At 36.4% G+C, this 144,179-nt stretch overlaps 11 protein-coding genes, 2 long non-coding RNA genes, 2 other non-coding genes and 2 pseudogenes across 19 annotated transcripts; 6 read left to right on the top strand and 11 right to left on the bottom strand.

The window, feature by feature from the left end:
* Nucleotides 1–11,616: 11,616 nt before the first annotated feature.
* Nucleotides 11,617–14,255, bottom strand: LOC145639900 (mannose-6-phosphate isomerase 2-like; annotated as a pseudogene).
* Nucleotides 14,256–17,623: 3,368 nt separating this feature from the next.
* On the bottom strand, nucleotides 17,624–17,730 carry LOC145641352 (small nucleolar RNA R71). The gene has a single exon (XR_014115388.1). It is a non-coding gene; the product is annotated as a small nucleolar RNA R71 (small nucleolar RNA).
* Nucleotides 17,731–24,177: 6,447 nt separating this feature from the next.
* Nucleotides 24,178–24,284, bottom strand: LOC145641196 (small nucleolar RNA R71). Its single transcript, XR_014115258.1, has one exon. It is a non-coding gene; the product is annotated as a small nucleolar RNA R71 (small nucleolar RNA).
* An 11,788-nt stretch (nucleotides 24,285–36,072) lies between these two features.
* LOC145639899 (uncharacterized) lies at nucleotides 36,073–37,214 on the top strand. The gene is made up of 2 exons (XM_081691223.1): nucleotides 36,073–36,530; nucleotides 36,620–37,214. Exons 1-2 carry the CDS (start codon nucleotides 36,073–36,075, stop codon nucleotides 37,212–37,214), a joined length of 1,053 nt encoding a protein of 350 aa, XP_081547349.1.
* Nucleotides 37,215–42,990: 5,776 nt separating this feature from the next.
* Nucleotides 42,991–67,444, top strand: LOC145640810 (uncharacterized). The gene is made up of 3 exons (XR_014114974.1): nucleotides 42,991–43,273; nucleotides 56,777–56,928; nucleotides 67,338–67,444. It is a non-coding gene; the product is annotated as an uncharacterized LOC145640810 (long non-coding RNA).
* On the bottom strand, nucleotides 57,709–60,140 carry LOC145640809 (high mobility group B protein 9-like). The gene is made up of 5 exons (XM_081692046.1): nucleotides 59,808–60,140; nucleotides 59,378–59,456; nucleotides 59,120–59,285; nucleotides 58,130–58,530; nucleotides 57,709–58,022 (listed from the first exon to the last, which is right to left on the bottom strand). Exons 1-5 carry the CDS (start codon nucleotides 59,939–59,941, stop codon nucleotides 57,918–57,920), a joined length of 885 nt encoding a protein of 294 aa, XP_081548172.1. The 5' UTR covers nucleotides 59,942–60,140; the 3' UTR covers nucleotides 57,709–57,917.
* Nucleotides 67,445–71,394: 3,950 nt separating the features above from the next.
* On the bottom strand, nucleotides 71,395–77,522 carry LOC145638834 (uncharacterized). 3 transcript variants are annotated; one of them, XR_014114711.1, is made up of 6 exons: nucleotides 77,261–77,522; nucleotides 76,372–76,417; nucleotides 75,779–75,831; nucleotides 73,808–73,961; nucleotides 73,460–73,521; nucleotides 71,395–71,694 (listed from the first exon to the last, which is right to left on the bottom strand). It is a non-coding gene; the product is annotated as an uncharacterized LOC145638834 (long non-coding RNA). The 3 variants fall into 3 exon arrangements; XR_014114712.1 differs by lacking the exons at nucleotides 73,460–73,521; nucleotides 75,779–75,831 and having other exon boundaries at nucleotides 77,261–77,516; XR_014114710.1 differs by lacking the exons at nucleotides 71,395–71,694; nucleotides 73,460–73,521 and having other exon boundaries at nucleotides 77,261–77,520.
* A 431-nt stretch (nucleotides 77,523–77,953) lies between these two features.
* Nucleotides 77,954–80,259, top strand: LOC145638833 (large ribosomal subunit protein mL54-like). The gene is made up of 2 exons (XM_081689876.1): nucleotides 77,954–78,110; nucleotides 79,522–80,259. The coding sequence occupies exon 2, from the start codon at nucleotides 79,531–79,533 to the stop codon at nucleotides 79,924–79,926; it is 396 nt and encodes a 131-aa protein (XP_081546002.1). The 5' UTR covers nucleotides 77,954–78,110; nucleotides 79,522–79,530; the 3' UTR covers nucleotides 79,927–80,259.
* A 51-nt stretch (nucleotides 80,260–80,310) lies between these two features.
* LOC145638832 (F-box protein At2g26160-like) lies at nucleotides 80,311–82,001 on the bottom strand. The gene has a single exon (XM_081689874.1). It carries the CDS (start codon nucleotides 81,999–82,001, stop codon nucleotides 80,760–80,762), a length of 1,242 nt encoding a protein of 413 aa, XP_081546000.1. The 3' UTR covers nucleotides 80,311–80,759.
* A 1,705-nt stretch (nucleotides 82,002–83,706) lies between these two features.
* Nucleotides 83,707–86,026, top strand: LOC145640808 (uncharacterized). 2 transcript variants are annotated; one of them, XM_081692045.1, is made up of 2 exons: nucleotides 83,707–84,107; nucleotides 84,742–86,026. In XM_081692045.1, exon 2 carries the CDS (start codon nucleotides 84,772–84,774, stop codon nucleotides 85,798–85,800), a length of 1,029 nt encoding a protein of 342 aa, XP_081548171.1. In that variant the 5' UTR covers nucleotides 83,707–84,107; nucleotides 84,742–84,771; the 3' UTR covers nucleotides 85,801–86,026. The 2 variants fall into 2 exon arrangements, with proteins under 2 accessions (XP_081548171.1, XP_081548170.1); XM_081692044.1 differs by having other exon boundaries at nucleotides 84,657–86,026.
* Nucleotides 86,027–86,197: 171 nt separating this feature from the next.
* On the bottom strand, nucleotides 86,198–88,857 carry LOC145640807 (uncharacterized). Its single transcript, XM_081692042.1, has 3 exons — nucleotides 88,710–88,857; nucleotides 86,997–87,484; nucleotides 86,198–86,792 (listed from the first exon to the last, which is right to left on the bottom strand). The coding sequence occupies exons 2-3, from the start codon at nucleotides 87,464–87,466 to the stop codon at nucleotides 86,339–86,341; spliced, it is 924 nt and encodes a 307-aa protein (XP_081548168.1). The 5' UTR covers nucleotides 87,467–87,484; nucleotides 88,710–88,857; the 3' UTR covers nucleotides 86,198–86,338.
* Nucleotides 88,276–90,138, bottom strand: LOC145639898 (putative F-box protein At5g55150). The gene is made up of 2 exons (XM_081691222.1): nucleotides 88,985–90,138; nucleotides 88,276–88,357 (listed from the first exon to the last, which is right to left on the bottom strand). The coding sequence occupies exons 1-2, from the start codon at nucleotides 90,136–90,138 to the stop codon at nucleotides 88,276–88,278; spliced, it is 1,236 nt and encodes a 411-aa protein (XP_081547348.1).
* Nucleotides 90,139–90,861: 723 nt separating this feature from the next.
* On the bottom strand, nucleotides 90,862–92,445 carry LOC145639897 (cytochrome P450 81Q32 pseudogene; annotated as a pseudogene). Its single transcript, XR_014114937.1, has 2 exons — nucleotides 91,993–92,445; nucleotides 90,862–91,482 (listed from the first exon to the last, which is right to left on the bottom strand). The product of XR_014114937.1 is annotated as a cytochrome P450 81Q32 pseudogene (transcript).
* A 17,006-nt stretch (nucleotides 92,446–109,451) lies between these two features.
* LOC145638831 (putative alpha-amylase 2) lies at nucleotides 109,452–119,020 on the top strand. The gene is made up of 13 exons (XM_081689873.1): nucleotides 109,452–109,833; nucleotides 110,163–110,249; nucleotides 110,367–110,445; nucleotides 111,554–111,591; nucleotides 112,075–112,201; nucleotides 112,312–112,538; nucleotides 113,290–113,435; nucleotides 113,549–113,661; nucleotides 115,309–115,397; nucleotides 115,650–115,772; nucleotides 117,933–117,968; nucleotides 118,375–118,473; nucleotides 118,560–119,020. Exons 2-13 carry the CDS (start codon nucleotides 110,235–110,237, stop codon nucleotides 118,755–118,757), a joined length of 1,290 nt encoding a protein of 429 aa, XP_081545999.1. The 5' UTR covers nucleotides 109,452–109,833; nucleotides 110,163–110,234; the 3' UTR covers nucleotides 118,758–119,020.
* A 3,000-nt stretch (nucleotides 119,021–122,020) lies between these two features.
* LOC145639896 (uncharacterized) lies at nucleotides 122,021–123,610 on the top strand. The gene has a single exon (XM_081691219.1). It carries the CDS (start codon nucleotides 122,021–122,023, stop codon nucleotides 123,608–123,610), a length of 1,590 nt encoding a protein of 529 aa, XP_081547345.1.
* Nucleotides 123,611–127,692: 4,082 nt separating this feature from the next.
* Nucleotides 127,693–128,466, bottom strand: LOC145639894 (uncharacterized). The gene is made up of 2 exons (XM_081691218.1): nucleotides 128,406–128,466; nucleotides 127,693–128,309 (listed from the first exon to the last, which is right to left on the bottom strand). Exons 1-2 carry the CDS (start codon nucleotides 128,464–128,466, stop codon nucleotides 127,693–127,695), a joined length of 678 nt encoding a protein of 225 aa, XP_081547344.1.
* A 2-nt stretch (nucleotides 128,467–128,468) lies between these two features.
* Nucleotides 128,469–129,074, bottom strand: LOC145639893 (uncharacterized). The gene has a single exon (XM_081691217.1). It carries the CDS (start codon nucleotides 129,072–129,074, stop codon nucleotides 128,469–128,471), a length of 606 nt encoding a protein of 201 aa, XP_081547343.1.
* Nucleotides 129,075–144,179: the final 15,105 nt, after the last annotated feature.

Below are 144,179 nucleotides of genomic sequence, written 5' to 3'. Positions count from 1 at the left end.
ACTCCGTACATATTTAACATGAACATCAAATTGGCATTTTATCATAGCAAAGAAAGAGAGAAAAGATGAATAAACCTCAGTTTTATCATTTAGCAAATAAACACAAACACCTCGGGAAAAATCATCAACAATAGTCAAGAAATAATGAGCACCACAAGTAGACGGTGTCTTATACGATCCCCACAAATCACAATGAATCAATTCAAAAATACGACTAGCTCTACTATCACTATTGGGAAAAATATCCCGAGATTGTTTAGCCTGTGGACAAATTTCACATGCTTTATTCAAGAACTTGCTACTAGAACTAGAACTAACAGCAGGCACTAACTTGACAATAGGATCCGACGGATGTCCCAAACGACGATGCCAGAGCTCAAATGTAGAAACCTCCGAAGATGTCACCGCACATACTTTAGGAAGTCGCCGGAAATAGTAGAGTCCATCTATCCGTTCACCGCCTCCAATCAGGCTCCCCGAGTGTTGGTCCTGTATAGCACATAAAGAATCAGTGAATCGTACATAACAATGAGAATCATCAATCATTTTAGACACCAAAATTAAATTGCAATGTAATTGTGCAACAAATAAGACATGCTCAAGAATAATTCCGTCGGCCAAATACACACGCCCTTCTTTTGTAGCAAGAGCTTGTGTGCCATCCGGGAGGGCAACGGGGCATGAAAGAATTTCTCGCATATCCACCAAGCAAGATGCATCACCGGTGACATGATGAGAGGCGCCGGTGTCGATAATCCAAGAAGAGGAAAAATACTCACCACTCATTTTTTCTTGCTGATTATTAGTAACCATGTTCAACAGAAGGCGAACATGTTCCGGTTTAAGTTCAGATAAAGCAGAGAGAGTGTCAGTAGAGGGTACAACAGGAGGTCCAATAGAACCACCCATGGCATTAGCACGGGCCACGGGTTTGCTAGAACTTGCGGCAGCAGCAGCCGTAGAAGCAGAGGCAGAGTGCTTGCTGCCTTATTGTGAAACAGAGGATCCCGAATGAGATGCGCCCCCCTTCTTCCCATAATTTTCAAGCCACCAATCGGGGAAGCCGTGAAGGAGGAAGCAGCCCGTGGTGTCATGGCCTGAGCGCTTACAGTGAGAGCAAAAAAGTTTAGCTTTATCAACGTGAGCCGACTGAAATTGACGACGATCAGACGAAGGAAGTGCGAAGACATGGGCATCTTCCTTAGCCGCTGGGATTTTGGCTTGAGCAATACTCCGAGAGTGCTCTTCTTGCAGCAGAGCATGATAAGCACGCTCGAGGGTAGCAGGGGGCTGTTGAGACAGAAGGTTCACAATACATAATATATGGTCCAACAAACTCTAAAATGGTACCATAAATACTAAAATAGTTGTTGAGAATGTATAATAATATAAATCTGGATGCAAAACATAGATGTCCATCCTACATTCCTACTAACACCACATTTCAAGAATACATATTTGTAATACTTCGTATTTTTATGTGTTTTTATAAAGTATTTAAGTATTTATAAAATATATTTTTAAGAGCTCAAGTACTTTAATTACAAGGTTTTATAAAAGTAAAATATATTTTGGGTCAACGTTTATTAATTATTTGGGCTTATTTAAAATATCTTATGTAAACTAGTTCTACATACTACTATTGGAATAACCCATTTCATTTTAATAAGCCCAACCCTTTATTTGAACCCTTGTGGGTCAAATATTCCATAACTCAAGCCCATTTATTTACCAATTCCAAACCTACCCTATATTCTTTACTCTATAAATAACCCTCATCACCCCAAAATTCCCCCACAAAAAAGAGGCTCAAAGAAATCAGATTACACAATGTAAGTACTTCCTTTTATTTTTCTTTTCTCTTTTTTCTTTATTTTTCTTATTCTTTCTTTTGTGTTTCCTTGATGTTGTGCGTGGGAATTAGACATGAGGTCCAACACCGCTGCCACCTCACGCCTGCTGCTGCCACGTTACCAACCACGTCGCCGGACAACCACCTCCCGCCGGACGACCTGTGACCAACCCAACCACCATCCATGGTGGTACTACCCTCTCTCCTCTTATTTTAATTATTATTCCTATAATTATATACCTTGGGTTTTGATTGATAAAATTATATTACTATATTGTATAATTATGTTTTGATGATTAAAGGTTGTAAATTTTAGAGTATAAAGTGTTTTATTTTTTGATTTTATAAAGTATTAAAAGTTAGAGTTTTAATTATAAAAGAATTGATTTTTAGGGTTATAAAAGATGTTCTCCCTCTAAAAACTTTTGCTCTCTTCTCTCTCTTGTCCCAACAACCAGCAAACCCTAGGAACTTGTCGGAGTTCTAGCGCCGCAACCAAACTCCGGCGAGTTCCTATTCCTTTTTTCCCCTCTGTTTTCTCACAAATTCATCCTCCTTCTCTCACAAACAAATTTTTCTTTTTTCCCTAGCCTTCCATTTCTAAGAATTCAATCTCTTCTTAGATTTGTTTTTTAAAGGTGTGTTTGTAGGTTTTTATCCCAGTTAATAAGACGAGGGGAGAGTGCTTTTGATCCACAAGTTCGTGTCAAAGAAAGATTTCCGTCGGCGAAACAAGGGCAAAAGGCTAGGCCTAATGCCGCCGGCAGTGGTCATGGTGGTTTCGATCGTGACGGAAACGGTGAAGTTAGGGTTAGGGTTCCGGGTTCCTTGCGTTGGATAGTAACGCCGCCGTCACGAGTGTTTGTGACGGAATCGGTGAAGTTAGGGTTAGGGTTTTGGGGTCTTTGCTTTGGGTAAAGGTCGTTGGGATGCCGCCGTCACGAGCAGATGTGATTTGATTGTAAAGTATAGCAATATTGTATTGATGAATCGAGCAGATGTTAATTTGATATTAAAAGCTACTTTTAATAGGAACTTAGATCTAATAAATTACGAGAGCCTGTTAATCATGTTATATGTGCAATGTTAATTATTGATTGTTATGTTTTATCCTGGTATATTATCATTGGTGAACCTTTGACTTTAGGCTTTTTATTATTGATTTCTCCCTATTTTTAATCTCCGTAGTATAATTCCCTTTTAATAACAATATTTTGGTTACTTAATAGTTTAGATTATATTAATTAATTAGGTTTAGAAAGACTTGTTTCCCTGTGGATTCAAACCTACTTCCCTATCTACATTAGTTAGAGGACTTAGGTATACTTTTGATTAGGTGATACGACTTTAGCCTATTAAAACCCGTTTGATGCGTAATCAAGCTAAATAAATAAATTAGTTATTTATTGGATGGTCATGTGGTATGTTGTGTGCTTGTAAACAGGTGCAACACGGTAAGTTGTGTGATGATAGACTGAAAGCATGTTAGTGTGTTTTATTTACGCTTATGTACTCAGCATTGCTAATTGTGTGTTTTTTTGGCCTTGTCTATACTTTGGCCCTACAACGACCCATTTCTAATGGCGAGTAGTTGGGACAAATAGAGATGAGCTTTTCAGGTGATGAAGCATATTCATGTTGGGCATGAGTAAAGAGCGAATCATGCTTAATTTCCATAAGATTATGATGTAATTTATTGCTTTATTGATTATATCATTATTATGCTTGTGAGACTAACACAAAGGTTTTCAAGTCTTTTTTGGTTTTAGTGAGGGCAATGGTTCCAATTTATAGGTTGTTTTCGTTTAACTTTACTTTCGTTTGGTTGACTTTTAAGTTGACTTATTTTGAATGGTTTTAAATAGTCTTCCGCTGTGTGTCTTTGATAATTGCCTTAGCCGTTTTCGTGGTGGCGGTAATATCTTAGATTTTCCTATTTTGAGTTTTAAAGAGAGCAAAACATGTATTTTAAAGGAAAGAAATTTCTAGGGTGTTACAAAGTGGTTTACGAGTCATCTCTACTCTAGCCGGTCTAAGAAGTCATCCTCTTTCCCACTGCAACCAAATATCTTTTATACACTAATTAGTTAGATATCATCAACTTAGGAAGACAATGTTTAGCATATGTTAGAATCGATAACACTACCTACAATTTTCTATAATAATTCCAACACACACAATAAAAAAAATAAAAAATAAAAAACATACATCTTAGATAGGGAAAGGAGGAAATCATTCTAGAAAACAATGTGTAGCATATGTTAGAGCAAATAAACCTCCTAGAATTTTCTTTTATAATTCAAACACACAAAAATAATAATTACGATTAGGAAAATCACCAAAACCGACTATGAGATTAGCCATCATAATAATCCCATTATTGAAACCATTGCATGCAAAATCAAAGATATACACTTGTATATCCGCAACCATTGATTGACGAGAAAAATTCCAATCTATTAGTTGAAACTCCTCACCTCGGGTGAAAAAACATAAGGCAACACTGCCCTCCCATAAAAGATGCATCTGGTTGAGATTTTTCCCAATTAAATTCAACCTATTAGCACTAGGAAAAACTTTTCTAATTTCTCCATAAGGTACCAAAGAATCTTAAATTCTCAAACGACAACTAGATTGATACAACTGTCGACTAAAAAAATAGAGGGAGAATAACTAGTATTAGATGTTCCCTCCTTAAATACAAACCCAAAAACTGATATTGTCTCCGAATAAATGAGTTCATGGAAATTTGCATATCACGGAGTTGTCGAACCAATTTTTCTTCATTAGCAGCAATATCATGTCTGATCACTTAAGGTATAGTGGTGAGCATGGACATATCTAAATTCAAAGCAACATAGTCAATTGACCCAACTTGTCTTTAACTAAAAATTAAATGAGATAACTATGTAAGATATAATATTTATGTAGTTATACATAATTTGTTATTTTATAATAATTTCACGTAATTTGTTAATGCATAAATTATTTTAATACTAGTATTTGATATTTCAACAACTAATTTTATTTTAATTATATAAACACAGAAAACATTTGTCTACACCGAATTAATTATTAATAAAACAAAATTGTGCTCATAATTATTTTCATAACAAAATTGTTTTTCATTGATTATATTTGTTTTGTAAGTCATTAGAAAAATGCATTTAAATGTTTTTAAATGATTCATATAATTAAATTTATTTTTTTTTTAATCATGAATCCACTTATAAAATATGCTAGATTCGACCCTGGTGGTGAGTGATAAATTGTAGAATGTGCAAATCTTTAATCATGTTGGGACATCCAATGGCAATAGTGGGCTCTAAAATCGCATTATCAATCGTAGCCATGACAACTCCCATCACATCCTCAATGTTAACCTCAAGTTCCCGACTAACGATCGCTACCAAATTGAAAAAAATTCTCCCATAACACCAACACAACAACTTGAAGCCAATTTACTAAATTGTGCCGCTTTAAAGTTTGAACCCAATAATATTCCTTGCCCTATTTGAAGATAAAACACTCGAACAAAATCAAAAAATTGAATCATATGCCACATTTCATAGCCAAAACAACTAGGACATGATGAATTAGTTACTGAATTGTTGTTCCTAAAGAAAAAAAATTGAGGGTTTGATATTAGAATATCCCTAGGTTCACGAAGCAAGTTAGATAACTTGTTGGTATCCATGGAAGGGAATGGAGAAAAGTCAATGATCAGCTTTCTGTAGTCGACATGGTTATCATGTAGACAAATTAGACTTACAACTTTCTCCTAATGAGATAGGTCAACATTATTAGGCTCCAATTCTTTGGCTAGGCTTCAACAACTCTAAATCTGGACAAATAATCACAACATGGGCATACATAATTACATTGACGTTGTTTATTTGAAATTGAAAAGTAACTTTTGGGTTATGACACGTATATATATCAACGAACATTTGATTGAAACCTGGCTCTTGAAAAGGCATATTTACTGGTAGAAAAACTCCAACCATTAACCTAACAACCATTAATTGACACCTTTCTAAAATAGCATCATCGACATCAATCATAGGGCTGGCAAAAACTGACCCGACCCGAAAACCCGACCCGAACCCGACACGAAAAAAGCGGGTTAGGGTTGAGATTTTCGACCCAAAAACTTAAATGGGTTGACACGAACCCGAACCCGAAATTAAATGGGTTAGGTTAAGGTTGAAAATCTCAACCTGAAAACGACCCACTTAACCCGAAATAAATTTCAGGTCAAAATCAGGTCGGGTCAACCCGAACCTGACCTGAAAACCCGAAATATTTTAAGTAAAAAAAAAATCGTAAAAAGCTTTAAAATATAAATAAGCCCAGCCCAAATTACTAAGAGGCTTCTACATATAAAATGAAAACCCTAAATTTTCATTTTCTATCCTCATTTTTTATCAGCCGTTATACCCACTTCTCTATTCTCTCTCTGTAATTTTCTCACTCCTCAAAAACGGCACACTCAAAAACCCTAAAAGGCTAAAATCACTTCACCATTGTTGAATTCGACTACAATTGTTATCTTCTCACTCTCATACGGTATTTTTCTTGCTTATTGTTCTTAATTTATGAGTTTATACGAATGATTTTGTTATTTTACAAGTATATAAAAATTGATTTATGCGAATTTATGCTGGTTTATGTAATTATACGAGTTAATTTTTGGATTTATGTGAATTTATGCTAGTTTATGTAATTATACGAATCGATTTATGCACATTTATGCTGGTTTATGTAATTATACGAGTTGATTTATGGATTTATGCGAATTTCTGCTAGTTTAATTTATTTAATTATACGAACTGATTTATTGATTTTGTTATGGATTATACGAATTGTTTTTTTTTTTTTTGTTTATTTACAAGTATCCAATTTTTTGGATGATAAAAGAAGTAATTCTAGTTAATGTAATTTGGCAGGAAGTAAATGTCCAACAATATTCAAGAACTTTCTTCCGGAGACGAGGAAGAAATTGATTCAACAATGGATAATAAGGGAAAGAGCAAAAGCCACAAAGCTTCCCCTAAAAAACCTCATGTGATTCCGGAGACGAGGAAGAAATTGATTCAACAATTGAATCCTCTAATGTTATTTGAGAACTTGTATATTTGAACTTTGGTTTGTAATTTGTTAGTACACTTGGTTTGTAATTGATAATTAGGTAATGACTTAGACTATGCTGTTTTATGTTGGACTATTTCCTATTTGTTAGGTTTGATTGTTTGAACATTTATTTTTTGTGGTTTGAAACTTGGTTGTTCACATGTTTAGGTCAGTTTAAGGTCAAATTCAGGTTAATTTCAGGTTCAAATAACCTTATTTAAACTCAAAAAAAAAAAAATCAGGTCAAATAAGGTCATTTTCAGGTTGACCCGAACCCGAAAAAATCAGGTTCAGGTTGAGGTTTTCAACCCGAAACCTTAAATGAATCAGGTTCAGGTCAGGGGGTAGCTGGCCCGAAATCAGCTGACCCGAACACGAACCCGACCCGACCTGATCCGATTGACAGCCCTACTTAATTACAATAAATGGTTTGAGAGAAAACTTTAAGCCAATACATATGTGATTAACATCGCTAGTGGACCAGACCCTATGCAGCATATATTTGTTAAATCATCAATATGTGTTACCTGAAATTAAAAAATTTGGAAAACATTAAAATAGATAAGAATATGTGGAACCATTTTGTTATATTGTTGTATAATAATAATCACAATTTCACATGCCATGATATTTATAAGTCGCATAACATTAAAGAAAAATAAATAAATTGGAAACATTAACGAAATAATTATACCGCATTGAAAATAGCAATTGGTTTATTTTTGTCATCCTGCCCATCAATTGTCTTATTGTTACCATCCATCCCATCCATTGTATGGAACCACTGCAGTGAAAAGTGAAAATTAAAAGAATTATTAAAATTTATTAATTTAAGAAAATTGTGAATTACTTTTTGTTTAAAATAAACTGATTTTAGATAATTAAGTGTCTCATTGCCTATTTAAAGTGTAACTCATTCCTAAGTAACCATGGGTGAATCTAAGTTCAAAGCAACGAGTCAATGTATGTAAGATATAATATTTACGCATTTAGACATAATTTGTTATTTTATAATAATTTCACCTAATTTGTTAATGCATGAATAATTTTAATATTATTTTGGTATTTCATATTTTAACAACTAATTTTATTTCAACAATAATACAATAGATTACACAAGCTTGAAACTATATATATATATATATATATATATATATATATATATATATATATATATATATATATATATATATATATATATAATATTATATAAATATAATAGAGTTACCGTATTAATTATATAAACATATAATACATTCATCTACACCGAAATAATTACTAATAAAGCAAAATTGTGCTCATAATTATTTTTATAACAAAATACATAGTTATTTCTCACTGACTATCGGTAGGAGACGGTCTAGGAAGACTTGATAGAGACCGAAACTAAGAAGTTGGAAGGTAGGAGGCTCGCTGAAAAAAAAAAAAAAGGTTGTTTTAAGTTTCTGTTTTTTAGACTAAAACTAATTTACTATTGGAGGTTGTATTTAAAGTAGATTGGAGGTTGTATTTAAACTAAATTGGAGATTGTGTTTAAACTGCGACTATTTCACCAAATGCCACTAAACACTTTAGCAATTCACCAAATGCCATCAAGGTTTTCAAAATTTTCTAAATGCCACCGAGTTTTTAAAAAATTCACCGAGTGCCATTAATGACTAACGGCCGTTAACTCCGTTAGTCATTAGGGTTTTATAATGACACATGTCATGATATGATTGGTTCTTTTTTTATTTTTAAAAAGCATTGGTTCTCGATTTTCTTGACAAAAAATTATTCGGGTAAAGTTTTGGGGGTTATTTTGACCCTTTATGGGTTTAAATTGAACTCAAAATTGACAAAAAAAAAGAACAAAAATGTCCCGTTTTGTATGTCAAAAATTATCTCGATTAGGGTATCATTGTTTTTTAACCATGAAAAATAACCGGGGAAGATTTATGAGGTCATTGTTGACTCTTTATGAATCCAAATTAAGCTCGGAATTGGCAAAAAAAGATATAAATGCTTTGTTTTGGTCCTTTACGTTTTTTTTTTTGCTAGTTTCGAGCTTAATTTGGATCTATAAAGGGTCAAAATAACCTCTTTAATCTTACCCGATCATTTTTCATGGTGAAAAAATAAAGATACGCTAATTGGAATATTTTTCGACATACAAAACGGGGCATTTTTATTATTTTTTTGCCAATTTCGAGCTTAATTTGATTCCATAAAGGCTCAAAATAAACCCCAAAACTTTACCCGAACAATTTTCATCACGAAAATCGAGAAACAATTATTTTTTAAAAAAAGAATCAATCATATCATGACATATGTCATGATTAAACCCTAATGACTAACGGAGTTAACGACCATTAGTCATTAACGATACTCGGTGAATTTTTAAAAAAATCGATGGCGTTTGGTGAATTTTTTAAAAATTAGGTGGCATTTGGTGAATTTTGAAAACCTTGATGGCATTTGGTGAATTATTAAACTGCCTAGTGGCATTTTGTGAAATAGTCGTTGAAACTAAATTAGAGGATCAAACTAGATTGGAGGTTGTATTTAAACTAAATTGGAGGTAGAAATACTAGATTAAACTTATGTTTAGTAATTTAGTAATCTAATGTAACTCTTTCTGAAAGAGTTAAGGCTTGTAGTTCATTAATCATAATTATTATAGCATTGAAATGTTTTTCGCCTATCACATAAATTAAAGGCAAATGTTGAAGCTTTGTATAAAAGCATTATTATATCGTTGTATTTAAGTAGTACTAGTTGTGGCTTATCGTAATTTCTTTATTTCAACTAATTAATGATAAAGTTTTGTATAAAGTATCTTGATTAGTTGGTTTCAAAAAAATAAAAAAAGTATCTTGATTAGTTAAATAAGTTTAAGTCTAATTTGTAGTAACAAGGATAACATAGCCTAAAACTATTTGACCATATGCTTAAACCAAACCTATTATTCTAAAACAATTGAGTACATATAACAATTATCTCAAAAATCATTTTGCTTATGAGAAAAACAGAGTGGGGTATTAACTGTCAAAAACAGTAGAATTGAACCAAAAACAGCACAGTTTTCTTGGAGCTTTGGTCCAGTACATACCTATAAGTTGTATGTATCAGTTAGTTAATACTAGGTGAAAAAAGTAGATTGGCACCGCCCTAAGGCTACCGGTTTTATAAAAACCGGTAGGGAAAATATGGGGAAAAATAGGCGGGATTTTAAGGGGAGGTTTTTGCCACCGGTTCAGTTTGAACCGGTGGGAAAAAATCAATATTCCCACCGGTTTGCCAAACTGATGGCATTACCTTTAAAAAAAAAACGCCCCCTATATATACCCTAACCCTATCCCATTTTCACTCACCAGCCTCTCTCCTCTCCTCCTTCTCTCTCCTCTCGATCTGCATGTTCTCCGATTTCTTTTTTCTTTTTCTTTTTGCATACTTCGATTTCATCTGTTCTCTCTTCTTTCTCTTTCATTTTTCTCCTATTTTTTTTGCCAATCCTCTTCTCCTTCTCTTTCGTTTCCACCACCACGAAGACCATCCAAATTATTCGAGGTTAGGTTTAATTTCTAGGTTTAATTCAACTTTGGATTTTAATTGATTTTTCTGGGTTTAATTAATGGATTTTAATCAATTTTTGGATGTTAATTCAATTTTTTTGGGTTTAATTGTGCGATTCTAATTGATTTTGGATTTTAATTGAATTTTTCTCGAGTTTTCTGGGTTTAATGTTGGGTTTTATTACACGATTTTTCTGGTTTTTTTTTTTAGTTTTCTGGGTTCAATCAAAACATGTTTGCGTTTTTTGGGGTTTTTTCGGGTTTTCTGGGTTTTTTTCGATTTTTTTGGGTTTCTGGGTTTTTTGGGTTTTCGGGTTTTTATTTTGTTAATTAAACAAATTTTCTAGGTTTAATCAAAACATGCATGCGTTTTTTGGGTTTTTTTGGGTTTTCTAGGTTTTTTTGGGGTTTTTTCGAGTTTCTGGGTTTTTTGGTTTTTATTTGGGTTTTCTGGGATTTTTGGGTTTCCTTGTTTTTATTTTGGGTTTTCTAGGTTTTCGGGAATTTCTCGTTCGTGACTTTTATTAATTTTTTTGTTTTAATTGATGCAGGTTAATTGATTTAGATCTTAATAAATCGAATAATCAAGATGATCAAATATAAGTCGAAGAGTCAAGATGTTGTTTTTTTTTATTATTATTTATATTGTAATTTTTTTTATTATACATTGTAATTTTTCATTTTGGTGTTGTAATTTTTTTTTTGATTATATGTTGTAATTTTTTCGATTATAATGAATGAAATTGGTCGATTATATTTAAATTTGATGTTTAAATTATTTTTTTTGAGTTAATTGGTTGATTATATTTAAAGTGAAAAGGACAAAAAATATATATTTCATGTACATTGCCACCGGTTAACCGATGACATTTATATTTAACACAAAAAAAAAAGCGGCAATGTGTTTTGCCACTGGTTAACCGGTGGCAATATTGGTTTTTGCCACTGGTTAACCGGTGGAAATATTGATTTTTGCCACCGGTTTTTAACCGGTGGCTTTTTGATGGAGAATTGCCACCCCTCAAATGCCCAGCGGTTCAAAACCAGTGGCATAAGGGGGTTTTGAACCGGTGGCATTTACCTTTTTCAACTAGTGTTACCATTTCAAGATACAAATTAGTCAATATCTCAAAGTATTCAATAAAAGGCTGTTTTGATTCTTCCAGTCCCCTTCAGTGACCAAAAATAAGGATGGAGCCATTGATGTAACCTTTGTCGATGTTCCTTAAGAAAGATTGCAAGGATCAACCTCAAACTCTTGAAATGGAGGATGGTAAATTTTTGTGCGTCCATTAGTACCCTTTACGTTGAAGCCCCTAAGTATATCAGGTCAGCCCTGAAAATAAGATGAATTTAGTTAGATATACAATACTGATATGACTAATCACATCCCATACTTGCTTAAGTGTACAACTCCTGTCAAAACCGAGTTTTATCAATACCTTCAAAGTAAAAATAAAATGAGGAAAACACAAATGAGCAAAGAGCAAACGAAGAAAATTGTATCAACATCAATTTTTCACTCACTTACTAACCAACATAAAATGCTAGAAAAATTAAGTACTACTGACATTCATGGACAAAAAATGCTACTGACGTGTTGAGAGTAACCATTATCTAAAGGAAGTGCTCAGAAGAATACAAAGAAACATCAGAATAATTTCAAACATTGGTAACAAATTATTCAAGGATTGTACCAAGAACAATACAATCTAAGACTAAAGAATTTTGCAAGAATCGAATATCAAGCATGTACACCAAGAGCTTACCAGTTTGTATGTGAGCATATCACATGAAGTTTAACATCCCTCTTCTTGGGAGTTAAACCAACCTAAACAATCTGAAGTTTCCATACACTCGATATAATCACCAGATACATATCCATGTAGTTCCTTTTCCCCCAGGCACAACGCTTCACCATAATTTAATGTTACATAGTTTATCAGGAAAGCTGCTAGCACATCCACATTCCACATCACCCGGATACTCCTTTCCAAGCCATAGGACCAGTTGATCCTGTGATGTTCACTAATATAAAAAAATTTCATTAGATAAAAAAGGACCCCACATAAGAGAGGAAAATAATTTTATCTTGGTAAATAGAACAAACATAAAGCACATGTGCTAAAACACATCTAAAAGATCCCGTCACAAACAGATAGATTTGTTAAACATTCAGGGTTTTCTAAAAAGATGTCAAATCTACATCAGATAAGCTATAAGAGGCGTAGGTCCAATGGGCAATAGAACACTTTTAACACCAGACAGTCCTTCATTATGAATCCAGTTATTACATTAACACTTTTAACACCAGAAATGTAACTAACACTGCACTCGTATACTCTATTTTTGCACCATGATATTATGAATTCAGCTATTACATTAAAACAAAACCAATGTGGCGTCAGATATCAAGCTCACAAATTGCATATTAGCCCATTTTTACATTAAAAATTGAATTAGAATCCAGTTTATTTCTTACTACAACATATATTAAAGTAATATGATTTGCCAAAAGTGTTTCAACATCAACATAACAAATTGGAAAACTAAGGACTCCATGAAATGAAGTACAACACAAAACCAATAAGAAAAATAACATACCTCATCCTTATTCCTTAGACAATAAATCAAATGGGATAGCACCTCAGCAATCACATGCTCACTTGCTGACATAATTTGAGTAAACAGTTGTTTCAAGGCATTTTTATCTACATCTTCCACATCTTTTGGGGTGATGTTCAGCGGTTGATCCACAATTGCAGCACCAACCAACTGGATATTTCTAGAACACCTTTAAGAATCCTTTGGAGTTCCTGAAATACAAGAGGAAACTAATGAATGAATCAACCTAAAATAGGTTTCATGTTACAAGTTACTCATTGATTTCGTAAAATCAAGGGTGGTGGAGATTGCACTTCTAAGAGATTACTTCCTATAAGAAAATTTAACAACAACGGCCTAAAGATAAAGACACAAAAATAGTGGTCCACAGAAATACATGTATAAGAAAAGAAGACAAAAGTTTCTCGATTATGTATGAGTTAATGTATCTAATACACTACTATATCAAACAAACAGCAACATATGAGCTCCTCATAAAAACTTTTAACATGTTAAAACAGCAAAGACTTCTAGTTTACTACAGCATTAGTTTCAAGCACTTGTTCAATAGAAACTTAACTCTGAAAATTCAGATAATCAGCAATAGAGATTAATGAAAAGGAAACTCGAGCAAGCTTCATACCTCGATACTGACAAAATCGCAAAGGATATCAAACTTTGTTACTACAAGAGCCCTTTTTGCTTATGATTGACAATCTTGTAAACAAGTTAGTCCCTAATGTGCAATTTCTTTGCCAACTCCTTGCATGGGTGAGCTTGTATCAAAAATGTCTTTGCGATCGACAATGCCTATAGAACTTCAAGCTTCTGGATTTTTTGCACTGAGAGAGAATGATCATTGTAAGTAACTGATTCCCTAAGAATTGACTACCTTACAACTACATATATTTTCCTGGTTTAACTTCTTTATTGCAATTAATAATCAAGTTATGTAAGAAAATGTCGTAATTTCTTTATTGCAAATCTTGATGGATGATAAAATGCTAATATTATGATTACTTGGGGAATTGCAAATCTTGATGGATGATAAAGGCTAATATTATGATAAGAGCGTGTACTCTACCCCTAAAAATAATAACCATAAACAACATCTTTTTTCCTTCACTTAGATACAACAGCACCCTAAACAACTATGCACCTAATAGTAATTTATACCTATTTATATCCTACTTATAGTCTACTTATAATCACATTCAATTTAATAAACAACATTATTTATATAAAGTTATATGTATAGTGATTTTTTATATAGTGACCATACCACCCAAATTTATCATAGCATTATTATTTATATAGTGATTTATAGAGGAAAATTATCTTGATTACTGTAGGGAATATTTCAAGCATTACCCCAAACTTGAACCCCACTGTGATCATACACTTAAGCATGGTGGTGTCCAAAGGGAAAGAAGATAGAGCAAAAGAGTCGCCAACAAGTTTTAGGAACTTGTAAACCGTTCACAAGGTGAAGGTTACACCCCTTAACGATCCAGGAGATCGTCAACTCCAATAGGTCTGGAACCATGACTAGTAGTTCGGGGATGAAGGTACAAATCCAACCTAAAAGAGATTGAACCTGCCCTAATTATAGTCCTCTACTTTATTCTGGTCGTATTCATGTGCGCTTTCTGATTAACATGCAATCAATAGGATTAACCCTAAACCTGTTTAATCTATGTTGGTTGAATATTAATGCACAATGATGTGTCTATTTTATATAGTATTTTACCCCCGTCCCTTGGTCATAATTAGTAGTGTTTTTGGCTCTTTAGAGCCACTTTTATTACTAATTGGTGTTTTCTAGTGTTTTCGTAGATTTGGTTGACTTTTACAGGGATTTATGCTTTTGGAGTATTTTCCTAAGATATTTTGGAGCAATCACGAACATTGGAGAAACACGACCAGATTCTATAGCCCAGGGCCGGTTAGAGCCATCGAACCGGTGATTAAGGGCTCGGTATAGGTGATACCGGGGCACTTGGACCGAGTATTCAAGACCGGAAGAGGAAACCCAGATTGGCCCGAAAAATTGGAGCCCAATCGTAGTCCAAATAGTGGCCTAAGTGAGCCGCCCGGCCAAAGAGGCTGGCGCCCGAAGGCGCGCCCGGCCGGGCGGGAGAAGCTAAGGTGGTCGCCCGGTGACGCGCCCGGCCGGGCGCGAGATTAGTATTAGGAACCAAAAAGGCGCGCCCGATCGGGCGCGGGTATTTAGTAGGAGAAGATTAGCGTCGTTTTAATTTGTTTTAGTTTAGGATTTGTACGGAGTATAAATACTCCTCCTTAATACGATTTTAGCTCTCTTCTTCTTCTTTTGACTCTTTCTTTACTCTCTTAATTGTTTTTCTTAGATTTTCTCTCTCTCAAAACCTTTGTTCTTAATCTACTCTTAATTCCAGATTTGTTTGGTAACGATTTCTCTTCTCTTAATCTTAGTTGTTTATTTTATTCCTTTCATCATGACTTGTTTTATTGCTTTGTGATGTACACATTCTATACCACATTTTACCCTCGGTTTATAGCTATTTCTGTGTGATTTCTAAGCTCTACGGAGCTATTTCTTGCTAATATCCTCTTCTCTAGTGTGGCTTGGTCTATTTGATTGATTTTACAGGCATATGAAGATTTTCGGATGCATTTTGGATTGCCACGAGAGCTTAGTAGGATGGAAGAGATTTTTCCCGTGTCCGCCCTGGAGGGCAACATTGCCCTGGCAGCCAGGGCGAAGAAGAAAAGAAGTGGAAAGTTTAGCCTCCGTCCGCCCGGACCGGGCGGCATTGCCCTGGCAGACCGGGCGAACAAGACTTCATGTGAAGAGCCAAGTTGGTTGTCGCGCCCAACCGGGCGGAGTTTCGCGGAACCTATTTTCAGCATTTTTCGGGTTTCTTATTTTAAGGGATATAAATACCCCTTTGTAAAGCCGATTAAAAATACTTAGTTATTATCTTAGCGATTTTTAAACACTATTAGAACCCTAATATTCTCTCTAGATCTAGATTACATTCTACTTTCAAGTTTTAATCTTTACTCATCAACAATTGGTACTTTTCTTCATTCAAGCAATTGGTATTCATCTTTATTTCTTCTTTTACTTTTAATTGCTTATTAATCATGTTTTCTTCATTGAATATTGTTTTTGCTTTCGTTAATATGTGTGAGTAGTTTCTTTATTCCAAGATCTAGCGGATCCTGAATATGATTAATGCATGATTTAATTCTTTAAATTCTCTAATAATAATTGTAATTGATATGCTTAATTGATTATGCTTATGCCAATACTAGATTAGGGATAATTGGTATTGTTATTAATCCTTTGTTCTGATCGCAACGGGAGTTGGGTTTTGACGGATTTGAATAAATCAATTAAGGGTTTGAAGTTCATCACGGGAGTAGTTGAATGGATGATTAGGAAGTTAGAGTAATGTGCTCAAGGTCTTTAATTTACATGATTCCACAGAAGTAGGCTTGATTGTGATTAGAGAAGCCATTGATAACTCGGGAGAGACCATTGGTATTATTCATGGATTACTTTTCCTCTTTAATCAATTAAATTATGTGTTAGGGGTAGAATGACTATTGCATTAATTGTATTCGTGGTGAAGCTTGATCTTGGATGTTTTTAGCATTGATTTGTCATATTGTTTTGATTTAATCGTTTTAGTTAGTCCTTTAGTTATTGATTCTCATTCATTTGATTTGTTTACTTGCTTAGTAATTGCTCGAGTCTATTTAATTAGTTGAACCATAGTCTCTTGGGATCCGACCCTTGCTTGCCCGTCTACATAGTAGCGGTCTAGTTAGGTTTATTTTTGTTAGGTACGCGACACGCCTATCAAGTTTTGGCGCCGTTGCCGGGGAGTAACGGTTTCATTCTAGTTATTTGTGATTCGTTTTACTAAGCATATATTTTGTTGCTTCGGCTATTGTTCCTTATGTCTTTGACCTCCCGTTTTAGTTTCTTTGTTGCATGCAAACTCGAAGTTCAGGTTCAGATGATTTAACACCTTTTGATTTTGAGATCGAAGCTACTGCAAGAAGACGAAGAGGTAGAAGAAGGAGAAATCGAAATTTAAGAAACATGGTCGACCCAGGAACAAAATCTCTTTTGGAGTATGGTATTCCGGATACAACAACCGGATTTCTCTCCAGTATCGTTAGACCACCTGTCACCGCTCAGAGTTTTGAGTTGAAGCCCCAATTCATACAGTTCATCTCCAATGATTCTTTTGCGGGCTCATCAAATGATTGCCCTGTGACTCACATTGATAGTTTCTTGGAGAAGTGTGACACTATGAAGCTCAACGGTGTCACTGATGATGCTATTAGACTACGCCTTTTCCCTTTTTCACTAAGGGATAGGGCAAGGGAATGGCTACGAGATGAAGGTATTGGTTCCTTTGATACGTGGGACAAGCTTGCTAAGGCCTTCCTAGTAAAATTCTTGGGGTAAGAGAAAACCGCAAAATTAAGGAACGAGCTATCTACCTTCCATCAATCTAATGATGAATCCTTATATGAGGCATGGAGAAGGTTTAAGCGATTGCAGAGACAATGCCCTCACCATGGTATTCCAGAATGGATGTTGATCCAAACATTATATAATGGTTTAACCCATGAGTTCCGCATATACATTGATGCTGCGTCTGGAGGTTCTATCATGACGAAGAATCCAATCGATGCGAAGGATTTGATTGAGAAGATGGCGGCTAATGATAATTACCATCCAAGGGGACGAAATGCTATCAACACAGGTAATAAACATGATGTTTATTCTCTAACCATGTTGACTAGTTCTGTGCAGGCACTAACTCACAAAGTCAATCAACTCCAAGCTGAGTCCCCTCGACCCTCGATGGAAACTTGTCAGATGTGTGGATTGCAAGGCCATACTGCACGGGAGTGTCAACCTAATTATGATGGAATGAAAATTGAGCAAGCTAATGCTTTCTATACCACGACCTCCACAAGGCCATTTGATGAAGGGTGGAGAAATCATCAAGGGTTCTCATACAAGAACACTCAAGCTATAGCAAATCCTCCACCACCACCAGCTTTTCAAGCAAGGGCACCTTTCAATCATCATCCCATGCACCAACCACCACCTCAATCTTCAAATCTTGAATCCATTATGGAGACTTTTGCTACCTCCCAACGTCAACAACAAGAGCTTATATCAAAGCAATTTGATTTACAAGCAAAGCAAAATGAATATTTTGAAAACTCGATTCAATTGCTTGTTGCTCAAAATAAGAGGATAGAAACTCATCTTTCTCAACTATCACAACAAGTGAGTCATCTATCAACTCTTCAAGATCAAGCAAAAGTCCAGACGAAACAATGCAATGCAATTTTCGTGAAGAGTGATGAATTGTTTACGGGTGGATTAGAAGAGAAAGTGTGCAATGTGGAGTCAAGAACTGAGAAGCATGAGAGAGAAGGTCCCAAATATGTTGCTCCACAAGCATATGAGGAGCCGATGTCTTTCCCGCAAAGGTTATCAAAATCTGTGCTCGATAAGCATTTTGGGAAGTATTCCGAGACTCTTAAGAAGGTATATGCTACCATTCCTTTTTCCGATCTTGTAGTTCAAATGCCTCAATTTGCAAATTTTGTGAAAGGAATTCTAGATCATGATCATAATGATAAGAAATTAGAAAGTGTGGTAGTAAAGAAGAAATGTTCTGATCTTTTACATGATAGCTTACCACCTAAATTGCATGATCCTGGTAGTTTTACTATCCCTTGTATGATAAATGAAACATATTTTGATAGGGTCTTGTGTGATTTAGGTGCTAGTGTTAATTTAATGCCTTCTTCAGTGTATGACAAATTAGGTTTGAAAAACCTTAAACCCTCTCCTATATCTCTTCATATGGCTGATAGAACTGTTAGACTCCTTAAGGGTGTAGTTGAAGATGTATTAGTTGGGATTAGTGAACTTGTTTTTCCTGTTGACTTTGTTGTAGTGGATATGAAAGAAGACCATAAGATCCCACTCATCTTTGGTCGCCCTTTTCTTGCTACAAGTCAAGTGTTAATAGATGTTCCTAAAGGGCAAGTGACCATTAGAGCTCAGGATAAACAAGTTGTGTTTAAGCTTTTCAATGACCATAATTTTACTTTTGATGGTGGTACTTGTTTGAGAATTGATGCTACTAACCCTTTGGTTAATAAGTGTGTTTCCAATAGAAATCATGTGCGCAAAAAGGACAATATTCCACCACATGATGGGTTTAGCTACATCAAAATAAGCTCGGATACAAAGCACATCAACTCTAATTTGAAGGAGTCGTTTAGAGGTGGATATATTGATGAGAAATACCACAGAGTATCTTCTCCGTGTGGTGACCCAGGTTGAGCTACTAAAGAGGGGTCGAGCTAAAGACCTTAAACCAGCGCTAAATGGGAGGCAACCCATTCCGTTTTTTATTTATTTTATTTTCCCTTTATTTATTTATTTATTTTTCTTTTTTTTAGTGCCTTGGGGTTATGATGCGATGTTATTTTGAGGGCGGTCCCAGCTTCGCCCTTAGGTATGATCCCTCCTCTATCAGTAGGGTCTAGTTTTCTTTTTCCCTTGCTTGTTCTTATTCGATATATGTTCACATTGAGGACAATGTGAAGTTTAGCTTGGGGGAGGGATTACTTTTGGCTTTGGGAAGTTACTTTATAAATCATGACGATGAATAGCTAGTAAACTACTTCTCTGTGCCCCTATCCTTGATGATTTAAAGGTTTTGGCTTGATTTTGATTGAAAGACTTGCAATGCGGATTAAATGATCATGATCTGATTTGAGATTGTCTTGGCCTAATGGAAATCAACTTTGCGCAACTGTGTATGAATCTGGAGCTTGACTGTGCTAACTATGAGGCTTGAGCCTTTATTATTTATTCATGTGTGTTAGTTCCTGGTGTGACATTGATCTTAGTTTTGTCTTGAGACTTTTAGTAGTGTGTCATGGTACATTGCACATGCACGATGAGGAGGACGAAGGCCATGTTCATTAGGTAGCCTCCAGATGAATTTAGAAACGTCTGTCCCCTTCTTGCTTACCCATGTTGTAGCCTTGTCCATGTTTTTCATCTAAGTCACAAAATTAACTTATCGGCCCCAATTAGTAACTTATCCCAAGTCTAGCTTGGGGGAGCCATCTATCTTGGTGTTCTATATGATTTGTGATGTTGTTTTGGAGAAGATTAATTTGAAGCTTGAAGGTTATTTTTGCTATATGATCTATTTTTTAAGCTCTTATAGTTTGTTATAAAAATAAAAAAAATAAAAGGAAAAAAAAGAAAAAAGAAAAGAAAAAAATTTCAGCTTCTTGAAGGATAAATAAAAGAGCTTCAAAAATAAGAATAGTGTGATGAATTGATTATGTAGGGTGAATAAGGTGGTAGTTACTCTTAATTCAAGTTATGTTTGGAGTGTGTATTCTTGTGAATTAGTTCGATGGGATTTTGATTTGTATTGTTCATTTTTGATGGCTTCCCTGAGGGACTATATTTGCCTACATTTTCCAAATTTTTCCTACCCATTTTCACCCGGCCTACATTATAAGCTTGAAAAAAAAGACCTTCTAACCTTCGTGCATAGTATTGTGTTCATGTGAAATGAGTCTTTTGTCAAAATGCTGGAGTATGTGTCACATTTCGAGTCGACTTTTGACTAGGTTGAGCGGCATTATTACCCTTTAAACACGCGAGTGTTGTGAGAATGGGGGGTTATCATTATTAGTGGGGATGGAGAGAGATCGAGCTCATTTTTAGCTCACCACATAAAATTGTGCGGAGTGACCACTAAGTGAGATATTCTAGTCATAGATTCCTTATGTGTACATGGTTGACTCTGTTTGATGGCCATTCAGGTTGATTGATAGTCTGAATGAGGTGATTGGTTGGCTAAGATGCTTGTGTGTCCGATTTCGATTTTGAGTATGATATTTTCAAATTTATTATGGGGTGAAGTATGTTTATCTGGTTGTTATTAATCATTGATTGTCTTGCTTGAGGGCAAGCAAGAAGATAGCTTGGGGGAATTTGATGTACACATTCTATACCACATTTTACCCTCGGTTTATAGCTATTTCTGTGTGATTTCTAAGCTCTACGGAGCTATTTCTCGCTAATATCCTCTTCTCTAGTGTGGCTTGGTCTATTTGATTGATTTTACAGGCATATGAAGATTTTCGGATGATTTGGATGCATTTTGGATTGCCACGAGAGCTTAGTAGGATGGAAGAGATTTTTCCCGTGTCCGCCCTAGAAGGCAACATTGCCCTGGCAGCCAGGGCGAAGAAGAAAAGAAGTGGAAAGTTCAGCCTTCGTCCGCCCGGACCGGGCGGCATTGCCCTGGCAGACCGGGCGGCATTGCCCTGGAAGACCGGGCGAATAAGACTTCATGTGAAGAGCCAAGTTGGTTGTCGCGCCCGACCGGGCGGCTTTGCCCGGTCTGACTGGGCGGAGTTTCGCGGAACCTATTTTCAGCATTTTTCGGGTTTCTTATTTTAAGGGATATAAATACCCCTTTGTAAAGCCGATTAAAAATACTTAGTTATTATCTTAGCAGTTTTTAAACACTATTAGAACCCTAATATTCTCTCTAGATCTAGATTACATTCTACTTTCAAGTTTTAATCTTTACTCATCAACAATTGATACTTTTTTTCATTCAAGCAATTGGTATTCATCTTTATTTCTTCTTTTACTTTTAATTGCTTATTAATCATGTTTTCTTCATTGAATATTGTTTTTGCTTTCGTTAATATGTGTGAGTAGTTTCTTTATTCCAAGATCTGGCGAATCCCGAATATGATTAATGCATGATTTAATTCTTTAAATTCTCTAATAATAATTGTAATTGATATGCTTAATTGATTATGCTTATGCCAATACTAGATTAGGGATAATTGGTATTGTTATTAATCCTTTGTTCTAATCGCAACGGGAGTTGGGTTTTGACGGATTTGAATAAATCAATTAAGGGTTTGAAGTTCATCACGGGAGTAGTTGAATGGATGATTAGGAAGTTAGAGTAATGTGCTCAAGGTCTTTAATTTACATGATTCCACGAAAGTAGGCTTGATTGTGATTAGAGAAGCCATTGATAACTCGGGAGAGACCATTGGTATTATTCATGGATTACTTTTCCTCTTTAATCAATTAAATTATGTGTTAGGGGTAGAATGACTATTGCATTAATTGTATTCGTGGTGAAGCTTGATCTTGGATGTTTTTAGCATTGATTTGTCATATTGTTTTGATTTAATCGTTTTAGTTAGTCCTTTAGTTATTGATTCTCATTCATTTGATTTGTTTACTTGCTTAGTAATTGCTCGAGTCTATTTAATTAGTTGAACCATAGTCTCTTGGGATCCGACCCTTGCTTGCCCGTCTACATAGTAGTGGTCTAGTTAGGTTTATTTTTGTTAGGTACGCGACACGCCTATCACTTTGATTAGTTTAGTTTTTACTATGTGTGAGTAGTTCTATTTCTAGGGTTTATGGGGATCCAAAAACAATATGAAGGGGTAATTTATTGTTGTTAATTATCAATGCTAGATTAAGTCTCTATTGATTAATTTAATGCTCTGTGACTAGATTTGCGCAGATCTTTTATGCATGAGTTTGACAATATTGATTCGAGATTCGACAGATAAGAATTGATGTTTAGGTCTAGTTTCAATAGGCAAATTAATTTATAAATGGTTAAGTCGAGATTCGAGAGATGAGATTTAATACCGGTAGATTAATTATGTGATTGTAATACGTAGCGAAAGCCCTTTACAATCTGGTTAATTGATGCATTGATGATTGACTATTATTGGTTTTTGATATTGCATGATAATTTCTTATTGAATTGTTTTAACGCTTTACAATTATGGCTTGTAAAAGTATAGCAATATTGAATTGATAAATCGAGCAGATGTTAATTTGATATTAAAGGCTATTTTCAATAGGAACATAGATCTAGTAAATTGCGAGAGCCTGTTAGATCTATGTTGATTAATAAATTGCGAGAGCCTGTTAATCATGTTATTTATGCAATGTCAATGATTGATTATTATGTTTTACCCTAGAGTATTATTTATTGGTGAACCTATGCACTAGATCCTTTTATATATTGTTTTCTCCCTATTCTCAATCTTCGTAGTTTAGTTCATTATTCAAATATAAATATTGGGTACTTCATAATTTAGATTAAATTAGTTAATTAGGAATAAAAAGACTTGTTTCCCTGAGGAGTTCGACCCTAAATCCCTATCTGATTTAGTTAGAGGACTTAGGTATTATTTTTGATTAGGGGATATGACTTTACCCTGTCAAAATTTGGCGTCGTTTCCGGGGAAACGGTTTTATTTTTATTTCTGATTGTTTTTGTAGTCTAGATTATTTTCCTTTTGTCTTAGAGAGCGTTATTTCTCTGAGGCAAATATCATATTTGCTTCTAGTTTTTGTTTATGCCCAGGTGTTCCAGATCAGGGTACATCCCATTAGATCCTGAGATCGAACGTTCCTTTCATAGACAGAAAAATCTCTACAAGCAAATTCAGGCGGATTCTGGTGACAATAATAATCACCGCGATCCTCCAACTGGTTCTAGCGATTCAGAGGTATCATCAGACGCAGAATCAGAGATGGCGGTTCCAAAGAAGCTCAGTGATTACTCACAACCTAAGCTTACCGATTTTCCACATCTCACCCCTACTCCGGCTCTTGATGGGGTTCAATTCAAAATTAAACCTCAGTTTATAACGATGATAGAGAGGAAGCAATTCAGTGGAGCTAAGGGTGAAGACCCGAATCTTCACATTGCCGACTATTGTCAATATTGCAATACCATCGGGCAAGCCGGGGTCACTCAAGACCAAATCAGGGTGATTCTCTTTCCCTTCTCTTTAACTGGAAAAGCTAAATTGTGGTTTAATGGCTTAAATATAACTGCACTTGGTATAACTGACTGGGAAACTCTTGTTTTGAATTTTTATAACAAGTATTATCCTGCAGAGAGAACAGCCGTACTACGGAGTGCGATTCAGAACTTTGCCCAAGAAGCCGATGAATCTTTATATGAGGCTTGGGAGAGGTTCAAGGATCTTCAAAGAGACTGCCCCCACCATAATTTAGCACAATGGCAGTTAATCCAAGCCTTTTATAATGGCCTTGGAAATTCTTCTCGAATAATTTTAGATTCTACAGCTAGTGGGAGATTTATGAATCTTGATGTTGAAGATTCAGGTCAGGTTATTGAAGACATGGCGATACACAATTCCCAATATGGGAATCCTAGAGGATTTGCTAACAAGGGGAAACATAGTGTTGACTCTGTATCCTTTTTGCAAGCTCAACTGACCTCTATTTGCCAAAAATTAGATAACCTGAGCACTGCTAATGTAGCTAATGTTTCTGCGATTAATAATAATTCTAATGAGGCTTTCTGTGAAAATTGTGGTATTATAGGTCATTGGGAACAAGATTGCAGGAGTTCCGTGGAGCAAGTTAATGCCTTTCAAGCCTATAGGCAGAATAACCCATACTCCACCACCTACAATCCTGGGTATCGGAACCATCCGTACCTTTCCTACCGGAGTACTAATGTTCAGAATCCACCACCACAAGAACCACAGGCGCCACAAAAACAGCAGCAGAAATATTACCATCCCAATGCTAGTCAGAAGAACCAACCACAACAACCTTCCTCATCTTCTGACCCTTCTCTAGTGGAAATTAGAGCAATGTTGGCTAATATGCAAAAGCACATGGAGAGTAGAGATGCGACAATTGATCAAATTCTAGCACATAATAAAATTGTAGATAATCAAATTGCGCAACTTTCCGCTACTCTACAAGCCCGCCAACAGGGGGCTCTACCGGCACTGCCGACCCGGCCTACGGATCAAGCATTTGCAATTACTCTAAGGAGTGGTTCAAACTATGAAGGGCCCCCTATGCCCAAAGTTGATGAACCTGTTTTATTAAATAATGCTAATCTTGATTCCGTTAAACCAAACAATGTAGTTGATAACCCTGCAGGGCTAAAGGACAATACTAACATATCTAATTCTACATTGCAGGGTACGACTCCAGAGAAGGTGGCTACTCCAGACAAGAGCAATAATGCTCCAAAGCCAATTATCAAACTTCCATTCCCCAATCGTCAATTGAAGACAAACTTGGATAAGCAGTTTGGTAAGTTCCTGGAGGTGGTAAAAGATTTGAAGGTAACAGTTCCCTTCACTGAATTAATCACACAAATCCCCTCGTATGCAAAATTTATGAAAGAAATATTGACAAGGAAAAGGTCTATTAGTGAAGTAGAGACAGTATCTTTCACTGCAGAGTGTAGTGTCGTACTTCAAAATAAGTCTCCACCTAAATTAAAAGATCCGGGTAGTTTTTCTATCCTTTGTCATATTGGCAATCTCTTGATTGATAATGCATTATGTGATTTGGGTGCTAGTGTTAGCGTCATGCCATTATCTGTGTGTTCTAAGTTGAATATGGGTAAATTAAAAGCTACCAATATAACTCTACAAATGGCCGACCGTTCTTTCAAATACCCCTTAGGTGTTTTAGAGGATGTCCCCGTTAGAGTAGGTAAATTTTATATACCTGTTGATTTTGTTGTTCTTGATATGGCTGAGGATGTGCAAACCCCAATTATTTTGGGTAGACCATTCCTTAACACTACAGGAGCAATCATATATGTGAGAAGTGGTAAGTTAACACTATCGGTAGGGGATGATAAAGTTATTTTTAATCTTAATAATACCCCTAAAAACGGAGGATGACTTCAAGTAAAGTTATTTTCAACAGCGTTCGCTAAGATTATGGAAGTTGTCACCAAAGATTTGAGAAGATAGCACGAGATGGGCGGTCTTCGACGGCATTCGCTAAGAATGTGGAGGTTGTCACCAAAAATTTGAGAAGATAGCACGAGATGGGCGGTCTTTGACGGCGTTCGCTAAGATTGTGGAGGTTGTCACCAAGATATGAGAAGAGTGGATGATGAGGCGGTCTTCGACGACTTTTGCTATGATTAGAAAGGTTGTCACTATGATTCAAGAAAAGGCTCGAGATGTAGCAACATTGATCGATGGCGTTCCCTAGATTGCGGAAGATCGTCAAAACAAGCAGCGAGATGGCGTTCCACAGATTGTGGAAAGTTGTCAAAAAGCAACTGAAGGTGATTTCAGGCGAAGTTATCTTCGATAGTATTCCCTTGGACGTGGAATATTATCAATGCAGATGAGGATTGTTTCAAGCAAAACAATCTTCGATAGTATTCCCTTGGACGTGGAATATTATCAATGCGGATGAGGATTGTTTCAAGCGAAGCAATCTTCGATAGTATTCCCTTAAACGTGGAATATTATCAAAGCGGGAGAGGATCGTTTCAGGTGAAGCAATCTTCTAAATTGGGATCAGTTACAAGCGTAGCAGTTTTCAAGCGAGATGGCATTCTCTAGCTTGCAGGAGGTTATCAAAACAGTAAAGCAGCAGCAAATCGGTTACTTTCAGAGACGTGTGCTCGACGGTGCAAGATACGCATTTCATAACTCTTTTATCTGTTTAACTAACGCTAGTTTGCAAGTATCGGCGTTACAGGAATGGTTTAGGATCGCAGAACGTTCCGGATCATTCTCTGTCCCTATCGATACTTTGACTTTTGTTATCGAAACTCGCGTTTCTCCAAACTCAGTCAAAGTGGGGGCTTCTGAAGACATCCATTTGTGTCTCCCCAAAACCAAACCCAGTGATGAGTACCTTTCACGTCGAATCATAATCGAATGAAGTGAAAGTGTGGAAAGTTTAGTGTTGCGGATAATTTTAATTTCTTTTCTCTTCTCTCTGTTTTTGAAAACTTATTTTAAGAAAACAGCCAATCTAGTTTGGTTGGTCCATGATATGGGTCCAATAGTAGTGTAGTTGGATGGGGCTTGACAAGAGATTTCCAACGATATATTATAAGCCCAATTCCGATGAATACCAAGGAAGTTATGGCCAATTTACTAAACTGGACCCAGTTTGAGCCTTATATGCGGCCCAATGATCTAGGGGAGGGCCTAATATGATTTATCATTCCTAATTCAATTAGCATTGATAAATTGACTTTTGTTGACTTTTCAGAGTGTTAATTAAAATCAAAGAGCATTTTTTGAGGGAAATACGATTTTATCCTCCTGTACGGCAATTTTTATATGATTTTAAGAAAACGCGTGATTTTTCTGAATCAGCGCCAAACGCCAGCTGTAGCGCCTGGCGCTACGCTTGGCGCCTTGCGCCAACAGCCAGCGTTGGCGCTGGTTCGTTTTTTCGCCAGACTCTATTTTGATATTTTAATCTTTTTGGCTGATTTTCTCTATAAATAACGTCGTAAAAACTCCGTTTTCATTCACATACAACCAGTTTTCATCAACATTCACCTACAACCAGTTTTCTTTCTTTTCAATAATCATTCACCAACTCTCATCAAGATTCTTTTGATCTCTCTCTCTCTTTTTCTAAACTAGGTTTTTACACATACAAAATTCCGCTTTCATTAGATCTAGAAATACCTAGCCATATTCGAAGTTGCCTTCGCCCTAGACGTGAAAGGTTTAATTTCTGAGGGTTTGGTCCCAAATCTCTTTTTCCATTATTTAATTTAATTGTTTTGTTTATTATTTTCCTTGAAGTTACTAACGTGTGTATTTTGTTATTAGAAAGAGGTACGAGGCATCAAAGTAAGTACCTTAATTGGTTTTTATTGATGTTATGATGTAGAAATCATGTTTAGATTGTTATTATGATTCCTAGTATCAAGTCTAGGGTAACTTTAATATCAAATATGATTAAAAGTACGGAAATTTCACCAAATGCCACTGAGCAATTTAAAAATTCACCAAATGCCATCGGACTTTTCAGAATTCACCAAATGCCACCCAGTTTTTAAAAAATTCACCCAGTGCCATTAATGACCAACGGCCGTTAACTCCGTTAGTAATTAGGGGTTAATCATGACACGTGTCACGACATAATTGGACCATTTATCTTAATTTATAAAAATTAAAAAAAAACAAAAAAAGTTAAAAATAATTAAAAATAAAAATAAAAAATAAAAAAAATCCCCAAAATTTTCCCAGCCACCCTGACCACCGCCAAACACTAACCCCTCCCCTCATCTCGCCGGAAAACGGACGGTCACCACCGGGACCACCAACAATCGGCCGGCCGACCATGTAGCTCCCCACCTGACCCACCGCCGACCCCCAAAACCACCCACGCTACACGTCCCGACCCCAAAAACCACCTACACATCCGCCCCGACCCCAAAAACCACCCGTAAAAAGCCCCTCCTCCCTTTCCCCACCCTCAAAATCGGTTGTTTTGACGGTGGGAGAAGGGAGGAGGGGCTTTTTACTGGGGGTTATTAGGGTCGGGGCGGTTGTGTGGGTGGTTTTTGGGGTGGGTGATGCTCGCTCGTGTTTGCGGTTTTATGAGGTCGGGGCAGTTTGTGAGGGAGGTTTTGGGGGTCGACGGTGGGTCAGGTGGGGGACTACATGGTCGGCCGGCCGATTGTTGGTGGTTTTGGTGGTGACCGGCCGTTTTCCGGCGAGATGAGGGGAGGGGTTAGGGTTTGGCGGTGGTTGGGGTGGCTGGGAAAATTTTGAGGTTTTTTTATTATTATTATTATTATTATTATTTGTAATTTTTTTTTTTTTTTTTTTTAATTTTTATGAATTAAGATAAATGGTCCAATTATGTCATGACACGTGTCATGATTAACCCCTAATTACTAACGGAGTTAACGGCCGTTGGTCATTAATGGCACTGGGTGAATTTTTTAAAAACTGGGTGGCATTTGGTGAATTCTGAAAAGTCCGATGGCATTTGGTGAATTTTTAAATTGCTCAGTGGCATTTGGTGAATAGCCGTTAAAAGTATGATGCTTCCTATGTTCTTCCTAATGTTTATGATTGTTAGTATCATGTTAGGGTTAAAGCTTTGATTTTTATTGTTTAGTGACATGCTAGGGTTTGTTATTAATCTTGTTAGTATCATGCCTAGGATCTTGCTATGCTTTAACATGATTATTATTATTATTAATATGATTGTTATTATTATGATTGTTATGATTATAATTTCATTGTTATTATTATTATGTTGCTTGATATTTATTGTTATTGCTTGATCACACCTTTTATGCATGCTTAAAGGGAATTTGGTATTTGTAATCACGCTTAATAAGATATTTAATAATCTTGTTTAGGATTAATTTGATTATAATTCAAGTGATCGTCAATAATAGATTTATTTGTGCATTAATATTCAACCAACATAGATAAACAGGTTTAGGATTAAACCTATTGATTGTATGTTAGTCAGAAAGCGCACATGAATACGATCAGAATAAAGTAGAGGCCTATTATTAGGGCAGGTTCAATCTCTTTTAGGTTGGATTTGTACCTTCATCCCCGAACCCTTATTTGGTTCAAGACCTTATGGAGTTGACAATCTCTTGGATCGTTAAGGGGTGTAACCTTCACCCTGTGAACGGTTTACAAGTTCCTAAAACTTGTTGGCGACTCTATTGCTCTATCTTCTTCCCTTTTGGACGCCACCGTACTTTAGTGTATGATTACAGTGGGGTTCAAGCTAGGGGTTAATGCTTGAAAATATTCCCTACAAAGATTCATGGTAAAGATTATAAAACCTACTTCCTCCGTTTTTAATTATTGTCACACACATTTTTTCACGGCATTTAAGAAATGTGGGGTTCACATGATATAATACACTTTAAAATGAGGTAAGTGGTCGTTAGGAGTGTAATTTAGTGGACCATGTGCTTTAAATAAGGGAAATAGTACATCTTTTCCCAAAAATAACTTTTCATGTATAGTGTGTTGTAAGTATTATGATATTTCTATTTTAGGAAAGTGTTGCAAGTATTAAAAAACGGAGGAAGTACAACTTAACAAGTCTTAAAAAATAAACCATGAATTATCTACAACAACATAGACATGTAAACATTAGGTACTCAACATATAGCTAATAGAAATTAATCTATAGCAATATCCTAATATATATACTCCCTCCATTTTTAAATACTTGCTCCATTTCTCTTGAACACGCATGTCGTCGATGCTAGTCTTTGATCACTAATATCTTTAATTACCAATAAGTATAAATTCTAACAATTGAAAATTAATAATCTATTCATTGATATGATTCCAACAAGTACCCACATGACTATATTTTTTCTTATGTATAAATTACAAACATTATTCAAAGTAGAACAAATGAATAGTGCAAAAAAAAAAAAAAGAAGAAATGGAGCAACTATTTAAAAACGAAGGGAGTACTTTCTTAACGAACAAAACAATACATATGTTCAAAAAAATTAAAATTGGTAAATAAAACCAATTAACATATTTTTAAGTACTAAGTTCAAAACAAAAGCATAGAACAAAGACATAGAAATCATCATACCATGTAATATCACATATGTATAACATGGATTATGCTTAAGCCTATAAACTAATAATCATGTAACAAATAATACATTGTGGATAAAATAATCATCCAACATTATAATGCCAAAAATCACAACTCATTCATATAGGTCAAAAAAAAAAAAAAAAAAACATGACTATTAGAATTAAAATCACATTCTAAGCCTAACCAAAATTAAAATCAGTTTAGAAAGGACCTCCCTTGAATTAAATCAAGTGACAAAGATGAGCATTCTCCGTAGTACGCTCAAATATCCTCTCCAAAATAGCAGCTCAAAGATATTGTTATAAATCCAAAACGTGAGCAGATATCAACAATCCAACCGTTGAAAATGAAGCCTCGTAAGTCTCGAACAAGCTCCCAAAATTTCAACCAAATCCAACAACAAATGACCTTTTCAGTGGCGGATCTTGAAAAATTTTCTTTAGGGGGCCGATCAAAACTGAATGTGTTACACCATACACATAAATACAAATTAAAGTATAGAACTTGAGTAATAAAAACAATAATCTTCATTGGTTGGGGTTGTATCATTCTGCGGCGCTTTCCTCTTAAAAAAAGAGGTAATTAATTTTTGTTTGTTCATAGTTAATCTGAAATTTATTTTATATTAAATTTATTTGTTATTTTGTATTAAATTTATTTGTCACAAATCATATAAACTCATAAACAAATACGAATATCATGTTAATATTTCATTAAAATACATAAAACTAAAAAAATCAAAATTTATAAAATTAGAAATTGAAAACATTAATAAATAATAATAATAATAATAATAATAATAATAATAATAATAATAATAATAATAATAATAATAATAATAATAATAATAATAATAATAATAATAATAATAATAATAATAATAAGCACAGTAAAGGATTTAAATTTACCTATGAATTCTTGATTTGGTGCAAAAGTAATACTCATATTGTAATAGTGCTAGTCTTCCTAAGAAAATTGATGATAATAAGTATTAGTAACTTGCTTTAACCGTGTAGTACCTAGGGTTTATTAAAAAATTAGGGAAAAGAAAAAGAAAATAGGCCACTAGGGGTAATCTAGAAGGGAGGTAGATAGGAAGTCAGTTACACGGTCAAAGCAATTACAACAAATTTGGGCCTCTACATGTATTTCTTGAACTATTTAATACACCAATACTCATCCTATTGAGCTAAATTTTTTTTTGGGCTGGTACCAGGGGCCAGGCCCATGATGGCCCCCCATGAAGGTCCGCCTCTGGACCTTTGATCGAGGACCATCTTTGGGACTGCTCCTAGAAAAACGTGAACAGAATTTGCTTTCAAAAATTATTTTTTCTTCACACCATACAATCTTTCAATCAGTAGCCATTGAAAATTAGGAATTCGTTTTCAAAATTGTTGTAAAATAAGTGTTTCAAAAGCTACAAAAATATAAGAATAATGTTATGTGTTTGTTTACTCAAAAGGAAGATGGTGTGGCGTGACTTCGTCATCACTGACTTTGAAAACGAATTCCGACGCAACCAGGGTACACATTGTATCGCCAATACGTTCCCTAAGGTTACACATCACTCTCTCAAAGACTTTTTTGGGTGAGAGGTGGAGCCACATAAACTTATGCCCAAAAGAAGAAGAAATGTGTTTACCACTTTGTGGATAAGTATATTGTAGTACATATGTTCTCTAGAGAAAATGTGTCCAAGCAATATATATATATAATTCGCAAGGAGATTCAAAGAATTGAATGAATCTAGACACCAAAGGAGTGATTAAATCAAAATAATTATTCACTTTAATGGGGGGTTACAATGGAATTTAAGAGGAAAGAAAAAGAATATCAAGAGAATGACTTTATACATCAAAAAGTCTACTCCACAACTCGCTTGTGGGCAATCGTAGTTGGTCACAACCCACTTGTGGAGTAAACTGATTTCTTTCTAGAATAGACATGAAAAAGTCTACTCCACCATCCACCATCGACTATTAAAAAAGAAGAAGAGAGGAAGCAGGGATGACTTGGGCTCGCCGGTAGCTAGGAAAGTGCAAAAGGGAGAGGAGAAGGCGAGAAAGAGGAAGCACCAAGGGTGGGAGTGTGTGCGAGAAAGAGGAAAAAGCAGATGTTCAAGGTGGTTGTACAATTCGCCGGCGGTGGATGAAGCCCGGTGGTGATGGTTTGAGGTTTAATTAGGGATAGGAGAAAGAGTAACATTTTTAGGGTTTGATGGCAAAAATAGTATTATTACATAACAATCTGTACATCCGTTTTTTGCTGTGGCGTTTTCTCTCTCTTTTTTTTTTTAAAAAAAAAAAAATCTTGCTTTTTCCTTTTTTTTTTTCTTTATCTTTTTCGTTACAACTTTACTTCATCCAAATTTTGTACTTGTATGTTGTTTACCTTATCCAAATCAAGATATAATAAAAATCCAAGATAATCATATATACACATGATATAAAAATTAAGATATAAATTTAAGTTGTACGTTAAGATATTATTTAAAAAAGATTTAAATATCAAACTTAATGTTTTATGACAAATTCTCATTGTTTTATGAAATGAGTATACTGTTTTATTATCAAATTAAATTAGTAGTAATTGTAGAAGTATATACAATACAATAGTATACGAATCTCTAAACTCAATGTTTTACTACGAATCTTGATTGTTTTATTAAATGTGTATATTGTCTTGTTATAAAATGAGTAGTAATTGTAAAAAGTATATACAATTCGATGGTATCCCAAATCTATTGAACTTAATTAACGTTTTATTCATAAAACTCAATGTTTTACGACAAATCTTAATGTTTTATTCGATGGTATCCCAATCAATCTATTGAATTTTTTGAACATATAGACATTCCTCTTTATTAAAAAAATTATGAACAACAATATAAAACGAATAAAATAAGGAGACAAACAAAAAAACGAGGTTTACCTGAAATGTGGATACAAGATATAAAGATATTATATAAAAGGATATAAAACTTAAATTATTTCAAAAATAAATCTAAGTTAATTATTTTCATCCTATGCTTTATTTATTTATTTTTTTTTCTAATATCATAAGATATTATATCATGTACTGTATATCCATTAAAAATGTACATTAGATTTGAACATATTTGCTTTATTAATTTAAATATAATGTTAAATAAAAAGGATGTACACAGGATGCTTATACATCTTGTTCCACCATCCACTAATTGCTTTGATGGTCGGCGAACATTGGAAAACAATGCACTACTAAGTACTTGAAAGTTAGGGTTTGTTTGACATTGTTTTTTGTTTTCAGTTTCTAGTTTTTTTTTTTAAACCAAAAACAAGAAACAACAAACAAGAAAAAGGTGTTTTCATTTTTTAGTTGTCAGCTTTCAAAATTATCGTGATTTTAATAAGTTTGACTAATTTTTGATTCATTACATGATATATATCATATGATTTCAAAAAACAAAAAAACTATAGTGATGCCAAACAAACCTTTTTTTTTTCCCAAAACTATTTTAGTTACACCACTTTGATTTCTTAATTAAAAAAATTTACTTTCAGTTAAACACATTCATATTAATTTCTCGTCGGTAAGTGTACATGTGTGACGAACTTCCCTCTAGGTTTTCCTTGGGAGGGCGATTTTTCTAGGTTATACTAGTCGATTTTCCTTCTGATCTCGAAGGTTTGATCTCGGTTCCTCCGAGATTGCCCTTAGTCCTTATGGAATCTTCTCAGCAGTTGGCTCTTGAATCAAGTCTTACGAATAGAGGTTTTGAAACTGGAAGCACAGAGGATGTGGTTAGAGAAGGCTTATAGATTGATTGGGTGGTGGATGTGGAGGAGGAAGAGGATGCGAAAGTATCCCTTGCTATCGTTGGTAAAGTTTGGACTGAAAGAAAGGTGAATGTGAATACCATAATGTCCATGATGAAAAGGCTTTGGAACCCTAAACATGGTTTGGAAGCCTCTTGCATTGAAAAAAATGTTTTCTACTTTAAATTTCATCACTGGAAAGATAAAGAGAACGTCACGAAGTCGCAACCGTGGCATTTCGATCGTCACACTATGGTGTTGAAAGACATTGAAGATGATTCGAAACTGTATGATACTCCGTTGTACTGACCCCTTTCTGGGTTAGAGTATATGATCACCCTTTCAAAGGCAGAGGAAATGAAGAGAATGCAAGGAAAATTGGTGACAAAATTGGAACTTTTATTAGTCTTGATAAGAAGCATGATGTATGTGTGAACAAGTCGCTGCAAATTCGTGTTATGGTTGATCTTAGGAAACCGATAAAATCCTCAATACAGTTGGCAATGAGAGGGGGTTTCAAAGAGAAGTTCAGAATTGCTTACGAAAAGTTATCCCTATTTTGCTATGTGTGCGAGATGGTTGGCCATGGGGAGAAAGATTGTGAACAAAATTAGGGGGAGCATTCACCGAAACGCTTATTCAATGATACTATGAGGGTGTCATCACCATGGCAAACAGTCCACAAAGACCCTTAAATAGTAGCAGCAGAGCCCTTTGAAGTGTGCTATGCGCTTATTCATCACAAAGAACACCAGGGAAGGTGTAAAAGCCGCTCCAAAGGTTTTGCAGCAAGTCTTGGAAGTCTCTGCAAGGTGTTATGTTGGAGGCAAAGGGGATGAGTGGAAATAAAAATGTGAGTGTTGTCTCGAAAAGAAAATAGGGGAATGAATTAGGGGTGTTAGAAGGTGATAGTCTGGGGGTGAGGGCAATTGAAGGGGGGCAGGAGAGTACCAAAGGGGTCTGTGAGGTTATGATAACTGAGAAATCTGTCTCAGTTTCCCAGCTTGGTGTGGAGGGTGTAAATTCTGGTGTTACTTTCAAATTCTCTGCTAAAGAATCGGGGGTGTACAATAAAAAGAGTAGTGTGGGAAAATGGAAGAAAATAAATAGAGGGGAACTGATGGAGGAGGGGGAAAGCGTTGGGGATGGTTCTGTGGGTATTAAGGCAGGAGCTAAAAGGGGGTATGTGAGTTTTGAAGACTGTGTGAATTCACGTGATGGAGGAAAGAAAAAGCAGAAGGTGACTGATGGTGTTGGTATCTCTTTGACTCATTTACATGTAGAGGGTGATGGTTTGATCCACACCCTCGAACAACAATGAAAATTTTAAGTTGGAACGTCTATGGGATCACCAACCCATGGACGGGTAAGGCTCTCCGGGATTGGTGCTGGAGAGAGAGGCCGAATATTGTCTTTTTAATGGAGACAATGATCGATAGTGGAAGACTTGAAAAAGTTCAGAATTCGTGTGGTTTTTCAAATGGTGTTTGCATAAGTAGTAATGGAAATTCGGGTGGAATTGGGTTCTGGTGGAAAGATATCAATGCAAAAATGATTTCTTTCTCGGACCATCGATTATTGTAGATGTGTGTGATCACAATGATGTTCCATCTTGGCGTGCCGTAGGTATTTATGGGTGGCCGGAGAATGAGAATAAACATCGAACGTGGGATCTCATGTCATATCAAGTCTTCTAGTAATGTTCCTTGTGTGATGTTTAAGGATTTTAACGAAATAGTCTGTTTGGAGGAAAAGGAAGGGGGAACCACTAGAAGCGAAAGAGCAATAGATGGTTTTCGTGGGGCAATTGACGAGTGTGAATTGAGGGACTTAGGGTTTAGAGGTAGCATTTTCACTTGGAAATGGGGCAATGATCCTACTACTTTCATTAGAGAACGCCTGAATCGCTTTTTGGGTGATACAAATTGGTGCCGACTTTTCCCGTACTTTGATGTTCGACATTTTCCAATTTATCAGTCGGACCATGCTCCAATTCTCCTTACTTCTAGTGATCAAAGGGAGGATCATAGAAATAAAAACAATTCAAGTTCGAAGCCCTTTGGCTTTCGAGTGATGAATGTAGTGGTGTGGTGAATAGCTCTTGGGAAGGAAGTCAAGGTGACCTTGTAGCTACCAAAATTACGAGATGTGCTGATGCCTTATCTTCATGGGCTGACAGGGCTGTTGCCATGTACGGAAATATTAAGAAGCAGATCAAACAGACCGAAAAAAACCTGAAGGAGGCCCAAAGTAAATGTCCCGATGCTGCCATGCTCGAACAGTGTAAGTTGCTTGCTTCTGAGTTAGATGATCTTCACCGTCTTAAAGAATCCTACTGGCATGCTAGAGCTAGAGCGAATGAGATGAGAGATGCTGATAGGAACACATTATTTTTTCACCAAAAAGTAAGCATTCGGAAACACTATAACCACATATTGGGTCTCATTGATAATGAAGGAGTTTGGAGAAGCAGGAAAGTGGAGCTAGAAAAAATTGTTGCTGACTACTTTGGTAATCTATTTAATAGTGCCCAACCATGTGACTTCGAGGCTTCCATGGAGGGTCTGGAAACGGTGATGTCCGAGGGCATGAGCGTGATCTTGGACGAGGTTTCGACAGATAAGGAGATTAAAGACGCCCTTTTTCAGATGCACCTTAATAAGGCCCCTGGCCCCGACGGTATGCACGCCCTATTTTTTCAGAAATTCTGGCATATTGTTGGTCCCGATGTGATTAATTTGGTTAAAAATTGGTGGCATGTAACTTTGATTTGACTGAAATTAACAAAACCTGTATTGTATTAATTCCGAAATGTGAGCACCCAATACATATGACGGAATTTAGACCCATTAGCTGCTATAATGTTCTGTATAAAATAATCTCAAAGGTGATGTCAAACAAGTTAAAACCTTTTCTAGATTAAATTATTTCAAAGAACCAGAGTGCTTTTATCCCAAAGAGAATGATCACTGACAATGTTTTAGTTGCTTTTGAGATTTCTCATGCCATGAAAAGAAACGGGGAAGGTAGGACAGGCTCAGTTGCGATGAAACTTGATATGAATAAAGCCTACGATAGGGTGGAATGGGTGTTCTTGGAAAGGGTTATGTTCAAAATGGGGTTTAGTGACAATTGGGTTCGCAGAGTTATGAATTGCCTATCTAGTGTTTCTTTCTCCTTCAAGATAAATGGGGCGATTTCAGGGTCGGTAACTCCTACTCATGGTCTAAGACAGGGTGATCCAATATCTTCTTACTTGTTCTTGATTGTGGCTGATGCTTTTTTAACACTTCTTTCGAAAGCTGCTAGAGAAAACAAAATTCATGGGGAAAAAATTTGTAATGCGGCGCCTAGAGTCTCACACTTATTTTTTGTCGACGACAGTATCCTCTTTGCTAGGGCAACAGTTAATGAAAGCTCGGTGATAGCTGATATTATCAGCAAGTATGAGAGAGCTTCAGGTCAAAGTGTTAATCTAAACAAAACGATGTTGTTTTTAGCAAATGTGTGAACCTGGAAAGAAGGAAAGAAATTGTTGATGTTCTTGGAGTTAAAGAGGTTGAAAAACATGAGAAGTACCTACGCCTTTTGACAATCGTGGGAAAATAAAAAAAAGGTCATCTTTGCATGCCTTAAAGAGAGAATTTGGACGAGAATCCAAGGATGGGAAGGCAAGCTACTATCAAGACCCGGTAGAGAGGTGCTCATCAAGGCGGTTGCACAAGCAAACCCAACATACATGATGAGTATTTTCAAAATTTCCGAGGGACTCATCGATGAAATTCACTCTATGTTGGCTAGATTTTGGTGGGGTTCGAATGATACCACTAAGAAAAATGCATTGTTTGATAGGCGTGTCGCGTACCTAACAAAAATAAACCTAACTAGACCACTACTATGTAGACGGGCAAGCAAGGGTCGGATCCCAAGAGACTATGGTTCAACTAATTTAAATAGACTCAAGCAATTACTAAGCAAGTAACCAATTCAAATAGGTGAGAATCAATAACTAAATAACTAATTAAAACGATTAAATCAAAAAAATATGACAAATCAATGCTAAAAACATCCAAGATCAAGCATCACCACGAATACGATTAATGCAATAGTCATTCTACCCCTAACACATAATTCAATTGATTAATGAGGAAAAGTAATCCATGAATAATACCAATGGTCTCTCCCGAGTTATCAATGGCTTCTCTAATCACAATCAAGCCTACTTCCGTGGAATCATGTAAGTTAAAGACCTTAAGCACATTACTCTAACTTCCTAATCATCCATTCAACTACTCCCGTGATGAACTTCAAACCCTTAATTGATTTATTCAAATCCGTTAAAACCCAACTCCCGTTGCGATTAAAACAAAGGATTAATAACAATACCAATTATCCCTAATCTAGTATTGGCATAAGCATAATCAATTAAGCATATCAATTACAATTATTATTAGAGAATTTAAAGAATTAAATCATGCATTAATCATATTCGGGATCCGCTAGATCTTGGAATAAAGAAACTACTCACACATATTAACGAAAACAAAAACAATAATCAATGAAGAAAACATGATTAATAAGTAATTAAAAGTAAAAGAAGAAATAAAGATGAATACCAATTGCTTGAATGAAGAAAAGTACCAATTGTTGATGAATAAAGATTAAAACTTGGAAGTGAAATGTAATCTAGATCTAGAGAGAATATTAGGGTTCTAATGAAGATTTAAAAGCTAGAATATAATAACTAAGTATGTTTTAGTCGGGCTTTACAAAGGGTATTTATATCCTTTAATTAAGAAAACCCGAAAAAATAGGAAAATGCGATCATCGACACTCCGCCCGATCTGACCGGGCAAGGCTGCCCAGTCGGGCGCGAGAAGCAAAAACGACCTTACGCCTTCAAGAAATCTTTCATATGCAGTGCTTTTGTCCGCCCGGTCTGCCAGGGCAATGTCGCTCGGTCCGGGCGGATGGAAGTTGAACTCTTCCATTCTTTCTCATGACTTCTCTTCTTTTCCTTCTTCGCCCTGGCTGCCAGGGCAATGTTGCCCTCCAGGGCGGACACGGGTAAAATTCTCCTCCATCTTAATAAGCTTTCGTGGCTATCTAAAACAAGTCCAAATCATCCGGAAATCTTCATATGCCTACAAAATCAATCAAATAGACCAAGCCACACTAGAGAGGAGGATATTAGCGAGAAATAGCTCCGTAGAGCTTAGAAATCATACGAACATAGCTATAAAATGAGGGTAAAATATGGTATAGAATGTGTACATCAGCATAGTTGGGATGCTCTTTGTCGACCGAAAAATATGGGTGTTGTGGGATTTCGTGACTTAAAAGTGTTTAACCAAGAGCTCTTGGCAAAACAGATATGGAGGTTGCACAATAGGCATGATTCCCTCTTATTCTCAATTCTTAAAGCCCGATATTTTAAGAATGACTCTATTCTTGATGCCCAACGTGGGTATGACCCGAGTTATTCATGGCGCTGCCTATGGGGTTCTAAATCTCTTTTGTGTGATGGCTTGAAGTGGAGGGTTGGTAATGGATATCTTATTAGAGTATGACTCGATGCTTGGCTGCCAGGTAACTCAAACTCAGCAGCTCCAACTCATGGACTTGTCTATGACCCAATGCTGAAGGTCTCTGACAATCCTGTCCTAAAGGCGAACCTATTGAGGGAAAGTTGGTGTACACCCTTTCCATCCCTCATTCATTCATTCCACTTGAACTATATAGGAAGTCGAGCTAATGACCTTTAAAAACAAGCGCTTATGGAAGGTAACCCATTTTCTTTCAGCAATCCTTTATTTTCTTTCGGTAAAATTTTCGAAAGCTCCCCTCTGCAATTTCATCTAATTGATTGATTCGTAATTGATTGATCTGATGGATTAATCTTTGATTTTGGGCATTGATGTGAATTGATTGCTGCCATATTTATTGACAATTGAGAAGTGTGATTCTAGGGGTTGGAATCGAATCACTAGTAAATAATTAACTTTAAGTAACACCCAAAAAGTGTTACATAAGGTGGTAAAAGTGTTATCATAGACAATAGGTAACACTTTAGTGGGTGATACATCCGCCCATGTTACCTAAGGTATTATGTACCACTTTGGGTAATGTATGGTAACACTTTAAAAAGTGTTACTATAAACCGTCTTATGTAACACATTTTAGATTATTAGTATCACTTTTAAAGTGTTACTTTTTTATTTCTTATGTAACACTTACCTATCTTTAGTATCATTTTTCAATCATATAGTAACACTCTATTAGACATTGCGGGCGTATCACTTTTGCAAACTAGTGTAACACCTTATTGATTATTAGATAACATTTTTCAATCATCCTTTGACATATAGTATCACAATATTCGACAATATGTATCACTTTTTGCAAACTAACATAACACATTGTTAATTTATAGGCAACATGTATTATTACTACTATAATTTGTAGGGTGTCTTATGAAGATGGTGTTATGGAGAGTGGGCCTAAGCGGCTAAGCCTTGCGCGGCCGTTAAAGGGACTCAGATTATGGTATATTTTGTTAAAACTTTGATTAAATGAGACTATATTTTTATTGTTTTGTTACCAAGATTGAATGTTGAGTTGCCTTTGATGTTTATAAAGTAGGATGACCTCTATTTGCTGAGTTGCTGAGCTTTGATACTATTCTGCAAACATTTTAATGTTGCTATATTCAACTCTTGTTTTTATGGGTTTCTAGATTTACATTCAACGATTTATTGCTCCTCTGTAGCTTTAAAGAGTCTACTCTTGTTATATTATTACTAAAGATTCTTGCATTTTGCTTTATATAATTAGATTACTGTTTAGAAGTTTGAGTATCATATGAAGATTCAACTCTTATTATGTTACTAGATGATTATTTTTATCTCTTGATGATGGTTACACCTTAATATTGCCTTTTGAAGGTAAGATTTTGTTTTCTGAGTTTGTTTGTGTTTGGGAATGAACTTTCCTAATTAAGATTCTGGGTTTTGTAATTAATTATGAACCGAATTTTTTATCCGAAAAGTTGCTGAAATCACGAAATGGTTTTTGATTTGATCAGAAAAGGAAATTGTAAATGAGGATAATCATTTATCATTATTGCCCCTAAAAGGTTAGATCTTTTACCCATGATCTTTGTTTTGGAATTTTCCTCATTTGAATTTATAAGATTAAAATTATAATTATTGTACTTGTGAAATTTGCACGTATAACTATCATATACAATTATTGACCAATAGATTTACTGAGTTATTGATGCATTGTAAATATTATGTAGAGAGTGCTTGATGAATGATGTGCTGTCAGTAGTGTTTTTCTTGCATTTTGTGTTATAAGTACGTTCATGTTGTTGTTCTTGAAGAGGTTGTGGTATTATTGAGGTTTTTTATGGTTTTCATTTAGTGTGACACATAATCTTCTGTTATTAAAGAAAGGGGAGGAAGGATGTGAGAAAGAGAGAAAAATGTTGGATTGTTGAGTCATCTTGCTGTTTTTTTTTTATTGCCAAACAAAATTGCTTGTATTACACTGTCTTTATGTATGTTGAGGAGGCTAAAGATTGAGCATTTGAGCAATTCAGCTTGAGTACATGCTTCCATTTTTATTTAAACTCGAAATCCAATGTTTGATTTGCTGTGTTTCCAAGTGAAATGCAAGCTTCTATGTCTTAATAGACCAATAGAAGCTCTATTTAATTATTCACTGGATCCTTGCCATTTACTTGTCTGGGTTTGTCCTAAATTACAATTTTGCAATTTGCAGGTTCAGTATATAAGGATTGGGCTGAGAGCGCCTGAGCATGGATGGACTTTGCAGAAGTTTTTTAATCTTATGATTTTCATTGTGATTGGAGGTGATTAGCTGGATTATTTATTTTCTATAGTCCAGATAATGTTAATATCTGTTTTGACAATGAGCTCTATGTTTTCAGTTCGGGCAATCATATTCGGGTTCCTCAATCCTCAAGCAAGTATTCAGATTAAATTCCAGGGTATGTTCTCTTTCATGGCTTAGACTGTATTTTCTTTCGCTGGTGCTTTCATTTTGTGAGAAATTGTGGTTCACACCCTTTACTCTTTGATTTGCAACTAATCATGGATTTAAAAACCATAATAGCTAGGAAACCACATACCACACACAGTAACTTGACAGCAATAAAAGCCTTTTATCATTTTAATTACCATGTACTCGTCCTTGTGATATATATGATCTCCCAGTCACTGCCATGCAGATAGAATTGTAATGATTATTGAGAGATAGAGATGTTTAAAGGAAACCCAACTGTGTCCAATTTAGATGATTTGCAGGTTTTTTGGTAGTCAGAAACCTGAATGTGATGCGCAGGAGAAGGTGGTGTTATCACTACTTAGCTATGACCCTATCATAGTGATTATTGTCAATACTTTGTAAATTTGTACCAAAAATCTATATGATGGATTCTCGTAAAGTGGAATATGTATAATTGGTGTTGCCTCTCAACCTGTCAAAGACTGTCTGCAAATATTGAGCCTTGGAATTTGTAATTGAAATGCTGGTAGCTGCATTTTTTTTTTTTGAGGAAATGCTGGTAGCTGCATTTAAACTAACTAATTTAGGTCCTGCAGGCATGATTATAAGATCTTGATGTATCAAAGCTAATGCAGAAATTTGTTTCATGTATTTCTAAGCATGAATGCAGGGATCTGAGGATGAACTCATAGATGCTGTGGCATTTGTCCGTCCGGCGAGTGTGGCATTTGAGGTTGTTGATGGATTCAGATTCTATAAGAAGGGAGTTTACTCAAGCACAACTTGTGGCAGCATACCTATGGTAAGTTTCCAGATTGATGCATAATTACACATCCCTGCAATCATTTAAGAGATGAACAAATTTTTTACTTCGTATAGCTCATGGATGAACATGTTTGGTCCTTTCAACATATTTGTTTTTTTTATTTATATCTTCTATTTTGTTTTTTTTAAGAGGAGGGGTGATAGGCTATCAAAAGCTAACCCGACCCGAAATACCGACCCTAACACGACCTATTAACCGACCCGTCTAAACCCGAAAAAAATGGTGACCCGAACCCGACCTGAAACCAACCCTAGACCCAAGTTGACCCGAGTATTTGAGACCCAAACCCGAAAATTAACCTACCTAGAGACGACCCGATCCGAATGTAACCCGTAAATTATTCACCTGAACCGAACCCGACCTGAACCGAAATTGACCCAAACTCGTTTTAACCCGTCAAAACCCGAATTCAACCCGACCTGTTCCTAACCTGATCCGAATTCAACCCGACCTGTTCTTAACCCGACTCGAATTTAACCCGACCTGCTACAAACCCGACTCAAATTTCAACCCGACCTGTTACAAACCCGACCCGAATCAACCCGACTTGTTATTGACCCGACCCAAATTCAACCCGACTTGTTATCGAATCAATATGTATAGGTCGTTATCTCATGTTGGTATTGGAACGAAAATTGAATCCTAACTCTATTCCTTCAATATTTCACTTTGAATTTTAAGAAGTTAATTTCACAACATGTTTTTAGGGACAAATTTCAGGGACGAAACATGTTTTCCGCAAATTATTGACTTGGACCGAACTCGACTAGAACCCGAGAATGACCCGACTTGATTATAACCCACAAATTATTGACTTAAACTGAACCCGACTTGAACCCGAGAATGACCCGACCTGATTATAACCCGTAAATAACTGACTTGAACTGAACCCGACTCGAACCCAAGAACAACCCTAACTCGTTTAATCCCGTAAAGACCCGAAGTTAACCCGACTTATTTTTCACCTGACCCGAATGTAACCCGACCTAAACAAGATGTATGACCCGACGTGACCCGACTCAAGCATGACCCAACCCGAACCCGACCCGCATATGTTATGACATTAACCCGTATTGACCCGACCCGAGATGACCCGACTCACACTAACCCGACTCAAACCCGACCCGTTTACCCGAATTGACAGCTCTAGTGACAGATAAGTTAGGTGCTACATTCTCAATTTATCACCAGTTGACAGCCCGTCGTTAGTTGTTAAAACTTTTATATATGGTTCTGTTTTGTATGTGTTTCGGGTGAAAACAATGGGGCCTTGCCGAAGACCCGCTGAAGTGGTGAAGACTGGATTCGGTCCAAGTGATGTTGGGCCGAAGGTTTCCTGCACAGCAAACACACGTAAACTAGCCTCGGGGGTGTTGCCGAGGAAGGCCCCTCCGATGCTAAAGTCAGTACAATGTGTAGAGAGAGAAAGCTATGCAAGAGAATTAATTGCTTGAGGCTTTGTTGTGTTGTGTACAAATGTCATATTGATGGCTTTTATACCTTTGCGCATATGGAGAATGTGGGCCGTGGCCCAATTGACATGTCTCGTGGACTGATCTTGACTTTAGCACAATAGGAGAGTTGAACCTTGACCTTGGGCTTTTAATTGGATCATTTAATGACTAGGCCCAATTGGACTAAATTGGACCCAAACAACTTGCCCCCCAGACCCGATTTGGAAGGATGATGGGTCGGGTTTGATTAATCAGAAAAGGAGGGAAGTAAATGGTTTAATTAATCCAAGAAATTTGGATTTAAACCGTAATTAATGAAATAACAACGGTTAGGTGAACAATTGCGGAAGTTGGACGAATAATGGGCGGTTTAATCACGAGGTCGTGTGTTTAACGGTTACTTAGTGGGGTGTTTAAGAGAAATTGAAGCGCGGACTCCCAGAATTCCCATTTCTGGAGATATAATCAGAGGCGCGTCATCTCTCCTCACTTCTTCACCAACACAAACCCAGAATTCTCGAGAAAACCCAAGAACCCGCGTCAAAACTTCGCAAATTCCCCGAGCATTAAGCTTAGAAACTGAGATTCGTCCCTACCAATTCGTAAATCGGCAACTTTCGCTTCAGATTAAGGTAATTCCCTTTGATTTTAGTTTATTTTTCTTCGAATTTGAACTCTTTCCCCCTTTTTTCTTCGAAACTCATCCATGGCGAGAGGAGTTAGAGGTAGGGCCCGTGCTCCAAGAAGGGCAAGGCCGATTCCCGATCCTAGGAACAGGACTGGGACCTGGAATGGACAGAGAACAGAGTCTGACCCTGCTGAAGGGATTAGGGCGACTCCCATTTCTTCGAAACTCATCCATGGCGAGACTCATCCATGGCGAGAGGAGTTAGAGGTAGGGCCCGTGCTCCAAGAAGGGCAAGGCCGATTCCCGATCCTAGGAACAGGACTGGGACCTGGAATGGACAGAGAACAGAGTCTGACCCTGCTGAAGGGATTAGGGCGACTCCCATTTCTTCGGCTCCTCCTCAGGGAACGGAGGGGCCGAGCGTTTCTGGGCGGGACGATGAAGTTCCCGCCATCCTTTGGGATATCCTCCCTGGGTTTTCGGAGTGGGGGGATGCTGAAGTAGCTTCGGCTATGATAAAGAACCGCCCCTACTCGTGGTGGGTAGAGAATGCTGAACAGTATCGTTTTGCCGAGCAGATTGAGTTGCATTACGGCATCCTTGAAGCTGATGGGTATTGGTGCCGAATGCCTGTGGCATCCGATAGAATCCATCGTCCACCCCCGGGATATGTGGGGGTGTATACGAGACAACTTCAGTATGGGCTGAGGTTCCCTTTGGACATATTCGTCGGAGACCTGTTGATCCATTATAATATCTCCCTATGTCAGCTAACTCCCATTAGCATCCGAAGGGTGATGACATACTTATGGGTCTGCAAGTTCTTCAGGTATGTGCCGAACCTGCACTGCTTCAAAAAGCTCCATCGGCTAGTGCCGAATATTCAAAGTGGGCACGGACATCACGGCTCTGGGTGGTACCGGATTGAGTCTCGGCCCCAGTAGTTAACCATGTGGCCGAATGACTCTTCAGATAAGGACTGGAGAGGTCAATGGATCTGGGTTAGGGCGCCCACAGATCCGGACCACCCTTGCGTCTTCAGCGCTCCCAGGTATCTTGCCGAGCCTGATCCCGACATGGGAAGCTTGGGTCCCCCCGAAGGTGACGGTTCAGATCCGAACCTTAATCAACAGAACATCTTCGGCAAGCGGCCGAACCCGGGGGGCAGCGGTCGAATGCAGCATATCCCGGAGACTTGGCTCCCCGATACACATTATGTCTTCCAAGAGAACATGTTAGCAGTTGTCGGCCTCAGCCGAAAGTTTAGGGATGGTAAGCTTCTTCGGCTGGGGTCGAGGCCTTTTAATTATATCTTTTTCTCTGTTTTTGCTTCGCACTTCTCTGCTATGCCAACCCAGCTGAACTAATCTTTTCCCTCTTCTTTTTTCAGAGCGGGACGAGACCAACGTCGGCATTAACTACGATCGTCTCGGCGTCAACCGAGAACGAGTTGTAATTGATCGGGCCCCTTCTATCACTGAATCGAAGCATAGGGAAGTCCATCTAGACTCTACCCATTTCCAAATTGAGGTTGTTGCTCTATATCAGAAGCAGAAGCCTTGGTGGAAGAAGAGGGATCCCTGGTTTCAGCTGCTAGACGAAGAAGCTGAAGCTGCCCGTACAGCCGAAGAGGTTGCACGGGTTATTGAAGCTTGTGAAGGAGGAGTAGGGTCTTCCAGGGCTGCTGAAGAAGAAGCTGCAGCTAGGGCAGCTGAAGAAGACGAGGCTTTGCTGAAGACTTCGGTGAGTTCTTTAGACTTAGCTTTTCAGCTTTGCTGTTGCTTTCTTTGTTGTTACTCATACTCTTCGTCCCCCCTTGTCTTTTACAGTCCGAGGAGAGTAATAGACAGAGAGAGGGTAAAGCCCCTGCTCGTCCCGAAGACCAGGTACAAGAAGAGTCTGAAGACTCAGACATGGATGAGCAGCCGCTTCAAAAAAGGCGACGAAGAATGGCCATCATCGGCCCACATGACTTTCAGAGGAGGCCGATGACCATCGGCATCGAGATAAGGGAACCTGAGGAAGGCGGTGGATCGCCGAGGGTTCCCCGGCCGCCGGCTCAATCACCTCCGAGGACCCCTCCGCCACCTCCCGAGATGGAGGTGGATCAGAAAACTCCCGATCCTAAGGGAGGGGTTCAAGAGGAAGTTCAAGAGAGTGCTGCTGAGCACAGAGATGAGGATGCTGTGATGCCCAATGCTGAGGGTTTCACAGCCGACATTGCAAGAGAGGTTGAGGCTTTCGTCCTCACACCTGAAGAAGAAGCGGAGGTCATAATAATTGACTCTGCTGAGAAGAAGGGGGATGCCGTGCCATCTAACACTCAAGAAGCTCCATCGTCAACCTTCCCTTCCTTCCAGACGCTGCAGTCTGGAGAAATGGGTTTCTCGGCCCCCCGAATGCCAATCCCAGATCACATCTGGGACCTCATATGGGGTCAGAACCGAGAAGGTGCTGCAGCCTACTTCGGCAACTTTGCTGGCATGTCCGAAGTAGATAGGGCAAGGATCTGGTCGCTGAAGGCCACTGCTGGGATGGGCGAATCCAGCAGATCAGTTCCAGACCCAGCCAGGTCTAACCAACTGCTGATGATGCAGGTGATTCTCCTTCCTTGCCTTTATCTCTTTTTCAATTCAGCTCTTCAAAATTTTTTTTTTTTTTTTTTTTTTTTTTGCTGACTTGTGCCCCTGTTTCCAGTTTGTGCACAATTAGACTCTTACTGTAGAGCTGATAGATACCCTACAAGATAGGGTTGACGCTGCTGAGTATGACAAGAAGGTAGCTGAGGAGGAGCTAAAGCTTGCCAAGCTGAAGCAAGCAGCGGCTGAAGAGAAGCAGCAGAAGGGTGAAGAGTATGAGAAGAAAGCTGCTGAAGCCCTTCAGACCTTCTGCGATGCTATGGAGAAGGAAGTTTTCCCCCCGCTGATGGAAGGGGAAAAATTCCTTCAGGAGCACATGGGAGTGGATATTTCCAAATTCAAAGCTGCCATTGGGAGCCGAATCCAAGAAGGAACTGCTGCACAAGCTGAAGTGCAGCAGAAGTTGGAAGCTCTTGAAGCCAGCAGAATGGCTGCTGAAGAGGTGCTCCAGGCTCGGAATGTCCAACTCTCCGAAGCTGCTACTGCCGCTGAAGCTCAACTATCTAAGCTCCAAGAGGCTGAGGATCAGCTGAAGGCCAGGGAAGATAAGTTGACCCAAGCTCAGACCGAGGCTTCCCAAGTTCAGCAGGAGCTGAACGAGCAGAAAGAGTCTTCCTCCAAGCTCGCTGATGAGCTAAAGAAATCCAAGGAAGACTTGGAGGAGACGAAGAAGAAGCTGGCTGATGCTGAGGCTCTACTCAAGGTCTGCATCTACACCCAAGAAGAGTATGAAATGGGTTTTAGAAACGGGTTTAGAGTGTGTCGGAGAGTCTGCCTACATGCTGAGCCGAAGCTCGACTGGTCCAAATGTGCTGAGTGGGTCCAGGATCCCGAAGACCCTCACATGAAGTATGCAACTCCAATCGAAGCTGAAATCCTTAAGGCTGAGGAAGCCGAAGAAGAAGCTGAGAGAAAGGAGTTGGAGGCTGAACAGAGGGAAAGGGAGGCTCAGCATGGTGCAAAGCCCGCCTCTTCTGCTGCTGGGGCTGAGGCCACCATGGGGCCCAACGACGCTGATCAGTCTGATCCTCGGGCTGAAGCATAGGAACTCGGGCAGTCGTCTTCAGAATCTTGCGGTTCATCGCGCGCTCAACTTTAGACTTGCCGCTTTCTGAATTTTTTGCCTTGTTTTTTGCTTCAGCTTGCCTTGTCGTACAAACAGTTTATTTTTGTCTCTGTACGTATTTCGGCAGCTGTTATTTTCCGCTTGTGGGCGGCTGCCGATATAGTCTTTAATTTATTTGAACTTGTAACTCACTTTTTGAGCATGAGTCATTAATCTGATGTTCCTTTCTTCAATTGCTTTGTCTTATTTTGAATGCTTTACTGTTTCCGAGCTTGAGAAATTTTCGCAAAAATTTGCTAAGCACAAAGCTTCCGGCATGAAGAATTCTGCTGAACATAAACTTGCACTGGTAGTGCCTCTTGCCCCCCCCCCAGAAATCTAAAGATTCAAGTCTTTGGATTACTGAGCTGGGTTTTGTTTTTCTATCTTTTAAAAATGGATATCCGAAACACAAGGCCAACTGAAGGCAATGCTTCGGATAATGGCTTTCTGGGATACAAGGCTCAGTTAAGGCAATATCCCAGACTGAAGAACAAGTCTTTAGAGAACAAGTCTTACTGAAGTTTGACTTCAGCTGAAAGACCGGAGTTCTTTAAAAAGACGAGTTTGTCAGCAATCCGAAACCCAGTTACCCGGAGGCGAAGGTTTCAGACAGGGCTGAATAAAAAATTTCCAACACTTGCTGGTATCCTTGATTTTCTGTCTATCTTTAAATATGGATATCCGAAACACAGAGCCAACTGAAGGCAATGTTTCGGATAATGGTTTTCTGGGATACGAGGCTCAGTTAAGGCAATATCCCAGACTTGTCCATGGACTCATGTCTTTGGAGAACAAGTCTTACTGAAGCTTGACTTCAGCTGGAAGACCAGTGTTCTTTAAAAAGACGGGTTTGTCAGCAATCCGAAACCCAGTTACCCGGAGGCGAAGGTTTCAGACGGGGCTGAATAAAAACCCTTAAAGAGTAGATAGAACAAAGAAAACTTTGAAAGAATAAAAAGTTGCAAATATTTACATAAATGGTGGCTCCAAGGCCTTTCATTAATTCAAAATGTACTTACAAAGATTGTTCTGCCCCGAAGGGTTTACACATGATATTTCTTCAGTACATCAGCGTTCCAGTGATTTTTCAACTCAGTTCCATCCAACTGCCGAAGTTGGTATGTCCCTGGCTGAAGCTCATCACAGATTTCGTAGGGCCCTTCCCATGTAGCTGAGAGTTTCCCATGGACTCGGCCTTTCTGAACTGCAGCAGCATTCCGAAGGACAAGGTCTCCAATTTTGAGGGGCCTTGCATGGACCCTTCGGTTGTAAAATTTGCTGATTCTCTGCTTATAAGCAGCCATTCTGTCTCGGGCTGAGTCTCTTACTTCGTCGAGGAAATCGAGAGATTCCTTCATCAGTTGCTCATTCTCAGCCGAGAAATGGTGCACTCGTAAACTCTCAGAGCCAATTTCCACTGGAAGGACGGCTTCGGCACCATACACCAGTTCAAAAGGTGAATAGCCCGTTGCCTCTTTTTCAGTTGTCCGTAGGGACCAAAGGGTTCCTGGGAGCTCCTCCAGCCACTTGGACTTTTGATCTTCCACCCTCTTCTTGAGGGCATTTAGGATCTGTTTATTTGCAGCTTCGGCTTGTCCGTTACTTTGCGGGTGGCATACCGCTGAATATGCCAGTTTGATGCCGAACTGATCTGTATACCACTTCAGCGGTAAGTTATCGAATTGCCTCCCATGATCGAAGACAAATACTCTCGGGATGCCGAAACGAGTGATGATATTCTGCCAGATAAATTTTCTGACAGTTTGCTCTGTAATGTTCGAGGCTGCTTCGGCCTCGATCCATTTACTGAAGTAGTCAACACCGACTATCAGCCATTTTTTCTGGTACATAGCATCTGGAAATGGTCCCAGTATATCCAGTCCCCATTGGGCAAACGGGAGTGGATTAAGGATCGGCTGAAGATCCCTAGCTGGCTGATGGATAACTGGTGCGAATTTTTGACATTTTTCGCATTTCCGAACCAGCTCCTTAGCATCTGAGATCATGGTGGGCCAGTAATATCCGGCCCTCAATGCCTTGTGGGCTAAGGTCCTTCCCCCGATGTGGTTCCCGCAGATGCCGAGGTGAATCTCCCGTAGGATATAATCTGCATCTGTTGGTCCCACGCATTTCAGCAATGGGGCTGAGAAGGATTTTTTCAGAAGCTCCCCCCTGAAGACGATGAACCTTGAGCTGGTTCTCTTCAGCTTGGAGGCCAAAATTCTATCTTCGGGAATCTCTCCCCGAAGCTTGAAAGCTAGGATGGGGTCCATCCAGCTAGGCTCTGGGTCAGCGCAGCACACTTCAGGTGCTTCGTCGACACTTCTTTCTCGACGCACTTCCACATATACAGATCTGTTCAGCTCAGTGAGAGTTGAGCTGGCAAGTTTGGAGAGTGCATCGGCCTGAGTATTCTGACCCCTTGGGATCAGTTGAACCTCAAAAGTTCTCAGCTTTGCAATGACTGATTTGATCTTGGCAAGATAGGCTATCATGGAGGGCTCTTTGGCCTCGTAGCTGCCACTGATCTGATATGCAACTAGCTGAGAGTCTGTTTTCAGGCAGACATGCTCGGCTTCCAGGGAGATGCACAGCTCTAGGCCAGCGATTGCTGCCTCATATTCAGCTTCGTTGTTCGAAGCCTTAAAAGAAAATTTTAGTGCATACTCAAAGGATTTGCCTTCGGGAGAGGTTATCACTACCCCTGCCCCCGAACCATTTACGGTGGAGGATCCATCCGTAAACACGGTCCAGACTTTCCTTTCATTATCTAGCGTCTCTTGGTACGAGCATTCGGCCAAGAAATCCGCTAGAGCTTGAGCCTTTATGGCAGCCCTCGACTGGTAGCTGATGCTGAATTCGGTGAGCTCGAAAGCCCACTTGGCCAGCCTACCAGATTTTTCAACTTTGCCGAGAACTTTTTCCAGCGGCTGATCAGTTAAGACCACTATCTGATGGCAATCAAAATAGGGCCTCAGCTTCCGAGCAGCTACCACTACCGCAAAAGCGACTTTCTCGAGTAGAGGGTAGCGAGTCTCGGCATCCGTCAGGGTGTGACTGACGAAATAGATCGGTTGCTGAATTTTGCTTTCTTCCTTCAGCAGCACTGCACTGATGGTGGTTGGGCTAACGGCCACATACAGATACAAAGTTTCTCCCTCTGCTGGGCTAGCCAGCGTTGGGAGTTGAGCCAGATGCTCCCGAAGCTGCTTGAAGGCTTCTTTTTGCTCTTCCTCCCAAACGAGCTCTTTTGTTTTCGGGAGTTTCAGGGCTTTGAAGAAAGGTAACCCCTTATCCGAAGCTCTGGAAATGAACCTCGAGAGGGCTGCCATTCTTCCGGTGAGCCGCTGAACATCCCGCTTTGTTTTCGGCTCAGGAAGGTCGAGCGCTGCTTTGACTTTGGAGGGATTGGCATCAATCCCCCTCTTGCTGACCATGAACCCAAGGAATTTCCCTGACTTCACGCCGAAGACACACTTCTTCGGATTCAGCTTCATTTGATGCTTTCTTAAGGTGGCGAAGGTTTCAGCCAGGTCCTTAACATGGTCCTCAGAATTTTTGCTTTTGACAATCGAATCGTCAACATAGACTTCCATGTTTCGGCCCTTTTGATCGGCGAAAACTTGATCCACCAGCCTTTGATAGGTTGCCCCGCATTTTTCAATCCGAAGGGCATCATTTTATAATTGTACACCCCGGCGTTCGTGACGAATGCCGTCTTTGCTCGATCGTCGGGGTGCATGAAGATCTGATGATACCCCGAGAATGCGTCCATGAAACTAAGCAAGGCATGGCCACTTGTCGAATCGACTAGCTGATCGATCCTCGGCAAGGGATAGAAATCCTTCGGACAAGCCTTATTTAGGTCCGTGAAGTCAACGCACATCCTCCAGGTACCATTGACCTTCTGAACCATCACCACGTTTGCCAGCCATTCTGGATATTGACAAGGCTCGATGAAGCCTGCCTCCAGCAACTTTTTGACCTCGGCTGCGATGTCTCGGTTCTTATTTGCAGAGTAACTCCGCTTCTTTTGCTTAACTGGTCGACACGTTGGGTCGACGTTAAGCTTATGGGAGATGAGGTTTGGACTTATCCCGGGCATATCAGCTGCCGAGAAAGCAAACACATCTCTGTTGTCCCGAAGGAGCTGAATAAGTTCACAACGGGTGTTCGGATCAAGGTCCATCCCGATTGTTACACATTTCTCAGCGTCTCCTTCGGTCAACTCGACCGTTTCAGTCTGCTGGTCCATGTCCATTGCTGATGGACTGGACTCTTCACAATCTGGCCTGCTGTCTATGTCAGCCGGCGTCCCAGACTTTTTGTTCTTCGGCTGGCTCTCTAAGTCTTTCGGCTCAGATGAAGAGCTAGCCTTTTCCCTTTCTGGCCCTTTTTCTCTGGGCACAGAACCTTGGGCCGAAGCGCTTAGGCCTTTCGGCTTTTTTGTGCTTGGCTCTTTTTCTTTTTCTTTCTCCTCCTCATCCCTGTCGTCGTCATCTGGGCGACTAGTGGATGGCTTGAGGTAGTTGCACCTTCGGGCGTCCTTTTGGCTGCCCTGGATCCTTTCGGGGAAGCCGGCGTCTGAGACGTAAATCATCAGCTGATGATAAGTTGAGACGACCCCTTGGATCTCGTGAATTATGGGTCTCCCCAAAATCACATTGTACACTGAAGGAGCGTCAATGACCAAAAATTCAGTCATGACATTCCTGGCTGCTTCATCGCAGCCGATGGTGACAGGAAGTGTCACCTTCCCATCTGGGTAAGTTGAAGCCCCATTGAATCCGGATACCGGGTAGGGTACTGGCGTAAGGTGCTTAGGCTTCAGCTTGATTTGATTGTAGGCCTTTCGGAACAGAATGTTTGCTCCGCTGCCACCGTCAACAAGGACTTTGCTGACGTCGTGGTTGGCCACCGTGGCGATGATCACCAACGGATCCTCGTGAGGGAACGTTACCCCCCGGCAGTCGGCGGCTGTGAACGTCATGTTCGGCACCGGCGACTGGGGAGGCTGAATGTCAGCGTTGTTCACCTGGTGGGTCAGAGCCCTAAGGTGTCGCTTGTGTTCCCTCCGAGAGCATATTCCTCCCGAGATAACATTGATCGGAGAGAATTTTCCCTCCGCATTTTTACTGTTCTTCCGGGGGAAGTCGAGGTCTTGCCGAGAGTCCTTTGCTGACTTCTCGGCCTCCTTTTTCTCGCGGTGATCCGCGATGTATTTTTTCAAGTATCCCTTCCGGACCATGTCTTCGATCTGGTCCTTCAGCTGGATACACTCCTCAGTGTTATGTCCCGGAGATTCGTGGAACTCGCACCACTGATTTTTATTTTTTCGCTGATACCACTCTGGGAGTGGTCTCGGCTTTCGGTAACTCTGCTCTTCCTTCGTCACGTTGTAAATTTTGGCGCGTGGAAGAGAGAGCGGAGTGTAGGACTCGTATCTACCTGTGTGTGAGGCAGATTTTTCCTTCTTCGGCTCGTTGGCCGAAGATTGTTCCGAGGCCTTGGCCTTTCCCTTTGTCCTCTGGCCTTGGCCTTGAGACAAGGGTGTTTGTTTTTGCTTCCCTCCCCCAGATTGAGGTTGGGTTTTTGTTTTGTTCCACTCTTCGGCTCGGATGAACTTATCCGAGGCATTCAGAGCTTCCTCCAAGGTCTGCGGGGTATGCATGACCATGAAGTCTAGGAACTTCCCCGGCTGAAGGCCATTCTGCATTGCAAAAACGGCTAGCCCCTGGTCCAGCTGAGAGACGCTGGATGACTCGTTGCTGAAACGGGTCAGATAGTCTCGGAGGCTTTCGGCCTCCCCCTGTTGCAGACCCATGAGTTCTGCAGTAGTCTTCTCTCGGCGGTTTGCCGTGGAAAACTTGCTCCTAAACTTGGAGGACAGATCGTCCCACCCTGTTATAGAGCCTTGTTTCACTCCCTTGGAGATCCATGCTTGCGCGACCCCCTTGAGAGTGGTTGGAAAATATTTGCACCAAGTCGCTTCGGACCTGGGGCAAAGATGCATGTGAGCCTCATACGAGGCAATGTGGTCCTTCGGATCCGAAGTCCCATCATATGTGATGTGCGACGGTATTTTAACCGTGGGAACGTGCTCTTCCAGTATCCATTGCTCGAATGGGGAACTGGTGGGTAGCATAACGGCCTTGCCCTTGTTCCTGGCCGAAGGGACCGCGCTCCGCCCTCTTAGAGAGGTAGGAGTGGTTTTCGTCCCTGGCTGGGAAGTTTGGGCCTCGGCTGCAGGGAACGAGAGGCGACTGTGCACGCTCGGTTCCTTGCCGCCGAGTCGGTCGAGAACGCTTCGGCGAACAGTCTCAGGTTGCTCTCGGCGAGCAGATTCTGGCCGAGAAGCTGAGCTGCTGCTCTTATGCGTTTCTGGTCGAGAGGTTGAGGATCCTCTGAAAAATTGAGGGTTCTTTTTCCTCTCTCTTTCAGTTCTCCAGGTGTCCTCTTCCCACTTTTCCAGTTCCCGGAAGGAAGGAGGTTTCCCACCATCATGGTCTAGCTTCCTCCGCTAATGCCGGGTATGCGGAGGAGTTCGATCGCGAGGTGGAGGCATATTTTGTGCCCTCATTGCCTCCATGAGCACTGCCAGCGCTCTCGCCACCTCCTCCGAGCTGGGCCCCGTCAAAGGGGTCCTCGGCTGAGTGTGGGAATGAGAGCGGACGGTCGATGGTTGGCTTTGGGGCACGGAATGAGTCCTATGATCGGACTGACCTCTGCTAGACCGAGAGGGACTCGGCCTATGATGAGAGTTGTGAATTACGGGAGAAAGGGAATCCTCCCTATATGATCCTCCTCCCGAACTGGCACCCTTGGGGGAGTTCCGGTCCGGTGAGGGTGATGGTGTAGGAGTTTTAGGCTTTTCGCCTGCTCCTTGCCGGAGGCTTTTGCTCTTGCGGTTCTTAGCCATTGCTGCTAAGATGATTGCAAGATGATTTTGATTAGAGATTTGGCTTAAAGATTTTTGAAAGTCTTCCCCACAGACGGCGCCAAATTGTTTCGGGTGAAAACAATGGGACCTTGCCGAAGACCCGCTGAAGTGGTGAAGACTGGATTCGGTCCAAGTGATGTTGGGCCGAAGGTTTCCTGCACAGCAAACACACGTAAACTAGCCTCGGGGGTGTTGCCGAGGAAGGCCCCTCCGATGCTAAAGTCAGTACAATGTGTAGAGAGAGAAAGCTATGCAAGAGAATTAATTGCTTGAGGCTTTGTTGTGTTGTGTACAAATGTCATATTGATGGCTTTTATACCTTTGCGCATATGGAGAATGTGGGCCGTGGCCCAATTGACATGTCTCGTGGACTGATCTTGACTTAAGCACAATAGGAGAGTTGAACCTTGACCTTGGGCTTTTAATTGGATCATTTAATGATTAGGCCCAATTGGACTAAATTGGACCCAAACAGTATGTATTGCAAAAATGGAAAAAAAGGAACAAATAAACTTTTTTGGATTGATACTTAATAGTAGGGAAATTATCAGTAACGAAAAGCAAGAAGGAAGGAAAATATGATATAGAAGGCTAATCAATGTATTACTTAAAACACTACTTTGAGACGTGAATATGTTTGATTTTACATTCACATATTCCCATGATGTCTCACTGACTCGCTCGCTGTTCTTTTCTTGTTTGGTTTGCAGCTTTGGCAGGATGTGAACCATGCTGTTCTTGCTGTTGGATATATATGGGGTCAAAAATGGAGTACCGTACTGGCTTATTAACAATTCTTGGGAGCTGATTGGGGTGATGATGGATGGGTACTTCAAGATGAAGATGGGCAAAATCATGTGTGGTAAGTTCAATAGTTTAATTTGTTAACTACTCATTCAGTCAATAGCAAATTTACTTGCATTCGTCAGGTTAATTAACTAGATTGTGTTTGAGTATGTTTAGAGATATGTGACTAATCTAGACATACCAAAAGAGTACATGTGATCGTGATATTACATCATGGACATAATAAACTGATAAAGATCTCACATTTATCCAAGGCTCCGTTTGTTTTAAAGAAAGTTGATTTTCCATTGCCTTTTCATTTTCCTCTTTTTTTTTAAAGGGGAGAAAAACCATTTTTCTAATGGTGAAAAAGGAAAATCATTTTCCTTTGAAAAACATGGAATGCCATAGTTATCGTTTACTCTCATTTCTCTTTTCTCCCCAAGTTTTCCTTGATCAAGCAGCAGTCGAATGTTTAATGGGCTCATATTGAGTTTGATTAAAGGGTAAAATTAATAATGCAGGGTCATTAGATATTTTATCCATTCCCAAGAATGATCCCAACACCTAAGCCAACTCAAGTCCTCACATAGTCACCTGATTATCACTCTTTTGTTCGGTTTGGGATTATAAATAAATAAATTATGTTTTCGAATTTTATCATCTGATGAATTTTTCCGTTTCAGATGTTATTATTTAATGAATTTTTCGAATTATACTGTTGTTGAGTTCATGACGGCATATGGCTTTCTAATTTGACAAATGATTGTTTCTGGATATATTTGCCCACAGATTTTGGGTTCATATAGCAGCCAAGGCAGTAATTGAAATATGATTTACTTCTGGGTATCGGACATGAGGAAATCACTCCAATAACATATGAGGTAAATATAGACTCCTAACCTTGTTCAATCTTCTTAGAGCTTCTGCAATAACATGAAAGGTAATTTGCATTATCAGCCAGTTTATATACTCCATATTTAAGCATTAGGATTAGGTACACTAGCTCTAACAAGTATTGTGTTCTGCAAGTAATATAGCAATTTCTTCCAGTCAGTCAGTAGATTATGACTTGTTCGTGTTGCCTTTCATTGCAGCTAACTTGGCGTTGTATTCCTGGAGTTCTCTTTTATATCTTTCCTTATCCCTTTCCCCTATATTCTGATACACCTGCACTTGAACAAATATCAAAGCAAATTTCGTAAATCAATCACAATCTTCTATATTAAGACTTAAGAGCCATATGATAAGGCCATATGCTTCAATAATCGACTAACCTTTCTTTCTTCAGAGTTAAGATTGTTCCATGATTCTCCTATCATTTTAGTAAACTCCCTCTCTCGACTATTAGGATAAAGGGATTTGAGGACTGAATGCTTCTCCGAAAAGAAGAAATTGTAGCCACTTCTGTTGGGTTTTGGGTGGCTGGGATCTCCACCCCATCGCTTCCTCTTACGCCTTCTCTTTCCTGGTACCTGGCGAGGTTGCTTATTGGGATCGTAAGGGATGATTGCCATGCTAAGATCATCAGCTGGAGAGGAGGAAGGGCATTGCTTATCTACAGGATGGTAAATCACTCCACTCAGCAGTTCCTGTCCTAGTCTGACAGAGACTAAATACCCGCAGTCGAATTTCCCATGAATTGTTCCTACTGCTGGAATGCTCAAGGGACTAGAATCTGGAAAATACAAGAAACTTTTTACTACTAGCAGGACAATAGGAGAATGACAGTATTCTGTCGATATGTACTTCATTCTTTTTACCTTGATTTAATTTTTATTATCAGTACTTATTAGACCTTACCAAAACTTATTGACCCTTACCTAAACTCAGTTTAGTTGTACAAAGTTAATTTTCACAGCATGTACTAAGGAAATAGTGACAAAGATAAATATCTCTATCAAGTGGACTTTGAACTCTTTTGGGTGTAACTTTCTTATGATTATCACTAGTAATAGGACCAAATGGGCATGGATCTGCAGAGGTAGGAGTCAAATTTTACAAGCTAATCTAATAATTGCTCTCTTTGTCCTCATACAATAGTTGGATTATTTTAATATTTAATTATTAAGGATATGACATGATTTTATCAGAAGATCATTTGACATACTTCATATTGGAATAAAGTTTATCATAATCTATTATTGTTTAAGGAAGCACCTTTCGAGGATTTCCTAAAACAATATATGCGACTATAAATTCCGAACAATAAGAGTAAACAGTTTAAGGTGTATACAACGCTAAGTTGAAACAATTAGGCGCGGTACCTGGTGAAGTTGAGGATACAGGGCTTTGTACATTAAAGAAGTAAAGTTGCTCATACTGGTAAAGAAGGCCAAGGTAATGCTTTTTTAGCACAGATGAAGCACTTGTGGCAGTGGCAGAAAACTTGAAAACTGAACTTATTTCCCTCCATTTCTTCTCTGAAACAACCTATAATTACACAAAATTCCGTAACATTAAATTTTAATTAGTAAAATAAAAAAGTAAAAGAAAAAAAATGGGGTTAAACATGTATTATCAACCTTAATATAGCCACCTCTCTTAGTAACTTCAACATATAACACATGCAAATCTAGCTCCCTTCTTCCAATTACTGGTACCCTTTTGGTAGATAACACAATAAATAAAAAAATTAAAAAAAAAAAAAAAAAAAAAAAACATTACAACTTATAATTTTCGTGATAAATCAATTCTGTAAAAGTAATTTAAAAATTTAGATAACACAATAAAAAAATATATATTATAACCTTATAATTTTCGTGATAAATCAATTATTAAACGAGTAAAAATAAAATAAAAATTTAAATAACACAATTAAAAATATTATAACCTTATAATTTTCGTGATAAATCAATTATTAAACGAGTAAAAGTAAGATAAAAATTTAGAGTTACGTAAATTAGATTCTACAATCGATAATATGATATATTATAGATATTTTAGATGGCGTACGTGAATTTGGTGCCCAACATAGAATGGAGACTTTTGAGTGTATCAAAGAAGAGCTGAGGTTGGCTGATAACTTCTTCATGAGTAGCAAGTGGAGAAGGGTAGTTGTAATTCTCTTTTTCCGACGCTTGTATCATTGGTTTTCACCGGAAAATAATTATTGAATTATTTAATTTATGGTAATAGTTGGACTTTTGAGTGTACGAAGTAGTGTAAATGAACAAGGTGGTTACTTGGTTTCTAGATAAGATAGTGATTAAGACAATGAGGAAATTTTCTGACCCCAAATATAATTTAAGGAAATAAGTAGTCATAAATATAAATGGCATATGTAGTTGGTGTCAACGGTTTACAATTACAAAAATTTGGCAATTCTTCCTCTTTAAGAGCATAGTTATCAAAAACTATTAATCCGGTGCAATCCAATGATAGCTCAAGATATCCTTGGGTCTTACTGGCCCGTGAGGCCTTGCACTAAACAGTATACATACACACATAACTCATTGGATAATATTTATCTTTTACAAATTTTTGTATGCGGCTAGCTATGTGATGCGGCAGGGGTTACTTATAGGGTGTTACTGGTTTTGTCAAGGGTTACTTGTAGGTGTTACTTGTATTCTGGGGTAACTTGTATTCTGGGGATACTTGTATGGGTATTACTGGTTTTAGTCAGGGGATACTGTAAGGTGTTACTGGTTTTGTCAGAGATTACCTGTAGGTGTTACTTGTATTCTAGAGTTACTTGTATGGGTGTTACTGGTTTTGGTCAGGGATTACTTGTAGGTTGCTACTGGTTTGGTATGGGGTTACTTGTATGAGTTACTCAGAATACAAGTAACTCCACGATACAAGTAACCCATACAAGTAACTTCATAATACAAGTAACACCCTACAAGTAACTCATACGAGTAACACTAGAATACAAGTAACCCCTGCCGCACTATGTGGCTTGCCGCACTGAAAAACCTCTGTGAAAACCAAGGTGAGATCATGTGAGAATCAAGGTGAATAATAGAAACTGGGAACTAATCTCAGCCATTGATCACACTCCATCTAATGGCTCACATTGCACCCGCTCTCATTAATAGCATTCTCATAATTTCACTGTTTTCAAATTTTTAAGGCAATTTCATTTACTTTAAGACTGATTTCATTTACATTTACTAAATTTTCATTTACTTTTGAGGAATGAAACCGGAAACTACGTTATAAAGTTAAAATATTACAAAAATGTCATTAATGACACGGGAAACATGTGAGTCGTCTGATTAACATGATCTAAGGGCCTAAATTAGTTCCCAGTTCTTATTTTAGTCTTGGTTCTCATTATAACTTGGTTCTATACATAACCAAGTTATAATGAGAACCAAGGCTATAATAAGAACTAGGAATTAATCTAGGGTCTTAGATCATGTTAATCGGGCGGTCGACATACATCCCGTGTCATTAATGACATTTTTGTAATAATTCAACTTTACAAAGTGATTTTTAGTTTCATTTCTAAAAAGTAAATGAAAAGTTAGTAAAAATAAATGAAATCATCAGTCATAAAGTAAATGAAATTCCCTTAAAAGTTAAAAAAAAAGTTGGGAAATATATAGTTTAAAAATTCGCAAAATTACAAAAATGTCATTAATGAATACGGGTGAGATGTGAGCTGTCAGATGTAGCGTGATTAAAGGCTTAGATTGGTTCCTAATTCCTATTATTCACCTTGGTTCTCGCATGATCTCAACACTAGTAGAAAAATTGCATTTGGCACCCCCCATATGGCACCGGTTCAGCCCAAACCGGTGCCAAAAATCGGCCCAAAATTGGGCGGGTTTTTAAAAAAAGGGAAAAGGCACCGGTTCAACCCAAACCGGTGCCAAAAATAAAAAGAGCACCGGTTTGAACCGGTGCCTTTTCGAACCGGGTCATTTAAATATTAAAAAAAAAAACCGCCCTTATAAACTACCCCCAAACCCTAGCTAATTCATTAGGTCGTTTTCTTTCTCTCTCCTCTTCTCTTTCTCTCTCCTATCCTCTCCTCCTCTTTCGCCTCTTTATCTTTCTGGATCTCCTACCTCCTCCTTTCTATACTCACTCGAAAACCACCAACAAATCGAAGACAACAATATGCAACAGCGATTTTGAGGTTTTTCAATCGATTTCTTGTTTTTTTTTTTCCATTTCAATCAATTTCTGGGTTTTTCGATTTCAATTTTTTTTTTTCAATTATTTCGATTTTTGATTGTTTATTCCGATTTCTGGTTTTTTATAATTCGAATTTAATAGTTTTTTTTTCGATTTTGATTTTTTCAATTTCGATTTCTGGGTTTTTTTTAATTCTTTTTTCGATTTTGTTTTTTTTTTCTATTTCTGGGTTTTTCTTTTCGATTTTTTTTTTATTGTGTTTTATTCGATTTTGATTTTGTTTTTCAATTTCAATTTCGATTTCTGGGTTAATTTTCTGTTAAAATAATTGATTATTTTGGGTTAATGCATGCGGTTTTTGGGTTTTTGGGTTTTTTCCCATTTCAATTCTCTTCTAATTGGGTTTTTTTTTCAATTTTCATTTTTGATTTTGGATCTCTGGGTTTATTTTATTTTTGATTTCATTTTTGTTTTTCGATCTCTGGGTTTTTTTTTCCAGATTTCAATTTTTTTTTTCGATTTTAAATTTTTTGTTTTCTGGGTTTCGAATACTGGAGTTTTTTAATTTATTTTCTGGATTTTAATTTTTTTATATTTATTTTCTGGGGTTTTTTTAATCGAATTTAATTATATTTATTTTCTGGGTTTTTTTTTTATTTTTTTTTTATGATTTTCGATTTTGATTTTGATTTTATTCGATTTTTTTTCTGGGTTTTTTTTTTAATATTTTTATTTTTCGATTTTCTTTTTAACAGATGTTTGGGTGTTTTTTTTCTTTTCAACTGCTTTTCTTTTTTATTTTTTCGTTTTTCTGGATTTTTTTTAAAAAAAAATTTTTGCAGCTTAATTAAATCTTTTTAATCAATTTATTTTGGTTGTTTTAATTGGTGCAGGTACTTAGATCTTAAATTGAAGAATCAAGATGCAAGTATATTGATTTAGATATTGTGTGGGTTTTTTTTTATTGTAAAGTTGTAAATTTTTATTTTGATTTATATTGCATTTTTATTTTTTGATTCATATGTTGCAATTTTTTTTTTTTTTGATTTATATGTTGTAATTTTTTTTATTGATCTATACTGTAATTTTTTTTTTTATTATATATATATTGAACAGATTTGATTTATATGTTGTGATGTTCGATTTATATTGTGTATTTTCATTTAATTGTAGTTTATTTAATTTTTAAGAAAAAAATAATAATTTTTTGGCACTTTTGGCACCGGTTAACCGGTGCCAAAAGTGGTGAATTAAATTTTGTAGGCACTTTTTGGCACCGGTTAACCGGTGCCAATTTAAAGTTTTGGCACCGGTTTGAACCGGTGCCTTTTTATACCCCTTTTTGGCACCCCCCACATTGGCACCGGTTCAAACCGGTGCCTTAGGCCGGGTTTGAACCGGTGCCAAATGCAATTTTTCTACTAGTGCAATTCTAGTCCCATGTGATGACTCGGGGATAGCCCAAGTCCATATTAGTTATATTATAATGGATGCAAGGAAGAACAAATATTGAATGTAAAATTAATAAGAGAAATAGACACAAATTTACGTGGTTCACCAAGAATGCAGCCGTCCACGGGCAGACGAGATTAATGGTTTTTAATGAACTTGTGGAATACATATTACTGGTTCAGAACAACTTTAAGACTAATCTTGAAAACAGATTTATTGTCTCTAGGATTTCTAATGTTATCAGTCCTAGAATTCACAAATGAGAAATAAACACAAGACTCTCAGTTTTCTGAATAATCACTCAATTAATGATTGTTGCGGAACTCAAGAGTATTTATATTAACCCACAGACTAGAAAAGATATACTTTGTAATTTATAAGGTAATAAAGCCCAGATACGAAGTAACCAAAATCGGTCAAAACCAAATTTTATGTATATCTATCTTATAATTTTGTGCATTCTAGGTTCAACCCATTAAGCATGGAATCATTGACACAACACATAGGCTTGTGCAGCCTAGCTTGTACCTAATTCTACCGTTGAATTTGTGTCTTAATTGTGTCTTCTCAACAATTCTATGCATATCTATCTATATCTGGCCTTATATATATACAATAGCATAGACTAGATATTCTAGCTAGCACATAGGATCGTATGCAACAACATACTTCGTATATCATAATTTTATTTATGTATTACATTGGAAAAGTATAGGCTTCCAAATAATAAATGATCGATACTCATTGGTACTCTTCATGATTTTCCAGTAATTTCAAAGATAGATATACATAAACTTTATTCTAGATATTCCATATTTAAAGCTTGACTCTTTATTCCACGAAATGATCTTACTAGGTCTTGCATGCTAGTCACCTTCAGCTTCAGAACAACGTCACCCTGCAAATCATTGACACAATTATGTATTTTTACAAAATATCAATTGAATAATTATTGAAGACTAAATACGTAGTATTATTGTTACCGGACCATATCAACCGTAAAAGTTTAATCTAATGGTTAATCTCTAAGAATATGTTATATACTCTATCATACTGTATCAATTATGTTTGTTCAAGTTTTTTTTTACCATAAACTCAAAATCCAAGTAATTATATTGAGTGAATTTTATTGTCTAGACAAGCTAAGATCGAGTAGTATAGTAATACATACTTATTGCAATCAATATCGGGGCTGATGTTGATCTTGTAATTGACACCACACGCCTTAGGGAGCTTGTTAGCAAGGTCATAGTTGATCCCATAGGACTTAGCGGCGGGTTTGATGCACTTACAAGCTGCCTGGCGATCAGGCCTAGTCTTAGCCAAGTTAGCCAAGTTCTTAACCCCTCCACAGCAATTCGCTGGGATGGATCCACCTTTTTTCAAGTAATTGAGGCATGGCATAAGCATTGTTACCACCTGCCCACATGAAAAGGCTTGCGCGGCATGAGGTGCAACCACTATCATGGTTATGAAGATTAGGCATACCGCCTTTTTAGTCAGCATGGTTGAGCTAGCCATCATAAATTGATCGGTTGTAGATATTTAATTTGGCAAAATTTATTTTGTGTAGGGCAACTAAGGTTGCAACAACGTTTACACCGTACTAGCTAGTTTAATTTGTACGTGTTACACAAATGATTTGATGAATCCGAAAGAAGATCCTTGAGATATTTATAGATGGAATTTTATTGTGAGCAAACTCAAAGAGGAAGAGTCCCATTGATAACTCCAAACTTAAGAGTAGTATGATAACATCACATGCTCTATGTTTACTCATTAGTTACAGAACGAAATAGTATTTGTGTTTGTTTGTGTATCTTTCTTTTTTCTGTTTTTAAGGGGAGAAAATGGTTTGTTAGTGTAAAGGTAATGCCTATATTTGAGCTTTTTTGTACCAACTGATAGTTATGTTTTGATTTCATACTTGGAGGTGACAAACACTCCTTTAAATCGGGTTTGATACAAATCGCGTGTTATTATGTTCAACTATAGATCAGCAACTATGATAAATCAATTGTAATCACATAAATTTGTGGTCTGAATCATGTTAATTATAGAGTATTAATTTTGATTACTGTTAAAACCAAGTCATTCAAGTACAATTCAAGTTTAATTTGAATGATATTAATCGTATAATTTGGTATGACATGTCTCTGGTGCGGAATACTAGAGAACTTTAAACTCTAAAAGTGTTGCCAAAAAAAATAGTACATTATAAATGGAGGGAAAAGCATGGTTTGTTATGTGTAAAAATTAGTCCTGTTTTGTAAAAATAAACCTAAGTGTGTACTCCCTCTATATCCAAATAATGGTTACACATTGGATTTTGGCAACATTATTCATAAGCTCTAGTTTGGCCATCATGTGTGATTTAAAGATAAGGTAAAATATTGTTACAAAAGATCTTGTTGTATTCATCTCAAACATATGCATTTTTAAAATATCAACTAATGTATTAATAAATTTAACATATACATAATTATAGTACGTCTTAGAGATTGTATTCATCTCAAACATATGCATTTTTAAAATATCAACTACTGTATTAATAAATTTGACATATACATAATTATAGTATGTCTTAGAGATGATAGTATTCATAGTTAAATAAATTGACACACATGAATGAAAAGGTTAAGTGTTAAAATTCAATTTGAAACAAAAGAGTACTCAGGTACTCTTATAGTCCTATCTTCTTAGAGATTTTTCAAATGATATAATATAATCAACTATTTTTTTTTTTTTTTTTTTGAAGGGATATACTATAATCAACTACTTTATTCATTATATTTGAAATTTTTTTTAATCATTCCTTACACCCATCACATAGTCCAAATAATAATAATAATAATAATAATAATAATAATAATAATAATAATATCAGTAACAATATTTATAAATAACTTTCTCTCACCTACCTAAAAAGTAAAAACAGAGATCCATTGCCCACATCATTTTATATGAACATTGAATGAAAAGTTGGTTCTGACTAAGGGTGTTTCTTGGAAAGTTGGTTCGGGTTCTCAGGTCCGCATTCTTCAAGATTCTTGGGTTCCTGGGGACTCAATTTCATTTCGAGGTAATTGTGAGACGCCTCTTCCGTCTCATGTTTCTTCTATCATTAATCCGCGTTCATACGCGTGGGATACTTCTCGGGTTTATCAGTTGTTTGATTCCTGAACAGCTAGCCGTATTTTGGCTTTAGAACGTCCGAGTAGACCAATGGACGATTTCGTTTACTGGAAATATTCAAAGGACGGGGTATTTTCTACTAAATCAGCCTACGCTATGTTGTTAAGAAATCCAGACTACTCTGCTGGGGTTTCAGCCTTCCCTTCTTCATGATGGAAGGTTTTCTGGAGCTTGCCCCTCTTGCCAAAGCTGCATCTGTTCTGCTGGAAGCTTCTTAATAATGCATTACCTCTCACTGGTATATTACAACAACACGGGATTCCAGTGGATACCACTTGTGTTCTTTGTCTGGGAAATCACGAATCGGTTGAACATCTTTTTAGAGATTGTCCTTTGGTTTGGGAAGTCTGGGTGATTGCTCCTCTTATTGCGTCGCTTCAAGTTCGTCGAGACATTACTTTCTCTGCTTGGTTTGTTGAGATAGTTTTGGATTTACGACGAAATAAGTCTTGGGAAACTTTGGTCAACTTAGTCTCTTTTCTTTGGGGCATTTTGATTGCTCGCAATCACAAAATCTTTCGTCAGGCTGTTATTTCTTCTAATTTTGTTTGTCATATAATGCAAGAATGGGTTTCTCATAGTCTTGCGGCTGAGGATTTTAAGTCTGCTATTCGATCATTGGGGATGGCTTCTACTGCCCTTCGACATCATGTTTCTTCGTCATGTCTTTTACAAGGCTCATCGGATTCAATGCTGATATCTGCCTTGTGTTTGATGGTGCTTATACTCTTCATGACCATACTGCAGGGGCAGGTTGGATTTTTAGATCTTCGGATTCAGACATTGTACTTGGTGGTGGTTGTAGAGCCTTCACTTCGTCCTCGACTTTTCAGTCTGAGTTGCAGACCTGTTTGTGGGCTCTTAAGGTGGCTGATCGTCGTGGTTTTAGGCGTTTGCTTATCTACACAGATTGCTCAACTTTGTTAACTTTCCTTACAAATAAGAGATGTCAGGATATCTCTTGCTTATGGTTGCTTCAGGATATAAAGGTTATCCTTACTCGGTTTTTATTCTGCGAAGTTCGGAAAGTTCCTCGTCAGTGGGTGGCCGCAGCTCATTGGTTGGCATCTCAAGCTCGTCAACGTCGTGTGTTGTTATGGTCCTTCTAGTTTTTTTTTTCTTTCTTTTGTTTTTTTTATTTCTTAGCTCGTCTTGTCAAAAAAAAAAAAAAAAAAAAACATTGAATGAAAAGAAATAGAAACAATTTGCCATCATGTGTTAGCTTTGAAGCTCCCCAACCCGAACATTTTCGAACAGTAAATAACTAAATATGACACATTTATTAAATGAAGATTAGGCATCTGGATAGGTATGCCTAAATTCATGAATAGACAAATAGTACATAGCCCTATATGCACACGATGCATGTGTTAATTAGAATAATAATGCGAACTGAATAAATGTGTTGTTCCTAAGTAGTTCTAGTTTCGATTTTTGGTGCCTAGAAATTTTGTTCACCTACCTCAACACAATGTTTATTATATATAATTCTTTTTTATCTACACTAGTCATTGGAGCACGCGCGTTGCGCGTACCCCCCTGAGGGCAAGATAAGCAAAATTCGTGGATGTGTTCGGTTGTTGTGATATTCGTGGTTGTGTTCGGGTTTTGTAATAGCAAGGATGCATGAATTTATAAGTACTGAGAAGGAGTAGTAATAAAGTTTCTATGGGGAAATATCTATGGAAAAACAATTGTTATAAGTGAAGTTATCTAGAATTTGATAATTTAAAGATTCTTAAAAAAAATATACTATTGTTTTAGACATTATTGTAGAACGCAAAATAGTTTCCTATTGAGGAGTACCTAAATATTTTTCGAATAGCTTCGTCTTAGAATGATTGTGATAATAAGGATTAGTTATAAGGAAATGCACCACTAAGGGATAAAGTTATGTAAAATGGATTAAATGTAAAATATACAAAAGTATTGTATATTTGTTTGTTAGACTATTTAAAGTAGAAAATTTTCGAGTGGTTCTTCTATTGAAAATTTTAGTAATTAGAGTTTGTAATCGATATGGAATGTATAAAATGAATGAGAAATATCATATGTTTATATATTAAATTTTATTTATTGGTTATTTATCTATAAATCATTTTATGTACGATTTCAACGATTGTAGTTCTTAGGCTCGCATGTAAACGGTAATAGCATCTTAGTGTTTGACGCATTTAGTGAAACGACATTTATTGTGTACTGTTATTATCTTTAAATATTGTACATACTAATTTATGTACTAATAATTTTTCTTTCCCCCTTCCCTTCCTCCTTTTCTTTTTCGAGATATATATAGCTATTTATGACATTCTTATCAAATAATTATGAGACATGCAAAGGCATATCTTTCTATATTCGTGGCCCTACCAAATTTGACAAATCTACACGCGTGGTCTCCCAATTTGGTGAAATAAATTGACTTACTACTCTCAAGAACTTTTTTTAGCAATTGAGCGTCTTTGGTTTATGACAATAATTACTAATTCTTGATACATGTTTATTAGGATTTAATTAATAGGTTGATAATAATTTTAAGTTTTATTAGCTTAATTAATTTTTATCTTCAAATTTGTTTTCTAATTACCATAATAGGATGTTCTTGTGTTGTTTTAGGAAAGAGAGTTAAGGGCTTTGAACAATAGATTAAGTTCAATTTTAATTTGGTGCGTTGATTAAATATGTATTTTTAATTGTGCATATGTAAACATGAAATGCATGATAATGCGTTTTCTTTCTTATATAACTACTTAATGGCTTTTAAGAGTACTAACTAATAATCTCTCTCTCTCTCTCTCTCTCTCTCTCTCTCTCTCTCTCTCTCTCTCCCCTTTTCATTTAAATTCTTTCCGACTTTATCTCCCCATTCCCTTTTTTAAATGGATTTGAAATTATAAGTTCACTTGCTCACATTTCACTCGTTTTTCCTTTATTGATGGCCCAAACTCTTTATCTATCTATTTCTTCTGCCCTAATCCTTCTTGTCCTTGTTCCATTCTAAAAAAAAGGCATTTAAAACTATAGATTGTACTTTCTCGCTCTCCTTTTCCCCCAACATCTATCTTTCTTTCGTTTTCACCTAAGCCTTCTATCTCTTTCAGCTTCTATTTATCTCCCTCTTTCTTTCGGCCTCTCTGATCTCTCTCTCTCTCTCTCTCTCTCTCTCACATCCTAGATCATTTTTCTCATCACTTGGCTCCTCTCCCCCATCTCTTGGTTCCTCTCTCCTAGCCCTTCTCTGTCTATCCTTCGACATGCCCTTTACTTTTAGCTCATGGGGTGCCTTTTCTCTTTCCCTTTTAAACAACTTTTTCTCTCTTTTCATAGCAGCTTTCTCTCTGAGGCCCTCTCCCCCCCCCCCTCTTGTGACCTTGTCTTCTCTCTCTTTCTTAGCACCTTTATGTCTCTCTCTCTCTCTCTCTCTGCGTTGCCTTCTCTATATATCTATCCATTCTTTCTCTTTCTCCTAGACTTTTTTTCTCTCACGATCCTTCTCTTCCTCTTTTCCCGCCCTTTTCACTCTTGGCTCCCTCCCTTTTTTTTCCTCTCTCGACCTATAGCTTCCTTTTCTATCCGCCCTACTTTTTTCGATCCCTCTCCTCCTATTTATTCCTTTATATCTCTCTTCCTCTCCTTTCTCAAGTCTCTCCCACTCAATTTTGTAGTCATAAATTTGTAGCTCTATTTTTTTCAATTTTTCTCGTAAGGTTTTTCAAATTATATTGTTGTTTAGTAAATGTGAGTCGAATTCATTAAAATGGTGGTAATTAATTGGTGCAATGTTATGTATTAAGTAATAAAAACGCTTTTGATACATGTTTATTACATTTTAATTATTAAATTTATGATAATTTTAAGTTATGTTCACCTAATAATTATCCTCAAGACTGTTTCTTATTTAACATTAATAATTTGTTCTTTTATAGTTTTACAAAAGAGCTTCTATAGGTTTGAATAATAGTATGTTGACTTTGAATATAGTTAGTTAATTAAACATGTAACTCTGGTAGTACTCAAACTAAACAAAGCTTCTTTGAGTTTTTTCATGTGAATTAAGTAGGTTGTAGATTCCTTAAATTTATTATTGAGGAATGAGTATACATGTGTAATTTGGAGTTAGAGAGAGAGAGAGAGAGAGAGAGAGAGAGAGAGAGAGAGAGAGAATTTAGTTGGGAATTACATCCTTCGTTTTTTTAGTTGGCACCGTTTGACTTTTATAGTATTCACACAACACACTTTAATTCGCTTTTGTGGTTTATAAATACGATAAAAAATATTCATGTGAGATCTTGTTTGAATCATTTTAATGTATATTGTATTAATATCCACTTTTTATAATTTTGCAATGATGCTAATTTAATTAGAGATATTAATCGTAAAAACATGCGTTGGCAAACGTGGTAATAGAAAGGTGTTATAGGGAGGGAGGAAGAAACTATTGGGATTGATATCAAAAGACATAATTAGTACCAAAAAAAAAAAAAAATAAAGGTAACTCATAAAAAAAGGTAATATTGTCAAAAGTATTGAAATAGGTTTTTAATTTTGCCTTCCCTAAAAAAGAATGCAGACTTTGTAATACTACCTCCGTTTCTTTTTAGTTGACACGTATTCCTTTTTAGGAAGTTTTTTTTTAGTTGACACGTTTCCTTTTGGGGTAACTTTTTTACCTTGCATTTACAAGCTACCCCACTTGATTTTTCATTCTCTCTCACTCTCTCTCCTCTCCTTAATACATGTGCCTAAATAAAACGCGTCAACTAAATAAAAACGGAGGAAGTATGAGATAGAGGAAGCAGTACCTAAATTAGTGCTTAATTAAATAAGTCTCATTGTAATCAAACTGAGCCAATTTTGAATGATTCCAAAATTCATACTATTGTTAATGACTGTAGTAATTAGTTAATGATTACAAAATTGTCACTCTTATTTATAATAACTTTGTATATGGGGTATATTTCAACCCTATTGGATCTAAGAAACTTATCTTTCCTGTTTGCTCCTTGAGGCTTATTTCAAAGCTTGCAACAAATATATATCCGCCACTTTCTTTGTGTACAGGGACAGTCTCCAAAAGAACCTTTAATTTGTCCTCAACCTTTTGTTTCTGTCATCATGAAAAAGTAAGTTTAGGACCTTACCAGGTATACAAAATAGAGATAGATAGATAGAGAGAGAGAGAGAGAGAGAGAGAGGGGGGGGGAAGAGAGAACAGATATTAAGACAATAAAGTTCTTCATGATTTCATTCATCCCGTGTAGAATGAAATCAAAGAGCCAATAACCAATCCATCTAAACTTTCAGATAATATTATGATGCTCTATATTCTAATAAGTTTGAATTACCAAAATATACCATATACAGAAAAAAAAGTCGCCAAACACAGATAAGTGCACATATATATATATATATATATATATATATATATATATATATATATATATATATATATATATATATATATAGGCTGAATAAAATCATCACAAAGGTATGATATAAATTCATCCAAGAAATGATGGTTGTCATAATATGCAACCAAGGTCTGCTGGCCTAGCCCTACCTAATCTGGTCAAAGTACCAAAATCAAAGACCAATGATGCTCATTTGCAAGCCCATTTAACTTGGTGATGCATGCATTAACTCAACCAAGAATAGGTTTCATGCGACTCTCAATGCCATGAAGACATTCTACTTAACCATGTTCCTCTTTTCATATCTTTGAAGCTATGAATATATACTTCTGATTAACTAAATATATCCAAAAATACTTTCCTACCTTGTATTTAAACATGACAGCATGACAGAATGAAGAATGATGCATCCATGTAATAAATGTATAATCAATTTGATTCTCTTCAAGTGCAAGCCTTGCCTTTTGGCTATCCACAGAGAAGGGGTGATGATATAACTACATTGTATCATCAATATCAACTCCAAGGATGTAATGTAGGTAGCATCTCAAAACTTATCCGGTCAATCAGGCAATAACAAACTTCCTGTTCAATAACAAACGGACAATCCACCACTCAAATAAGAAACAATACACAGCTAAAGGGTTTAATTAAGCTTAGGACTTGGAGTTCTGAATAGTTCATAAAGTCTGACATTACATTGAACATTTTAGGCTATATACAATTATACTACATTGAGTATAAGATTCAAGCAAATAATATAGGCTATATACAACTATACTACATCGAGTATAAGATACAAGCAAATGGTTTTGCCATCACATTGAACGTTTTAGAGCTTTATCTTACTTTCACCACGACCTCGTCCATACAATAATAATAGCACAACAATCTCAGGCAGATACTAAACATAATCCATTAATTAGAGATATTTTTTAAACCTCCCAAGTCAGCCAACCATGTTAATTGTGTGAAAAAATATAGAATGTTGAGTTTCATTGGTATGTCAATTTTAATCCATGAAGATCACATTGACTGGAAAACTGGCATAATCTCCTTTTAATTAGTGAAGATCCTATACCAAATCAAATAGAAAACTTTTAGCAATATGATATTCTACTTCTATCAAACTAATTACAAAAAACTAACTTATTCACTTCTGCCAATAAAAAGGCATGCCTTTCTATAACTAAGTTCCTCCAATGATATTAGCATCAAGCTTTAAACACAAAAACACCTAATAAAGCTGAATTAAATTCAGAATCAATATTAAATAAATAAATAAAAACCCAGAAAATCCAACTGCATAAAAACCCAGAAATGAACAAAAATTTAATCAGTCTAACATTCAAATAAAAGGAAAAATCTAAACGAAGAGATGAACATTGAACCAATTAGAACAAGAGAGAGAAAGCAAAAAGAACTATACTTGGACGTCGGATCGGGAAATCAACAAATTACCTTTCAAGTTACTTCAATGGAGAGGAAAGTTATTTTGCTTTAGTGGGGGGTTAGAGAAAGCTCTGAAGTATATATATATAAAAAAAAAAACCAAATATAAACTTCCCTGGCCATTTTTACAAGTAGATTCAACATAAGAACACAACATTAAGAAAATTTGAAACCGAATATAACAACAACAGTGCAAAATAAACCCTAACTTAAGCATTACCAAAAATTATTGACTTCTCCATCCATATGTAAATAACCACTCAAAACTCTCACTAATTCACTTACCAATCCACTAAAAACACTTCAAACTTCACAAAAAAATTGCAGAGACACCATGAAAAATACGTCTTGATTTACCTCCGAATATTAGAACATCTCCAGATTCTAATTTAATCTTATCAGCCTTTTCAGCATCTGCCTGATCACCATATAAAAATTCTGCAGAGTCACCAATGGAGAAAGACACAATAGGTATTCCTTTCCCAAGACTCTCCCGACTCTAATCCTTGTCCTGAAACAAGCAGATGAATGTATCAATCAAGGCAATGAGGTCCTAGAGCTTCACTTTGCTTGACATTATAGACTATAGAATCGTATAATTGTAGAACAAAAAAGCCAAGTTAATTTCCAGATAGGCAACTTACTCTTAACCTATTAAGGTGTTAGTTCCTTAACTTATTAAGCTGACAGACACTTTGGCCCTGTAGTATAGAGGCTATAGTGCATAAAGCAAGTCAGCAAACACCAGTTTCCTAATTTTATTCTACCTTTTGGGAGATTAGGTGGTCATTACTTATTAGAGACTATGAGTAAAGAAGTTGGAGTTTTTTTTTACCAAACTTCAAAAGATGTTCTTTATTGTGTGATACAATGCCCATTAACTTCAATTTTGGAGATCATTTACTTGTTTCTAAGAATTAACAAGATCCCATTTGACAGGAAACGAACAAGCAAGCAAACAAAAAAGGTCATAGCAACAGTAAGACAATTTCTAATAGGTATTATAGAAGAGTTGTCCAGATGTTTCTTCAACATGAAAGTGTTAGTTGTCACACTGAAATCTAAGCCATGTAATTTCAATACAAGAAAAATCAGATAAAACTTTCGAATTACGAGCCTGATGTAAACCGAGCTGTCCAGTTTGTGTATAATAATTTACAACTGGGAGAAGAATGTCTTCTACATTATTTGCCTCAGACTGTTTATCTATAAGAGAGTGAGAGTCATTGATGGCTCTTTCAACTAACATTAGAAATTCATGTGGAAGTGACAGTGGTTTTGCTTGATCAATTGGCCGATTTTTTACATATTTGCTGGCATCAGGATCCCAAAACTGACCAAAACACATCATGCTCAAATGCAACTTCCCTCCCTCACGAAAACAAGGCTCATAGAAACCTACAGGGCCCATTCCATGGTCATGACATTTCTTTAAAATGTTTGCCTACACGATACAGGATTTACCCATGTTAATATATTTAATTCCTTGTATTAAGTTAAAGTTTAAAAATGATGCGGAGCAAATTCTGCATCAGAAGTTCCTCTCCTCCTCCATAAGAAAGGAATATTAAGTAGTGTGTTTGTAACACAACAAAAAGAAGTAAATTGACCTCATTTTAAATTAGAAGAGTAACAATTTATTATTTTTTGATGACAAGGAAGAGTAAAATTTTAACCTAAGGAATAGTGACGATTTTATTAAAGCCAATGGTACAATACTACTCTACTGATCATTTAAACGGTTCTGATCTTATTGGCCACCATTAGGCTTGTCACATAAACATGATTTTACATTCTTATAAATGATCAGGTTAGCAGCATTAGGTGGCATGATATATTTACCTTCCAATGAAAAACAGATTTTCCAAATTTCAAAATATGGAGTGTTTCATCTCATCTAATGTGACAACAAAAACAAAGGAAGCTAAAAAAATAGTGGCACCTGATCGGAGGTTTAAAAGTAGCCCTTTAGTAGAACAATTCCAGATCTCAATCAATCAAATTAAAATTCCATCAATTCCACAAAACAGAAACAAACATCAACAACAACACACAAATCACAACACAGATAAGAAAATCATTACAGATATCCTAACATAAGAAATAGCTTTAGAATGCTTAAACCACCCCAAATATTTGAACTAATTAAATTAATTCGGAAAAGCTCCAATTTTAAAATGACCATAATTGAATCGAGAAAACCCCTAAATTTATGAACGAAAGTAAAATATGGAAAAGCCTGAAATTTCATCAGATTGAATTGAAAAGTTCCCAATGTACAGACGAACTAAATAGAGGAAACCATGAGAATGAACAATGAAGAGATACCTTTGTAGCAAGTTGCTATGTAAGAGCCATTTGATATCAAATTCAATCGAAAACTGCAATAAAGCCCACAAATGAACCACCACATAAACTACATTAGTTTCGTCTTGCATTTTTATAAGGGTTATAGATTGAATCAAAACCACCCCATAATTCTGAAATAATTTTTCACCCTCCATTTCTGCATATATAGAAATTAAAGCACCGCTCATAATCAAGGTACAAGAAATACAACGAAAAAAAGGGAAATGAACACAACCTTAAAGGAAGAAACAATGAAGCCCACCCAATCTTCATCAAACAATTACTCATACATCACTCATACAAAATAACACAAAATAAATAAATTTCAAACCGAATTTAACAATAATGGTACAATCGTTCAAATGTACCACTTCATATTTGACAAAAAAAAAAGTAGCCTAACATCAACTGAGCTTGTTTCTCAATCAATCAAATTAAAATTCCATCAATTCCACAAAACACAAACAAACATCAACAATAACACACAAATCACAGCACAGATCATAAATAAATCATTACATTCTAGAAATTAAAAACAAATCGACCATGCAATAATGTCTGAGTTTCTTCACCTCAAACTCGAATCCACCAAACCTTGCTCCGTCTTACTCCTTCTGCCTATTTTAGAAAAAAAAAAAAAACAGAGAAACTGGAGGATGAGAAAAAAAAAAAAAAAAAGACATTCATATTAAAGGTTAGATGAAAATTGAACCAATTTGAACAAGAAAGAGAAAGGGGAGATAGAATTGTACCTGGAGATCAACAATTCTGTTACAAATCAGACAATAATGCTACTAACAATATAAAAAATCAACCCAAAAAACATAAATCAATCAAATTCAACCCAAAAAAAAACCACCACACAATCGAAGAAGCACTAAAATTCAACCCAAAAAATGAAAATAAATAGAACAAATAAACCCTTAAAATATCGAAAAACAATAGAATAAATAAACCCAAAAAATCGAAAACAAATCGATCAAATAAACTCCTATTAAAAAAGAAACGATTTCGCACAAATACACCCAAAAGATTCAACCAAAAACATTAGAAAACAACAGGAACATATTAATCTGCAGTTTGGTAATAAGAGTTTTGGAATGAGGGTCCCAAACCTGAATTAAAGTTTTTCATACCAAAACAATTAAAATAAAAAGGTTGTTTAATTTTATACACACAATACTTGGGATTGTATGTTAAATTATTTGTTACTGGTATTATCGACAGTTCTAGCTATATATTGATATATGGTTCATCACAAATGCTTCATAATTTTAAACATTTAATTTAACATTAATATGTTAATCTATTAATTGTTATAATTATATACTTTGAATTCTAACATAATTATCGGCAATGACGAAATACCCATGTAATTGATTTCCATTGTTTGTATTGATTCTGAACAAAGTTTGGGTCTTAAAATTTGATTGTGGAGGAGGAAGGGGAGAGAGAAAGTACCTGCTCGGAGGAGGTCTATGTTGTATGGAAAGGAGCCGCAAATGGCAGCGACATTGATTATTGGTTTCGCTGCTGCTGTTCCCGCCTCCATTCTTATAAGAGGAAAAATCTAATCGAATAGATGAACAAAAGAAATAAACAAAAAATAAATCATAAATTCTTTTGTTTTGTACCTCAGAAACTGCTCCAATGGAGGAGATAGAGAGTGGGAGCGCCGAGAGGAGAAGGAAGAAGCCTTAAGAGTTAAGAGAGAGAAGACAGCTGGCGACAGCCAGGCCACCAAAGAAACAAAACAATAAAGGGCAAAATCGGCAATTCAATGAATTCAAGGACATCTCTGTAATAGCACCAGCGGGTACTATTCATAAGCTACAGTTAAAACTTTTGCATTTTTATAAGGTTTAAGGATAGCATATTAAATGAGGCTTATTCTTTTCATGGAATTATTGATAAAAATACATTGAACGAGATTAATATCTTCTCATATAACATAACAATACGACACGAATCGAACATGAAAAAAGTAGTTAAAGTAGTTAGTGTCAAGAATTATTTGCACCCGTTTAATTTCAAACACGAAGTCAAAGGTCACGAATACTAACATGACACGATACGATACGATTGCCATCTATTGGCACTTGCGCCGGTCCAGGACTCCAGCCCATCTCTGTGAGTGTCCAAACCTTGGACATTCTATGGGTCATTATTTCATCAATTTTCCTCGCTCATTTTTTTTTTTCGCCTTCCCACTTGTACGTTGTTCTATTTCTCTCCTCCCTTGAAGCGTACTCTGAGGTCTCCATTGAAGCGGCTTTGCAGCTTTCTTTCCTCCATTGAAACAGCTTCTTAGGTAAGATTAATTTATTGTTTCAATCATTGAATATCAGCTTTATATTCTAGGGTTTAGGTTTATGGTATTGTCAATTTATTTTTTTAGTAGGGTTCTTCTAATGTAGATTAATTGAACTATTGAATAGAATTACTGAACTTATGAAAACTAGAGATTTTGCTGCTGCAATTTTTTATGTCCAATTTACGTTGATATGCCTGAAAATTATGTGATTTTTCGAGCCTAATTTGACGATTGAATCAAATTTGGTTACTGATGTACTGGAGAACCCTTAAATGTTAGGATGGAATTATAAAAATGGACCGTTTCTTTCTGGGCCGCCTTCCCTGGCTCAGGGACGGGCCTGGTAAGATGTTGGCAGATTTCCATATAATTTCATGAAGGATGTGGGGTTTTTTGTCAATCCAAATTTGGGAAGCGATTTGATTGTTGAATAATTTCAGATATTTTGTCAAACATTGGTTTTGTAAAATCCGCGCTGTACCCATTTTGTGATTTTGATTTTGCTGTTATATGGCTGTTTCAGTCCCTGTATCTGCTACATTGCTGCTTAGAAGGTGGGTTTTGGATCTTTAGCTCGTAGTTGAACCTTGTTTTGTTCTTGGACTGATGTTGGTCATACAATCCCTCAAGTTGATGTAGTAAGGCAAAACCCCAAAACCCAAGCTGTGTACTTTTTCCAAGTGCAAGCTAGTGGGTTCTCAACCGGACTTGTATGTAGAAGGAATGCTTTTACTAATTTTACTGTAGATATTGATGTGTGGAAGAGATTTAAGTTACATCTATAATGGTGAAGTAGCAGAATTGGTGTCCTAGCAAAATCCAACAGCTATGGCTGACTGGCCATAGCAGGTTGGTGTATTTAGAATTGTTGATTTGCTCGTTTTAGAGGAAAAGAGAGAGAGAGAGAAATGGAGAGGGGGGATGGGGGGCGTTGTTGGATACCTTCTTAGCAAGAATGAGTTGAGTGTTCGAAAGAGCTATAACTTCCATTTGTGTTGAGATGATTGATGGATTGCTGGTAGTTGGGAAGGGGGTCAAGGATTTAGAAAGGGAAAGATAAGCAGTCATAGGTTGTGACTTGTGACTTTGTGAGATGTAAATGATAAAAATTAAGGTAGTATATGGACAATGGATTTACATAATATTGAACCTTAAATGAAAGTTTGTAATGTCAGAGAAACCAAAGGCATCTGATTCATCAGTCCTGTCAAATGTGTTATGTTGTCAGGCAATTATACAAAACTTCTGATAAGAGTAGCTAGGAATTTTTCTGAGTTATCAAGTATATCAATCATGGATTACTGAAGGAGAGCTGCATGAATTTAAGCTGCAGTTTCGTACTCCTTACTTTTTAAAGTTTTATGTTTGCTGAAACAGCTGTTCATGTTGCTGTATATTTTTGTGACAGGAAGAAGAAATGGCATTGAATCATGCAAGGTCATTGAAAATTGCCATGAATTCAATGGAGCCAATGCGGATGATTGGTTTGAGGACATATGCTGCTGGGAAAGCAAAAAAAGGGTCTAAAGGAGGTGGAGCTTCTGATGCTCCTAAGGTATCATCTCTCAGCAAAGAAATTAAGGCTACCACTGTAGTGGGAGCTAACATACTGAAGGAGGGCACAGATCCTAAGCTACGACCAGACTCTGAGTACCCAGATTGGCTTTGGCACCTTCTTGACAAGCGACCAGCCTTGAGTGAGCTGCAACGGAAAGAAGCTGAAGATCTCCCTATTGAAGATCTTAAGCGCTATGTTAAGCTGGACAACCGAGCAAGAATCAAGGAAAACAATTCAGTCAGGGCTAAGAACTAGTTGAGCAAACCTTTTTTGCATAACATCATCTTTGGAAAGTTGGAGGCAGCAGCACACATGCCGGCTTGATTTCATAAGTGCAAAGTGAAGCTACTTAGAACAATATAGTTACCTGCCTTTGTTTCCAGTTGCAACTAAACATGGGTATGTTATTCCCTTGCTGTTTCCAATTTTTTATAATCTATTTGTATTGGTGCAATTCAAATTTTGATAGTTTCCAATGCTGTGGGATACTAGCTCTTCCCCTTCATATATGGGTTGGACCGTAGTAGTATACTGGTTCCTTGTTGAGACTAGTACAATCATGGAGATAAATTCCTAGAGTTTTCTGTTTCTGAGATATCTGCACTATCATCTGAGTTGTCTAAATCCCAATTTCAAATCCTCTGTCTGAAGATAAAGTCCATTTGGCTACTGAGAACTTGATGTTTGTGTATTGCTTGGCTAGATTTTTTAGTTTAATTATGAGCACTCTATAGTAGAGATGTACCTGGAACTAAGTGAATTATGAATGTAGCGACATTGTACAAATCTGGGAACTAGTTTACTCAGTCAGCCAACTAGCATCATCTTAAATGGTAAATATTGCATAAATTCCTTGCCAACACCCCCCTCACAAAATATAATAAAAATTAAAAAATTGCAAAAATTAATGTGAATAATATATAGATCTGAGAACTGGTATACTCAGCCAATGCTCTAATTCAATGACCTATAGCTAGAGATTGCATTCACTGAAGTACTGAACCACCAGCATACATTGATTTTAGCCTTCAGTTTGCGTGCATATGACACACTAACACGAGTACTGCTGGCCAGTAGCTTAAGCTTAGCTAGTGTGGATTAGGAGTGATCCATATGGGTGACCCCCAATATAAAGGCAAGCTTGCATCGTCTGGAAAACAGGGCAACGAACAAATGCATTTCTCCTCCAAATCAAACACCCCAACATCATTACTATTACAATGATCATCGGTGAAGTAAACACAATTTGCCTTACAACCAGGAAAATCTGACGCTGACAATGCCAAGGAGGCACTCTCACCTACAAACACCACCCCATCTCCCAAACTCCTCACCGGCTCCCAACACACACGCCCAGGTTCATACTCACAAAACCGATACACCTCAAACCCTACAGTCCGGTACAGTTCACAATATGTCCTGATGTCAACTTCTGTTTCCAAACATCGGGTTAACAGCATTAGCTCCCCATTAAACAACACCAAATACCGCAGATCACATGGTATCAAACTCACAGATTGCCAAATGGTTATATCACAAACCCCTTCAACACCAACTCGGAAACTCCCAACATCCCCTACATGATTAACAGCATAAAACAACCCTTTAGATTCATTGTAAATCACATCCTCAGCAGTAAAATTTGAAACCGGAACCCACACCCAGTGATCCTCAGAGGTGTTACAGAAAACCAATTCAGTTGTTTTATACAAAAAAGAAGTGGTAATACCGAAGGCAAATGATGGAGACCCATTTGAAGGAGGAGAAGAAAGAACAAGTTTCCGAATGAAATCATCCCTCATTTGCTTCATCTCAAGGGGGTAAATCTGACCAGTTAACTGATCTTGAATCAAGTATTCTCTACCAACATTTGAAAACCTGAAGGAGACAACACCAGGAAGAGCCGAAAGAGGTGGTAGGAAAACTTTAGATTTGCTAAGAGGATTAAGGCAGAACACTTCAGGGGTGCCAGTGGTGAGTATAAGATTTCCATGGCAAGAACCAAGGATTCGACGAGGGTAGGATGACTCAGGAAGAGATAACGTATGTAGCTTATTAGTAAGGAAGTTGTAGAAGGTACGACGAGGGTCAGTATCAGTGACAGTTAAGTTAGTATAAGGGGTGATAGACGTAGTAGGCGGCGGAAGAAGCAGCCATGGGAGTTGACACGGGAGAGTTTGAGGTGGGGCTATAGGAAGAGATACTCTCCAGTTGGAACAAACCGCTCGAAGGCGGATGTAATCGGAGTAGATTGTGACAGTTTGCGCGATTTTAAGGAGGATGTCATCAGGGATTTCAGACCAATCAACTTGAATTTCTGTGTTTGCCATATGAATTTGTTCGTTGGGTGTATCGTGTATGAGTTTTGAGAGATTATTTGGAGTTGATGAAGGTAATGCATGATAATTAAAGACGTTATATTCGTGGACTTGTTAACTTCTTACAAATTCAAAGACGTTGAGTTCGTGGAATTATTCATTAAAAATAAATAAATAAAAAGAATTTGTGGACTTGGATTAACCACTCTTTTGTTTTTCCAAATAAATGAATGGTTTGTGAATGCCGACACCATTACACCAACCTAAAAAAATTGATCCATAGCTAGCAAATTTAAACTTGTCCCACCCTACTAGGATTATATATTTAGGGTGCTGATATTGTCCGGACTCAGGACTAAAATAACCACTTTTAAGGCAAATTATTTACTCGCTGTCCATAAATATTTGAACATTAAAATTTGTTTAACTTTAATTTAATAAAATATTTTGTCACCTTCCCCAAAAAAAAAAAAAAAAAAAAAAAAAAAAAAAAAAACAAAAAAAAAAAACACCGTCCTTACCGCCCTACTATCCAATACGCAATAACAGTACACAAATCAATAATAATATAATAAATTCAACAATAACAATATATTAATCAACAAAACATTAAATAGATTTTTTTTTATTTTTTTTTTTATAAAATGATAATATTTATATTAGATGCATGAAATATTCCAGAAAACATAAAGCATGTAAACCTAGATTCACATTTATGAAAGAACTTTTTAGCAATTTGAGTCAAGTAAAAATACCTAAAATTCAATTAAAAAAAAAATTATATCAAATATGCTACAACCGTATACAAACCAACAATTACAGCATACAAACTAATAATAACTGAAATTCAAACAAAAAAAAAAAATAATAATAATAATAATAACCGTATACAAAGAGGGCGTCCCCATTGATCTTGTACATAAACAATTTTTGTTTATTCATAGGGAAAACCGCTAATTCAAATAGCGATTCTACTCATAAACGCCCATAAAATAGCACATATTTACAATATTACCACAATATCACTAAATAAACATTTTTTTTTTTATGATGATCACCTTGAAGGTTTTCATATATGAATTCTTCATGTTGTTTTGTTTTATCCCTTATGTACTTTTTCTAAGTTTTTGTTTATCTTGCACATGTTTTATTGCTGACGTTCTTTACATTCAACCTTATGTTCTTTGAATTTAACTATTATGGTCTTTGATGTATTGAACTATCATAATGGATGGTTTTATATATGTCCTCCCTCCGTTTCATAATGATATTCCTGTTTAGAATCTTTGACTTTTTAAAAATAAGAGAGAATCTTCTAAATTTCTCTTAATCTATAAGAAAAAATATAGTCACGTGGGATCTAGTTTGATTCGTTTTGATAAGTAGATTATTAATATCTAACTTTTATAATTTTTGCTAGTGTGAAATTAAAGATATTTACGGTCAAAGATGGATCAAAATTTGCATCTATTTCCGTAAATAGGAACATCATTTTGAAACGGAGGGAGTATTCTTAAATTAGATTTTAACATTATTTTTAATACGAAAAAAATAAGAAAATAACACCATAATTTTACAAAAAAAAAACTGAATTATAACACCACATAAACTCAAATTTTTATTATATCACCACAAAAGAAATCAAACAATTTAATTTCACCACTATCTAACGGATTTTTGGATGAGGGGCTCATTATAAACATGTGTCACTGATCGATTTGTTTTTTAAAAAAAAAAATAAAAAAATGTGGGAGCTCCCTTTACTCCTTTAGTGCTTTAACTGGTAAAAATGTTTCACCTAATTTTTTAACCCCTTTACTTTTCTTCCTTTTTTTCTTTTCATTAAGGTAATGGGCATATGCTGTCCACCGTACTCTTCTTTTTATTTTTATTTTTATTTTTATTTTTATTTTTTTTTTTTTTTTTTGACAAAGTGTCCACCATACTTGATTACTTGGTAGTTACTTATTCTTTTCCTCCTAGACAAATACAGTGGCAGTGTCACTCCACACTTGATCAGGCAACATCTCGTAGCAACTTCCTGTCTCCGATCACCGCCATCCGTCTTCGACTACCGACGAACATCTTGAGCTTCGTCTCATCTCTTTCTTTTTTTGGGTAAATAGACTCATCTCTTCATTCTTTTTCCCAATTGTTTGCTCTACATTCCAGAAATCCCTATCACCTTATGTTTAATTTATGTGCTTTTTGTTTATTTCTGTTTTTGGCCTTCATTTCATTAAAAGCATCACACTTTATGATTTAAGAAGTCTGGCAGAGTAATTATAATGTTTTAAACAGAGTTTTATTATAGCCTAGCTCCACTCTGGTACTCGGGTGTATGCGAGTATGTGTCTAAGTGTCCGAACATTTTTCATAATTTTGCTCTACATTAATGCTTGAAATATCTTATGTGGTACTAGTGTACAATCAAATACCCATTTAACATATTTTTCCATTTAACAATCACACAATTTCAAAATCTTTTAGTTGGTAGGAAACTCGCCTTGTGACTTTGAAGTCACAACTTCGAGCCCCACTAAATACAAAATGCTTGAGAGGTAGGGGGATTCCCTTACCCCTCCCCCCCTCTCGTTTGCTGCTTTAATAATTCTTTATTTATCGTTTTAATTTGCTTCCTAATAATTGTTCTTCATGAAATATTAGTTCTGTGGCAAACATGGCAACACCCAGGATGCCAGTACTCAAATGTCTAGAGAGATACGAAGATCTCAATGACTTTGCTATGCAGGATTTTTCGAAGGACGATTGGACAGATGATATGGTCTTATTTGAAGATGCACTCCCTCTCACAGTTCTCTCTAAAGAAGAAACAACTCAAGCGATCAAACGAGTGATCAGAGGGATTTCTGTAGCAATGACAAAAAAAGTTGCTTATGATGTGTTGCTGCTGGCATGGAACTTAAAATCCGAATCAGATCCTAGTACAAGAGTCTTTCCTGCCAGTTCTGCTAGACCTGTCACTGGAAACCCTTTAACACTTTCAGACCTCGAGTCTGCTTCAGCTGGTATTGGATCCCAAATTGTTGATCCAGTAGGGGTTGTGAGAAATTCACTCGAATTAAACCGTGCTGGTTGTTACTATGCTGCCTCTATGCTAAGGTTGTTTACCAAAGATGCTTCCTCTTGGGTAAAAGCACAAGAGCATATAAAGGAAAATTACAAGAGATTTACCGGTCAAAGGTTTGATTTAGGGGAGTTTGACGTCTGGGGTCCAAGTGTAGATGCCCTCAGGGGACTGTATCAAACAAACTTGATATATCGTAAGACTCTAGGACAAATACTCTACTTTGTAAATGGCATTGAGGAAGGAAAACAGATGACTCGATTGCTTTTTGAACAACATCTCGCTTTTACAGGAATGCATATTGTTGAGCTATTCTGCAGAGGATGTACAGGACTCAATGCAGCTCGACCAGATCTTCTGAATGTACTGTATCATCGCGGTAATCAAACAACACTTGAGCAGTTAGAAAAAATCCTTAAGGAGTATATGGGATCAGAGGATGAGGCGAAGAAAAGAGAAACATATAAGTTTGCTCGTCTCTATGATCCAATGATGTTCTCTCACCTTCAAACAAAGAATTGTGCTGAAACGGTATGTGTTCTTGCTAATATAGACAAATTATGTGGGAGTGTTGGTTCAGGAGATGTTATGGGAATTGCAGCTATTTCTGTAATGGGTGATCTTCCTAAAAAGAGATGTAGGCAAGTTGCACAGAAAATCTTTGATTACTATTCAAAACCTGGAATGAAGGATAACATCCGTGTGCCGTGCCATTTTAAATGATAAATCTTGATCAAGATCAAACCCCATTCGGCCCTCAGTTGAGAAATTTGAACCCGTTGGTATCTGTGGAGGTTGAATCAGTGAAAGTATTAGATATGTGTTTATGATTATTGACTGTTATATTGCATAAGTATCAATTATAGAATATGATGAATCAAATATTTACATTTGTATCAATTATTGACTCTGTTATTTTGCAGACTTAAAATATGTGTTTATACTTTCATCGCATTCTATATACACATATTTTTGACTTTTTCGAAGTTAGTTAAACAATTATGGTGCCTGCATTAGATCAATTTTCATCAACAATTTGGAACCCCCTGAAGATCTTTGGGTGCATCAACAATTTAGCTTGAACATATTAGTAAATAGCAAAACACGCTTGGGCATAAATCTAGTTTTATTTCAAACGACATCCAATTAAGATTAAATTCATAGTAGTAAATAGCAAACTGATGACATAATCACAATGGAAGAAACCTAATTCAATCCTGAGTTTGCTAAAATTTCCAAGCAATATCAACTGCATCACGCTTCAAGAAGGACGATAACAGGGAAAACAAGAGCGACAATTTCCCATTTCACATCTCAAGAATTGTGGGATCTTGCTTGCCAACAATAGAAGGTCTTTATCCCAATCCTTGGCATTCCTCTTGCCACCAACACGTGCATGAGTCATATTAAGGTAAGTGAGATTCTTTTGGCCTTCCAATATTAGTGATAGACCATCGTCACTTAATTTACAATACTTGAGTGACAAATGTGTGAGACAAGGAAAATCATTTGCAATAGAAATTGCTTCATGCACCTTTATATCACCATACAACTTTAATTTATGAATTTGATTCCAGAGCAAACCGATGCCTCGAACGCATGATGCATCACAATCCACTTCTACCAAACCTTTCCAACATGATGCAAAATCCCGAAACTTAAGTAGCTTAGGCAAACCAATGTTGCAGATAGTCAGGCTCGTAATTGAAGGCAACCTACAAGGCCAAAGCTTGATGTCATTGCAATCATCATCATAGAAGGTGTTATATCAAATCTATTAAAATAGATTAATCTATAAAATTAAATGGAAACCAAATTAATCAGGACATTGCTCGGGGCAAAAACTAGTTATATCCAAAAACTCAAACCTGCAGTAAGTAATGGGGAAATGCAGGAAGGAATTTGACAAGCAAGCTTACCTTTGAGCAATGAAACGATAGGCATATATAGTTAAGTTCCTGTGGCGGAGTGCAAGACTTGTATAATAATGTTGTGTGGGTAGGTTGCGATTGAGATGAAGCTCAATCATCTTCCACAACCTGTTGCGCTTCGGATATTGGCAATGAGATGTAGTGCTGAACACAGAGCAATCGCGCAAATCGAAGGCATGGCATGGTGGGAAGAGTGCATCGAGGGTGGCATTGAGCCAGGACTTGAACACTAAGCAAGTTGACAGGAGAAGCATATTCAGACCCAATCGCTTCATAATGCTAACCAATATTTCATGGTCCATGTCATCCCAACTTCTTCTAATGAGATGATTGTCACTCGGACTCTCCCCATCAACCTCAACAACTACATTTCTTCTTACATGCTTCCTCAATGGCAATGGCCTTTGCCAATCAGGTCTTGGCCTTTTCTTTGGGTTTGAGTTTGAGTAGATCAGCATCAATGCAGTAGTTAAAAGCTACAAGGAATTAAAAATCACATTTAGCATCAGAGTAAACAAGTAAAAATCACAAGTAGAGAACAAATGGATCACATTTGCAAGCTATTACTCCCTCCGTATCAGAAAAAATGCAACCAACTTGCTTGGCACGGACTCCTAAAGACAAATTGCTAATTGTGAATTAAGGGTGTTTTGGGGGGAAATTAGGAGAATGGGTTAAGCTGATTATGAACCATCATAATCAACAGTTCAACACCACAACCTTCATCATCAACAACCACACAAACCACCATCATTGGCGGATCCAGGTTTCTTCGGGTGCTGGGTCACCACCAACTACTAATCAATAATTAATGCAACAATATTATAAAAACTAATAATTATTTTTTTAAAAAAAATTACATTCCAAAAGTAATAAATATCCTTATTACAACAAAAAAAAAACAAAAAAAAAAAAAAATTACAATTACTCTCCACGAGTTTTCATGTTTTAATATTGATCTAGAATATCATTTATGTCAACATTAACATATATCTCTCTATATAAGTAATCAAGCAATCATTCAACGTTCAACATTTGGAGGAGGAGGATTTTGTGGAGGAGGGGGATTTTTCGGACCAAAGAAACTTGTGATATCACACAATTTTTTTACTTTTCATTATGAAAATTAAGTTACATTATCAATTAGATTAAGCAAACCACTATTGCTTCAAAAATCCAAGTTAATTATACACACTAACTTGATAATAAAGTATAGCTAAAACACTAATAGTGAGCTTAGCATTGAACATATACAAATTCAAAGCAATTATTCAAAATCACTAATCACTATATCCAATTGGCCACTACTAATATCAAATTCAAAAAAGTCAGGAAAGCAATTATCCAGACTAATCAATTCCAAAACAAAAATCAGAAACCCTAGGTTCTTAAATCTTACCCCTAGTTTCATAGATTAAATATGAAATCATCAATTTTACTAGTCTATTGCCAATTCGTAATATCAATGTCAAAGAATAAAAAAATCAGCAATTTAATATTATCAATTCCTAAAAAAATCAGAAACCCTAACTCCCTAATTTGATAAATTTAATAACAAATTAACAATTTCAAAGAACATACACACTAATTGACTAGATTAAATAATATAAACAACTCAATTAACCACAAAATCAACGTGTATAATACGAAATTAAAAACTTAAAAATCAATTAAGTTACATAGAAGAGTCTAAGGGCACACAAGAAGGTTGTAGGAGTGGAGTGAAGCTATGCGGACGGAGATGGGTGGAAGGTGCGGCGGCCGGCGGGGCGGTGCGGTGGTAGGAGACAGCGAATCAGTGGTGTCAGTGTAGCGAGAAGAGTATGTTACGGAGTATTATGTCAATGTTGTTTTGATTTTTCCCCTTTCAATTCCTTCATTCAGCTTTTTTGTTTTTTCAATTTTTTATTTTTTTTTTGGCTAGGTCACGGGACCCACGTGACCAAGGGTGTTTCCACCATGGATTGGGTGTAAACCATATAGGAGTAGGATCAATGTACTCAGTTTCCTTTGCAACATAATCTGAAAAGTATATACTCTCTTCGCAGCTGCAAAAATCAGAAGCCTGAAATGATAAGGATGAATTCAACCCCAGAAACAGCAGCTTACCATGTAATGTTTCTTGTGACACCCATGAATTACTGATTGTATCAAACTTATAAACAACAACATTTTCAACGTCTTTGTTGATATACCGCGATACAAGTAATATCCCATCATCATCCTCAGAGCTGACAAGATAATCGTGCAGCCTATTATCAGGCTTTGCACGAGGAATTTGAGCATCGATCACCTTGGTTGTTGGCTCAGAACTACGAAGGTCACAAATCGTCAGTTCATCTCCATAAAGTCCATAAGATAACGCTGAAAGTATACCATTGTAATATACAGCATCCTCAGTGGATCTGTGTGCATCAGGTATAAAATTCAAGGGAACAAAATTCCAACGTGTATCGCCCCTTTTGCAATAAGCTAATTGACTGCCAGATTGAATGATTGCAAGGGCGATGCAATCAGCTCCATCTGCAGGATAACAGGACAATATTATTTTCTTAACATACCAGTCTCTCATCTGAGTTAGACTCAGGTTTTGTGGGTATCCGTATTGGTTGCTTATCCTGTAATAGGCCTCAGGATTATCGAACAATTCAACATCAGGGAAATCAGAGAGCCGAGGCAAATTAATCCTGTCCTTGGAAATTGGGTTTAGGCAAAAGATTTCACCGGTTAACCCAACTATGATAAGGCAGCCATGAGATGAGCCAACAATTCGGTGAGGAGGAAAAACTTCAGGAAGGTTCACATAGTATTTGCTGTCATCAGAAATAATGCTAATAAAATGACAGCATCTTTTATCTTGTGAACCTGCAGGCTCCTGCAGTTGTTGTTCAAGCAGCATGAGCAGAGGAGGGATAGCTACACGGTGGGTTGGAAGCTTGGGCAAAGTCGACGCCCAATCTTGACAAACCAATCGGAGAGACCGATAATCAGAGATTGTTGTGAGTTTATCTGCTATGTTTCCTAGACAATCGCCACAAATTTCAGACCAGGCCATCCCCAATCCACTCCAATATAGGACCATTTGCATTTTATTTATAGGCATAGCACTAGTTATGCTGACCTTTTCCATTTTGAAAGTTAATTAGCACTCGAAACCGGGCTTTATGTATGAACTTTTCTGCTTGCAATAAAGCTTTTTCTTCAAAGACTGTTCTTGCTGTTGTTTTCTCAGACGTCAAAATGATTAAATGTATCATAATTAATGATCTATTTAATTCGTCCACCCTGCTTTCTACAATAAGAAACCATTTTGTGCTCAACTTGCATAATAAAACTGTAATATAAAGTTAATAACATAATGTTATTTGAGAATTCGCAATAAGACACCAAAGAGTGGAAAACAATACCACTAAACAGAACATGTTATTAGATGATTTCTAAGACCGTCTAACAAAAGCATCGATTAATACTATTTCCAAAAATAGGATTTACTACTCCAATCCACTAGTCTCAAAGCATTATAACCGACTTAGGCTTGTATGTGATCAAACTTGCCTTCAACACGAGCTTCTATATGGTGGCCCATTGAAGATTTCTATAGAAGGTGATATAATGTTACCTTTCAATGACTTGTACAATAATTATATTCTTTTGGCTTTGTCAAATGCACCGTCCAATAATAATAAAAGGAAAGAACTAGTCGTGTTATACTTTTATGACAAGATAAATTACAGATCAACTAAGGCATATTATAAAATCATTACATATTTACATCAGTACAAGAAGATTTCTCTATTAGTAAGCCAAGTTCACACTAATAATGCAGTAATTTTCATATGATCAATTGACAATGTCACATTTGATCAACTAGCTTCATCATAGCTGAACATGGGCGAACCAAGATTTTCAATGGCTTGGCTTTCTGCAAGTTAAACCCAGGCGCTGTGGTCATATCAACCAGGTTGTGATCAACCTTCTCCAACTCGAAACATTGGATTAACGAGCCAATGGTTAGTCCAATGATTCGAGTAGCCAAACCTTCTCCAGGACAACTCCTTCTACCAGACCCAAAAGGCATCATTTTGTATCCTATCTTATGACCTTCCACTCCTTCAAATCTCTCAGGCCTAAAACTTGTAGGATCATCCCAAATCTTTGGGTCATTTTGTATAGCCCATATGTTGATCTGCAGCATTGTACCTCGAGGAATATGATAGTCTCCAACGGTGCAGTCCTCTGATGATTCATGAGGGACTAGATTAGGGGCAGGGGGGTACATTCGGAGTGTTTCATTAGTAATGCATCGTAGATAAGGAAGATGGTTAAGATCGGATTCTTCGAGCAACCTTTCATAGCCTATATGATTGTTGATTTCGGCTTTGGCCTTGTTAAGAACTTGAGGATGGTTGAGTAAGAGTGATAATGCCCATTCCATTGTCTCAGCTGATGTATCTGATGATCCTATTAGTAGATCCTGAAAATATACACAAAGATTGAAGAATTGAATATACTGTTATATAGACAACTTGTTACTTGAACATCTTTTATAAAATTTTAACAAGCTAAGAAATCAGTTTAGTTCTCTTTTGATCTAGATAACGATTGTCCTATAATCCCCTTAACTTCAATTATTAGACAAAACACTTTAATTTTTGAGGTGAACAATAAAAAAACTAACATTTTTCAATAAAATATGCTAAAAAAAAAACTTTTAACATCTATAATAATAATAATAAAATCTTATCAAATTTGTCACTAGGTATATAATATCTTTAAATTGTACAAGTATATGAACTAATTTAAAGTGGTTGATCATATTAATATATTGTAGTTAGTATATATCGTTAGGTATTGTAAAAGTTAAATTATTGCAACTTTCTAATGTGGTCGAAATAAATTGTTAGAAGTAAATAAATAAATAAAATTGTACTATAACTTAATATTGCATCCTTATTTTCAAAAAAAAAAAAAAAAAAACACATACCAAAATGATGCCAAAGATGATATCATCCTTGTAATACTCTGGCTCTGACTCTTGTAGCTTAAGCAACACTTGGATCAAGGGCTTCATAACCATCATTGACTTCCCATTATCTCCACCTTCAACCTTCAACTTCTCCCTATGTTCCTCCATCACCTCCCTCAAAACCACCCCTCGCTCCGCCTCGAATCTCCTTAGCTCCCTCTCTTTCCACCAGTCTAACCACCAAAGACATGGCACCATATCTCCTATACAAGCATCATTAAACAACTTCAGCATTTTAGCCAACATTTTCCTAAAATTTTCACTCTCCTTATCATCAACTCCATAATATCTCTTCCCAAATATCATCCTTGTCATTACATTCATCGAAAGCTCGTACGCCAACGGCTTCATTTCAACGACTTCCAATGATGACGACGACGTACTAACTTTTTGCAACAATCTTTGGATCATTAACCTCACCTCATCGGAGCGTATGCTGGCGAGTAGCTTGAGCCGGTGAGACGAGAAGATTTCGATGGTGGAGATCCTCCGTAGGTTTCGCCAGTGAGGTCCATAAGGAGCCCAAATGAGGCTGGTGTAGTCATAGGCTAAGTGTTTTGCAGTGAGGAATCCACTCGGACGGTTGCAAAAAACGACGTCGTTTTTGGCAAGGCACTCCTCGGCTGCTGAGGGTGATGAAATAAGGAGAACCGGACGTGAACCGAACCGGAGCGAGAGGATTGGACCGTACTGGTCCGCAAGGTTGGCTAAGGTCTTGTGAAATGGCTCCTTGAGAATGTGGAAATGACCAATTATGGGAAGACATGTGGCGGGGCTCGGAGGGCTTTTTTGTAAATTTTTCGGAAAGTGGTATTTTAATAGGTAGAGAGCTATGATTAATGATAGTATACTGTACAAGTATGAATTAATCTCCATGTTTAAAGCTAGATTAATGTGAATTTACTATGTTTATTTTTCTTAAGTTAACTTTGGAGATATATGGAGGAGATTAAGACAATAACTTGGAAGTTACGTTAAGTCGCTTAATTATAATGTATGATTTGGTATAAGTGTACTTGAGTTGTAATATAAAACTAAGGAGATAAAGATCGAGTAAGATATGTGCATATGTATGTCACATTATGGGTTGACAAATTCATGTGTTTATGCTTTCTTTTCTATCAAGTAATTAAGGTTTGACCAAAATACTATACATAAATAAATAAAATGAAAGGTCTTTTGTTAGCTTGGTGTGTTTCTCATAGAAAACTTTGGGGCATAAATTGGAAAACCCTTGCTACTGAGATAGGGGATTTGGAGTCAGATTTGCAGCATAGGTCACATCGTCGGCTTTTTCTCAATTTACGCAATGAGAAATTAGCAGCAGCCCAGGTGGCTTACTCTTATTGGTGTAAGAGAGCTAAGGTCCGTTGGGATGCCTTGGGTGATCGTCATTCTAGATTATTATTTTCCACCGTTCAAGCTAGACGTCGCCGTAATGGTATTCATAGTCTTAAAGATGCTTCTGGTGAATGGATTTCGGATCTTCATGAGATTCGCAATCTTATTTCCTCCTTTTATTCGGATCTTTACACTCCTTCTTCATCAACGCCTATCCCAAAGTCTGCCTGGTGGGATCAGTTACACCTCCCCACGCTATCTCAACACCATAAGGACCTCTTGCTTCGTCCTTTTTCTGACTTGGAGATACAGAAGGCTATGTTTCAAATTGGGGATAATAAATCTCCTGGGCCCGATGGTTATTCTTCTGCTTTCTTTAAGCAGCACTGGCAAAAAATGGGCCCATCTGTTATAGAAGCGGTTCGATATTTCTTCGCTCATGGTTATATGTTAAAGGAATGGAATCGAACGTTTCTGGTCTTGCTTCCGAAGGTAGACCGTCCTGAATACGTTTCTCAGTTTCGACCAATTGGTTTGTGTAATGTCCTGTACGTATAAATGTATAACGAAGTGTCTCACCAGTCGACTTCGCCTTGTGCTTCCGCACCTGATTTCTCCGTTTCAGAATGCTTTCGTCCCTGGTCGACTTCTGTCTGACAACGGCTTAGTGGCTCACGAGGTTCTTTCTTATATGAATCAATCTAGAGCGCGAAAAAGTTTTTTTGCAGCCCTTAAGCTTGATATGAACAAGGCCTATGATCGTATTCGGTGGGATTTTCTGCGTCAAGTTTTACAGGCTTTTGGTTTTCCCCCTTATTGGATCCACTTGGTCTCTCAATGTGTTTCTACCGTTTCGTTTCAAGTTCTGGTCAATGGAGACCCCTCTCCAGCTTTTCGTCCCCTCTGCGGTCTTCGCCAGGGCGATCCGTTATCCTCTTATCTATTTGTTTTATGTATGGAGATTTTGTCTGCTATGCTTCGTAGAGCTGAAGATATATCTCTTATTCAAGGAATTCGGATTTCCCGGGGTGCTCCTCCGATCTCTCATCTCTTTTTTGCGGATGACTCTCTCCTTTTCTTTCGTGTTTCTCCGGCTTCTTGCGACCAGGTAATGTTGCTATTAAAGGAGTTTTGTGACATGTCGGGTGAAATGATTAATCTTCAGAAGTCGTTTGCAAAATTTAGTCCCAATACTCCGACGGATTATCGTGACGCTTTGGCAAATAGTATGCGTCTTCATTGCCAAGATTCGCTAGGTTCCTATCTAGGTCTCCCCGTTGACATGGGTAGAAGTAAGGTTGAAGCGTTTGGACATCTATTGGATTCTGTGGCTCAACGTCTTGCAGATTTCACTTCGCTTCGCTTATCAGCCGCTGCCAAACTCGTAATTATCAATTCGATTTTGGTAGCCTCGTTTAATCATGTTCTATCGGTTTTCAAGGTTCCTACCTCGATTTGTGATATGATCGATAGAATGCTGGCTCGGTTCTGGTGGAAGTCTTCGCCTACTTCTAGGGGTTTGGCGTTTTGCTCTGCGGCCCTCCTGCATCTCCCTAAAGGAATGGGGGGTTTGGGTCTTCGGAGTGTGTCATTGTTGAATTCAGCCTTATTGGCCAAGTAGTGTTGGCGTATTCAGCATCATCCCCAGCTTTTGGTTGCAAGGGTTTTACTTTCCAAGTATCCTTCTCTGGGTTTCTCTCGGGCAGCAAGTACTCCTAGATCTTCTTGGGGTTGTCGTGGTCTCATGGAAGGTATGTCTGCTTTTTCTGCCGGTCTTTTTTGGAAAGTAGGGTCGGGGTCTAAGGTTCGAATCTTGGAAGATGACTGGGTTCCAGGTGGCCCAGTCAAATTCAAGGAATCAGTGGTTGGGTCGTCTTTGCCGACTCATGTTTCTTCTATCATTAATCCGCGTACATACGCGTGGGATACCTCTATGATACATCGCCTGTTTGATTCTGTCTCTGCACAAAGGATTCTGTCTCTGGAAAGGCCTTTCAGTATCATGGATGATTTCGTTTACTGGAAGTTTACAAGAGACGGGAGCTTTTCCACTAAGACTGCTTATGCCATGCTGGTTCGACAGTCTATGGATACAGTGGCAAGCGTTCCTGCCTCAGATACATGGTGGAAGCAGTTTTGGGGACTCTCTATGCTTCCGAAGATTAAGGTTTTTGTCTGGAAGTTGCTACATGATGCTTTGCCTCTCACCTCTATCCTTTATCAGCACGGGATGCCGGTCACTCCTGTGTGTGTCTTCTGCTGTCAATGTTGCGAAACGACGTCACACGTTTTTCGAGACTGTGAGTTTGTTTCTGATCTGCTTGTTAATGGTCCTCTGGGATTTTCACGTTCATCGTTACGGGGAGATCCATTCACGGTTTGGTTCACTGACACGATTACAAGGTTCAAAGTGGGCAAGGATTGGTCTAATCTCTCCTATTTTGTTTGTTTTATGTGGGCAGTTTGGGTCTCTCGTAATAATAAGATTTTCCGGTATGCAGTGGTTTCTCCTAACCTAATTTTGTGTTTAGCCGCGACTTGGGTTTCTCGGGGGGAGGATGCACTGGCTGTCTCGGAGATTCGACTCTCGACTCATCAGCCCTGGGGGTTGTCCTCTCCCTTGGGAGAAGGGTGGCTTAGAGGCTCAGCGTCTGATACTCTTGACTGTTGCCTTATTTTTTATGGAGCTTGGAATGGTAATGATAATACGGCTGGTATTGGATGGATCTTCCGGGATGTCCACTCGGACTTGGTGTTGGGGGGTGGGTTGAGGGCCACTAGGGTTGCCTCAGCGTTGCAAGCTGAATTTCAAGCTTGCTTATGGGCTTTCAGGATGGCTAAGCGTCGGGGTTTTGATCGGGTGTTGGTCTATACGGACTGTGCTCAGGTGGTTTCCCTTCTGTCAAGGCCTGGTGGTACTGATATTTCTTGCGTTTGGCTTTTGGAAGCTATCAGAGATGCAATCAAGAGATTCTCGGCCTGCAGGATTCGGAAGGTTCCTAGGTCTTGGGTCTTACCGGCTCACTGGCTAGCGGGTCATGCTCGTCGTCGTTTTTCTATTTCGTGGTCCTTTTAGTGTTTGTTAGTTCTCTTTGTCAAAAAATAAATAAAATGAGGAATATACCACTTGCCAGTTGCCACCTTTATGGTGGCCTCCTGGAGGTTGCATGAGAGATTACTTCTAATCACTAGTACTTCTCAAAGTGTGAACTGTTGATTTCAGATCTATTGATAACTAGGTTATTGTGGAAACATTAATTTCAAATCTATTAATAATTAGCTTATTGCGGAAAACATATAAATTTAAGCTATAATCAATTTCAAGTCATCTAGTTTTGGTATCATTTATGTTCAAGTTAGATCAATTTTCGTTTAATTTGAGTCGTTTGAGTATGATGATTTGGGTTTGAGACCTTATGGAGATTGATTCGATCTTTCAAGTCCTCCCTTCTCTCTTTAAATTTATTTTTCTTTTGATGTAGACATGTAATGCAATGGTCTCATGTTAAGAGGGGATGGGAACTTTTTAGCCCACCACCTCATTAGATTAGTGCCTTTTGGGGAGGAACAAGTGTTGGTTAATCACAAAACAAGTGTGGGTTATATGTGCTTTTTTTTTTTCTTACTAGATTTATGTGCCCTTAGGTTTACCAATTACCATATGTAAATTTTTTAAAGTATCCAATTTTAATGTGTGAACAACATGTTGCATAATAATCACAACATTTCACTATTTATATTACTAAGTTGAGTATATCTTTTACTATATGGTATCATGTAAAATAGTTTTAGATCAGTCGATACATTTGTACTACTATATTAACCCTACAAAATCATTTTAACGTCATTACAAAATAGGATAAATGAATCAAATTGGGTTGAATTTGGGTTATTCACTCCGTATTTTAATAAGTGTTATACTTTGACCAGCACATATAATTTAATACAATTTAATTGACTTAAATAAAATAAGAGATAAGTGGGGTTATTGGAGTATTAAAAAATGATAAAAGAAATATAGTGGATTTGATAATTTATTGAAATCTAATGAATGTGACGGGAGAAAATAATGATAGTAAAAATAAAGTAGTAATGAATTTAGGTGAGGACCGTGAGAAGAGAAAGAGATAATAAAATTGTAGCTTTTTGTTAAAAAAAATTACTCCGGCCATACATAGTAAAAATAAAATGTACTCTGTAACCGCAATTTCTACTCCAGGGTCAAACGGCGTTGTTTTATTATCCCTTTCTTCTTCCTAGTTTTCCCCTCTTTCTTCCTGCTATACTTTGTTTCCTCTATTTTCTTCAATATATGTGAATTCAATCAATTTTTTTCTTCCGATTGTAATTTCTGTAAATTAAAAACAGCACTAGTTTAAAATAGAAGAACATAAGATATGGTTAATTTGAATATCACATGTTTAAAACAAAATAACAATAGAATTTAAATAGAATATTTTTGTAAATTAAAAATAGCACTAGTTTAAAATAGAAGAACATAAGATATGGTTAATTTGAATATCACATGTTTAAAACAAAATAACAATAGAATTTAAATAGAATAACATCAATTTGTGTACGAAGTAACACAAAGTTTTACATAAAATAACACATAACTTGATAACTGAATAACTTAAACTTCCACTAAAAATAACATAAGATATTAAACAAAATAACAATAACTTAACTCAAAAGTTAAGTAGAATAATAAAGGATACATTAAAATAACAAAACAACAAAAAGTTAGGATTTCATTAAAATAACACATGACAAAAATAAAATAACATTAAGCTTAAAACAAAATATCATCAGTTATGAAACAAATTTTAAAATGGTGTTTTAGAAACACGTGAAATAATTCTGTCAAAACAAATCTACTTCCAAAAACTAAAACAACACATGATGATCAACCCAAAATAACATTAGATTTTAAGTAGAATAACATTATATATTAAGCAAAATAACATAATTTAAAGAAAATGATAACAAAACACATTTTAGAAATATAAATCTGACTTCACAATCAAAATAACATAATATTCAATGCTGAATAACACAATTCTAGAAACAAAATTTATCAAAATAACAAGAACTTATTTATAATTTTTGTTTTTAAATTAAATATGCAATTCTTTCATCTAGAATTTCATTATAAATGTATGATTGGGAAATAATTTATGGAAAATGTTATACATAGCCCTTATGCCTACATATATATAAGCATTAGATTTACACTTGAAAATCGTAAAAAGTTAAGAAATCATCAAAATATAAACACTAATAACATCGATTTACGCGTGTTTTTGTCATGAATTCCTAATTTTATACAATTTCCAAGAGTATATTTAATGCTTAAATATAACCCTTAGGGCTACATATAACATTACCCATAATTTATAAATAAAATTAAACAAACACTTACGTCTCTTGATGTGCATTTTAGTAATTTATTATGTTGTTTTTTACAATGATCTTGAAGTTGACTTTGGCCTTCAATGGACACCATTGAAGAAATTTCCAGGACTAGTTCAAATAGAGAGAGAAAGTGAAAGTAGTGGAGAAGAAATGAAATGATTTGATTTGATTTTTTTTCATCTACCTTTCTTTTTATATATGGAGTTAGTATCTCTTGTCAAAAAAAAAATAAAAATAAAATATATATATATATATATATATATATATATATATATATATATATATATATATATATATATATATATATATATATATATATATATATATATATATATATATATATATATATATATATATATATGGAGTTAGTATCATGTTATTTGCTTTTCCTAAGTTGTTATTTTGTCAAATTTAGCTTTGCATGCTTTAATTTCGTGAATTGAGTTTTAATCCCATACATTTATTTAATAGGACTTGGGCTCTGGAATGCAATACTGGGTACTCCAGGAGTACTAAATACTAAGGACTTGTTTGGTTGACAAACAAATTCATGGAAATTTTGAATTCCTAGGAAATGAATAAATGCATACTTGTTTGGTTGCCAATAATGTAGGAATTGGAACTTTTAGAAAGTTGTATTTCCCATAAAATGGAGGAATTCACTTACCTAGTCCCCTTTAGGTAAGTGGAACTTCCCATGAAAAGCAGAAATTCCTACATTCAACCAAACAACTTTTGGGAATTCGTAGGAATTACAACTTCATAGAAATCGAGATTCCATGATAATTTATACTTCCTACCTCCAACCAAACAAGGCCTAATTTTGCTCCGTAACAATTATTTAAGTGAATTGCTAAACACCGCCAACAAAAATGATCATCACCGCCAACACTTGGTGTGAATGGACAATCGTACCCTTATTACTTCACCACCTTTTATCCTCCCATCAACCAACAACTCCTTCTGATCGGCAATGACCACCACCACCCTGATCGGCAACCCACCATACCCTCCTCTATGACGACCCACCACCTTCTCTCGCCGGCGGGAAGGTGGTGGTTTAATATATTTTTTTTTATTTCAGGCAACCGCGGTAACCGGAGCCCAAAACCAGTTATCACGTGCGATAACCGGAACCCAAAATCGGTTACCGTGCACGATAACCGATTTTGGGCTCCGGTTATCGCGCACGATAATCGGTTTTGGGTTCCGATTATCGCGCACGGTAATCGGTTTTGGGAATCGGTTATCACGCACGGTAACCGATTTTGGGCTTCGGTTACTGAAGGAGTTATGTCTTCGATAAGTGCAATTACTAGATATATCAAGGATCACGATTATGGAGATAATTAGTTCATTCTATAGGGTCGTCAATGTTTGGTGCTAGATATGACAATTGATCTTTGGGCTAGCTTAATGGCCCAAAGCCTTATAGAATGAATCCTACAAGGTCACACATAAGAGTATTGGGTTAAACAAGTTAGAGGCCCATTATTGGGCCTCATGAGTTCATGACATACCATGTTGATAATTGGGCTTAGATAGTTAGAAGAGTCTAATGGGTTTTGGACTTGACATGGTTTTATTTCTAGATATGATCTATAAATATAAACCATGCCTAGGGTTGCATGACACAACAATTGACATACAGTGAATTGTCACACAAGCAACCAAGGTTCCCAAAACCCTATCTCTCTCTCTACTCGGCCCTCTCTCTCCTCCCTGTCCGTACGGCCCTCCTCCCCGGGTGGCGCGTGTGGTGGCGCGTGTGGTGGCGCGTGGGTGGTGTTGTGGTGTGTTTGTGGATCAAATCTCCGTTGAAGGTTGATTGAAGTGTTCAGTCACAACTAACTAGCATTAGTGGAGGTTTAATCCATGCTCGTGGACTAAGTAGAGGAATCACGCTTGGGGTTCTTTATCTCCCAATGTTCTTGCTCGATCGCACGTGGAATCACGCTTCAAGGGTACGATTATATGTTCTTTATGTGTTATGCATTAGATCTTGGGATTAGGTACTGTATGAATATGATTCATGTTTATTTCCGCTGCGTAGTACCTATAAACCCCTACAGTGGTATCAGAGCGCCTATTGCATTTACGCATATTGACTATAATTCTTTGATAGTCCACAATTTTAATTCAATTAGGAGGGAGAATAATTTAATTATGGTTCAATTGTTATATTTAATGTGATTAAACTTTTGGAATTAATTAAATGTGATTTAATTATGCTCAAAATAGCCATGAAGAGGACCGAATTAAGCCCTAGACCATTCAAAAATTTCGAATCCTAGAACCCTAGTTTCGGATTTCCGAAAACCCTAAACTAATTTCGAATTATTTCGAAAATCCTAGCCCTAAAATATGATTTTTGTGCTTGATTTTGATTTAATTCGGTTTATTTTATGATTCATAATTTTAATCGGATTGATTTATGCATAAAAATGTTTTATGTATGATGATCAATTTAATTTTAAAAGTTAAAATTAAATTGGGATTAATTTTATGATGAACCCTAATTTTTGAATGTTGATTTAATTTTAATTTTTGGACTGATTTGATTTAATTTTAATAAATGTTATTTTAATTAAATTGAAAACAAAAAAAAAAATTTGAGGCCGGCAGCCGCGGCTGGGTGGCGCAGCCACGGCGACTGCCGGCCTGGTGGCAGTCCAAGAGGGAGGGAGGGAGGGCGGCGGTCCAAGGTGGCTGTGGGCAGCAGCGTGCAAGCGTTGCACGACTGCTGCCACGACTACCAGTGCTGCTGCCCTTGCGGCAGCGGCTGCTGTTGGCAACCAACCACCGTGGCTAGCTTCGGCTAGCCAACCACGGTGGCCGGTGTGGTGGTACACGATTTTCAAAAAAAAAAATTTAAAAATTTGTTTTATTTTATTAAAAAAAAAATTAAGATAAATATGATTTATTTTGGATAAGATAAATATTTTGAAAATATGATCTTTTATTTTGAAAGATAAATTCGGTTTTATTTAAATAAAATCTTTTATTTTAGGATAAAATCAAATATTCAAAAGCTGTTATATTTGATATTATCCATATTTAAAGTTGTTAAATTGGTAATTATCCATAATTAAAGTGGTTAATTTTGGATAAGATTTGTTAGGATATTCTGAGCATATTCCAAAAGGATAATAATTGATTTAAATAATGTGATTATCCCATAATTAATTTTGGATATAATTGATTTAAAATTTTGTGATTGGCTAGTAATTAGGATAGAATTTCCTAACATTGTTAGGATAATCTTTGAGGATAAATATGATTTATTTTTTAAGATTAAAATAAGATTTGATTCTATCTCATGACTAATTTAGAATATATGATATTTTATTGATGGTCATGAATAATATATGATATTATCTAATTGCATTAATTAAAATATGAGATATTTTGGTGTCATGTTTCCTTAATTGTGAACATTCGATGTTGTAGTTTAGGAAAGCATGATGAGTTATTTATTATGTGGCAATTTTATAATATATGATGTTGTTCATTGCTATATAATGACTAGTATGGCCCAGTAGATTGCTAAATACGATCTGCGCATCGTGATGTATTTTTGTAATCTTAGTACGGTCTACGTACCGATAAAGTATTTTTGTAATTTTATTTCATTTTATTTAAGTAGTAGATAGAATAGAGTAAAATTACTGGTTGCAATTAATCCAAGAAGCCCATAAAGTGAAGGCCCAAAGGAGCAAGGTGGATGAGATCCATGAAGGTTCAAGTGGGAGTTTTTTGCTTTATTAGTTTTCTTAGGATTAGCGGCCATGCTATGTCTTGTTTATGCATTCAGTTTATTATGCATGTTAGATTTTATTGATGTTTTGTGATGATGCGCTAGAGTTCACTATTTAATCACAACATAATAAATCTAGGTCCCGTAATATTGAGGTTACTTTTCCAATCAAAAACCCGATGAAACCTTCGATATTTATGATGGGTCATGCCAAAGCAGGGTGTCATATTATATCTTAGGGGAGTGGGGGTAAAACAAATTTTACACTTTTGATTGGTTATACTCAACAAGGTTACCTAAAGAGTTTAGAACCTTGAAGCTGAGGGTAATAATTAAACATGTGATGGTTAATTATTCAACCAAGAATTACAAAGAGTTGTAATCAGTAAAGAGTTTCACTACAAGAAAATAACCTTTTCGTAGCGATTATTTTAACCTTTAGTATCGATTGTAATTGCAACAAAAAGCTTTCCCAACGAATGGTCATTCGATACAATATCCCCCGTTACCTTAGCCTTTAGTAGTGGTTTTCAATATCGCTGGGGTTGACCTCAATAATCGATACGAAAAACTACATCCAATCGTGGTGATTATTGTAGCGATTACAATCGCTATAAATGTTCAACTCATTTTCTTCTTCAAAAAAAAAAAAAACATGCGTATGATCTTTACAAGATTCGAACATGCAACCTCAAACTCTTATATTAAATGTTTCACCAATAAGCTATGACATATTTTATGTATTCTTTATCAAACAATATTTATATATCTAGTGTTGAAAAGGCTTTTCGTATCGATTTTTAGGATTTAGTGGCGATTGTAAATGATACGATTTCTCAAAATTATATAAATGTGTAAAAATAGTGTGGATATGTATTATTATGCTTTCCGTATCGATTTTATATGGGAAAACCATGGCGATTGTAAAAATGATACGACATCCTTAATTATTTCACAAACATACTTGCATATTGTAGCGAATGAACAATCGCTACGAAATAATCGCTACGAAAAGTGATTTTTCTTGTAGTGTTTACTCACCTTGAAAATGTAATAGTTGATGGTAGGGCCAAAGTCCGGTCAATTATTGCACAAATAAAGGATCTTGGAATTATTCTATTCAATAGGGATCAATTAAATTCAATGAATGTTTTAAAGTTACCAGTTTTATAATCGCTTATGGTACTTTAAATTTTATTAAGCATAACTGAATTTTGCGTTTACTTACAAGTAACTTGTCGTTCTAATTTTATTATTATATATAATCTCCTCGATTGAAAATAAAGTTGAGAAACGTTCTCAAAAGGTTAAAAGATAATCCATATAACTATATTCCAATTTTGCTAAGATGGTTCTAAAAGGCAAGTTTTAGAAATCCATGTCACATGTCTAAAGCTGGTTTTATTCAAAATGTTTGAGTAAAATGCCAACACATCTTCATTTTGAAAAGTGTTTCAAGGGATATGATGAGATGGGAGGTAAAAACCCTCTAAAAGACAAGTATAAAAGTCCAATAAAATCTCTTATCTTCAATATGATTGAATATAAGAAAGTGATTGGAAATCTCTATGATCAAAAGTTGATCAAATGACACTATTATTCATCCACTTTATATAAGAGTTAAATAGTTGATTAAACTCTATTATAAATAATGATTGAATAGACTTAGCAAAATCATGAATAGTGCTTAAAGTAGTTAAACAAAGCATCATTTTGAACCTAAGAGAAGTGTTCTAAGTGGCTCAAATGGGAAAGGTTTAGGAATATATGAGGATTGCATTAAGAAGTTATAGGCCAAGAAATGCAAACAAGTTGCTACTTTTCAAACCTAAAACTACTTATATGCTAAAAGTTGTTATGAACAACAAATGTTTCCAATTAAATGGACTAGTTCTAATTAATTACAAACTACCTCATATAGTTGGAAGGTAAAAGAATGGAAATGTTCCAATTTAAGAAGTATATTATAGAAATTGATTTAGCACATTGCTACTTCTTGGACATATGATGTCTTGTTTAGTTCTCTCTCATTGAGAATGAGGTTTAACTAAAGGAAGAAGTTATAGCCAAGGGAGAAATAAATCTACAAGTCTAGAAGCAAATGTTGCTACTCAACAAGTAGAATCTACGAATCTGGAAGCAAAAGTTGCAACTTTACAAGTAGAACCTATATTTCACCTTACCTTGTTATTGGCTAGAATTAAATAAATGTTATTCATTCTTGCCATTATCAAAACACCATTCAATGTTAGTAATGACTAAGCATCGAAGATTCAAAAACGTGGAATAAATTTTATTCTATGCTTCATTGAGTCATAATGTGTTTTTGAGATTGCTAAATAGGTTCAAAGTTCTATATGATAGAAATAATTAAACCATTTCTATATATATAAATTGTCTCTAAAAATGTCAATTAATTCGAATGAAAAATGAACATTGCATGCGAAAGATCCAAAGGGATGGACTTTCAATATCATTGGATTATGAATCCATTGATATATGTAAATATCATTCTAATTTGAAATTATTGACAAAGTCACCATTTAGAGAAATGATGATGCGAACTCGAGGTCGAATACATATCGATGTAAGAAAACCAAAGGTTCAAAGGTTAGAGACGGACAATGAAACTTCATTTGTGATACGATCACTACTTGTGCTTAGTTGAAGCATAAGAGTGAAAATTTTGAAAAGTTCAAAATGTTCAGTATGAAGTTCAGTATCAACTTGACAAGATAATGATTACATTACAATATAATTGTAATTGTGAAAAATTTAAGTCAAGACATATACTTGGCAACACATTCAAAATATTGCGATATGATCGTAATAATGAAAATTTAAGCCAAGACCTTGATGAGCATCCAAGAGTTGTGAAATCGTTTTACAACAAATTCCGAAAGAAAACCTTGTGAAGTGTTTATGAAGGGAGCTATCAATCTATATGAGATATATTTTGATAATGGATAAAATTACCTATCTTCCAACCATTATTTAAGGGATATACTTTTAAGATAAGCTACAAAAATAAACAAACTACATAGGTAAAATCAAATTGTAGCAAAGGCTTCATATGTGATATGGATAAGAAAATTCTTATTAAGTCTTTCTACAAAGCAAGGAATAAAAGTTGTATTAAATCGTTTAATGCACGATCAATACCTATACAGAGCATGGGGTATTACTACACAAATCATACTTAGCACAAAATGTTTGTTGCTCAAGTAGGTGCCCTTATGGAAATTTTTCCAAAAGGTCAAGTGGGAGTAGTATAAATCTCGAAAGAGTTCGAGAAAAAGCAACAAACAAACATGGCTTAAACCATGGTTGGTACACCCTATGCTAAATGTGTCTCCTCAAAAAGGCAAGTGGGAGTATAAGAATCTCGAAAAGTTCGAGAGCCTTGAAAGAGTTTAAGAAAAGTGATTTCGAAAATCTTGAAGAAATTTGAGAAGTAATCGAATCAAAGCAACAATATGAGCATGATTTACCTCATGTTACAAATGACAACGCGTGGTCTCATTAAGTGTAATGGGAATAATAACCATGTGTCGAAGGTAGTACATTCCAAATGCAAATCCTCTATTGTCGTTTCTCATTGAAAACTAAACAAAGTTGTTGTATGAGTTTCAATTGTTGCATAAAAACCCACAATGATGACTAGCATATGTAAAATTTAGCCAAAGAAATATGATTTCATATTGACTAAGAGTTCTAAAATATTCATTTTGGAACATGATGATAATGCAAGTAATAAATATGATTTGACAAGTTATGACTCCAAGTGGTTTAAAAACCAAGAAATTCGAAATAGATTCTAAGTCTGTAAGCAAGTGTATGACACTTGAATAATTTGCCTAATTGGGTGAGATCCATTATAAGCAAAACTGACAAGAAAGAAAAATGTTTTCTAAATAAAGCAAAGACTTGTTAAAGGATTCAACAAATTCATAGTATGACTATGACTACGATGAAACCTTTACATTAGTCATCTTGCAAAGATCTATTAAAGATATTTTAGTGATTTCTACCTTATAAGATTTGGTATATGGATTTCAAAACACTTTCTTGAAATTGTTCATGAAAGAAGATTTGTATATGATACAACCAAAAGTTTGAAGATCCAATAATCCTAAGGCCGGGATGCATAGCATCATGGAGTTAGTGTTCTTAATTTTGTGAGTAAATCAAATCGTTTGATGTTCTCGTAAAATGAAGAAAAGGTCTTGTGTGTACAAGATGTTTAGTGGAAGCTATGAAGTCTTCTTGGTCTAGTATAAAGAGCAAATTATTCATTGCTTGAAGAGTCAAGTGGTGGGTAGTGCATTTTGTATGAAAAACCTTAAAGAGAATGATGAGTACATTTGGGATTCAAGATCTATAGAGATAGGTCTCGAAGGATGTTTGAGTTTGGTTAAGAAGCTTATATTGATAAGATTCTCATAAGGTTCAACATTATATTGAAAGGAGTTTCAATCCCATGTAACATGACACATTGATCAATGATTCAATGCTTTGAGAAAGGTTGATGAAATTAAGGTTTTGAATGATGATCCTTATGCAATTCGCAGAGGATGCATCATGAATGCCATGGACTATACTCATCTATTTGATTCACGTGTTTTTAAAACAAGTGATGATAGATTTCAATCGAAATCCAATATAACGTTGTAATACAAAATAGAAATTCCAAAATTCCTAGTAAAGGGATGAAAGAAGATTCTTAGTGTATGGAGATGAATATTATTAAAATTTAGAAATTGCAAAATTCATGTTTATGAGAATGTCTCATGAACTTTACTTACTAAACCCCTTCCATTTCCAAAGCATGAGAAACATGCTAATGAAATTGGATTGAGGCAAATGATGTAATTAGAAGTTGTATTTGTTTTTGGAGAAAAACAAGTTACATGTGTAATACATTCATTTGCAGAATTATGTTTATCAATTGAAACAAAGTTTCAATCTTATTTAATCGTGGTTTCAAGATTAAATAAAATGTCCAAAATAATTATGAATTGATGGCCTCATCAGGTTGATGACTTGTTGAATGAAACCCCACAGGTGAACTAAATTCATACATTATTTAAGTTCCTAGTTCGGAATCATTAAAGTGGACATAAATGATTTCATAAATTGGACTAGCATGTAAGATTGATTGGATAGTGCAGTTTTATGGGCTATAGGAGCATAGTGATGATGCTCGGTCAATCACATGGATATGCATGAATGATGCATGATGGAACTGTAGACCTACTTTGAAGTTCAAGTATAGAACTTCCGGATATATTAGTGGATTCCTTCATGAGTGGAACACTGATTCTATTCAATGATTGATGTAGCTGTGGTGCACTCAAACGTCCAGCCGTAACTGGGGATTATAAAGGGTGTTTCCCGGTTGCTTCATGAGTTGAGTGGGAGCTTTGGTTGCCACAAAATTGGATTGAGTCTACCTATTTAATTAGGAATGTGTCTTGGCCCCTTGAAGAGGGAGAATTTAGAAAATGCATGGCCGTGCTCAAATGCATTACATAGTAATCATTTGTTCTGTGAATCTCACTCAGTTTTTCAAGAAAAGATTTGTAGACTAATATGATCATGACATGAGATGCAATCATATTATCAAATCGACACACATTGACTTAAGGAATTTGAATATTGCGCACTTGTCTCAGACAAGTGGGAGATTGAAGGAGTTATGTCTTCGATAAGTGCAATTACTAGACATATCAAGGATCACGATTATGGAGATAATTAGTTCATTCTATAGGGTCGTCAATGTTTGGTGCTAGATATGACAATTGATCTTTGGGCTAGCTTAATGGCCCAAAGCCTTATAGAATGAATCCTACAAGGTCACACATAAGAGTATTGGATTAAACAAGTTAGAGGCCCATTATTGGGCCTCATGAGTTCATGACATACCATGTTGATAATTGGGCTTGGATAGTTAGAAGAGTCTAATGGGTTTTGGACTTGACATGGTTTTATTTCTAGATATGATCTATAAATATAAACCATGCCTAGGGTTGCATGACACAACAATTGACATACAGTGAATTGTCACACAAGCAACCAAGGTTCCCAAAACCCTATCTCTCTCTCTACTCGGCCCTCTCTCTCCTCCCTGTCCGTACGACCCTCCTCCCCGGGTGGCGCGTGTGGTGGCGCGTGGGTGGTGTTGTGGTGTGTTCGTGGCTCAAATCTCCGTTGAAGGTTGATTGAAGTGTTCAGTCACAACTAATTAGCATTAGTGGAGGTTTAATCCATGCTCGTGGACTAAGTATAGGAATCACGCTTGGGGTTCTTTATCTCCCAATGTTCTTGCTCGATTGCACGTGGAATCACGCTTCAAAGGTACGATTATATGTTCTTTATGTGTTATGCATTAGATCTTGGGATTAGGTACTGTATGAATATGATTCATGTTTATTTCAGCTGCGTAGTACCTATAAACCCCTACAGTTACCATGCACCTTAACCGATTCCATGGTAACCGGAGCCCAAAACCAGTTATCGTGTCCAGTACCCGGTTTTGAGCTCCGGTTGGTACGATTGTCAAAAAAAAAAAACCACCACCTTTCCGCCAAAGAGGGAAGGTGGTGGGTCATCTTTGGGGGGGGGTGTGGTGGGTCGCCGGTCAGGGTGGTTACGGTGGTGGTTGTCGTCGCTGGTCAGTGTGGTGGTAGTGTTAGTCATCAATTGGGGTGGTGGTGTCAAGGTGTTAGTAATTGGTGGCAAGAGGGAAGATAGTGGTGAAGTACTAAGGGTATGGTTGTCAATTCACACTAAATGTTGGCGGTTTTGATAATTTTGGATGGCGATTTAAAAGACGCCCGCATTTGATACGTGTAGTAAATACAGAGCATATACAGACCAGTCATTGAATTTGGCACACTTGCGGATTCCATAGAAAACATAAATCCTATCTCCGATGCTGCCAGAATTATGGGAATTCTTATTTCCAGGCAACACCTAAATGTTTTTAGCGCCCCAAAACAACGAACAAATAAACAAATGTATTTACAATTCACTACTTTCTAATCAATCAACTTCAATCTAAATTTCCCGTCAAAAAGAAAAAACTTCAATCTAAATTTCAAATTTTACTACTATCAAATTTCAACATCACCAAACCCAATTCCTTTGATTTTCATTTTTATCATCAAAATTGTGAATATGAATTATGTTGCCCACCAACTGTTCGATGAAATACCTCTTTGAGTAAATTCCCAATTCTTCAGTTTATTGCGAATTGTGTACCCTTTTTCATACTGTCGAATTAGGTAACATTGATATTTTTATTAAACTATCATGCTTGAATTATATGATTAGTGATAAGATTTCCTGCATTTTTATTAAATCATCAATGCTTGAATTATATGATTAGCTATAAGATTTCCTGCACAATTTAATACTAACAAGGTGAATTGCTACATTTGTCTCTGCTCAGGTAACTTTAGGATGTCTGCAAGTTGAAAGTTTTATATACCCAATTTCTTGAATCAAATTTAACTATTTTTCTTTACTTAATCTGCAAGAAGTAGATTTTTTTGCTGTTTTTTGTTCCATTTTTAATGTGAAATTCATTATCTTTTTGTATGACTGCTTACAGGATTACTGGTTGATAACTTGGCCTGTTTCGTTTCAGCAACCCGAAATTTTGGGTCTTATTTGTTAATCCAGCATGAGTTGTGTACAAGTATGTCTCATCCTGTACTCTTTTTCCTGTTGTTTGTAATATCGAGTATCGAGCATTGCTACATTCAGTGCCTGTCAATCTGTCATCTTATATTTTTTTATCCTTACCAATTTGCAGGACTCTGATGAAAATATTGAGCAGACTGATATTGGTAATATGCAGGACTCTGATGAAAATACTGAGCAGATTGATATTGGTATGAACACTGATTGTCTTTATTATTATTAATTTTTGTTTCCAGTTGTAAAATCACTTGCACGCTGCGAGTAGACGATTAGTGATGGTTACATTGCTCGAGTTAGAATGTAATATTTCTCCAGGACAGTGTAAAAACAATATTGTTTGATATGACACTATGAAATTTGCTTTTTCCTGGCTGTACTACTCCACTTGCTAAGCACCAGTACTAGATACCATCACCCTTAGACGGAACTTCCGTTTTCAATTCTTTTTAGTATAGACTCCAAAATGGAATCAGGCTTCTTCTGTTGTGATTGTACAAATAAAGATTCAAACCTGCAATGTACAAATAAAGAGGCAAGAAAATAACGGAAACAGTATTTTTATTGATGATATTTGGGTTACAACTCTTATTGATATCTTGATTCCTCTCTTCAAGGGCTTGATTTATTGGGGTCTTATCTACTTATTCCAATTATATCTACAATGTTTGATATTAGGGAGGAGATGGTTTATTGTGACTCATTCCATCTCAGCCTATTAAACCCTAGAAACAACCCTGTTTATGTAGGGAGTCCTAAGTTAGAGAATTATATGTTTATCATATTTTTTCTGAGATCTTGAAGATATTATCACTTTTGTTCCATTTTTTTTTTAACATTATCTCCTTATTACATAAATTTGACCACATAAATTTGACAACTATAAATTGATAAAATTTCGATGTCCACAGAGTTATTTGTATGAGGTCCTTCCTAGAAGTTTCATCTACTACACTTAGAAATGTGGATGTATTCATCCTTTTATGAGCAATATATCATTGTAATTACCAAATGTAGTCCCTTGATCTCATTATCCATGAAGAATGAACTTTTGCTGGCAGAGAAAGTTGCTTGTCAAAGCTGATTGGAATCTCCGTTGTCGTTTTCATATTTAGCTTTTTTATACTAGATTAAACTCCTTTATGAACTAGCTGCAATGAAACACTAGTGATGTTATTGTGAGTTTGTGACGAATAGTTACTGCAATGCATCTTGCTATAGTTACGAGTTGACTAACATCCTAAGTTCTTCCAAGTTAAATGGTGTTGGTTCTGAACTACGTCACATTTGTTCATTTTGCAGGTGCAGCAATCAGAAAAGGAAGAGAAATTCTTCTTCAGGTACTTCCACTATTTTCTCTTGCTATTTTACAAGAGGAAGATGTTTTCTGCTTCTTTCCATTTCTACATTGTACCCCCTTGATCACAATTATAAAACTTAAGGTAGGCAGCTAGTTGTACATATCTTTAAGTGATCACAAATTTTCTCAAAAACTGACTAGAGCCCCTTTACGTTTGTTTATTCTAGTTAAGAAAATCTGACTGTCAACATTGGTTTGCTAAATTCATGCAAATTTTGAGCTTCAAATATAAGAAAGTCAGTCATTTGGAAATTTCTCACTTTGATGACTAGAGGAAGCACTCAAAAGAGCAAGTGGTCAATTCCTGTGACCCGTTCTTATCTTTGACTAGAGAAAGTACTCATAAGAGCAAATGGCCAATTCCCATGTCAAAAACCTTTAAAGTAATTTGTCCTTTACCCATTCGATGCTTATGGATGTTAATAATCTTTTTGTTGTCGTTGATTTATTATATGGTTGACAGGCTTTCAATTGGGAGTCTCACAAATTAGACTGGTGGAGGAACTTAGAGGAAAAGATGCCTGATATAGCTAAATCTGGGTTCACATCTGTATGGTTGCCACCTGCATCTCAATCTTTGTCTCCTGAAGGTGAGAGGATATGAAACTGGCCATCACTAAATATATAATATTCCATGTATCCATGCTGTAAATTTTTTTATTGCTTGTGTATCCATCTGCAATTATTCTTCTATCTGTAGGTTACCTTCCACAGAATCTCTATTCGCTAAATTCTGCATATGGTTCTGAGCACCTACTGAAAGCTTTGCTACAGAAAATGGAGCAGTACAAAGTCAGATCCATGGCTGACATAGTAATCAATCATCGTGTTGGGACTACCAAGGGCCATGGGGGGATGTACAACCGCTATGATGGAATTTCATTAGCATGGGATGAACATGCTGTTACATCATGTACTGGTGGTTTGGTAATTTATCCTTAAGTCAATTGCTCCTGTAGATTTGCTATGAAACTTCGTACTCCTTAAGTCAATTGCTCCTGTAGATTTGCTATGAAACTTCGTACTCCTTTGTGCTGCACACTTTAAGAACAATTGTTTTGCTGGATGGAAATTTGCATTTTATGAAGTGCATGTTTCTATTACAGCTTGGTTAAGATTTAAGAGAACTTTCATAGTTAGACCTCATCATTGAATTAGAAAAGAAATATCTTACTTTCAAATAAGAGAGACTACTTTTACAAGCAACAAGCTTCCCCCTTTGTAAGAATCATAACAACCCTCCAGTATGCGTCCCAGGCTAATAAAAAACAATTGAGGAAAAGTTAATCAAATTTGACTGGATTTTGTAATTAAATGAAGGTGTCTTGCTAGTGAGGTCGGTTTGAAAATACATGAATTGCTAATGATAGAGTTTTCATTCTATAAGCGATGGTGTAGTTATGGTTAACCTGACCTGCTTATATGGTGGATAGAAGAATTGATCATGGCCTAAGCTATTGTTTCTCCAAATCATGCATCAATGAATATCATAAAGGATGAGCCAATCTTTGCCAAATTGTTCTAATTTATATAGCTCTTGGGCTGGTTTACTCTTAATGAAAGAAAAGAAAGTCAAATATACTGTTAAATTTTTGGTCTAAACAATGCCACAGTTCTTTTGATGTTGAATTCAGATATGCTGTTACATTAAGCACTGATTTCACATGTCTAATTTCAGGGCAATCAAAGTACTGGTGACAATTTTGATGGTGTTCCAAACATTGATCATACACAGCCCTTTGTGAGAAAAGATATTACAGAATGGCTGAGGTGGCTGCGAAACAAGGTTGGCTTCCAAGATTTCCGCTTTGATTTTGCAAGAGGGTAACTAGTCATCTTGGAACTGTACACATTTATCTGTTAAGTTTGATTTTTTTTTATTTTTTTTTTTGGCCACAAAATTAGCAAACATTTTCTAATGTTGGCTGATTACTTAGTTATGCAGCAAAATATGTGAAGGAGTACATTGAAGGTGCAAAACCAGTGTTCTGTGTTGGAGAATACTGGGATTCTTGTGATTACCATAATGGTCATTTGGCCTACGACCAAGGTACATATATGTTGAATCTCTATATAAATAAACTCTAATTTGCAGGACTATTAGAAGAGCTCTAGCATCATAATTATCTGTATTACTGTGACTATATTGTTATGTGATTTTTGTTATAAAAAAAAAGCTATTTATCTATAATGCTGGGAAGATTCTGTGGACTATATTGAAAAATAGTGAAAGAAAAAAAAATAACTCCACGACAATAATATATGGAACTATGGAAGAAGAAAAAAAAATTGGTGTGTAGCTGTAGTAAGTGGAAGTTGCAAGTGAGAAGACATATGAGTCTTAAGATACAAAACCTTAACTCATGTCGGAAGGACCATCTTATAGGACAGAAGCTACCAATTAGCAGTGAAAATTCATTCAGGTAATTCAGGAACCCAGTCAATTGCCGAAACATAAATGTTTTGACTTACAAATAGGAATTCTGAAGACAGGAAAATGCAAGAAGTGTTACCCTGATTGTTGTCTTCCTAATGGAAGCTTTGTACAAAGTATTGGGAATTGAACCTTCTAGCGATAAGAAAGACATTGAAGACACATGCATATACTATGTGTATAAATAGTCACCTCTACTTGCCTCACTGCCAAACTAGTTTTTGATGGGAAAAGTGTCCTTCCCAGATTCAGCAAACAGTTCTAACTGCTTGCTTATGCCTACTGGAATGCCTAACAAAAGAACTAACGAGTTGTGTTGATTAATCAAAACGCGCTGATTTCCCAAAACATTAATTATGTTATAATTTATAACTTTATATTGATAAAGCTTGAATAATCTTCAGCTCTAGGAAGACATGTAGATATTGATATAGAACTATAGAAGTATAACAGAAGTTGACATGTTTGGTTGGCCTCTGCCCTTTTATGTCACAGATGTACTGTATTGACCATTTTTTGATATTAATGGTCAATATGCACAGCATATTAATCTTAAGGAGACAAGAACTAGGCATGTTAGATGATTTCCCACATAAGACAGCATTTTAGAAAAATCAGACACATCACGCATGAAGATGAAAGAGTGGGAAGCTTAACAGCTTCTGAGTTAGAAATCTGCTAGGAATTAGCATGGTTTCTGACCAGATTACAGCTCTAAATATGGCAGAAATTAGGGAAGAATAATGATGATTATATTGATAATAGGTGAATTACACTAATAGAAGGATAATTCCACTTTTGAGAGGTGGATTCTCTCCTAATATGAGCTTTCGAGAGGCTCACTCTCTCCCAATAACATAACCTCAACAATATTCAACATGATGATTATTCCTCCTAATGAGGCCTATTTATAGAAAAACTCTCATAACAAACTCTAACTTATTCCCCAAGCTACTACTAATAGGCTATGACTAACATACCCTTCCCCTAATATTGATTCCTTGCAAAATCCTAGCTGGAGTTTCTTGTATGCCAAATCCTGCAACAATTAGTGACATTACTACAGAATGAATTTACTATTAGTTTCTTGGGAGAGAGCATCTCTCTCATTTCAGTGCAGTGTCACTTGGCATGTACAAATTTGTGCCTTTGAGAGTTTGAGTTGCCCAATAGATCTTCAAGTAGTCACTATTATTCTAAAATAGCTTCATGCTACATTTCCTTGAGGATTATTTCAGCATCTTCATTTTCTTATTTCTACAGACAGTCATAGACAACGAATCATCAATTGGATTGATGCTACAGGACAACTTGCCACTGCGTTTGACTTCACAACAAAAGGAATTTTGCAGGTGTAGACAAAGTCTTTTGTATTCCGTGTTTTTGTATTTCCTTAATGCTGAACAGCTAGGCATGTCTCTTTCTGAGGGAAGACCTAGACAGCAAAATCTAGTTTGTCATTTATCTTGCCTGCTATCATAGTAAATTGACAAAATCATACCAACATTTAGATCTTACACCTTATTTCTGCCTTGTGTAAAAAAATTCCTTTGTGTACTTTGACGCTATTAAGGAAGCTGAATCCTATTTATTTTGAATAATAGGAAGCTGTTAAGGGAGAATACTCTCGCCTTCGAGATTCCCAGGGGAAGCCACCTGGTGTATTGGGTTTGTGGCCTTCAAGAGCTGTTACATTTCTTGATAACCATGACACTGGCTCAACGCAGGTACTCCACTGATAGTGATGTAACAATAAGTCAAATGTTTATGCAAGTCTGAAAAGTAAGTCATGCTTGTTGCTTACTTGAAGTGGGACCATTGATAGAATAATTTGTGAAGGACATGCCAGAAAATAAGATTCATACGATTATGAAGAATTTTTTATTTGAACATATATCATCAATGTTTACTTAAGTTGTATTTATAGTCTATTTAACTCGAGTAGTTTTTGCTTGATTTTCTTTTCCATTTAGAATACTCTGTTTGTGCTGGAGTACACATAAGCATATATTGTGAACAGTATTTCCTTTTGGAAACAAAGATAGTTGCAACTTTGACTTTTAAGTAGTTTTGCCAGTGGGAAGCTAATTATGGGAGAGAGGGGACGATAGAGTGAAGATTACAAATTGGACTAAGCCTTAGTAAAGAGGTTGAATATATGTGTCTTGTATTCTAGGAACTTAATAAATTATGTATGAATAAACCTGTGCTCCCTTTATATATCTGGTCCTGCTACTAGGCAATGTGAAGTACCAGTTTCTTGTAATTGAAATGACACTAATTAAACACAATTAAGGGAAAGCTTGAGTACTTTGAATGATTAATTAAGTGGAAAGTTGACAAGGTTACAAGAATAATTAATAGCTTGAGTCTATCAATCTCATGGTAGCTTTAGGCTACTACTCTCAAGGGGTTCTAACTCAATTTCTCGATGCCTTCACTAATACATTCACCTCCTACTTATACTCAATCTATCTAAGACAACAATGACTTAAAATGAACACATGTGACCATTAACCAAAATAGCAAAACCAATTAAGACAAGGTTGACACTTAGGGGCCGTTTGGTTGGGGGTATTCAGGAAAGGGAATGGGAATCAATCACCCCGATTCCCTTTGTTGTTGTTTGTTAAGTACTTTCTTTCATTCCCTTTACCCCCTTCATTCCCCCAAATCCCTCTAACTTCATTCCCCACCCCCCCTAGGTATTTCCATTCCCATTCCCTACCCACCTTCACAGTTCACACCACCACATCACCACCTTCACACCTACCAACACCACCGGAAACCAGCCCACCCGACCACCGCCGCCCCTCCCCCGACCCTCGCCGCCTTCCCCTCCCCTGCAAAACATCCCACAGCCCACGCAAAACCCCTCCCTATCCCCGTAAAACCGCCGCCCAACCCTCCCACCACCCTTGCCGACCCTTCCCCGACCCTCGCCGCTTGTCCCCTCCCCTGCAGAAGCATTCCTCCGCCACTTCCTAAACCCCTCGTCGATCTAGGGTTTTTTCGGGGCTGTGGAAGGTTTTGCGAGGGGCGGGGATGGCCGGAGAAGGGAGGCGAAGGGTGAGGGAGGTGCGGCGACTGGTTTGGTGGTGGTTCGGTGGTGGGAACGTTGGAGAATGAATGTTACTGGTGGTTGTGTAGTGGTGGTGTGGTGGTGGGACTGTTGGGTCTCATTCCCTTTGTTTTTAAAACTAACAACACCCCAAATTTTAGGTATTTTCATTCCGTTCCTTATCTTTCCCTTTGTTCATTCCATTCCGATTACCCCGTGCGAACCAAACGGCCCCTTAGTTGCTTGCTTTCCTTAATGCCTTCTTAATAAGTTTTGTCTCTTGCCCTTTGTTGTGTTTGACTCATCCTGGTGTCCCTTTCATTGACCCTCCTTGCTGACCGTTAGTGTGGATTGTTTCCTCCTGTTGACTGTTGCTTCTTCCTCTTGGCTTGGGCCTCCGTGTATACACTTTGATGGGTTGATCCGTACCCTCAATTAGATCCATAACAGGCAATTTGTGCATACTTTCAGCAATTTCTTTTCAGAGGAGCATACTAGGAATTTTCGGGTCAGAGTCCTTTAAAACATAACTTTAAGTATTGGAGTTCAGCTGACCTCTCTTACCCTTATATATCAACTTGCTGGTGCCTTTATGACCAAAACCTATTCATTATGTTTTTCTCTTGCTTTTTGATAAAGCTTCTGTTAATGAAGTACAAAATATTTTCTCATTTGTAGAAATCAGATAATAGTTTAATACTATATTGGTCAACCATATGTCCATATAGTATTAGACGATTTTGGTTATCAAAAAGAAAATCTTACTCTGTTAAACTATTTTGTTTTTCCCCTTACTTGCATTCACTGGATAAATTTCCTGCTGCAGGCTCACTGGCCCTTCCCAGAAGATCATATTATGGAGGTATCCGTCTTATTTTCTTTATCTAGTCCAGCAAATGCAGCTAATACTTTTTGGATTGCCAATTTGCCATAGAGTCTGGTCTGATTTTTTCCCCTTGTATCATAATTTGGGCTGCCCATTTGAACATTCACCTCTTCAAAATTTTGGCTCAAGCAAAGGGCATAATGGATTTAATAGTATGCCTTGTGTTGATGCATGAAATTTATGCATGTTAATTATCTTAAACCAAAACAGAACTTTGCTATGCGTTTCATTTTCACTTGTCTTGCCTACATTTGCTCACCATGGTTCTATTCAACTACTGATTCTGATTAAGATACTTCGTTGAGGACTGCCATTTCAATATTCTGAGAAAATTCATCACGGAATTTATGTAGTTTTTTTAACACCTTGTAATTTGCTACAGGGCTATGCATATATCCTCACACATCCGGGGATACCGTCTGTGTTCTATGACCATTTCTATGACTGGGACACCTCTTACCATGACCAAATTGTGAAGCTGGTATGATGCTACTTTTCAGCCGGTTTGAACATTGTATTTGGGGAAATTATTTATTCACGTGTAACATTATGAATCTGCTTGTACAGATCAACATTCGAAAGCAACAAGATATTCATAGTAGGTCTTCTGTTACGATACTTGAAGCTCAAACAAATCTCTACTCTGCCATCATAGGGGATAAGATAAGCATGAAGATTGGAGACGGTTCATGGTGTCCAGAAGGCAAAGAGTGGATACTGGCAACATCTGGTCATAGATATGCTGTGTGGCACAAGGAAAACTAACTGGGTAATCAACATGATGAATAATTTTACCTTATGAACACCTTCTTAAATCAATCTCACCTTTAAGCTTACTCAAAATAACCATTTGACAAGTAAGCAAGTTGGTAAATCAATATGAATAACGAGTAGATTTTAACTAATATAAAGATATGTTGCTCATTTACCATTTATTAAAACTTTATGTTCATTTCATATATACTCTGTATATAGAAAAATTGATTCTAATGATTCAACTTTTATGCAATTTGCTAAATTATTTCACATATTAATTTCTATTTCCCCCCCCCCCCCCCCCCAACCCCCCAATTTCATCACTCCTTTGACACAAAGAGGGAGAAAACTAGGTAAAGAGAGGAGGTGTTGGATGAGATGACTTTCTAAGAAAGTTGTGGGAGGCTATAAGTGGTGGCGAAAAGGAAGTGAATGGTGGTTTCATCACAGAGAGAGAAAGAAGTCGAGACTTGAGAGAGATAAAGTGAGAGTAGAGGGAAGGGAAGTAAATCAATTGCCCTTAAATATTTTTGGTTCCTTATGCGTTCTAGTTGTGCATGCTAATAGTTAACTCAATATACATTGTTGATGGATTTTTGCTAGTAATTTTGAAGACATACATAAATATGAAGATCATATGCTTTGGTGGGAACTCTACAATAAAACAAAACTACCTACTAGTAATGAAAAGTAATAACTCTACAACCGAATGTTTCAATATAAATATTTTATACTACCCATCAAAATGAAATCCATAAACTAATTTTATGAATATGCAACAAGATCAAAACTCAAAATTTGCCTCATTGCCAATCTCAAACCAACTCAACTCAACCCCAAATTGACTTGACCAAACATGACTAGAATTGAATCAACTCCTACCCAAAATGATAAGCGACTTGGTTGCTCTTGAATTCATGTATTTATCGATCTAAATTGATTAAAATAATGAAAATATTGACCTAATATTATATTTTGACATGATTTGACCTGTTCATAACAAGTCGAAACCTCAACCACACAACTAATTTGATAATTCTTAGGAACTCCTTTCCTTAAAAACAAACGGGAAAAAAATATTCAAAGGTTAGAGCAAAGCCATCAATTGCCTTAAGCATTGTCATCCGTTGCCCATAAAGACTGGGCATGAGGGGAGAGATTGTAAAAGAATATATATATATATATAAAGTTAAACTTTTAGCCAGGTCACGAAATAGTGACACTTGGCATTCTAACTTTTCGCCAAGTGTCGCGCCACCTTGGATAGATTTAAATAGATTCATAAAATATAAAAATTAGTAAAAAAATTCTTTTTTCAATCAAATTAGGATAGAGTTTTAGAATAAGATGGTTAGTTTAGAGTTTTATTTTCGATAAATTACCAAATAATAAACTTATAATTAGGCCACAAGACAACATCGTATAACATTAAAAGTTAATTTAGAATTCTATGTTCAATCAATTAAATTGAATTATAATATAATTTTATCTTAAAATTCCTTAAACAACCCGGGCATCGCACGGGGCACAAAACTAGTATATATATATATATATATATATATATATATATATATATATATATATATATATATATATATATATATATATATATATATATATATATATATATATAGAGAGAGAGAGAGAGAGAGAGAGAGAGAGAGAGAGAGAGAAGCGTTGTCAGGTCATGGCCATGACCATGACCTTAGAGCAAACACAATGGTTGCCCACAACCATTGTGGTTATTGCTTATTTTATTAATTTCTACATCTTCCACCTCACCTATAACCACTGTTATACCCATTTAATAACCAATGTCTCCCAATAGTTAACCACATCTTTTTGGTTATACATTTTCTGTAATCCCCCGTACTTTTAAATATGTTGTAAATGATTTTTAATTTTATTTATAATATTGATTTGTATTTTGCCTTAATTTAATTTCAAAATATTCAAATTATTAATTTGGGTCAAAAATTATTTTGGTACAAATTATTTTACGAACCTTCATTCTATAATTTATTTCAATACAACTAAAGCTTAGTCCATTTCAATCATTTGACCCACTAATTTTATAAGGCCCAATATTTCTCTTTACCCTACAACATTCTCCCCTATAAATGCCCCATTAATCCCAAACATTTTTCCACACAAAAAGGTTAGTTTTATTTTCTCCTTTGCTTTATTAATTTGTGTGATTATAATTATTGATTTATGGGTTTTGATTTTATTGTTTGAAATTACTTTAATTAGTTTCAAATTGTATTTTGATGATTAAACTTTATAGTTTCAGATTTTATAAATGGTCATAATTTTCAGATTTTGTAAATTTTATAACCTAGGGTTTTTAATTATTGAAAATCATGATTTTAGGGTTTTTATGAACAATTTATTTAGGGCTTTTATAGTAATGATGTTTTGAAAATTTGGTGATTATAACTAACGATTAGTTTAACTTAATTCCAGATTATTTTGAACATGTAAATTCGTGTTTTAATTTTTAGATTTTCGTTCGTTAATATTAATCCCGTTTTAATCCCGGTCAGGTTTTGAACTCATCCGATTTTGATAAAAAAAAAAAAAAGTAGTGTTTTCCATGTGGAAACAACGTTTTAAGAAAAACTCATTACCTTTGGTAGTGAGTACCACCCTCTCGTGGCCAAATTCAGCCTCTAAATACTCCCTCCGTTAATAGTTATGTGCAACTTTGCACATGATTACGGTTACCAAGGCAAATTTGGATGGCAAAGATTAGAGGGATTTAAGAGAGTTAATTAAAGTGAGTGGAGAGAGAAAGGTGGTCCCCCCCACTTGCAAATAAAGAGGGAAAATCTGATTTTTTTGGAGGGAGTATGTTTTCCCCCCCAAATTTTCATAAAAATTTTGATTTTGGGAAATTTAAAATTCCCTCTAACTTTTTAAAAAACAAAAACTTAAAATCCAAGTTTTCTGATTTCATTACAGCATTTATGAGGCTTATAAATAGAAGCCTCAATCATTCATGAAGCATTGAATGCTTCTCAATAATTACATACCAAAGTTTGTTCAAAAGCTAGCTGAAAATCACCAAAAGTTAGCACTAATTACATACGTTTAGCCCATAAACAACCCAAAAAATTACTCCTAATCTAAAATTAGTGCTAAGCTGAAGTTAGTCATCAAATCATCAAGGCTTCAACTTGAGGGCAGCATCATCTCATCAAAAACCTTCATCAGCCCATCCCCTTTCACCATCTACAGCAATCTACAAGTGAAAACAGGAAACAAAAGACATGGCAGCAATAGATGAAGACCCTTTTTTCGACATTGAACTCTTAATTTCAGAGGAAGAAATTGCAGACATGTACTACGATTATGAAGAGCAGCTGCAAGATGCAGATTTTGAAGCATACAACTCAGACAATGAGAATATGCAAGAAGAGGCAGAAATAGAAGACACAACCATTAACAACAACAATCAAACTGAGCAAGATGAAACACAAGCATCATTGTTTGAAGAAGGGATTCACCAACCAAACAGAAAACAGCTAAATATGCATCAAAAGAGAGAGATTGTGGATGCAATGTTATTGAAAATGCAAGATGGTAACCTACCAAGAGGCTACAAGGTAGAATTATCAATCAAGTTCAAGGTTCATAAATCAACAATCACAAGACTGTTCAATGAAATAAAAAGGCAGATGGCAGAAGAGAATTTGATTGATGTCAGGTCCAAAAAGATAGGAAGGACAGGTCCAAAGCCAATGGAATTTTCTGATGAATTCCTACAATCAGTCCCACTTCACTTAAGGCAAACAGAAAGATCATATGCTGCAGCACTCAAAATTTCACATGTTACTCTTCATTATTTGAAGAAAAAGGGGAGAATCAGAACACACACAGCAAGCAGCAAGCCAGCACTAACATCAGATCACAAGGTGGCAAGAATGAAGTGGGTTTTGTCTCACATAAACCCAATCCAAGGGAATGAGAACCTCACATTTGATGACATGAAGTATTCCATCCACATTGATGAGAAATGGTTTTATCTAAACCCAGACAAAAGAAGATTTTATCTGCTACCAAGTGAGGAAGATCCCTATATGGCTCAACAATCAAGGAGGTTCAAATTAAAAGCTATGTTCATGGCCATTATAGGAAAGCCTCTGTATGGGACACATGGGGAACTCCTACATGATGGGAAATATGGGATATTCCCATTCACACAGCAAGAAAGGGTAAAAAAGTCAAGCAAAAACAGACCAGCTGGCACATTGGTCACAAAAGCACTTCAAAATGTCAACAGAGATGCAATAAGGGACATGCTACTTCACAAAGTCATACCAGCAATAGTGTTAAAATGGCCAGCAAGTTTGCCCAAAAATGTGGTGATTCAATGGGATAATGCAAGGCCACATCAAATACCAAGAGATGAAGAGTTCATTCAAGCAACACAAGCAAATGGATTTAACATTGAGTTTGTGTTCCAACCAGCACAATCACCAGATTTGAATGTGTTAGACTTAGGTCTATTTAGATCTATTCAATCTTTGCAATATCAATCTTTTCCAAAGAATGTAGATGAACTTGTTGAAAAGGGCATTGAGTCTTATAACAATTTCAAACCAGAAGTAAACAAGTACATTTGGGTGACATTACAAAGATGCATGATCAAGATTCTAAAGGCAAAAGGAGGGAACAAGTATAAAATCCCACATATGAACAAGAAAAAGCTTGAGAATTTAGGCATTCTCCCAAATCAGATTGAAGTAGAAAGGAGTATAGTGGTGGAAGCTGTGGAATACCTGAACACAATGTTCAGGCCAGCACCCCAGGGAAATCATGAAGCAGAAACAGAAGACATGGAGGTAGATGCAGACTAATTACAAAGACACACAGCAAACAACCACACACTGCCACACATAACCACTTAGTAGTGAACAATGATATATTAAATTTCACTTTTGTTTAGTCATTTTTGTGTACCAATGAATAGGTGGTTAGGTGTATTTTGTATGGTAGAGTATTGAAACACTTATGAAAGGCAGTGGTGGTTTAGTTCTAGTGCATTTGTAAGAGGCTTTTTGTAGCCATTTTATCAAGTAAGTGGAAGTACTTAATCACATGAATCCATCAGGAGATCAATTTTTTTGTACACACAACCTTTCAAACATGGTTACCTCAACATCAATCACAATATAGTGATTGGTGGAGCTATACCATTGTTCAAATAGTATTTCATAGGAGTCCCTTCATTATTTGGATTCAACACACAACACAAATAGTCTAGAGCCAATGGGGACTGTTAAACAATAACAAAAAGGGGCATGTGTAGGGAACTCCATTGGAAATTGTTCTCTACACAATGATCATTGAGAACATTTTTCACACAACAACCCAAACACCCAAATCAAGAAACCATCATAAAGGATCATCATTCAACAACCAAATTCCCATATGCCATATGCCATGATTACAACATCAACCATATCCAACATAATATCCAACTCTTAAAATGCATCAATAGTCAACATAATATCCAACAGTAATAGGATAGAAGCACTAAAACCATATCCAACATAATATCCAACATAAAAAGGACAGAAGCACCAAACCCATATCCATCATAATATCCAACATAAAAAGGACAGAACCAACAAACCCATATCCAACATAAACAGGACATAAGCACCAAAAACATATCCATTAAAAAATCCAACAATAACAGGACAGGAAAAGCAACACCATGTCCATCAAAATTTCCAAATATTAAAGGACAAAATCACAAACACCACATACAACATCACAGCACAACAAAGCCACCACAACATAATAAAATTCGGAGTATATGTGCATAACACAACCACCATAAACAAATCATGTCAGAAGCATACACAATCAACTTAAAAATGGGACTCAATAACAAAAATTAAATAAGTTAGGGTTAGGAAGTGTTACGAGTGCAGCTACTCAGAGGGTTGAACCGTAGGATTCATCCGCCTCACATAGCATGTCACAACAGGAACAAAACAAGAAGGCACTTCTGGTTTCTTGGCTGGAGGTTCCTCATCAGGCTCCTCATCAGATGACAGCACAATGAACTCATAGTCAGGGAGGCCACGCATCCTTCTCAGGGGAACACGCGCGGCCTTCCTGGTGGCCTTAAATCGAGGGGGTGGCCTTTCCCTCTTAGATCTAGGCTTAGTGGGCACAACAACACTGCCCTCACCTTGCTCAGCAGCCAGATCTACAACCATCTCTGAGAAATCAAGCGATTTACGACGGGACTCACCAACACCCTCCTCTTTCTTCGCTTTTTCTTCCTCATCGAGGCTTTTGAGGACTTGACCAAGGGCTCTGTAAGTGTAAAGAGAGCAGTACGCACCCGTCTCAGTAGACTCGTAAAATTCACGAGGAAAAGAAGATCCAACCTCGAAGCAGTGCATGAAATTGAGGATCAAATTCTCCTCTCCCTTGTCATCCGTAGACATATAAGCATCCTTAAAAGGATCTAAGTTCAACATTTTTAAGGAGGGACTTTGATTGAGAAAGAAACGAGAAGAGGAGAGTAGATCTGGAGTGAAAAATAGAGAAAATCGGAAGAATAGAGGAGAGAGAAAAACCCAGAAGATGAACTAGGGTTCATCTTATGAACTCTCCAGAAGATATAGGGAGAACGAACATCACAATTAATTTGGGTAGTTGGGAAGTTGTGTGAATGAAGAGAGAGGAGTGGAATTGGAAGATAAAAGGAGGGAACAATTAGATTAGGTGAATCTGATTAGTTTAGGTTAATTTAGTTTAGGATATTATAATGGTATTGATTAAAAAATAAAACAATTAAAATTAAGGGTAAAATTGTAATTTTGCCCCTTTTTTTTTACTAAAAATAGAAAGAAAATAGAAAGTTGCACATAACCCCGAGCGGACAAAAATGGCAAAAGTTGCACATAACTATTAACGGGGGTAGTATAAGAGTGTATTTTAAGGTTTTTATGAAGAAAATTTAAAGAACTATATATAAGCCTTTAATTTTAACTAAAGGGAAGGTTTTAAAGTGATGTTTGATTTGAATTTTGAAGGTTTTAAAGTAAGTTAGTATTGCTGTAAATTTGATTGATTGGGTATTGATTGAGATGTTATTGTATGATTTAGAGGAGGAGTTTATTGAAGGTGATTTCTAGATAGTAAAGTGGCATACCAATTCGTTTATTCAAGGTACGTCCAAGTTACGAAATCTTGCTTTTAGGTGCATGTTTAAGGACGGATCGAGAACTTAGTATCATGTATAGGATTGACTGGGTTAAATGGTTTGGTTATACATTGTGAATTTCAAATGATGTGCACTAGTTTATAATGCAAGTATTATTTGTGCTCTAATTATGCAAGGTGCGCTTAAAGGCAAAGGTATGTGATTGGTGTAAAGATTAAATTATTACTCATTCATGATTATGCAAACATGATGAGTAAAGGAGGAATTCAAGTCTTAAAAGACGAGGTTAAGGTTTTGGGGTGCCTTATGCACTCAAGGTGTTTATACACCGAGGTAGTAAAGGAATAATTAATAAATGTTGTTTGTCACTAATAAATCAAGAATTTAAATTGGGAATTTGCCATGTTTGATTGAATTGTGTTTGGAATGGTTGTACTGTAATGTATATGAGTCATCACCAAGTCTAAACCTGTAAATCACGTAAAGTGCAAGATGGATGAGCAATAAAACTCTAGATTGGTGCACATCTGGAGTAATGACAATCAGGGGTTGGGGTACATGGGGTATTAGCCGTATACTTTTATCGAGGCCGTCTGATCTACGAGTCTCCTATTTCAAATATTTTTTTAAAAAACTAGGAGTTAGGTGAGATCTCATACAACTACGGTCACGGAGTCGCGCCCGTGGTCGTTGGATGTTTATTGATGTTTCCGAAATGAGGCATGAGGTTTTTCTTTTATTGATGTTCCAAATGGGACATGGGTTGGACAACCTTGTCTATTGCTAAATCCAATGAAATGAATAAATGAGTTAGTTAATATCAACTAGTGAGGTCTTAATAAAATTGATAGTTGAGTCGTGTGTTGAGTCTATAATTTAATGATGTGTGATGATTGATTATTAGTAGCATGCTAGGGATTTCTTTTATGTTTCGCAGCTTGTATGTACTCAGCTTTATTGATTGTGTGCTTTGTATGTCTTTCTTTGGTCATGGCCTTCGCCTTTCAATGACCCTGTGACGATCCAATTTTACACTTGTAATATTGGGGAGCAGATTAACCACAGGTTCTTACACATGGAACATTGGCATCAGTGTGGGATTTTGAGTGGAGAGATGCTTATTATTCGCAGTTTATTTCTTTTCATAAGTTTGAATTTATTTAAGCTCTGGTTTTATTTATTTACTACTTTTGTTGGGTTTGGAATAAGGGCCTTCATGGTTCCAGCTTGTATCATTTAATTTGGTTTTGGTTATTGGTTTTGAAACTTATTTATAACTGAGTTAGTTTTTCCGCTGCTAATATTTGATATAGCCTTAACGTTTGAACACGTGGCAGTAGCACGTCAGTAATTCTCTTGGATTTTGTTCAGGGTATTTATAGGTTTTAAGAGAGAATTATTGGGGTGTTACATTTTCTCTCTCCTACTTTTACCCAACCCCACCACATAATATCTCTCTTAAATCCTATCATATATAACTAATGCACTTGGTAATAATCAATTAAAACTAATAATTATTATTAGCATATCTTAATTAAATAAAATGACTTATGTTTAAAATTAATGCATTATATTATTTAATTAGTAAGTAATTAGTCATTAATTAAGAAATACACAATAATTGAAACTTTACTAAATTCGATAATAATAAAAATAATACATATTCAATCAAATGGCAACAATCTTTAAAAGATAAAAACGAACGGTGCTTGAGTACAAATACAATAATTTAATGTTACGATTATACAACTATTAATGCAAATTATTTTGCCTACTGTTAACACCGAATTTGAGCCACATATGTTCAACTAAGTCTTTCTTCAAGGCTTTATGCATAGCTTCATCACGAACACGAGCTCTATTAGACATATAAATTTCTAAACTTCCAATTCGGTTGTTGCTATTTTCGAACCAAAAAGGCTTTTCAGTGTTTCTATTACTTGAAGACGCGTTTGTAGCTTGATCATATTCATTTGGATCGTAATACGTTTTATACGTATCTCTTTCGTCCTCAACGATCATATTGTGCATAATGATACATGCTATCATTATTTTTCCTAACATTGATGCGTCACGAGCTAGCGCGGGATTCCGTATTATTGCAAAACGAGCTTGTAATACTCCAAAAGCACGCTCAACATCCTTTTGTCTAGCTTCTTGAAATTTGGCAAAAAGACCTTCTTTTTCATTTTGTGGTAGTGATATTGTAGGAATGAATGCTACCCATTTAGGATATATACCATCAGTGAGATAATACCCCATATTGTATTGATGGTAATTCACAACATAGTTAATAGAAGGTGCACGACCTTCAAAAACATCATTAAACAAAGGGGATCTATCAAGAACATTAATATCATTACGACTACCTGGTGTCCCAAAAAAAGCATGTCAGATCCAAAGATCATATGATGCCCCAGCTTCCAATATTAATGTGGGCTTACCTGGTCTTCCAAAAAACATACCTTTTAATCGAAGTGGACAATTTTTCCACCGCCAATGCATGCAATCAATAGAACCTAGCATGCCTAGAAATCCTCGACATTCACCAATTCATAGTGTCTTACCAGATCTTCTTCATTGGGTTTTCTAAGGTATTCATCACTAAAGTAAGAGACAATTCCTTCCACAAAATATTGTAGTGAATCTCTTGCAAGAGATGCACTAATTCGAATGTAGCCATCTACAGAATCAGCAGAGGTGCCATGAGCTATTAGCCTCATAGCAGCTGTGCATTTTTGCAATCTGGAGGCACCAAATCTTCCTGTAGCATCTTGTCTTTGTTGAAAGAAGGGATGACGTTCTTCTAAAGTTTGCTTTATTCGGAGAAATATATGTTTGTTCATGCGAAATCTCCGACGAAATAATTGTGGGGGAAACACAGGATGGTCAGCAAAGTAGTCATTCCATAAACGATTATGTCCGTCCTCACGATCCCTTGGAACGGGGATCCTTGGCTCCCTTGGAACTTGATTTAACATTTGATATACTTCAATTGGATTGGACATAAAAACTTCATCCATCATTCGGTTAACAATACGATTGGCTTGCCTTCGTCTTTCATATCGTTGTGTTTGGCTATTTTCTGAATTGGATGAAGAATTAGAAGAGTTGGAGCTTTCGTCGGATGACATGTTATTAAAACCAAGTTGATATGAGAATGGAAGGTAGAAGTTTTTAGGGGGAAAGATGGATGGTTAATCAAGTGAAATGTATCTCATCCATTTATTTATAGAACAACTGTGTTGGGTATGTAGTCATCTTTATTGTCTTATATAATGAATTTGAAGTCTTGCATGCATGCATTGATTCTGAAAAAAATTTAATAATTTTTCAGTAATGTAGATGCATGCATTTGTATTGTCAATATCACCTTAGCATTTTTATGTACGTAAAAGTAATGTAATGTTATAATTACCTTTTCAGTGTTAAGTACATCAGTGTACAGTGTTTATCACTATTACTTTTTCAGTGTTAAGTACATCAGTGTGCAGTGTTTATCACTATTACCTTTTCAGTGTTAAGTACATCAGTTTCTAGTATCTAATATATGTTTTTCAAGTGTTGGGTACATCAATTCTTTTTTAAGTGTAATGTAAATCAATGTACATCTTTTGTTGTGAAATATCAAAGTGAATTGATGGGTTTAGTCAGATCAACAATAATAATATGTATATAAAGCGTATCGTATAATACGATTTTAATACTAGATATGTAATAAACTTGTTTTTTTTATATTAATAATAACATTATAATATAACATTCATTCATATCCTAAATCAACAACACGTTAAAAATTGCCAAAATAAAAATCGAACCTTAGTACATAAAACAGAAAACTAAAAAACAAATTATTTGAAATTAAGCAACATTTAAACTATGATTAACCATACACCTAGTACATCAGTCTGAGGAGAACAACTTCTTCAATGAATTGTTCTTTAGTTCTTGATCTTCCGAATATAGGTTTGGCTTTGAATCGAGGTGTTTAAATAACTCCACATTAATCTTTCTTTGCTTCCTTGCTTCTTTCTCTCTTTCGAGTTGCAACCTTGTAAGTTTCACTTGATTTTCTGATTGCCTTATAAGGTTCATGTTCTGGGCCGTGTCCAACCATTGTTTCCATGCTCCAAGTGGCATATTTGCCATCTTGCTCTTTCCTTTATTTTTGCTAGATTTATGGCCGGAAGGAAAGCCTGAATACGCATCACCACTGGTTGGTGTTTCTGGGTTTGATGAAGATGAGTAGTTGCCAACTTCATTGATACGTGATCTCTTTGAGTCACTTCCTTGAGTAGATGTTTTTTGCTTGCATTTTTGAACAATATCTTCACTTGGTTTCCACGCATCATGTTGTATCAAAATGTCCCAAATATGCTTGTCTTGAAAGGTTTTAGACATCAATGATGTCTTTGTTTTGTCAGCAGCATATATACTATATGCTGCCTTCATAACATCTTCATCATTGTGACCACTTCCCCTTCTTGATTCAGCATGAGCATGTGAACCACAAAATTTAGAACATGAAGCATTGATCCTTCTCCAACAGTTTCTAAGTTTCTCCGAACCCCTTATTTTCAACAAATCTTCTCGTGTTACCCCTTTAGTACCTTCTTCGAAACACCTTTGTTTGTATAATCTAACATTATCATACATTTCCTCAATTTTCCTCCAAAAAACATCCCCCTTTTGGTTAGTGTTAGTTTTTTTTATTTTGACTAACCTCAAGCCAAGCCTTCACAAGAACCACTTTTTCAGCTTTTGACCAAAACTTTGTTTTTCCATCTTAATTGCCTTCTTCATGACATCTTTCATTGACTTCTACTTCTTCAACTCCTGGTTCATTGTCGTCATCTGATGCATTCAATGTGTATGAGCAATTCAAACTCGAAAATACACTATCATCACCTTGTGACATAGGAAATTGGGACATAAGAAATGTTAGATCACCTTGCGAGATTTGAATATTCTCAAAAGATGGGATAACATTTTGAGAATATGAATAAATAGGATTTTGTGGTGGTTGAAAAGGAAAAGAAGTGAAAGTACTTGGATTTGAGAAATTGAGATTTTATGAACCATAATTCGAAAATTGTTGAAAATTTGTATCTAAATCTGAGTTGAGATCAATTGGAATGTTAGAATAGTAAGGTTGAAGATTTGGATTATTTTGGGGTTATGATGAGTTTTGAGATTTTGTAGGGGTTTTTTTTTCTATTAGATTTTGGAATACTCATCTCTTACACATTTGATAATAAAGAGAGTAATATTTACTAAAAAAAATTGTTTCAAAATACCTCAATATTGGGCTCATTTTATAGAGAAAAATAAAAAAGAGCCGTTGGTGTTTTTTTTTTTTTTTTTTTTTAGAATTATATTTTAAAAATTATGGCCGGTACAAAATTACAACGGTAAAAAAAACAGAGCAAATCTCAGTCGTTGATTAAAGAAATAGGTGCCACAATGCTATTGTGCCACGTCATCAAGGGTTGTCATAAAAACCCACCCACTTGCAATATTTTATTGCATAACCAACCCCAAATAACCGTTTATCAAAATAACCAGGTTATTGAAATATTCCCCCAACTTTTTCTCTCTCTTCAATTTTTTATTATTTTTTCACTTTATCTCTCCTAATAACGAACTCAATTGGTTAACCATTGGGAATGCTCTTAGTATAAGGCCGGGCAAATGCTTAGAAAGCGCCACTTGTCACCATTTAATTGGACTAGTAATTTTTACTTTTTTTTGTTTGCAAATTTATTATTTATGTGATAGTAAATGGTAAATGTACAAACTTTTGATTAATACTTTTCATTAATTATTGCAATTGTAGTACTAATCACCTTTATTTAGATTATCATGTATTTTAATATCTAGTATTAATTTAGAATTTGTTTTCGCATTATACTATTATCACATCTTATGCTATCATTTCACTAGCAATTTTAACATTTAAAATTAATAGTTATTTTTAATTAATATTGATTACATGTTTTAATCTATTACTCGTATTATTAAGTACTAAAAAATTAATTAAGTAATTATAAGTGATCGAGTATAGGAAAAATAGAAAAGAGAAAATTTGTGACCATAAATTTATAAGGCAACTAATGGGAGTATATGGGTATAAGTACGTATGAGGATTGGACATGAGTGAGGTGGAAGAGAGATATATTAATTAAATATAGTAGGACCACCATTGCCTTTGGCAATGATTTTTTTTTTTTTTTTTTAACTGGCCTTTGGCAATGAATGACTATGCTAATAGTGGTCATCAATTTTTTTAATTGATATTTATCTTTCCTCTCATTTATGCCAAACTTTCATGTCCACTACCCATATAATCTCATTGGTTGCCCTTCCATTTTGTAGACAGCATATTTGCACATAAAACAATTACTCCCTTTTTTTTAATGCATTGGTTTGACTGACATATATGCTGAGATGCACATTTGACCATTAATATCTTTAGTTGTCTACTAGTAAAAATTGCAATAAAATCATATATTTAACTAGGCATTATGATTAACCTATTGAATTTTTTTTTTTAAAAGTAAACCTAATGATATACTTCCCAGAACATGTCTTTTACTCGCTTCTGTGATTTATAGAAACGATAAAACATATTCATGTGAGATCTTGTTTGAATCGTTTTAATGTATTTTTATTAATATCCATTTTTTATAATTTTACAATGTTGATAATTATATATATTAATCGTTAAAAACATGCGTAGGCAAACCTGATAATAGAAAGGTGTCAACTAGAGGAAATATTATATAATAACATTTACTTATTTTATAGAGGTTAAAAAATTAAGTCAATCACAGTATGTGAATAGTGTAAAAGTCAAAATAATGCATTTAAAAAAACAGAGGGAATAAAAAAATTGACAAACCACTTATTATTGGGACAAGTGGCGCATTGAAATACAATGTCCATCCTTGATCAAAGGTCATGGCAGGCCCGTAGAAGAGCAAGTGCAAGATGTGCAATGGAACAGGGCCCCCGAAATAATGGGCCCCCCAGTTTATGTAATACATAACTAAAAATTGGCATCTAATTTATGAATTGGCTTCTTGTTTTGGTAGTTAAGTCATTTGTGTTGATTTTAGGTCGCAAGATCAAAACCTGCTACAAGGCTGAATTTTTTTTTTTTTTTTTTTTTTTTTTTTTTTTTTTTTTTTTTTTGTGCGCGTGCGTGTGTGTGTGTTTATTGTGACTTTTTGGTTTATGTTAAATTAAGTATCATATTCATGAAACTCAAATAACGTTTTGTACCATCTTTTCTTCTTTTTCTTTTTTTTTTTTTTTTGAAAAAAGGCTTTTGTACCATCTTTTCAATATGACTACAAGTAGTAGAATATTTGACAGGTAGGATAATGATGAACTTTTGTGCTATTCTAAGAACAACAATAAATTTCATATCGTTAGAAAATAATGTGCACTCCCTATTGTTGTGAGTATTACGAAATAGAGGAAATATAGTTTTCGGGGCCTAATTTATAAATAGCACAGGGACCCTAAAATACTTAAGACGGCCCTGGGTCATGGCGATGATGCGGTAACAAATTTTACTCTTTAAGAGCACCCACAATGGTGGGGTGGCTCACAACTTTCTCTTCCCTACTTTTCCCCCTCCACATCATATTCCACTATCTTGAGTCACTCCCTTTTTTTTCCTACAATGATGAGTAATCCCACCATTCTCTCTTCTACTTTTATCAATACCCCACCATGTTTTCTCTCTCCTACCAATGCAGTTTATGTTTAATTATTCTTTTAATAAACATATTAGTTGAATTAATGACATCTATAAGTTCTTGAATTTGTCATTAATTTAGTTTACATAATAATTATTTGCACTAATTATCAAAGTATTCGTAATAATGACATGATTAATTTAAATATTATTAAAAAAAAATTGAAGACTTAACTATTATTACTCTTAAAATAACAATATCACATTTAATTTATAGATGGAACTGAAAAGAGGTTTCATAACACGGGAAAACATTACAGTGAAAAAAAAAACATTACATAAGAAAATAATTATCCAAGTACTTGATATCGTCATTCATTACCAAAACGACTTCATACGTGCTCAACCAAGTCTTTTTTCAATGACACATGAGTCTCCCTGTCTCGGACATTATTTCTGTTTGCCATGTAACCCGCTAAACTGAGATTACGTAGTCATCCTTCTCTCACAGTGAATGGTTGGTTAATATCAGTGATAAATTTAGATGCATCGTAATGCAAATAGTTTTTTCACTCATCTTCAACAATCATATTGTGGATGATAGTGAAAGGAATGGTGTCCATCGAACAAGTGTATTATTCTGATAGTGGGTTCAGAATTATTAGAAAGCTAATATATTCAGTAAGGTCAAGTGATCGGAATGCCTGGGTGGAGGCTGCTTCCGATCAGTAATATTAATATAATTAATATTACAGCTTAATCTTGACTGAACCCTTCGGGTCACACCCAAGCAAAATATACGAACCGACTCGACGAATTAATTCGGAAGAAATTAATTCGTCGCCCGAGTGTTAATATTTAGACGTCGGAAATTCAAGCTTAGAGCGTCGAAACCAAGGTGCGCGGCGTGCTGGCGTGCGCTGCTGCTAGCAGCCCGCACATGTGCGTGGCTAGCTAGCAGCGCCCTCGGCATCAGCAGCCCGCACTGATGTGTGTGGGCGTGCTGGGCCGAGCTGGCAGCAACTAGCAGCCCGCACGGTGCGAGGCTAGCTGGGCCGTGGGCCTAGGTCGGGTAGAAAGGGGAAGCTAGTAAGTATGCTTGCTTTTTGGTGTGGACAAGTGTCACAAGGAGAGGAAGGAGTGGGGAGCAAGTATGGTCCCCTCCTCTCCAAGTGGTCCATACTCCTCTTTACATACGACTAGGACACTTGTTGATTTATTACTTGCTTATATATTTAATTTAATTTAGCTTTAAATTAATTTGTGGAATTTCATGAATCCCACATTGATGGGATAAAAATTCCCACTCATACTTTCCTCTATAAATACCAACCTTGGGATTTGGATTAAAGTGCTTGAGTGGGAGTTAGAAAGAGCATTCCATATTTTGGAAAAAATCTTAAACTCCATAAACACTTGGGTTTTGGTCGGACCTTGCTAACTCCAAGGTAGCGGACCTAAAAAATCGTGTTCGTCCTTTGTGGGTGGATACCGTTGGAGGCACGGCATTTGCGGTGCTCAAGGCTTTCAAGTAAGAGCCCGTTTTGAGAGGGCAAAGCTCGCTTCAAGGGTATGATTCGTTCTTCCTTTTTCTTGTGTTTATTTATTTATGCTTTATGGTTTTATTAATTACGAGTGGTTCCTTGGGTCGTGGTTGTTTCCGCGGTGAGTCGGACTCACCAAACCCCAACAGCGGTATCGGAGCCCCACTCGTTTATTTTTATAATCTTGTTTTTCAAGGTTCATTTTGGCTTATTTTTCTGGTTTAAGTTGCTAATTAGATTAGTAGCTCGGTTTTATTTATTTTAATCCCGTTTTTAATGTCGAATTTGGCCCAGAACCCAGATTTTCGCCCAAAAATAGTGAATTTTGGGTGGAAAAGGTGTTCTGGAAAGGTTTTTATCCCTTTAGGACAGTGATTTTAGCCAAATTCTGACCAGAAATGCCTTTTTCGAGGGATTTTTCGTTTTTGACGAAAATTTTTAAGTCTTTTCTAACCTTGAAATTAATGGCATAACTTGTTGATTATGTGGTTGATTATTTGCATTATTATCTGCATTTTTAAGTCCCCTTAAAGCACACTTACTTGGTAGTATTTGATGCTTAAAGGTTGATTTATTTTCACATAATTGCAAACTAATTGCTTTTTAGTGTGAAAATTTTTGTTTTGACGCTTCCTAAGTGTTAAAGATTCAATCTTTATTTGTGATAAGTGATTGAAACTTTAAAAACCACTAAATTCCATGTTATTTTGTGTTAAACTTTGTTGTTTTAATCATTTAGAGTTGATTGGAAACATAAAGTTTCAATTTTTGTGATAGAAATTTGGTTATCTTCATGTTGGAAGATATAATTTTCAAGGATTCACAAAATTTAGATGTTGGAATTTTCATTTGAACATTAAAGTTCATATTTTTCCAACTTCCCCTTACTTTGTCAAATTCTCAAGTTTAATTTAAATTGATTAAATTAAAAGTGAGAAATTGCCTCAACTTTGTTATTGCACCAAGCTAAACCAATTTAATTAAGAATGGTTCTTGGAATTATTTTGGTTATTTGCACTTTGAAATTTATTAAGTTAGACTTGTTTAAAACTTTTATTTTTTGCTCATTAAGTTAGTTCTAAAATTAATTTAGAATTAATTAATTATGTCTCGCGAAATGGGATCAAATCCTGAGGCCATGGCACGCAAAACGAGGCAAAGAACCACCCTTGGCTAGTCCCGCATGTGGCTGCCAAGGTGGCTGCCCCGCCTTGCGTGCGGCGACACGCGCGGCAGCAGCACACGGCCGCAGCAGCCACGCACCAGCAGCCATGGTTGTGCGTGCGGCAGTGGCAGCAGCCCATGGCTGCTTGCCGCGGGCCGTGTGTGCGGAGTTTTTTTGTGTGTGCATATGCTTGGTGCGGTGAGGTGAATAGCCGTAGTATGCTTGGTTTGCATGAGCCGCGATTATTCGAGTTTCCTTGGAAAAACGCTTAAAGCAAAAGCCACTTGAAATGCGGTTGGCTTAATATTGCTTATTTTGCCGTTTTATTTATTTTAATTAATTTTGTTTATTTTAATTAAAATTTTGGGAGGCTAGGCCTCGGTTTTGAGCGGCATTGGCAAAATTTTATTTTGACAAGTTTGGGTGCTACCGACTTAATTAATTGGATTAATTAAGGGAAATGCGGAATTTAGTGGGAGCTTCAATTATTAATGACGTCAATTACATAATCGGTTAAACAACTTTGACTAGTTTTTAATTAGGCGTGTTAATCGGATTAACCACCTAGATTAGTTACTAGTGCGCGCGTTGTTTAAATGCATTTTACTTGTTTGATATTGTAAATTGCATGGGCCATTCACAAATAGTGAATGGATGAATGGAATATATATTCCCTCTCACATGTTTTATGAAATGGCAACTAGTGGGACCCGATTAGGATAGAAAATACGGACTACGTGCCGTTATGTATTTTTGTAAATCTAAATACGGTCTACGCACAGTTAAGTATTTTTGTACCTTAATATTTAGATTATTCGTTCCTAGTCGTAGACACTAGTATTTGCATAGTTTGGTTAAGTCTTGAAGACGGCGTATCTTGGAAGACAAAGCCTTGAATTGCAAATGAAGACCTTTTGAAGATTTGAAGAATTCAAGGGGTTATGCTAGTTGCCAATATGCATCTATAATTTCGCTTTATATTTTATGCTTATATATACATGTGAATTATTCGTTAGATGCATGTTTAGTTTTTCTTTATGTTGCGATGATTAGTTAAGTTCACTTAAATCAACCAACATAGAATTCCTAGGTCCCTAATAATATTGAGTCAAACATGCCTTTCCAAAACAACACTTACCAACCGAACGAGGGTGATGGTAGGCTACGCCAAAGCGAGGTGCCATCACTACTCCAAGGCTCATAAGGCACACCGGGTGTGCATGTTGGTTTTGGTTGAACTCATCGGTATGAGTGAGGAGTCCTCACATACCGTGGCAAAAGAGATACATCGTCAAAGATGCATTAGATGCGACGATTATCTAACCAAGAGTGGCTTAGAGCCATTAGCAAGGCAATTCTTACCTTAGAAGATTGAGTGTTAAGACAAGCCAAAGCATGCTTAACCACTCTTTGTTTCTTCGGATCTTGGAATCGCCTTATTTTCGCCAAATAGGGACAATTTTTATGCGTAAATAAGACGTTTAATAAGATTGAAGTTTGCATGAATGCTATTAAATTTCAAACTTATTATGTTCTTGATAAATGGTTACACTTTGCACTTATATTTATAGTATTCTAAATCAAATAATATTGTTTCCATGATTGGTTAAGGAAATCCTTGAGAATAGTTCTCAAGACAGGAAAAGCATTTCTAAAATACAATTCTCATAAATGACTTTTATAACTAAGTCCGAAAGGACGGTTGGACATCATGTATTCAAAATACTAGGTAGTTTTGATAAAACATGAGGTATTGAGTTGCAAACTCAAGATTGTCAATGTTTGAAAACCAATGTATCTTTTCGCATCATACATAATTGAGTAGGACTCATTGATGTAGTAATTCGAGTAAGAATTAATGGAAAAGATGGAACTTTGTTTTACGGCGCACTAGGTGCTTGATTATGCCTAACAAAGTATAAGAGTCAAGGTACTTAAAGAAATAATTCTTAAAATAAGATTATGAGATATTGTATGATAAGAAATATAGGAAAGAAGGAACAAAGAAAAGGAATTAGATTCCATTTCAACTCATGAGTTCATGTTATTGTAGTTAACTTAGCAATTCGTTATCTTCACAAGTATCGGATACTGCTTGAGTGTTCCACTATGATAGTGATCTCAAACTATTGAAGTTAAGCTAAGTTATCGACTTACAAGCTTAGAATGAAGCAAGAAGAGCTACATCAGTTGTAAGGTCGTATGTTTTGTTTAAAGACCTTTTAAGCCAAAGGCTGGAACAAATAATGGTTATTATGTTCCATAATCAGCACTTGATCCGTTTACACACAGGAAGACTCACATTCAAAGTAATGATCAATAGTTGCGAGATTTATTTGAATGGCATGGTTATTCAAGCGTTGAGTCAAGAATGCTTGATTATAAACAAACATTTCCCTAACATGATTAACTCACTAAGTTCAAGTCATGGGCTTGATTTGCGTTCCAAACATCTTTAGCAATGTCATATCAACAAGAACGTACTCAAGATTCTATTAGATAGGCTCTTGATAGTTGCTCGATTTGGAATCATTCTAAGACAAGCAAGTCTTAGTTGTTGAAACCGACAAAGCAGAGAGCTATTGTTCTTGGTATAGACAATTGACTCCGAAGGCTAAAAAGGAATCAATTACTTCAACGTTTCACAAAGAATTTAAAAGGATATGTCTATATTCATCAAATGTGAACAAACTTGACCTGAGTAGCTCAAGAGTCCAGTGAAGTACAGAATCGACTTGGCAAGATATCAAAACTTCTAGATTAGATCGAGCAATGTTTGCTTGAGCCAAGCGTGACCATCTCAAAGTTATGAATGGAAGTTTTCATAAATAACTCAACAAAGAACATAGTGTGTCCTCACGGAGACCTCGATGTCATTGGAAAATGACTCAAACGATGATGGTTCACAACCCTTCCTATAAAGTTCTTAAAGATTTGCACAAATGACTAATGTTACACTAAACAATATGTTGAAGCTAAGAAAGGACGCCATATTCAGTTATGGATAGAAATAACTTCTAAAAGTATTTTCAAGTATATGTCTAAGGCTCTTAGTCTCAGTGGGAGTTCACTAACTCAGTGGGAGCTAAGTGGCTCAGTGGGAGCTAGGTGGCTGAGTGGGAGCTAAATGGCTCAATAAAGACTAAAGATAGCTCAAGTGGGAGCTAACTGTTTGTTTCACAACGAACTTTTACCCAAAGACAATATACATGTCTCTTTGTAAGCATTCAAGTGAGACTACGGGCATTACCTCCACATCCTAATTGAGAACATAATGTTTGTTGCTCTAAGTGGTGTCTTTCTGGAAAGTAACACGTTTCCAAAACGACAAGTGGGAGGAAAATGAACTCGATGACCATCGAGCTTAGCAACAAACTAGAACTGAAAATCTCGGAAGACCTTAAAGGACTTCATGAGAATGCTTTATCAAGAATACTCAAAAGGACTTTACAAGTGCCTTAAAAGAGAATTCATTACTCACAAAACATTAAAAATGTTGGAGTAAGATCAACATGATAAAAGGGCTTTGAAAGCGCCTTAAAACTCAGTGTTTGATGCAATTACCCCGTATAGGTATAGAATTCACCAAAGGCTTGGATTGAATCCTATAAATTTTCTATTAAGTTAGAAATAAACCTAAGACTTACAAGCGAAGGAATAATGTCTTGTAAGATAGCTACGACAAATCCAAATTCCGAATGATGGTTAGAGGCCATGAAAATCCGAAATAGACTCCATGTTTGAAAATCATGTTCGAAACTTGATTAATTTGCATGAAGGATGAAAGATCCATCAATTGCAAATAAGTTTTCAAGGAGAAAACTAACAAATGTGGAAATGTATATGCATACATAGCTAGATTGGTTGAAAAGGATATAATTAATTTCAAGGAGTTGATTTTAATAAAAACCTATTCACCAATTGGAATGCTTAAGTCTTTTCGTGATTGATCTAGCAAAATTGCACATATGAAATATGGCAAAATAGATACCAAAACCGCCTTCCCAAAATAGGATCTTGGAAGTGACTATGGAATAGTCTAAGGGTTTTGAAAATCTAAATAAATGCTAGATTTGAAAGCAAGCACATGGAATCCGTCATGGGATTGAAGGAAGCATTGCATGAAGGAATTGGAACGTGTTTTCTCATAAAGTTAATAAGAGGATTGACTTATGGAGAAACATAGAAATTCTGATGAACAAGAAGTTTATTGAGCAAAAGTAAAGGTCCAACGAGAAGTTTACGAACTCTATTGTGAAACAACTATCAAATGCTAAATGCTTAGATTTGAAAGTATTTTCGACAATGGACCAAGCTAAAGACGATACTTAGTACATGTTGGGAATTAAGTTCTATGGTATAGACTTAATTAAATGTTTAAATGAGTAACGGAATTTACCATGTTAAACATGAATGACTTTGAAAGGCTTTCGACCCATATATGTATGAAGCTAAGTAAATGTTTGAACTAAGTATAAGCTAGGCTAAATATTAAGTCAACTAAGAAAGACTCTAGTAAGAGACTTTCAACCATATCACATAGCGAACATTTTGGCAAGACTCAGTGTAGCTGAATGAGCTAAATGTCACATGGATGGAATAGAATTGAGAATCATTCTATAATTAAATCCATCATGTAAAGCTATGATATGGAATCGTCAGACGACTTACTTGCTTAGATCATGTAAAGTACGTATATAATACCAGTCGACATTAATCTAAGTATTAGATCATTAGATTATAGTCAAGAACATCCATAGCACTTAAATAAGTAGTTGGATGAGTTCTTGACGCATGGAAACAAATACAATTTGAGTTTCGATGTTGCAAGCACAAACCTTAACAAGGATTAGATCCTTAGCAAGGAAGCCATTTATAAGCACGAGGCAAGAAGTGTCGTGGCTTGAGAATGGTAACATGGATATGCATCCATGTATAATGTGCGGAAATTTAAGATAAATTTCCATGATCGTAAGTGATTTGAGTATTCCAAATCATTGTGATTCGTTTGGAGTGAAATCCATGCAAGGCATCATCGGAGAGTCTACTAAAACATATGTTGAGAATATGTTTGCCTTAAAGGCAATAATAAGATAGATGTTAAATGGAAAAGTTCGTTGTTGAACATTGATGATTGTAGGTTGTCAAGTAGAAGGTCTCAAATCATGAAAATGAGTGGGAGCCATTGCTTGGACAATAAATCCTGAATCACATGTAATCCATTAACACTCTCAAAATTTTATCATCTTATTATGGAAATGGTGGATAATGAAGATGCTAAGGTTTGCAAAGTAATGCAATAAGTGAACGACAACATTCATAATTGCATGAAAGAAATCAAGCATATCAAATATGAGTGTGATTTCTATGAACACTACTACATTTTTAATCAATTGCGACGATTAATAAAGAGCTAATGCAACGACTCTTGTATTACCGTTGCATTAGATAAGCCTAATGCAACGGCTTATACTATAGTACTTCAAAAGAGGGGCTAATGCCATGGCCAAATAAAGCCGTTGCAATAGGAATACTAATGCGATAGCTAGGTAGGCTATTACAACGGCAGTGAAACAAAATATTGATTTGCAGAATTTAAGTGAATTCCCACCTTGCATTGAAATTTCCCCAAATTTTGAACTAGTCCCAAATCCCGAAACTTCTTTTAAGAAAAAAAAAGAAAGAGATGTGACAATAATACTTAAAAAAATAAATAAATAAAAATAAAAATAAACAAAATAAAAACTTATTCATCTCATTTCTCAATTGCTTCCATAATTAGAGTTTTGGGAAAGAGGGAGAACATGCAATATACTACCTCCGTTAATAGTTATGTGCAACTTTTGCCATTTTTGTCCGCTAAGCATTATGTGCAACAAAAAAATTTCTTTCCTCTTTTAGTAAAAAAAAACTAGTCAAATGTCATTTTTACCCTCATTTAAGAAATTAAAACACAATTACTAACTATAATCAAATTTAATTAATCACTAATTCTCACCCAATTCTCACCCCAACCAACCCAATCTAATTTATCAACTCTTCATCTTCAATTCAAGAAACCCATCTTCATCTTCATCTTTCCCCATATTTTCTCTCTCCTCTTTCAATCAAATTATCTCTTTGAATTTTTTTTATAGATCTTCTTTCTCTCTCTTCAACATCAATAATTTCTTAACATTTCTGGGATTTTGGGGGTGGTTTTTGTTTAGAATTTCGTCGGGCTTTTGCGGTGGGATTTCATCGGGATTTCGTGGGGTTGGTGGTGATGGGTTTCGTGAGAAATGGTGGTGGTTTCGGGTGGGATTTCGTTGGGTTTCGTGTTGGGAATTCGTGGGGTTGGTGGTGGTGGGTTTCGTGGGAAGTGGTGGTTTCGTGGGGTTGGTGGTGGTGGGTTTCGTGGGAAGTGGTGGTGGTTTCGTGGGGTTGGTGGTGGTGGGTTTCATGGGTAGTGGTTGTGGTTTCGTTGGAGTGTTGGTGGTGGATTTCGTGGGGAGTGGTGGTGGTTTTGTGGGGGTGGTAGTGGTGGTGGTGGTGACGCCGCCGTTGAAGGCGGCAGTGGTGTTGATGAAGGTGGTATGGGTGGTGTTGGCTGGTCTTGGTGGTGGCAGTGGGTGTTTGATTATTATTTCTCCCTACCTTAATTACATACCCTTAGAATACATTAATCATCATTATCAAATTTTGCATTGGCGACCGTGTCAAGCCCCAAAGTTGCACAAAACTATTAATGGAGGTAATACTTTAATTTTTCTGTAATTGCTTTAGAAAACTACATGATCTCCTTCCCTTTCAAAGTTATTCCCAAATTCTTCTCCACTTAATTGTTTCACTAATTAAATTTACTCAATTTTTTATTTAGATTTTCTTGTGGTGGAACGGTAAAGAATCGAGCAGCTCCTCCGGCCACAGCGAACGACGCTCAGGCAGAATGGAGCATCAGTCTAGCAAACCACCGCTGGTAACTGTGGTAAGTGAAATTTCTTTTCCTTCATTCAATTTATTAAAACCTCCTTAAATTTCAGTAATTAGGGTTCCTAAGTGTTCTCGAACCTAAGAATTTATTACTTTTTGTCCTATTATAAGCGATATTTTGTTGTTTGTTAATCATTCGTCATAATTATTATCAATTTTAAAGGTGAATTGTTACTTTTTTTTTTGGATATACAGAGATTTGAAGCTTGATTTTGTGAAACAGAATTAATTTTGCTTTATTTTGTACGAGGGTTAGAATACGTTAATAAACAATATAATTTCAAATAAAGTTGTTGATATTGACATTGTTCTTAAGTACTACCTCCGTTAACGGTTATTTGCAACGAAAGGGACATGCGCGGACTCCTACGCAAAAGTTTTTAAGCATGATTAATGAAAAATAGGGGTGTGTGATTAAGTAAAAATCTTTTAAAAAAAAAAAACAATTAAACAAAAATCCCATAACCATAGAAATCACCAGAACCACCACCAAAACCACCAACCACCAAAACCCATAACCCAAAACCACCACCAAAACGACCGACAACCACTCAAACCACCACCAACCACTAGAACCACCAAACCCACCGAAACTCAGAACCCAAAACCACCACCGAAACCCTTCGACGAACCACCAACACCACCCCCGCCAATATTCGATTAGATGAACCACCAAAACCACCCCCACGAACCACCAAAATCACCGACAAACCACCAAAACCCTTCGACTACCACCAAAACCACCCCCACAAACCACCAAATCCAACCACAAACCACCACCCCCTCGCACCAAGACCCATACCAGCCGCAGTAACGGGCTACCCACAAACCCAGATTCCCAACTCACAAAATC

Source organism: Chenopodium album, chromosome 7 (genome assembly GCF_948465745.1).
Source record: "Chenopodium album chromosome 7, dcCheAlbu1.1, whole genome shotgun sequence".
Taxonomy (NCBI): domain Eukaryota; kingdom Viridiplantae; phylum Streptophyta; class Magnoliopsida; order Caryophyllales; family Amaranthaceae; genus Chenopodium; species Chenopodium album.
This window is presented reverse-complemented; position numbering and strand designations above follow the sequence as displayed.

What these genes read in the sequence shown, in the direction of transcription:
- LOC145639899 (XM_081691223.1), top strand. Translation starts at nt 36,073, where the DNA reads ATGGGTGGCCGGAGAATGAGAATAAACATCGAACGTGGGATCTCATGT. An exon ending in GTGATGAATGTAGTGGTGTG is followed by an intron (nt 36,531 to 36,619) that starts GTGAATAGCTCT and finishes ATGGGCTGACAG; the next exon opens with GGCTGTTGCCATGTACGGAA.
- LOC145640809 (XM_081692046.1), bottom strand. Translation starts at nt 59,941, where the DNA reads ATGATACAAGCGTCGGAAAAAGAGAATTACAACTACCCTTCTCCACTT. An exon ending in ATGTTGGGCACCAAATTCAC is followed by an intron (nt 59,457 to 59,807) that starts GTACGCCATCTA and finishes ATCTACCAAAAG; the next exon opens with GGTACCAGTAATTGGAAGAA. An exon ending in TTAACTCTGAAGAAAGAAAG is followed by an intron (nt 58,023 to 58,129) that starts GTTAGTCGATTA and finishes GTTCAAGTGCAG; the next exon opens with GTGTATCAGAATATAGGGGA.
- LOC145638833 (XM_081689876.1), top strand. Translation starts at nt 79,531, where the DNA reads ATGGCATTGAATCATGCAAGGTCATTGAAAATTGCCATGAATTCAATG.
- LOC145638832 (XM_081689874.1), bottom strand. Translation starts at nt 82,001, where the DNA reads ATGGCAAACACAGAAATTCAAGTTGATTGGTCTGAAATCCCTGATGAC.
- LOC145640808 (XM_081692044.1), top strand. Translation starts at nt 83,848, where the DNA reads ATGCTGTCCACCGTACTCTTCTTTTTATTTTTATTTTTATTTTTATTT. An exon ending in TCATCTCTTTCTTTTTTTGG is followed by an intron (nt 84,108 to 84,656) that starts GTAAATAGACTC and finishes ATGAAATATTAG; the next exon opens with TTCTGTGGCAAACATGGCAA.
- LOC145640807 (XM_081692042.1), bottom strand. Translation starts at nt 87,466, where the DNA reads ATGCTGATCTACTCAAACTCAAACCCAAAGAAAAGGCCAAGACCTGAT. An exon ending in TATCGTTTCATTGCTCAAAG is followed by an intron (nt 86,793 to 86,996) that starts GTAAGCTTGCTT and finishes TTGGCCTTGTAG; the next exon opens with GTTGCCTTCAATTACGAGCC.
- LOC145639898 (XM_081691222.1), bottom strand. Translation starts at nt 90,138, where the DNA reads ATGGAAAAGGTCAGCATAACTAGTGCTATGCCTATAAATAAAATGCAA. An exon ending in ATTGATCCTACTCCTATATG is followed by an intron (nt 88,358 to 88,984) that starts GTTTACACCCAA and finishes GGAATTGATTAG; the next exon opens with TCTGGATAATTGCTTTCCTG.
- LOC145638831 (XM_081689873.1), top strand. An exon ending in GAAGAGAAATTCTTCTTCAG is followed by an intron (nt 111,592 to 112,074) that starts GTACTTCCACTA and finishes TATGGTTGACAG; the next exon opens with GCTTTCAATTGGGAGTCTCA. An exon ending in ATGACACTGGCTCAACGCAG is followed by an intron (nt 115,773 to 117,932) that starts GTACTCCACTGA and finishes TTCCTGCTGCAG; the next exon opens with GCTCACTGGCCCTTCCCAGA.
- LOC145639896 (XM_081691219.1), top strand. Translation starts at nt 122,021, where the DNA reads ATGGCAGCAATAGATGAAGACCCTTTTTTCGACATTGAACTCTTAATT.
- LOC145639894 (XM_081691218.1), bottom strand. Translation starts at nt 128,466, where the DNA reads ATGCTAGGTTCTATTGATTGCATGCATTGGCGGTGGAAAAATTGTCCA. An exon ending in TTGTCCACTTCGATTAAAAG is followed by an intron (nt 128,310 to 128,405) that starts GTATGTTTTTTG and finishes TTGGGACACCAG; the next exon opens with GTAGTCGTAATGATATTAAT.
- LOC145639893 (XM_081691217.1), bottom strand. Translation starts at nt 129,074, where the DNA reads ATGTCATCCGACGAAAGCTCCAACTCTTCTAATTCTTCATCCAATTCA.